The sequence below is a fragment of the Mixophyes fleayi genome, chromosome 4 (assembly GCF_038048845.1).
Source record: "Mixophyes fleayi isolate aMixFle1 chromosome 4, aMixFle1.hap1, whole genome shotgun sequence".
NCBI classification, from domain to species: Eukaryota; Metazoa; Chordata; class Amphibia; order Anura; family Limnodynastidae; genus Mixophyes; species Mixophyes fleayi.
In genome coordinates, this window is record NC_134405.1 from 125407586 (window position 1) to 125551764 (window position 144179).

The 144179-nt window shown below is 41.2% G+C and overlaps 1 protein-coding gene and 1 long non-coding RNA gene across 2 annotated transcripts; one reads left to right on the plus strand and one right to left on the minus strand.

Annotated features, from left to right (window-relative positions):
• Positions 1-5822: 5822 nt before the first annotated feature.
• Positions 5823-10255, minus strand: LOC142151982 (uncharacterized). The gene is made up of 2 exons (XR_012691273.1): positions 9982-10255; positions 5823-6033 (listed from the first exon to the last, which is right to left on the minus strand). It is a non-coding gene; the product is annotated as an uncharacterized LOC142151982 (long non-coding RNA).
• Positions 10256-61782: 51527 nt separating this feature from the next.
• LOC142150741 (uncharacterized) lies at positions 61783-115292 on the plus strand. Its single transcript, XM_075205935.1, has 9 exons — positions 61783-61858; positions 71703-71832; positions 79500-79641; positions 97545-97724; positions 101347-101401; positions 107674-107776; positions 108058-108311; positions 110731-110997; positions 114288-115292. The coding sequence occupies exons 1-9, from the start codon at positions 61783-61785 to the stop codon at positions 114950-114952; spliced, it is 1872 nt and encodes a 623-aa protein (XP_075062036.1). The 3' UTR covers positions 114953-115292.
• Positions 115293-144179: the final 28887 nt, after the last annotated feature.

The following is a 144179-nucleotide window of genomic DNA, read 5'->3' on the forward strand; positions in this document are numbered from 1 at the left end:
TCCAGGAGAATTAGAAGAGAGTAATGGCGTTTAGTTTTTGCAATGATCAGATCATTGACAACCTTAGTCAACGCAGTCTCTGTGGAGTGTTGAGAACGAAAGCCAGACTGAAGAGGAACCAACAGGTTGTTTGCGGAAAGAAAGCATGTGAGGCGAGTGTAGGCAAGTCTCTCTAGAAGTTTGGAGGGGCAAGGGAGCTGAGAGATGGGACGGTAATTTGAGAGAGAGTATGGGTCGGAATTTTGTTTTTTTAGAATAGGAGTAATCACTGCGTGCTTGTATAGTAATGGGAAGATGCCAGTAGAGAGTGAGAGATTACAGATTTGAGTTAGAGGTAAAATGAGCACAGGAGACAGGGATCTATCAATTTGCGAGGGAATAGGATCAAGAGGACAGGAGGTAGAGTAGGAAGATAAGAAGAGAATAGAAATTTCCTCTTCATTTGTGGGGTCAAATGAAGAGAGGGTGTCAGAGGGTAGTGAGAAGGAATTGAGCTGATTGCTTGTCGAGGAAGAGGATACCATATCTAGTCTGATCTTATCATTCTTGTCCTTGAAGTAGGAAGCAAGATCCTGAGCACTGATAGTAGATGGAGGGTTTGGGGTCGGAGGATTGAGAAGATATTTAAATATATTGAAAAGGCGTTTAGGGTTAGAAGCCTGAGCATAGATAAGAGATTGGAAGTATGTTTGTTTTGCAGTGTCCAGAGCATTTCGATAGGAGTGGTAGACAGAAGTATATGTGAAGAAGTCATTAGAGGTGCGAGATTTACGCCAGTGACGTTCTGCTTTACGGGACAGTTTTTGAAGACTTCGTGTTGCTTTTAGTGTGCCACGGTTGACGTAGAAGTTGACGTGTAGTATGTAGTGTCGCTGGAGCCACTTGATCAACGGCCGTTGCTAAGGTTTGGTGAAAATGAGGTACTGCCATCTCAGGGGATGAGAATGTAGAGATAGGGGAGAGAAGGTGTTGGAGAGAGGTGGAAAATTGTTGAATATTAATAGAATTAAGATTTCTGCGGGTATGAGGAGGCTTGGTAGAGTTAGACAGTAGAGAGGTTAGAGTAGTGGGGGTGAGTGAGTAGCTGATAAGGTGATGATCCGAGAGGGGGAAAGGTGTGTTAAGAAAATTAGAAACTGAGCATAGTCTAGAGAAAACAAGATCAAGGCAGTGGCCATCTTTATGAGTAGATGATTCAATCCACTGGGAGAGGTCAAGTGAGGAGGTTAGAGAGAGTAGTTTGGAAGCAACTTTGAAAGGTGGGTTATCAATAGTGATGTTGAAATCACCCATGATGATGATGGGGATGTCTGAAGATAAGAAGTGAGGGAGCCATGCAGATAAATCCTCAATAAATTGTTGGTGTGCTCCAGGGGGATGATAGATCACCGCAACACGTAGAGAGAATGGATTAAAAATGCGAATAGCATGTACTTCAAAAGATGTGAACGTGAGTGATGGGACATTTGGTAGAACTGTAAACTTGCACTGTGGGGAGAGAAGTAGTCCAACCCCACCACCTTGTCTGCCTTCAGGTCTGGAGGTGTGGGTGAGATGGAGGCCACCATGCAAAAGTGCTGCAGGTGAGGCAGTGTCTGATTGCATGAGCCATGTTTCTGTTATTGCCAGAAGGTTGAGGTTTCTTGAGAGGAAGAGATCATGAATGGAGGTAAGTTTGTTACAAACAGAGCATGCATTCCAAAGGGCACATTTAAAGGACTTTGGAAGAGAGGGAAGACAGGTGATGTATTTGAGGTTTGCTAGAGAGCGGTAGTGCTCTGATGTATGTGTGTGTGAGGAGTGTGGGGGACCTGGATTAGATGATATATCACCAGCTAATAGAAGCAGAGAGAGAGAAAGATAGGTAAGCGGATTGTAAGATGTGGCGACAGGTGGAGGCTGTACTTGTTAGAGATAATAAGTAGGACAACAGTTCATGGGTGTTAACTAGAGGTGAGTGGAGTAATGAAGATGCAATGTAAACAAATGTTTGTGTTGGTGGAGGGGTGAAAGATGACACAGTCCTAAAGATAATGCCATGAAAAGAGACCAAGAAAAGCAATTTGTTAAACATTGTGATAAAAGGAGTAAAAGCAAAAAAGTTAAGGGATTTTAAAGAATTACCTATTTGCAGTGTTCCATATAGATAGACACATAATGCAGAAATAGGCTGTGCCAGATGTAGCTTATTGCTGGAAGTAAAATCAAGTCAAATGTAGTCCAATGTTTGTCCAACTGTGTTGTCTAACTGTGCATTTTCTAACACTTAGTGCAGAAAACACACACGTCTCATCCCACATTCGTCACCCCATAGACTGAAGCTAAGATGTAGTCAGGCTAATTTAGGAAAACACTACAGCTGTGCTAATTGGTCAGCTAATCAAAGTAAAAGAAAACATTTGTTAGATAGACTAGAGGAGGCTAGATAACTATCATAAATTAGGCATCAATAAAACATGTGCAAAAATAAGCACGCAATGTCACAAATTATAATTTGCTCTGTGGACCCTCAGTTTTGCAGGATCGTAAAATACCTTTAATTTACTTTTGACTAAATGGATATTTCATAGCAGATTTGGGTGAAAAGGGTAAAATGTTTTCTTACTTAAAGCACAATATATATACAAGTCACAAAACTTTGTTCATAATGTAAAAATATAAGAGACATGAATGCATTGGTATTGTGTTGTATTTCATAGCTTTAATATCTCACTTTAATATGAAAATGACATTTAATCATCATATCATAAATTTCACAATAAATTATCTGTTTTGTTCCCATTATTTGTAAGATATACAGACATGTAAAATGCAGTCTGCAATGCAGATAACACTATATCATACAATGGATACTTACATTTTTACGGTATTGTACAATGCTGGAAATTAAGCCAAAACATAAAAGGAAAATCATGCATGACACAGTTCCAGACATCCAGCTACCCAGCTATATGTATTCTATCCCAATTACTTTGCTTTTATAATGTATGCAGTCTTTTGAGATGAATGATCTTAAAATAACACCGTCCCATAGGGATTAATTCTAGTTAATTATTTCTAAAGGCCCAATTATGGCTAAACTTACACTAGCATTCTATAGAAATACGACATTTACTATCTATCACTCTATCTATCTATCTATCTGTCTGTCTGTCTGTCTGTCTGTCTGTCTATCTATCTAATTCAGCTTCTGTTTTCTTTCACTTCAGTTAGTGACATATTTAAAAGAAGTATTTTGTCCTGGAATAATCTGATCCAGGGGCCTAATTGGAAAATTTGTCTTCAGACTTATGCAGATCCTTTTGTCGATCATGTGTCCACAATAAGAGATTACTGCTTTGTACAATACACATTTGTCCAGGTTGGCCCTGAGCCATATTCACTTGACCTATGAGCAACTTTTGAAGATTGTTTAATGGATCTTCATTGTCTTTTCCAGTTACTATGATATTGTGCAGGTAACATTGAATAACAGGAATTTCTTGCAATCCATTGTTCTTTGTCAAATAACTGGGGTTGAGGCGAAACCAAATATAAGATGGTTATATTGGAATAAGCTCTTTTCTGCATTGATTAACAAATATTTCTTTGACAATTTCAATTTCCCTTTGCAGATCAGCTTGAGCTGATCTACAAAAGTCTAGGTTTGTGAAGTGATCCCTTCCTAATAGTTGTCAAAAATGTCCTCAGTCCAGTCTCGGACTGGCCTGCAGGGCAGCAGGACTATCCACCGTTAGGCCCCTCCACATTATAGCCACGCCCCCTCCATTGTTAGGGAGGAGCTAAGAAAACAGCTGACTCCCGACTTGCATACAATTCATCATTTGGACATACGCGAGAACAGGAAGGGACAGATGCATTCCACAGTGGAACGCAGGCACCTTCCTCTCCAACAGTAACAAGCACGGACCACGAGAAACATCCTCTGATTTCAGCACACTGGGTACCCGGCCACCATCTCTATATATATCGAAACTGCAAGTAAACAAAGTTAAATTTGAAAGCATCGCAGCAATAACCATGTGATATATGTGGACAGTGATCTGAATATTTATATTGCACTAGCAGAGACTTAAAGAAATACCAATTCCCATCTACTGGACTTGTATGCTATGAACATTATTTTATTGAGATATCAGTGACTGTGTTATATCTGGATCAATGCAGCATTTATACCCACTGCCATTTGCCTCCCAGTAGCTAGACTAGTCCAGGTCTATATACCTAGGGTTGTCTGATTTTTTATGTATGTTCAATTGATGCTGTCAGAGATAACCTAAACGGGTCCTTTCTCCTGAACTCCGGCTGCTATACCTTGTGGGTATCGATCGATAGAGAGACAGACAACTTCAGATGTTAGGCTGAAAATGTATCTGGTTCTGACCAGCCCTAAGTCAGAGTAGCTTTATTTATACATAGTTTCACAGAAAAAGAGAGATAAGGAATGCAAGGTTTCTGAAGGCATCTTGTCCATGTCAGCAGTTTGTGGGCATGATGTAAAGCAGATGTCTTTATCTCAGTCACGTAGGCCTCAAGTGGGGGTCGTGGGCTCCTGGTTCCGAAGCTGCTGGATGTGCACATTCTTGAGAAGAGACATGTTGGCGAAAAAGAAATGAATGTGAGGCAAAGTTCATGGACAATATTCTGCAAGCTGCAGACTATTCTTCTTTCTGCAGTAATTATACAAAATGCATTACTTTAAGAAGTTCATAAAATGTATATCTCTCACATAAACCCCTCTTTTTATCATTTTTATAATTACCCTGCCTATCCTTTTGGTGTGCATGAAGCACTCCTGCACCCGACCTACTTCATTCAATTCAATGGAACCTCTAATAGGCCCTTAGAGGATGGTAAAGGTACATTCAATCAGGTCTGTGGTTCATGTACACCTAATTCTTAAAAATAATAAAAAAAGAAAATGGGAAAGACTGAGGGGGAGAGTACAAAAGAGCCTTAAAGCTCGGAGAGGACAAGGTAAACCTCTGATACTGGTTTGGGCTTTACATGTCTTTTAAGAGACTTCTTATTCAGAATGAGATCATTTCTGCACCTTTTCAAACAGCATTGGAAAAAACATAAGCTTAGTTTAAAAATGACATATAGCAACAACAATAAAGCGAATATCTTAGCTATCCATATTAAAATGCCTGAAATCCATGCGAAAATACCTGTGCCCCAATTGCTAGGATTTAACCATGAGAAGGCTGATGTCCACCAGCCATCATTTACTGTATCGGGGTCAAAATTTTCTTTCCTGAAATTCTCCTTCATTTCTTTGGCTTCTGTCATGTACCTGTCTATAACTTCTTCTCTGTTTGGCTGCATTTAGAATTATGTGTGATAAATAAGGTTGGGTGAAATTTACTATAACCTGACAGCGTGACTTAGGGACGGACCCTAAAGGGAAACTCTTATTGTGGTAACTAATGCGTATTTGGCCATATGGGGTCCATATTGACTCATTTATAGCCCTATTGGATTCTATTCCCTTATTGAAACAGTATTTTGGTCTGACTCCATTCGTGTTTAGTTTTACTACTGGGTATCTGGTGGTTTTATACTTGTGGCTGACCATGCGTCCACATGAGAAGTTTCCCTCTCTCATTTTAGTCAGCTCTTCACTACTCAAAGGTATGGGAACCAGAGCTATATTTTTACTGATGGTAGGAGTACGAGAACATACCCAGCAGTTGCTGGTATTGGTTATTTGACTGATGGCGTTGTGCAAGTGTGCTATAACATTCTCTGGCTCTTCTAAATTAGAAAAGGCTGTAGGAAAACATAGAAAAAGAACAATTTTTTTAAAGGACCTTACTCCCCTTCATGGTTTTTCCTGGGTCACCGTAGCCTTTTTGCAGTGACTGGCGTGGATCCAAGGATCCTTTCCTTCAAGTTTCACAGAAGTGGGTGTAGTCAACAGAACTTGATATGGCCCCTCAAATCGTGGTTCCAGAGACCTCCTCACGTGTCTTTTTACGAAGACGTAATCTCCTGGCACCAGGGCATGTGTTCCAGTGCAATCCTCTGGATCTGGGATTGAAGAGAAAACTCAAGAATGTATGTTAGTGAGGGACTTCTGTAGTTCTTTCACATAACTAGTCAGTTCACCTTGGTGTTTCACTAAAGATTGTGGAAAATAACACCCTGTCTTTGGCGGCCCCCCAAACAGTATTTCATAGGGGCTCAGTCTGTGTTTCTTATTAGGTGTTGTCCTGACTGAGTATAGGGCGAGGGGAAGGCATTGCAGCCAGGGCATCCCTGTGCTTTTCATGGCTTTCTGTATTTTGAGCTTGAGAGTGCCATTTAGCCTTTCTACCTTGCCACTACTCTGCGGGTGGTAGGGGGTATGGAATGCTTGAGCACTCCCCAAGTCTGACATGATAGATGTCATCACTTCTCCTGTAAAAGTAGTACCTCTGTCTGATTCAATCACCTCTGGAACCCCGTATCTACATACTACCTCAGATAGCAGCTTCTTGGCTGTATTTTTCGCTGTGGCTTTGGATACCGCCCACGCTTCCGAAGAGACTGGAGAATAGATCAGTAGCTACTAGGACATATTCATATATTCCACATTTGGGTAGCTGAATGTAATCTATCTGTATGCGCTGAAAGGGGTAGAGGGGTTTAGGTGTCACCCTGGGAGGTACTGTTACTGTGTGACCAGGGTTGTGTGTGTTACAGATGGTGCAGGCCTTTACCAGATTACTGGCAGCTGTGCTGAAGCCTGGCGCGATCCAGTGTCTGAATACAGAGTTAATTCTTGCGTCTTTTGAAACATGGGAAGGCCCATGCACTAGAGCAGCCAGTGTAGGAAAAAGGACTCTAGGGAGACAGTGTCTGTCTGTTGTGGCCCATATGCCCTCTATGTGTTCCGCCCCCCTCTTTTTTCACTCCTCTCTTTCAGATACTGCTTCTTGCTTTTGGAGGATTTTTACTTGTACTAGCGGTAAGTCTGCTGCAGCTCTTGCAGCCTGGTCTGCTAGTCTGTTTCTTCTTACTTCCATAGTCTGCTCTCTGGTGTGTGCTTTTACCTTTATGACTGCCACATCCTTGGGTAGTTTTAATGCAGCAAACAACCTCAAAATGATTTCTGCATTTTTAATGGGTTTACCGTTAGAGGCCATAAAGTATCTGTTCTTCCAAATACTTTGATAGTCATGTGCAACCCCAAAGGCATATCTGGAGTCAGTGTAAATGTTAGCTGTTCTCCCTTCTGCATACTGACATGCACTTATAAGTGCTTCTAATTCAGCTTGCTGTGCAGATTGACTTGGTGGGAGGGGTTGCTGGAGTACAATGTCTGTTTCTGTTGTAACTGCATAACCTGTTTTGGGAGAGCCCTCCTCATAATACCTGGACCCATCTACAAACAGGAGTAAATCAGGGTTGCTAAGAGGTGTCTCTTTAACATCCCCGGGAGGTTTAGTTTCCAGATCCATTAAGGCTAGACAGTCATGATCACAGAGAAATTTTTTTAGTTGTGTTCCCTGCTTTGTCACAGCCTCAACACTCTCTGTATTGACTGTGTCTTCAGCAACACTTTCTATACTGTCTGCGTCTGCAGCATCTATAGTGTTACTGTCTGTGTCTGCAGCGTCTATACTGTTACTGTCTGTGTCTTCAGTGTTTGCAGCATTTATACTGTTACTCCCCTCTTTTATATCCATGCAACTTGGGAACAATGTTGCTGGATTTAAAACTGTGCATCTTTTTAGTGTAACGTTTGAGGGTGTCAGTAGTGCTACTTCATATTTAGTTAATCTAGCCACTGAGATGTGTTTTGTTCTGGCTTGATTCAGTATTTCCATGACTGAGTGTGGTACCTGAATGGTGAGAGGGTGATCCAGCACTATCTCGGCAACTTTTTGTAGCAATAAAGCAGCTGCTGCTACTGCTTTTATACATGTTGGGGCTCCCACTATGACGGGGTCTAATTTTTGTGAGTAGTACCCCAATGGTCTTTGTCTGCTCCCATGCTCTTGTGTTAGTACGCCATGAGCGTGCCCTTCTTGTTCATGGCAGAACAAGTTGAACGGTAGTTCATAGTTAGGTAGCCCAAGGGCTGGGGCGCTTGTGATTAAATCTTTGATCAGCTCAAAAGCTGCTTTTTGTTCAGCTGTTGACCAAAACATATTGCAACTTCTATTCATTGGAAGTTGGATCAATGCAATCTGCATTGCCTAAATGGTCTTTTTTGCTGGAGATCTGTGAAGAAAAAAACTTTTGCATAAAGATTAACATTTATTCACTAGGAATTACAGTAACTGTTATTAATTCACGTTGAACAGCTGCTAATACGACACTTGCTTAAAAGTTTCTCTTTGTAGCTTAATTGTGACGCTATGCGTTCCATGCAATGAAAAACTGATTTCCTCAAAGAGGCAGTCCTCAATATCACAAACAGGGAATGTCAAAGTGACGAGACCTGGGCGAGTGTTCAAAGCCACTCCTTTCTCATCATCTCTTTGTAAACCAAATATTCACACATATTTCCAGATTCTGTGATTTCCATGTTTACAGTACAAATATATATTCACAATTCTTGCTCACAGACGACATTTTATCTCGTAACAATTCTTTATGGGCATAACAAACCCTTCTGATTTCTGAGAACATTTATCAGCGCCATTTTACACAGATAAAAACAGCTTGTAATATCTCTCCATGTAAAGCTCACTACCACAATTCTCAACTTCATTAAAGAGAAAGCTATTTTTCTCAAAAAAAATAATACAAATAAATATTACTTTGTTCAAATATAGAAACGGCTTGTTGGACCCCAGCCAACTTTGTTCTGACACCAGTAATAATGATAATGTACATTATTTACAGTCTTGTGACGGACCAAAGACTTTAAAACTTCTTTTGCATCTCTTCAAAAACATTACATTTACAACTGTACAGCTTTTTCAACCTTGAAACATGTCTCTTGTAAAACGGTCAAGACAGACAAACACGGATCTCCCTCACACACAGTAAGAAGGAGATAAAACTCACATACAGAGAAAGAAAAATTAACTGCTATCTTCCAGCCTACTGCTGTGGAACTACATGTCCCAGCATTAGACTAAATACACATTAGCTTCAACATGCTAATATCAATCAGCACTCAGGACATATTTTTCCTATTGAAAAATAGAAACATTGTTGGAAGAACCATTTTATTAATGTTACATACATTGTCAGATAACAAAAAAACACAGAGTGCTTCTTATCTCAACACACTGAAATCTTTTACACAGAATAAGGGAGGGGCACATCTCACTCTTCAGCTGCGCAGCATTTAAACATACATTTTTAGTACACAACCTACTTGATTCATTGTTTTAGTCATTATATCATTTAGCTTGTGATACATTTTCTATTTCATCAGTGTCACTTAAATTTGTTAACTGTAACATATCACAGCAATCATTGTCATTCTCTAATTCTTCTGACATTTTACACCATGCAACACATCTGTCAAAATAACCTTTTTCTTTCAGTGCTTTCTCATTGTCTTTAATTAGTTGTTTCAAAAATGGAACTTTTAATGTACCGTTCTCAGACACCCCTGCAGCTTTGAACAGTTTTCTCATCCCTTTTGTGAAATCCTTGCCTTTATGCTTTCGCATATACTTTATGGGGTCTAGATCCCCGTACTTTTCGGATTTCTCTCCTGTCTTGGACCCTTTATTTCCCACACTGGGATTACCTTATGGTCCAATATATTTTGAATGAGAAAACTTTTATTTGTTCCTGTCTTGCTTTACAACAAGTTTGTAGCGGGTCTGCCTTTCTGAATGTTCCTGACTACTTTTACTAAAATCCAACAAAAAAACACAATCAAGTATACAATCAAGATTATTTGCAGGGTCAACTGTGTGATCTGACTGAGTTCTGTGGTGTTATTCATGTGTATGTATCAGGTGTATGGCATAGAGAAGACAATATATCAATACATGTAACAATACAAGACAGATTACACACAAGTACCTTGATACTCTTAATAGTATCTGTTGCCAGAGTTCAGGGATCTCCGTCAATCAGACTGCAGTACCCTCGAGCTGGGATAATTCCCCCTCCACAGAGACAGCTCTAAGAGCAAAAATAAAGCTTTTTGCTCACCAGTGCTGGATTAACGTCTGTCTGTCTGGAAAGGGAGAACCCCGTTGTCGGGAGGTCTGATGTATTGGAGACCCCGGCGTCGAGCCCCCACTGAAACTGTCAGAGATGACCTAAACGGGTCCTTTCTCCTGAACTCCGGCTGCTATACCTTGTGGGTATCGATCGATAGAGAGACAGACAACTTCAGATGTTAGGCTGAAAATGTATCTGGTTCTGACCAGCCCTAAGTCAGAGTAGCTTTATTTATACATAGTTTCACAGAAAAAGAGAGATAAGGAATGCAAGGTTTCTGAAGGCATCTTGTCCATGTCAGCAGTTTGTGGGCATGATGTAAAGCAGATGTCTTTATCTCAGTCACGTAGGCCTCAAGTGGGGGTCGTGGGCTCCTGGTTCCGAAGCTGCTGGATGTGCACATTCTTGAGAAGAGACATGTTGGCGAAAAAGAAATGAATGTGAGGCAAAGTTCATGGAGAATATTCTGCAAGCTGCAGACTATTCTTCTTTCTGCAGTAATTATACAAAATGCATTACTTTAAGAAGTTCATAAAATGTATATCTCTCACAATGCCATACCATATGTATGTATATAGAAATCAATGCCTCATAATATAAATACTGTGGTTTAATTGGAGTATTTTATTTGTCTATATTAATGTATTTTTATGTATTTTAACCAGGATTCAATAAATTGTGATAAAACTAACATTAAATGTTATCCCACTAATTGAACCGAGCCTCTTGCTCACAGCCTAATACAAGATATAGAAAAATACGAATTGTGTTCAAGATAAAAGAATACAAATTTTATCATTAGCATTACACTTGGAATAATACATAAGTCATTGAGCGCTTAACTTTCAGTATATTATTAGTTCGTAGAGAGGGATAACCTGTGTTAATGCTGCTCTTGCAACAGTAGGGGTAGAGCGCAACTCCCCCCCTCCCCATTTTTGCCAAACACTCCCGTTAAACACACTACCACACAGGTGCAGAGAGTCGGGTCTGGGCTCTCTGAACCTGCGCGGTAGTGTGTTTTTCACTTTGAGCAGGGCAGATGAGAGTAGGAGTTCCGGATATCCAACCGCCCAGAGGAGCATGAGCAGGTTAGTAACTAAGTGCGCAGTCAGCCTGTCATTTTAAAAGAGAAGGATGAGCACACTACATTCTTTATATACTACACTATGGTGCTAGCTGTCCTTCGTGGGCTGACCACTCTCCCTTTAGTGTCTGGTCTCGCCTCTATGATGGCTGGCCACACCCCCGCTGGTGGGCCCCTAGCGTTGCAGTCCCCCAGTGGGCCCTTCAGTCCGACACTGCCTCAGTCTCAGGTAGCAGGTACTATACTGTGTGAAGTTTGGGGTTGATAGCAATTTTAAAATCTCCACAAATGCAAATACTTTCCATTTTTATCTTCCTCAATACAGGATCTATTTCCATGGCTCATTTGCTCCACACTACATATAATAAAATACCTGAGTCTACCAACTTCGGTAGTACTGCTTCCACCCTAGGTCGAATGACATATGGCATTGGTTGATCCTTAATACATTTCAAAGTCGCTGATTTGTTCAGTTCAATATTGGCCTTTATCATTTTTAATGTTCCTATCCCTTTATTTTAAATGGTTGTGCGTCATCCAGCAGATGAGTCAGCCTCTCAGTAGTAGTGTTACAGCTTTGTTGTTTCAACACTTTTAGTGTATTAATGGACTGTCAATACAGGAAAGTTGTTCTCCAATTTCTGCATTTTTGTCTTTACTTCAAGTTCACCTTAAATTTTTCTAAAGGAGACTCTTTTTCTCTGATGTATATCTTTAGCTTCCACCACTTCCAAGTGCCACATATTATTTGGCGGTCTGCTGCCATGATGCTGTGCAGTTCTTGACAGGAGACGTCCCTCTCGGTGCAATCCAACTTGTTTTTAGACACCTTATATAATACCTTTGTAGAACAGATGATATAGTTACAGGTTGAAACCAGATGCGTTTATTATATTTGTAATAAACACATTCGATAAAACCTCTCTAACACAGCCTAAATAACTCATATAAGTCAAAAACACAATGGGCTTTGTCGTTAATAAACTTGACATTTGAAAAAAGGATGGCAAAGCGCAGAGAACCGCTGCTTAGTTAATATACCCCTAAGACTGACTATACATGTGGTAATCAAGTCATTTAGTCAAAATGGCAAAAGACCAAAGCAGTGTCCAATTAGACTAAAAATATTTTATTGTTGCGCAAAAATTCAGCATTAGATAGCTTACCGGAAACAGAAGGAATCACCACAACTGCACAAAACTTTTAAGTGGACAATGCTATGCAAAATAATAATCTTTGACTGTAACTCTATTTCATTCAGTGCAATATTGGTTTGCTACATATGACCAGCGTGTTTCGCCTAGCAATGAAATGAACAACAAAATTTACATAATTATGACCAGCATAGAGAAAAGTGCTATGTGTGGGTTGGGGGAGAGGGGGAGGGGGCTAAGAGCGCAACTGTGAATCAGTATGACTTATGTTGTGAAGGTCCAACCTGATTGGCCATAGTCACTGTACTCCTCACTATGACAGTTTTAATTGTTACTTGTCACACATGTCCTTAAATCTACTAGAGGACTCAACAAAGTCACCAGCAGCTAAATTAAGGAGCTCCTCACCTAATGTAACATTATATTATTATGTCTTCTAGAGTACGTTTAAAATGGCTTTCTACACTTTGTGTGATACATACGTTTTAGATCATTTTTTTTTTAATGAACTTTCTCAGTGGATAAGCAATGCATTTTGACAAAGACATATCCAGGAGAAGGAGGGACGTGGATTAGAGGCAAAAATGACCATATTTCTTTTTACAATAATATGCACTTATAACCCGAAAACTCTTATAAAGTGTGTGCAACTTATGTTTCAAAGCTACAAGGGCATGGCAGAGGAATCAGGCAAGAGGCTGCTCTTATGATTATCATTATTATTATTATTATAATAATAATTATTATTATTATTAGGTGCAGAGTTTTATAGTAACTGTGCAGCACTGTTTGTACAAAATTAAGAAGACTGATCTGATATTTGAATATAGTGGAATTTAAAGTAACCTAGTTTGTCTAATATGTTTGAAAGTGTCAGTGAAGACTACAGCATGTGTGTCAAAGGTGCGATTAGACTGGTAAAATGTTGCTGAAGAATTTGAAACAATTTGGTGTCAACTTTACAGCTATTTACAAGGATTGAGAAAATAACTTCAGAAGTCTCTTTCAATTTTATTGATTGTTATGTTTAACAGACAATAAAATAGAAGATGTTGTCTATATAGCAGATGATTCCCAAATATGAACTATAATTCATATATTGAATAATGTTTGAATATAATTTTAAATGAACAATATGCTTTGCTTAGTATTTTTTGAAACAAGAAGTTGCTTACAGGTAGTAAATGAGGAACCATGTCCAAAAATTTGTTTATTTCTGATGTAATAATTTTACCACAGAGACATGTCTCAAACATATGGTTTGTTAGCACATATGGTAAAGCCCGAAAACTACAAATTATTTCTGTAAGGTGCACGGTACGTATGTATGATCATGACACATGAAAATTAGCCCATATTGTAATTTTGTTTATATTTGTATTTTTGCATAGGAAAGTACATCTGAAGTATATAAAAAACTGCTGATCAGAAACAACTAGAATAATCTTGATGTACATCCAGGGCCGGATTAACCCTAGGGCTCACTGGGCTATAGCCCAGGGGCCTCGGGCATCCAGGGGGTTCTTGAAAGTGCTCAGCAGCATTATTGATCGGTCGGGGGCGGGGGCGCCACCGATGCGATCTATGCTGCTGAGCACTTTCACTACGGTCCTTCCCTGACGCACAGTATACTCCTCACGAGATCTCCTTAGTAAAGAGCGCACAGCGCACCGGGGAAGGAGGTAAGATGCTTGGGGGCGGCTCTGATCAATGGGGGAGCGGCTCGGATCACGGGGCGGCGGCTCGGATCATGGGGGGGCAGGGCCGGATTAACCATAGGGCTAACTGGGCTACAGCCCAGGGGCCTATGGCATCCAGGGGGCCCTTGAAAGTGATCCGGCCCTGGGGGGGCCCTCACAGGGGAATGGAGGCCCCCTTAGCCCAGGGGCCTCCATCCCCTTAATCCGGCCCTGTGTACATCTCCTCAACATCTAAGCTGCAATTCTCACTTCCTGAATAGCTTTTGTTATCTTGGAAAATAAAGCTTTGATAAAAGACTACAAGTTGAAGTACCTCTGATAAACCTTATGATGCTAGTTGGTTCCATGTATCCATGTATCTAACAGTCTATTGATGTATTTAATTTAACTTAAATAACATAAAAATACTATTGATGTTCAGCTTTGCCAGAGATTGTTTAACATCTTTATTTCTCAGGCTGTAGATAATGGGATTCAGCATAGAACAGGGACACCACCCAGTCCTGGTCCACTGAGTAGTTTAAATGATGCCATAAGCTGAGGGCAATTCAAATATTGTGTTAATACTTTTCTCAGCACTTACCATTAGGTTTTATTTACAGCCAACCAATCACAGTGGTGGGGAGTGGTTACTGTTGATGTTATAAATTATACTGACATGGTGGGCTGGCCCTCTTGGTTCCTGAATATTCAGATCGGAAGCATCTCCTGTGTTAATTAAAGGCATAGTATTCAGTTGCTTGTTCTGTCACTGTTTGTATTTCTATACTTACTTTCTAACTTTCTTATAGTCTATTTCTCACTGCCTTTCCTGTCATACTTTTGTTATTTTACTCAATTCTCAACCCCTCTTCCTCCTTTTCATATTTCTCTCCCCCAATACTGTGTAGTTTTCCTCACACCCCCTTCTCCCCCTCAATTCACCTTAACTTTCTGCCCATATTTTCCTGATTTACTACCTTCACCTCCCAATTGCTTAACGATGTCCCGTCCCCGTCGTCAGGTAGTTCCCCCAGCCCGTTTACTGGGCGGCAGTGAGTCTTCAACCATCGCTCAGACTGAAGCTCCGTCCCTTGGCGTGCCTTTGTGCAGGCGCGTCAATGTGAGTCCAGAGGGGGGCAGTCGCGATGACGCCAAGTTTAGTACTGGCCAATGGTAAAGATTTGGGTTTCGTACAGTCTTGGGACAGTGGTAATTGAGATTTACCTTACACTGTATTGGTTTCAAAATTGCTTGTTAGCTGACTGCTTTGCTCTCGCCGCTATCAGAATTTAAAAAATATGTTATATTAAATAAACTGCGACCTTTTTTGCCAAATTCTATATCTTGTGTCCTTGTGGTTATTTTTAGTTAAGTATGGATATTTAGAACACAAAAGGTATTGGTGTAATGATAAAAGGTATTAACACTGAGCATTTTATGCAGAAGTTGGTCGTAGATACATGAAGAGACCTGGGCAGTAGAACAAGGCTACACAAGTAAAGTGATAGACACAGGTGGAAAGAGACTTGCTCCTGCCTCTAGTAGAGCCAATCCTTAATAATGGCAATAAAATGTGGACATATGATATCAGTATACATAAGAAAGAACCCACTTCAATAGAGCCAGCAACAGCAAATAAGAAAATCTCATTAAGAAATGTATCTTTGCATGAAAGCTTTAAGATGGGATAGATATCGCAGTAGAAATGATTAATGACTTGATCCAAAAAATAGTAAGATAAATGCACAATATGTGTGTGTTAATGAGTTAAGAACTCCTGAACTACTAAGCAAATGAGTTGAAAACATCTTGCTTGGTTGACAAGTGACGTATAATACAAAGGTTTACATATGGCTGCATGTTGGGTGTAATAGTTGACAAATACAATATATCTACAAAGGATAAATTCATGAGGAAAAAGTACATTGATGTTTGCAGGCCTGGAGTCATTCTAATTAAAGCAATGATCATAAGATTACCCAGCAATGTTACCAGGTACACTGATAAGCAGAGGAGAAAGAGAGGCAGCTTAAGGTTTGGGTCAGAGGAAAGACCAGCGAGCACAAATTCTGTCACAAGTGTTGTGTCCATTGACTTGCTGGTTTGTGGTGTAATCTGCATGAAATTATATATAAATTCCATAGACAAAAAACCTTACAGTTTAACATGTCCGATTAAGGCTTGTTACACTTACACACCATCTAAAATATAAGAAAAATATTGAAACTCTTTCACTAAAACTCCAAAAAGCAATGAAATTACGACGATTAAGGCAGAAGCCTTAATGGACGTGTTCCTTGCGTAATACAGACATGGTTTGCCATCGCATCCTGTGGTTAGCTGCAGATACAGCACTATCATGGATTGAGATTGCTGTCACTCACAAAATCCTCCGATCCCCTTCTCCTCCTCTCCTCCACTCCCCCTTTCCTCCTCTCCTCCACTCCCCCTCTCCTCCTCTCATCTGCTCCTCCACTCCTCCTCTCATCCGCTCCCCTTCTCCTCCTCTCATCTGCCACCCGTCTCCTCCTCTCATCGGTTTTCTCTCTCCTCCTCTCATCAGCTTCCTGTTTCATCCGCTCCCCTTCTCCTCCGCTCCCCATCTCCTCCCCGTCTCCTCCGCTCCCCCTCTCCTCCGCTCATCCGCTCCTCATCTCCTCCTCTCATCCACTCCCCGTCTCCTTCGCTCCCTGTCTCCTCCTCTCCTACGCTCCCCGTCTCCTCCTCTCCTCCACTCCCCTTCTCCTCCTCTCATCCGCTCACCTTCTCCTCCTCTCATTGCGTTACCTACTGGGCTGCTGCAGATATTTTTACAGCTTTCCAGGATCCTCGGGATCTCTGAAGGGGTCGGGCTCCTGCAGCCACTGCCATCGCTGGTGCTGCTTGTGCCGCGATCTCACCTGCAGGTCAGCCTCTACCAGCAGCTTCTTTGTCTGGGTGGCCAGGGCGGTTGATTGCACTTTGGATTTCTTGTGGATCTGGCTGCGGTCTGGCTCCACAGACCAGCAGGAGGAGTAGCCATACACGTCCTTACTCCATACTATGACCGGGGAGAGATCTTTCCTATGTCTCCATGCATTGCCCATCACAGAGCACTTTTAAACTTCCCGCGCCCAGCTCAGTGCAGTGAATAAAGTAACTTATGTCACTGAGGGGCGAGAAGTTTAAAACAGGCTCTTTAACCACCATCTCTAGCACCGCATGGACTTATTAAACTTTATAAGGAGAGAGGTGTCAGAGCTAAAAATACTACATGGTGCCCCCCCGCCCTCAGTCCCAAAACACCAACCAGCCCTCCTATACCTGGCACATATGGCTAATTTCTTAGTGAGAGGGTCAGCATTATTTGTGCTCACAAGTGAAGCCACTCTGAGTACACCCAGCACATACCTCTATCTGACATGAGCAACGTTATGAAATTCTGTGAAATCCCCTATCTTTAAAATGGGGCATTTTTTTTAAAATTGTAAAAAAACTGTAACTTTGTTAAACTTGTGAACCCTCAACGGCACTCCTCAGCCCTAATAGCTTTCTAGCAAAACATACCCCAAGTCTTAAAATGCCCTGTACACTGAGTTACGCTCTCCCAAATAAACAGAAAAACGGTGACTTTTTGCAAAGCAGGAAGTGGAAAAAAACGGCAAGATTTTCAACTTTAGATTATTCCTAATTTGTCATTTTTTATTCTTTTTTTCTGAAATTTGACATGCGGCACCAATGGACGGTTCTCCATTCGCATTCCAAATTTCAGCTTAATAGCTTTAATACGTTTTAAAATGTAGCCCCTCAAACACCATGCCTCCTCTCTCACAGATTTAACATTGAGGAATGCCGTTTATTAGATGTAACCTTAATATAAGGACACGACTGTGCCCTTATAATATATGTTGCCATTTATTTAATATATATTGTTTGGCCACCAATGTTTAATGAACCGCATAATTTACTTTACATGATTCTTGCAGCAAACAACATGAACAATATGAAACACTTACTCTGGTTAATATTTGCTTCAAAATTTGTACTCTGATGAGCTCCAATATCCACCAACCTTCAGGCTGAAGGTATAAGGAAAGTAAAATGATATTTCATGATTTCATGATTCTGTTGGTCGACAAATAGTGTCTATGTTCCTGCAGTTATAGCAATAGCATTTATAAAGAGCGTCTGCTTGTTAAGGCTTACAATCGAAAAGGAAAATGTCTCTGAAGGAAGGCAAATGTCCTGAATTTTTTATCTTTCAATTCAAATGACTCCTTTTAACTTCAGTCAATGTTTTTAAATTACAACTTAAAAAAAGTCATCAGGGTTAAATGCTGATAAAGTAGATTTATCATCCAATTTTGCATAATTCGTTTGAAATTCAGCACATATAATGAGGATTGGCCATGAAGGCACCCATGGTAGTCAAAATTAATGTATTATGAGGTGGAAATTATATTTAGACCACCATAATGTCTTTTCAATTTTTTGCAACAGAAGTAAATTAAGACAAGTTTTAATCTCTTGAGTTTCCTCTAAAAGTTTGTTTGAAGATATTAGGTAATAAAATAATTCTCCTCATCAGAATGACCTTGTTTCTATTTAGCTCCAATGCTCATGAAAAGTACTCTCAGGAAATAATTGAGGGCTGCCCCTCACATTGGTGAGGACATTGGTGAGTCATTTGTCAGAAAGACCTCCCTAAAGTGTTGTAAATCTCACTCAAAACCAGACTGTACAACATGATGTCATGTTAACACCAATTGACCTGGGGTTTTGACTGGAGAACAGTAGCCTCAACAGTATCAGGATAATATGAAAGACTGGAAAGAAAAAAAATTGCATATGGTGTCCTAACTGTCTAATACCAGAGATCCAGTGGATAAAGGTAGTGCAGTCTACATACAATTGTAGGTAATATAATGTGTGGTAATAATAAATATTCTGCACTGGTAGACTAAGTGTCTGGAATTGAATGGGAAGGATAAGTAGTGTTTTCATAGTGGTAAAGTGTAGTAAAGACAACATTTTGAGGTTGCATCCCTCAACCACAGTAGCTGGACTAATATCAGACAAGATGGAAATTCTATGCTGGCAAAATCAATGTCCTTGTGATCTATAGCAGCCCAATAAATTGCTCTTTTGTTGTTTAATAGTGCTTCTTTAATATAATGTCTCTAGGACACTCACCAGGGGCTAGATTTACTATCAGGCGTGATGCATGGCGGCTTCAAACCGCCATGCATCGCGGCGGTTTTCCGGCGTGTTTGCATGGCAAACAGCCGGATTTACTAATGGGCGCATTTCAGCTTCAATTTGAAGCCGCCGGCGATGTAACGGCGGGATGTAATGCTCAAAGCCGCCGGCGGCTTTGAATAGAACATGGCGCTTTTGCTTTAAATGACGGCGCTTTTGTGTAAAGGCGGTTTTTTTGAAAATTACACCTGTCTCCTGGCCTGTTACTATTGGCTATTTTCAAACTCAGGAGATTTGACATCACAAGCCCTATATAAACCACTGGCCTGACACTTTTTTCTCTGATAGGGTTTAGAGGATTTTTGTGAGAGGAGTTTGGAGGATAGTGGTTTGCTGAGAGTTGGTGTTTGGTGGATTGGTGGAGCGATATCTGATTGAAGTGTGAGTAGTCCTGTGGTTTTTTCCTGTTTTGTACATTTATTTTCTCATTTATTTTCTGTCTTGTATTTTTTGTATTTGACTTGTCCTCTGTCTGTGTTACTTGTGTGTGACTGTGTGGAGAGTGTGTCTGTAGGTAGTGTAGTTTGTTCTTTGTGTTTGTAAGTCCTTCAGTGTTTTGTGTTTTTCTGTCTTCTGGGTAAAAATGTCCAGAGATAGGAGGGGAGCAGAGGCTGAGGAGAGGGAGATGGAGGTTGAGGGGTCAGAGGAGGGAGAGGGAGAGGTTGAGGAGACAGGACAGAGCAGGAAGACCAAGACAGGGAGGAATGTGCGCTTCTCACATGATGAGAATTGTGTGTTGGTGCACAATATCATTCCCTGCTACGAGGTGATCTTGGGGAACCTGGCAGCCCGGACTCCGCTAAGGCGGCGCCACCAATTGTGGGGGAGAGTGTGCGACGCTGTTAACGCGGTGGGCCCACTAAAGAGGACAGTGGCGCACTGCCGCAAGAGATTTTCGGACATTAAGAGGAGGTTGAAGGAAAAAATGGCCCAGGAAAGGAGGTCCACAAGACGCACGGGTGGTGGCCCCCCTCTTCGCGTTGAATATACCAGCTATGAGGAGGAGCTGCGGCAGATAATGCCCCGTGAAATAGTGGAGGGAATTAATGTGCAAGACACAGATTCGCCCTCGTTTGGCCAAGGAGTTGGTGAGTGATTTGTCCTTTTTAAGCTAACAATATTGAAAATGTTTTTTTATTGTAAAAGTGTCTTTTTTACTCAATCAGTATGTAAAGGGCAATAATTTTGTTTATAACTGTTTTTTAATGTGCAAACACATGTCTTCCAAAGATTTATTATTTGTAAAAGGCTTTTTGCTGCAAATACATTGTATGCTTTTTCTAATACATCCAGATTCACCTGGACCACAGTTGAGTCCCATTCCTACAGCTACACCTCCACCTTCAGTCAGAGATTCGCCCACAGAAGAGCAAGCAGGTGTGTGATTTATGTTTTTGTGCTAAATAATGGAGTTAATTGTTTTTCTGTGGAAATGTTGCTGGCAAAATTTTTTTTATTAAAATATGGTGTGCTATGCGACCTTAGGGCTACATTTACTAAACTGAGATGTTGGCTAGAGCAACCAATCTGAATATACCTTTACTTTATTTATTGCATTCTACAAAAAGAGAGCTCAAATCTGATTGGTTGCTATAGGCAACGTCTTCACTTTTTTACACACGCAGTTAAGTCAAAATACCCAGCATGTACTACACAGAGGGAGGACTGAAATAGGATTTGTGTACCCCAAGGCACGGTCTAGCCAGATATTGCGTAATAAATCACAATATTTGTAGGTTACAAATACTATGCTTTTTTAGCCCCCTCAACCATACATAGTTCATATGATACTGGGTATTAAAAGGATAATATGTGCATCCTTAAGCAGGTAGCATAGGACAATAAATCATTAATGCAAAAATTGTGAAACAATCTGTAGTTTGTAAAGATTATTCTTTCCTATCAAGTGTTCAGAATGCAATATACAAACATATTATATCCTATATACTTACCGTCATTTTCATACACAGGGCCCTCTTCATACCAGGCACCTCAGGTGGAGTCCCTCCAAATGTCCCCTGAGCCAGATGAGCAAACCATAATCACCCTGGAAACAGTGGATGCCCCTGTGTCTGGTTTCCAGGATGTTGCACCTGGCCCTGCTGAAGCCCCAGCACACCAGCAGCCGGCACCTCAGAGTATGGACCCAGCCCGTGAAATGGCGCAGTCTATTGGTGCTTTCCAGCAGCAGCAATCAGTCTTCATGGAGAGCCAAACTCACAACATTTCCCAAATTGCGGCCCAGTTGAGGCGGATACACCGCACAAATAGCCAAATTCCTGCTGCAATCAATCGTCTGGCTAATGCCTGGGAGCAATCCAATCTGCAGATGGCCCAAATGACTGGGGCTGTGGAGGCATTAAATTCCTCCGTTCGCGAGGGGAATGCGAACCTGACCCGGCTGGCAGGCCAACTGCAGCAAGAACTCATTGCCCGCTTGCCTGCACCCTTTTCCTCGGCCACCACAAGTACCGCTAGTACGCCAAGCAGATCGGCACAGAGTACTCCTCCAAGGAGAGGTGCTCGCACCAGGGGTGGGGCAGGGAGAGGACAGAGTGGGGCAAAACATAGCGATATGGAAGCAAAAAGGCGTCGCTAGCGCTAACACATGACTATTGCCTCATGCTTTTTTTACTTTGTATAAGCATTATCCTTTATTATTTATTGTGTTGTACTGCAATAAATGCAGTTAAATTTCTATGGTGTCAGTGTTTATTTTCTGCTAATTAAACAAGAGTATAGTGATGTTTTAAAAAACTAGGCACTCAAATCATTTACACATTGCCCTCTGACTGTCACAAACATTGCACTCACATCAAACACATTTTAGAGAAATAAATGTTTTTCCTATTGTGTAGTAGTTTGTAATGAGACGGACTCTAATTTGCCTTCCGCCCTCTGTGCTCTGCACATCACCAGATGTGACACAGACCCCTTCTGCTTCAGTGTGTACTGCACTAATCGGTGGGGTAAATTGATGTAATGCTAGATTATGTATAAAACAGCCAGCCAGGATAATATCAGACCCCTTTTCAGGTGCATACATAACCACCCCACCAGATTATTCTAGTAAGCTGAACCTGGTTTACCAAAGTACAAATGTACGCTATAACACACCTCTACTAGTGGGTTTGTGCCTGAATTTGTGCTGTGCAGATGTGTGAGGATGCAGCAGAGGAGTCATCAGCCAGAAACCCATTCTTTATTGAGTACATTAGAATTGCTTTTACACTCTGTTAAGGGATTTGTTGCAATATTAAACAAATGTTGAACTTAGTAAAAAAATTGCATCGTGGGAAAACAGAAGAGAAAAATAAACCCAAATTACACTGCCATTACAAGACACTGGCCTTTTAACATATACAATCCCAAAGGGACAAACTTTGCACATGAAATGGCCCTTTCCCTTCTGTTCAGATTGACCAAATACCTGAAACAGCACACTGTTTGAACAATCTCGCCGCTCACAAGCAGCGCTTTCATTTTGGTCTTTTGAATGGCGGTTTTCCGGCGCCTTTATAAACCCCCTAATAGTAAATCCGGCTGTTTGTATGTGGAGCATTGTTGAAACCGTCATGGCGCTTTATACAGAGGCGGGTTTGAAAACATCATTTCTGGCCGTTTGGACGGCGGGTTTAGCGTTAGTAAATCCGGCGATGGCTAAACCGCCGGCAAACCCGCCGAAAGTCGGCGGCTTTACAAACACGCCTGATAGTAAATCTAGCCCCAGGACTTGACTTGGATCTCAAAGCTCTATGTGCTCACTCCATAATAAGTAAAAACTCATCTACAGCTTTGTAAGATATTCCTGCAGATCAACAATGATTTTGGGTATATCGTATATACATATATTATTCCATTTCAACCTGTTATCAACGTCTTCCAAGTGTAGCTTTTGCTGCAAACCTTCATGATGTTAAGGGAATTAATAATGTTGTCATGGCTTAATTCCAAACTATCCTTCTGCATACCTAGAATAGCAATCTCAAAGGAGAGTGATTGAATTGGCCGTCCTAAGTCAGCTTAATTATTTGTCTGACTTTGTTGAAGAAAAGTTTATCCAAGACTGAATGTAGGTCAGCCTTTGTTAAGCCACTGCTGCTGGGTTTATGTGGATGACAGCATTGCACATTTGCCCTTGTGGTAATAAAATACTATTAAACTCTTCTTTAAACACATAATATAAAATACATTGCCTACGCAACAAGGCATAACCACTGGATATAATCAAAATTAACTTATACTGTGCTGTATAGCTCAAGTCCTTGAGAAATAGGTAATGTTTCGAGGATTGCTTTAATCATGCACTATTTGTCTGGGTCAGTAATTATCCAACCTATTCCCACAAGCAAAAATCCTCAAACATGACTTACAGGACCTACAGGACTGGAGTTGGGAAATACAGTCTATTCTATCTGCCAAATTCTAGGAATCAATTCTAGGATATTTATCAATATTAAAAACAAGAGACATTATCAAGACAAAAGTTTTAAGAGACAAAACTTCAACTAAAGTGTATGTATTCCAAGTTGCATCTAAATGAAGATAAAATAAATATCTGGCAGTGAATATTCAGGGATAGACCAATAATGTTTTCATTGAAGTAAAATAAATGTGCATATACTGCTGTTCTTATCATCAACAAATATGTTTTTAATGCAATATAACAAAAATGTCAATTACTTCGAGATCCAAAGCAATTACACAATTCAACATTTTTTTCAAATGCCACAGATAAGTAGGTTATTTACTAGAGAAAGAAGAATGCAGAGATTGAATAGAACCTTGTGCACACTGGGGAAAAGAAGTGAAGTCAAGTTTGTTTACTGCACTTTGGACACCACTAGAGTGCCTGCTATTAGAGAAATCCTTGATCTCTTTGTTAAATGCAAACTCCATACCCAATATAGTAGGCATAGGAAGACAGTATGTAATGCAGTACATGTTTAGTGTCTTGTATTTGTCCATATTAAGTGTACTGTTAAGCAAACTTCTGTAATCACTGTAGTCAAACAGTGTGAAATATCCTATGTATGAGAATCTGTAGTCTAAACAATCTTTGCTTTTATACATTTTAAACAGGTATTTGCTGAAAAAACACGTTTAAAGTGTATAATTTGTAATTTGTCCTCACAGAGTATCCGAAATGTGTTTTCTATGTCTCCTTGCAGAATAGTGTACTATGTCCAGAACTCCATTATGTTATGTTGTATTAAGTGTCAACGTTTGTAAGCGCCGCAGGCATTGCTGAAATTAACACATAACGAAGAGAATATTTGTATGTGTGGGTCTGCAAGCCTATTAGTTTACATTCTGTAGAAAATCAGGATTAAAGCACTAATAAATAATTTACTTTGGTTGAATTTGGTGAGTGCTATTTCTTTTTGTGCTGAAAAATGAAATATATAACAAACAATCATAATCACAGTTGAGTTTACAAAGCAATTATCTGTGTTAGCAAAAATTCCAAAATATATAACTATTTAACAACTGCAGATAATAACACCAAATATCACAGAATAGTTACTTACATTTTGATTGCATTGTATGGTTCCTAAATGAAGGCAAGAATAAAAATACAAACGTATATATATATATATATATATATATATATATATATATATATATAAAAAAAGAGAAGCGCCACGCATAGTGTATTAAATGACCAGCAATTAGTCTTCTCAATGTGGCAAACAAGTGAATTGGCCTCGTACCAAAAGACAAATAATAAACAGCTTATCTGTAATTAGATTTCCGACATCCTATATAGACTCCTTGATGTCCAGTCCTTATGGTTCCAGAAGTTCAGATCACTATGGACTCAGAGCAAAACTATTATGGTGTAGTATGCCAAATAAGGCTACCAACAATTCCTCAAAGCTGGGTACCAACAAAAGCTCATAACATTATGATCCATAAAAGTGTTTTATTACAAAGATAAAATCCTTAATATATATAAAATGCGCCCGTACATCATATAAAACAAATATAGGCTTATCTGCAGTCTTTCCTGATGGTAATCACGGATCTCTCAAAACCACCTGGCCGGGGTAGATGTGGTGATCCACGGAAAACAACACACAGAAAACGCCTTATCCCCCTCAACGCGTTTCGTCACTCGACTTTTTCAAGAGGATTCTGGGTATGTAGTACGCATTTTATATATATTAAGGATTTTATCTTTGTAATAAAACACTTTTATGGATCATAATGTTATGAGCTTGTGTTGGTACCCAGCTTTGAGGAATTGTTGGTAGCAATAATAGTTTTGCTCTGAGTCCATAGTGATCTGAACTTCTGGAACCATAAGGACTGGACATCAAGGAGTCTATATAGGATGTCGGGAATCTAATTACAGATAAGCTGTTTATTATTTGTCTTTTGGTACGAGGCCAATTCACTTGTTTGCCACATTGAGAAGACTAATTGCTGGTCATTTAATACACTATGCGTGGCGCTTCTCTTTTTTTGTCTTTTAGAATTATTTGAGCACTTGCAAATGAGTGCTTGTTTTTGAGGAGCTGCCTGCTGCGTAAATTTGTATGTTTTTTATATTTATATGGTGTATGAGGTACACACATATATATGTAAATCATTGTCACACATTTTGGTGTTTTTCTAATACTGCACTAAGCGCCTTTTGCTTATTATCTTTCTATATATATATATATATATATATATATATATATATATATATATATATATAAAACCTCATTTGGCCCACCTCAAATTCTGGGTTTCTGATCCTGACTATCACAACCTACATTGGGAGTTAGTGCAGAAATTTAATAGTAAACTCTCTCCATTGCAGACCTTACTGACAGGTACAATTAGTAACTGTGCACATCCATTGTTGGTACAAGCTTTGAAAGAGTTTCAAAAGTGGTAAAAGAACAGGAGGATATGCTGCTTCTGGCCAAGTTATGGAAGTTGTAGTTATTGGTAGAAGAATTTCCTGCAGAGGCTGGACTTAGTTTGGATGTCGGAGAATGAAGGAAATAGCTCATTACAGGTCAGGTGGCTAAAAAATTTCACAACATGTGAGTGCCAAGGGTGGAACTTTGATGGTTGTAGTCCCAGGGAGAAAGTGTGGAGGTCTAAAGAGGGGAATTACCAGGAAGGGATGGGGAGATAAACTATATTTACGAACTACGGAGACCCAAAGTACTAGTTATTGGGAGACAATGGGATGGGGCATAGATTGTTTGAGATGGCACACCCGTGGGAGCTAGAGGAGGGAAGCTGGAGAGAGTAAACCCAAACTCTTAGCATCGATACAGACCTACACACACACGAGGTTAGAAAATTGCACCATAAGACGCATTGAGCAAGCTGGGCATAGAGGTAATAATTTCTAAAATCAGGAATGCCCAATCCCCCAACCTGAGAAGACTTCTGGAAAACCTGGAGGCGAATTCATGGACGTTTGACCACCCAGATGAAACTGTAGTCACCAGCTAAAAGGGACGTACGTTCTATGAAGGATTTGACCGTTTTGACTGGGTCAATTTTATAGCCAGAAAAGTGGCCATACAAATCAAGTTTCGTCAAAAGAGGGGGGAGGGATGTAGCTGTGTCTGCCATTGTCAATAAGACATCATCATTGAATAGAGCTCTGAGGTACCCACTTTAACACCAGATATCTCCCTGTTAGCCTAGATCCTGGCAGCCATTGGTTCAATGATAAGAGCAAAGATAAGAGGTGAGAGGGAGCACCCCTGATGCATACCATTAGAGATCCCGAATGATGGGGACGTAAAATTGCTGATGGTGAGCAGTATAAGGCCGACATACTTCTTAAAAATTTACCAGTGAAGCCCATCGATCCAAGAACCCCACACATAAACGGCCAGGAGCTTTGATCAAATGTCTTTTCAGTGTCAAATGCCATAATCAGGATAGGGAGTTTACCGTCATGGATGGAGTGTATCAGATAGATAGTCCTTCTGGTGTTGTCAGGCGCCTGTCATCCTGGGATGAAACCCACATAGTCTGGATGGATCAGGGATGGGAGGAGGGGTTTCAGTCTGGTGGCTAGTATTTGGCATACAGCTTTAAATCTACATTGTGAAAGGATATCGGCCTGTAACTAGAGCATTGTGTATGCTCTTTTTCCGGTTTCAGGATCACTGTGATGTTCGCCAGGGTGGTGGAAGATTCAAAGTAGACCCCCTTCAATATCCCATAAAAGAAGAAGTTAAATTAGAGACCAGAACCCTTGCAAACATTTTATAATACTGAGCCATAAAGCCATCTGGTCCAGGGGCAGATGAGCTCTTAAGAGACTTAATGGCTACTAGGATCTCCACTTGTGCAATATCAGAATTTAAGGTAGTTGTTGCAAGGTGAGCTTAGGAAGGGGTATGTTAGCCAGATATGCCTTCATGGTGTTCAAGGTGAGGTCCGCCCTTGACTGGGAACTAAGCTGGTTAAAGAGGCTTAAGCTTAAGCTCTCTTTCTCCATAGTTTTGTAGCCAGCATAGAGTCTGCCTTATCAACTTTATCATAAAAGTATTGCTAAAGCTTCTGCATGAGAAATGCCGCTTTGCGAGAATGGAGGGTATTTAGTTGGCCGTTCAATGATTCCATTTGTGAGAGCAAGACAGAGTTGAGGTTTAGTTTATGTTGGGCAAATAAACCTGACATTTCTTGCTCAAGAGAGGACATTTCAGCAACTGCCCATCTTTTGACCACAGAGGCTGCAGTAATTAATTGTCCAATTATGGTGGCTTTATGCGCTTCCCATACGACACCTGGCGCATGTCAGGTGATGTATTCTACAGAAAGTAGTCAGAGAATGCTGCCTTAACAGCTTACATAATTATTTTCATTGAAGGGTAAATCTATTTGGTCCCACCACGGGGTAACATCTATAGCCCAACTTTATGCAGATGGTATCTTTAAATACTTTGAGCAACTGCGAGGGGAATTTAATGTTCCCTGGGCATTGTTTTTCTCCTTTCTTCAACTCCGCCATGCTCTGATAGCACAATTTGATAAGGGAATGGTAACCTTGGTGGAGGACCCCCCAAAAAAGCTGCTTCACCCTCAGTGATATAGTAGACTCATCACCTATTTTTACTCCTACCTTTTGTGTGAATCGACATCTATTGATCCTGTGCAATTAAGAACATAATGGGAGTCTGATCTCAGTTCTATTCTGTTTTTAGTAGCATTCGTTTTTCTACTGCCTCATTATGGTTTTAGCAGATACAAGTATTTATTTTACATAGAGTAAATTTAACTTCTGTTCACTTAGGGAAATTTGTTTCAGGTCTGTCACACATTGCACCAGCTAACCTGCATTTTGGTCACTGTTCTTACCTGTTCCCTTGGTTCTCACTCCCTGCATTCACTTGCTGGTCTGAACTGAGCATGCGCACACCTGGTCTTTTCAAAATTTCCTGCATTCTTTTTATTGGCTAATTGCCCGTCAGCTCTGTCTATTTAAAGCATCTGCTTCTCTACTAAGTTGACAGATCTTCACATCTGCTTACCTGTTACAACGCTGTTCTCTCTGGCTCCTCTCTGCACATCGCTATCCTGTGTTACCTGTTCCACGATCATCATCGGTCCCGTCCTCAAGCTACTCGCTTTTCATGGATCTCAATGCATCAGTTCTCTGCAGTTCACCACCTCTCAGTTGGTATCCTGGGTTACCTGTTCCCTGATCAAGACCTGCAGTATTCTTGCAATACCTTGTGCCTCATAATCAGTCCTATTCACTTTCTAAAGACCTTAATGCTTTGATTCACTGTTGTTCACCTGAACCTCTGCATTTATCGTCCAGCAGTCCTGCTCCACTCCACGGTCCCATCTCACCCTGCTCTATCCCCCTTAGAGAACTGCGACCTGCTGCTAGAGAGCAGCTAAGTCCATATTCCCTTGCGGGGATCCTTGGTGAATACTCCTTTACCATTAGACTCCGCACCTCTCTGGGGGGTAAGTCTAGCTAGAGCGGGGCTTCGAGGTCTATTCAAAACTGAGGCTCCGTGACACGGTCATACTAATAGTTGCCCAAAATGTGGAAATGAATCTGGGACATTTTGGCATCTACTCTGGGAATGCCCAACGATTCATGCCTTCTGGCTTTTGTTATTCTCTGTATCAGTAAAACTGGTATCTCAATCTCCTTATGGTCACCAGTCACTTGCCTTTTTGGGTTGCATTTCAGGCACGTGACAAACAAAGTGAAACTACTGTACATACTGCATTTATTTATGATGGCTAAGGTCTGCATTACCCAATTATGGGTTGCCCCCATGAGTCCAACGATTCATAATTGGATTGCGCTGGTCAATGACATGATAGAGCATGACAGATTTGTTTACACCAGTAGAAAGGCCCTACCAAAATTTAAAAGCATATGGTATATGTGGTTTGACTCTCCTTATGCTTTGGCCTCAATGAGGAGATTGATTGTGGATGACTGAGCCCCGGAAACACCCATGCTAGCTGACATGTATTATAGTGATGTCAATCTCTCTGTTGCTATGCATGCTTATGTGTTTCTGCATGTGTGTTGATAGTTCTCCTATTCTCTGATTTTTTTCCCCTATAACATCTGTTTGGACTGCGGTGCGATGTTTGTTTTGGTACTCTGATTGTTCTGATTTTTCTTATATTTTCTTTCCACCATCTATTTGTGGCTGCGCTGTTTGTATTAGTCTGAAAATACCAATAAATATGCCTGATTAAAAAAAAACATGATATCATTTTTCCCCCAATATATATGAAACAAGATTATGTTACATTGATTTCTAGGAGAAATAATGTCTAATGTCTATAGACTCCTAATGGGAAAGAGATACATTATTGTAATATGTTAGTTTTATATTTTACAAATTATACAGAGGTCTCCACAAACATATATTATGGGGAGTATTGCTTTAATCAATTATGTTTCCCAAAAGGAATATATACTAAACTTGGATTTACTCAAACTCTTGAAACAAAACAATTTTTCTAACAATTTTTGACCTGTCTATAGAGGTCATAAACTAACCTTACTCTTCTTTTCTATCTGAAAACAGGGGACCAAACAGATCAGCAACATGGCAACAGACAACTAGCAGACATTTTAGACTTAAACACTGGGGTGAGCTACTTAACAACAAGACAAGAAAAGGATATTTTGAGGAACACTGAAATTCTTTTTTCATAATCCGTGTCCATTGATGCATCTGGTTGAGTAGAAAGCACCCATTTTCCACGCTGTTTATCTGGATTCCCAGGTAAAATGTAAAATTTTACAGATTAGTAGTTTCAAAGTGTTTTTGAAAACTATACTTAACTTTGTTATTTCTTTGTCTTCCTTGAGAGCTAAAATCAAATAATCTACATAGGGAAGTAGGTATGCACATCTATTTTTCATCTTTACACTTGGAATACAAGTATGGATCTGCTTCACTTCATGTCAACTCTTCCTTGAACCAAACCTTGTTCATCTTAGAGTCTCTGTACTTGCATTAAGGTCTTCTCTTTTCTGTACAGTTCCTCTATTTCTCAACCATTGAGAAAAGTTGTTTTGATGTTATGATGTCCGCTCATTTTTCATATAACTGCTATGGCCATAAGGGTCCTGAATGTAATTTATTCAGCAACTGAAGAAAAAGTGTCAATGCAATTTTCAAATTTTTGCAAGTATTCCTTTACAACTAATCTTGACTTGAATTTGTGAACTTTGCATTCAGAGTTTGCAATCCTATGGGTATATTTACTATACAGTGTGTTTGAAAAGGTGTAGATGTTGCCTATAGCAACCAATCAGATTATGTAACTTTTTCAAACCTGCAGTTTAGTAAATAAACCTCCCGGTCTTAAAACCCATTTGCGTCCAACTGCATGCTTGCCTGCAACATGATAAGTTCCCAGATCCGGACCTGGTTGATTACAATTTTTCACCAAAAGCTTTAGCCCACATCTGCGTCTCATTGATAGGAAGTCCTTCCACAATATGTAGGTCAGGCATTTGGCTGGAATACTCTTGCTTCATCATGTGAATTTTCTAACTGGGGGTTGAAATGGTACTTGAAATGGTTGAAATTTCCTTTGATAGCTAGATTGACTAATTCAGTTTCAGTGTTAATTTACCTCCTTAACTATGTTTTTGATAAGCTTATTGCATACTTGTGTAATTTCATGAAATTTCCTTTAAAACATGTACCTATGCCTAACTTCTAAATATTCTAATATCATGCAAAACATGCTTCTTTCAGTTCCACTGTTCATAAGAAGTTTTCTCTGAATACTTACTGGGTAAATTATTTTGGAAATAAACAGTGGTTGTTGTTGTTGTTTTCTTACCCCAATATATCATTGGCATAACATACTGTTTGAAGTGGTATGATATTGCCGTCTGGAACACAATTCTGTTTTGATGTCTTATGTATTCAGGCCCATTATCTGTAATTAGTATATTTGGCATACTCACAAATGTATTGCTTAATTGAGAGAGATACTCTTTGAAGTTCTCTTTGAATTTCCTACTGTGAAGTAGGTAGACCAGTGGTTCCCAAACTTTTGCAGTTCGCGGCACCCTTAGAGTCTCCAAATTTTTTCAAGGCACCCCTCCAAAATAATTACTGAGCAGTCCTGTTTTAGAAGTAGTTGGGTCAAAAAATTGTAATAAGTATTTAGGTCACGACAGAAATACTTATTTAGCTGTATGCAAAAATACCCCTCTGCATCCAGACACTCTGCCCCCTCTGCAACTAGGCACACTGCTCCCTCTGCAACCAGGCACACTGCCCCCTCTGCATCCAGGCACACTGCCCCCTCTGCAACCAGGCACACTGCTCCTTCTGCAACCAGGCACACTGCCCCCTCTGCAACCAGGCACACTGCCCCCCCTACATCCAGGCACATTGCCCCCTCTGCAACCAGGCACACTGCCCTCCTCTGCTCTCATTCACGCTGTCCCCCTCCTCTGCCCTCTGTCACGCTGTCCCCATCCTCTGCTCTCTGTCCTCCTCCTCTGCCCTCCTCCTCTGTCCCCCTCCTCTGTCCTCCTCCCCTGTCCCCCTCCTCTGTTCTCTGTCCTCCCCTGCCCTCTGTCCCCCTCCACTGCCCTCTCTGCATCCAGACACACTGCCCTCTCTCACGCTGTCCCCTCCTCTGCCCTCTGTCACGCTGTCCCCTCCTCTGCCCTCTGTCACGCTGTCCCCCTCCTCTGCCCTCTGTCACGCTGTCCCCCTCCTCTGCCCTCTGTCCCCCTCCTCTTCTCTCTGTCACGCTGTCCCCCTCCTCTGCCCTCTGTCCCCCTCCTCTGCCCTCTGTCCTCCTCCTCTACCCTTCTCTTCTGCCCTCTGTCCCCCTCCTCTGCCCTCTGTCATGCTGTCCCCCTCCTCTGCCCTCTGTCCCCCTCCTCTGCCCTCTGTCCCCCTCCTCTGCTCTCTATCACGCTGTCCTCCTCCTCTGCCCTCTGTCACGCTGTCCTCCTCCTCTGTTCTGTGTCCCCCTCCTCTGCCCTCTGTCCCCCTCCTCTTTCCCCATCCTCTGTCCTCCTCCTCTGTCCCCCTACTCTGCTCTCTGTCCTCCTCTGCCCTGTGTCCCCCTCCTCTGCCATCTGTCCCCCTCCTCTGCCCTCTGTCCCCCTCCTCTGCCCTGTGTCCCCCTCCTCTGCCCTCTGTCCCCCTCCTCTGCTCTCTGTCCCCCTCCTCTGCCCTCTGTCCCCCTCCTCTGCTCTCTGTCCCCCTCCTATGCCATCTGTCCTCCTCCTCTGCCCTTTGTCCCCCTCCTCTGCCCTCTGTCCCCCTCCTCTGCCCTCTGTCCTCTTCCTCTGCCCTCTGTCCCCCTCTTCTGCCCTCTGTCCTCCTTCTCTGCCCTCTGTCCCCCTCCTCTGCCCTCTGTCCCCCTCCTCTGCCATCTGTCCCCCTCCTCTGCCATCTGTCCTCCTCCTCTGCTCTCTGTCCTCCTCCTCTGTCCTCCTCCTCTTCCATGATCCCTCTCACTCTGCCCCGCGCCAGGTGCCAGCCATATAAAAAAGAAAGAACACAGAAACTTACCAATCCGTGGGGCCCCGGGACCCAGCAGCCTCCTCTCTCCCGCAGCAGCTGTCACTGATGTCGAGATTCAGTGACAGCTGCGGGAGAGAGGAGGCTGCTGGGTCCCGGCGCCCGACGGATTGGTAAGTTTCTGTGTTCTTTCTTTTTTATATGGCTGGCCCGCGGCACCCCAGTGACAGCGCCGCGGCACCCCTGGGAGCCGCAGCGCACAGTTTGGGAACTGCCGAGGTAGACTATTCTGTATATTAACTGATAATTGATATACATGAAAATAATAATTAATTCCTTGGGTCCCGATGCATACCACTAGTACGTTTAGTATTCTTGTTGCACTGATCAATTTTATTTCTGTTAGTCAACGGCACTTTACTTAGCTTCTTTATTGTTTTGGGGTCCTTTTGACTTAGATGTCGGTGCCACATTTTGGTGCAGATCACATATTGCTTCTGCTTGGTGGTGTTGGCTGCTTCTTTGCGCTTGAGCTGGTAACATTTTCAGTGACTGTTCATTCGGGAGATTAATTTTTGTGCTGATGCAGCTGTCATCCTTGAAATTCACAGCATTGCCTGGCTTTCAAGGCTAGGTAAATATAGTACATTACCGTATTTCCCCATGTATAGGACGCTCCACTGTATAAGACGCACCTATATAAATCATGTAAAAAAAATTGAGGATAAACATTATCCTCAATTTTTTCACAGAGTATTTGTGCAGCTTATACAGTGGAGAGACTATGCTATAGTGAATTCTGACTTACCCTAGTCAGATGCTTCCTCTGTCTGGTAAAGTCTTCTGTCTTCTCTCCGTCTGATCCTGATGCTGGAAAACCGATTAAGGTCCTCTCTGCGATGTCCGGATGTCCTTTCAGGACCTTGACAATCCTTTCAGGATCCTGAAAGAATGCCTTTCAGGACCTTGTCAAGGTCCAGAAAGGACATCCGGACATTGCAGAGAGGACCTTAATCGGGTTTCCAGCATCAGGATCAGACGGAGAGAAGACTCTACCGGACAGAGGAGTCATCTGACAGGGTAAGTGCTACTACCCCTGTATAAGACGCACCCAGTTATTAGACCCAAAATTTTGGGGAAAAAGGTGCGTCTTATACATGGGGAAATACGGTATTTACTGTTTCCTATGGTCCATGTACTGGAAACTGGACAGTGAAGAAAATCTTCACTCCATCTAAGTGCATTTACTATCCATTAGCTACAATAACTCTTATCAGCTTATTTTAGTCAAGGTGAGAGGAGAAGCTTTTATCATTAATTTTATGACTTGCGGCTCCAGAATCAAGAGTAGAGTAGGCCTGGCCCATTTATTTTCACATACCTTCCATTATTACGAACTTGCAGTTTTAGTTTTTTCAGATTGGCATTTGTGAACTTTGTTGAGTTGCTCTTAATGTTCATTTTCTTAAGCTTTTGACCTACACTGTTGTTCTGAGACCATAAACTGCTAGCAGCAGATAATGAAGGACATTGTCCAGGTGTGTTGAAGTTAAGGCTGCACTACCAATGGTGTAAACATTTTTACTATGCTGCCAGAACCCCATTGGTTGCTACATGCTAATTCATTTTAAAACCAACTTTGGATTGCAGCTTGTGATTTGTCAACTGGTCCGGACAACCCTCCACACAAGTTTTGTCCATAGCTAGCAAAAGGATTGAGGGGCCACCGAAAAAATGGCTGCTCATTGTAGCCTTAGGGCTCTGATATGGGGAGAGGGTCAACTTAGTAAAATCTTTTACAAGGTAGTAGTGCAGCTTTACTAAGGAACAAATCATGGTAATATTATATTATTATTATTATTATTATTATTATTATCAATATTACTTTTTCATAATATTTCCCAGAGAGTTGAACAAAAAGTATATTTGCGAACCCTAACCTGCCGTTACTGAAAAAACACTGAATGGCTTCAGTCGTTGAGAATATTGTAATTTCTCAAACTATGAAACTGCTGATTAGAAGTGTTATGTTGTGTTACTGGTCTGAAATATTTGATGAAGTTTGAAAGTTGTAATGGTATAATACTAACAGCCCCTTCGATTGTAGTGTTACATGAATTTTTGTTTTAACTGCAAGTACATAAATGTGTTCCTCAAATAAAATAAACCTCTCAATTTAAGTCTTTATTACTTACATGTGTGTTGTCACTTTGGAAAACTTTCAAATTATCAGGGGAAATGCCCACAGAGGGATTCAGAACATATTTAAATTCTGCAGCACTCCTATAATACACAATGCTATGAGTTCATGCTGCCAAGATGACTGAGGTAATATATGAAAGTACCTTGTGTTGCATCTGCCCAGAATTCTCTCTCTCTCCCTCTCTCCTCTCTCTCTCTCTCTCTCTCTCTCTCTCTCTCTCTCTCTCTCTGTATATATATATATATATATATATATATATATATATATGTAGAATTCCAGGCTGATACAAACATAATTATTGTCTGAGACATTATAAAATTATGGCTGAGACATTATAGAGTGTAACCTTTTTTTGTGTCTCAACATTGAAATGAGGACTGCCAGTGACTTAGAATGTACATGTCATATACGTTGGAAAAATATAACATAATTTTAAGCCTGCATAAAGATATAAGCCTGTTTTCAAAGTGATTTATTAACACACAAACCATTCTAGAAAAAAACAATGGGGAACTTGTGTCCCTACCACTCTTGTATTTGCTTAAATTTGGTATAGGCAAAAACATTCACATCTGACCAGAGCATACAGCGTACATTCTCCACTACACTAACACACTAACATTAAACTACCAGTATGTTTTTGGACTGTGGGAAGAAACCCCACAAACACAGGGAGAACACTACACACAAACAATGAATATATCATAAATGCCTAGAACATACAGATTTGTAAAAGATGAATAAAAAATAAACCATATGGCCGTAAAAAAATATACATGACTCTTTATGTTGCTCGCTCAGAGTGCTATTGCGGCGAATTGCATCATTTTGTCCCCACACCTGCGACAAAATGGCATCATTGTCTTGCGGGGGGCAAAATGGAGCGATTCACCCCCCCTCTGCTCCCATCCGTCCTAAAGTTGGTAAGTATGGTTAATAGGCAAAAGACACTGATGGGTACTTTTAATGCCAAGTACAGTTTGTACCAATATGCACTTAGGTGTGATCCTTTTTGTGCTTTGAATAAATGTACATGCATACACGAATACAAACACATATACAGAATATAGTTCTTGCTGCTCACAGCTCTCATAAACTAGAGCAAGGTCATAAACTAAACATTACCTACTTGTATTCCTTCAACCTAACCAATTAAATAATCACCATTACCTTTGTACAAAAGTGTTGCTGCTTCTTCAACCTTCAATTTTCTTTTACAGCACTGAGAAAAAAAATCTGAATTAGGCTATGTGTTGAAATTTAATTTCAGGCATTTGATTTTAAAATGTCATCTTACATAATCAAATGTAAATAAGCAAAACTACATAGCACAATTGAGCAAACTCAGTTTTAGTGCTGTACTGTATGTACAATGCTTGTTTTAGTTTACCTACATTATTGTAAAGATAATAAGGTTTAACCAATTTTTTGCATATTTCTACTTTAATTTACATATTAAAAAAATATTTTCAGGAAAAAGTCCTTTTACAAATATAGAAACTGGAGTCTAACTGTTTTGGCTCATCATTAAGAAGGTTATTACATTTTGCTGCTTAGAAGCAAAGGCAATCAGCACTATCCTGAAAGAGAATATGCAAAACTAGAAAGGCAACTGTGAGATGCTTTTATACATCGTAAAGTTTTCGACAATTAGACATGCAAACATTAAACAGACAGTAGGTGTCATTTACAAAGCTGCAATATTATGGACCTGCTGTGCATATAACATCTAGTAATGGCATGTGTCTACTTGCTGAAATGCACCAGTTTATATTAGTATATTTATGATGAAGATGGAAAGATTGGTCCATTCCTTGCTATATCTAGGCAAAGCATCCAGGAATTGTATCACATGAATAAATGGGATAACGAGTTGCTGTAAGAAATATTTCATTGAAAAAGTGATGGAAAGTTGCCATCTAGGGATGTTATTGGTTAAGTGAAGGAGTAATGTACAAACGTGACACAAGACAGCCCCAATTTAACGATCAGACAAAAATGAAGATGCACCAGCACCGTTTCAGGAGAAAAATGGAAAAGATTAAATTAATGAACGGGGTGTTACAAAAGTAAATGAAGGCAGGACAGGGAAGTGACATTTTTTCTTTCTCCACCATATTCATGTGCAGAGCAAAACCACAAGAGATTTTGGGTGGCTGAATTTCATAGTGGCTTCCAGAAAGGGTCAGTATTGAATAGTAGCCACTAGTATGCATTGTGTTTTGCTTAGATCACTAAACCGTTGCCCCTGTGTATATTGTTTATTAAGGTATTGTGTTTTGGTTATTAAGATGCTCTCTATAGTCTAGTTCACTAGAATGTTCTCTCTATTGTATATTGCTTATGCAGAAGTTCTCTATATTGTATAGAGGTCTTAAGAATGCTCTCTGTATTATAAAGCAGTCACTAGAGTGATCTATGTATTAATAAAGGCCCATAGAATGCACTATATATTAAAATAGGTCTCTAAAATGTTCTCTGTATTGTATATGGTGCCTAAAATGCTCTCTATATTTTACATTGGTCCTTTGACTGATCTCTGTATTGTATATAGATCACTAGAATGCCCTGTGAAGTTTATAGAGATCACTAGAATATTCTGTGTCTTGTATAAAGATCACCAGAATAATGTATGTATTGTATATTAGTCACATGAATGATGTTGTTATTGTACATAGGTCACTTGAATAGTCTTTCTATTGAATACAGGTCAGATGGGGGTGACATTTTCCATTGAATAACACTGGTAGAAGATTTTGGACCACTCGTTGTGTTTGCCCCCCCAGGCCAAAATATGTCAGCACTCCCCTGGAGGGTTGTTAAGATCTTAGCATGTTAGTTTAGGACAATTTAGATTTCAGAGGGTTACCAAATTCTGTGCAATACAATGTATTGAATGTGATCTGTTAAGCATGAATTCATTGTTACTATTTTGACTATGGGAGTGAATACTGAAGGTCAGTAAGCAGACAATCTTTACTGCAATAATGCTGCTTTCTCCAGAACAGATAAACAATGTATAAAATCCACTGCCACAGAAATTCATATATAAAACATAACCATTTAAAAAACTGTATACTTAAATAGTGTCATGTTGCTTATTATAGATGATTCAGCCATCATCACCCGAAGCAAGAGACATTGGGAATTACTCAAAGATATCAACATTCCTTCTTGTGGGACTCACTCATAATCCAGATCTTCAAGTTGTACTTTTTTATTTATTTCTCATGATGTACTTGATGACATTAATTGGAAATATTGGTATTTACTTAGTAATCCATATGTCACCCAGTCTCCAAATACCCATGTATATTTTCCTGAGCTATTTGTCATTCATTGACCTTTGTTATGCTTCTTCAATAGTTCCGAACACTTTGGTTCATCTCCTCAGACAGAACAGATATATATCGAGCTTCGGCTGCGCTATTCAACTGTTTATGTTTTCATCCTTTGGTTCTACTGAATGTCTTCTTTTTGGAGTAATGGCATATGATCGATATGTAGCCATATGTAACCCTCTGCATTATGGAACCATCATGACAATACAAAGATGCAACATACTTTCTGCTGCTTCATACTTTGTTGCTTTGGTTCAAGCTGCCATCCAAACAGGCTACACTTTCAGCTTGACATTTTGTGATTCGAATATTATTAATCATTTTATCTGTGATGCTCTTCCTCTGATGAGACTCTCATGTTCAGAAACATTGTTAAATGAGATACTGATCTCCATATGTGCAGCTATCATAGGAGGAGGCTCACTTTTTATTATTTTAATATCTTACACTTGTATTGCAGTCACTGTATTCAAAATACCCTCATCTCAAGGAAAGAAAAGAGCCTTTTCCACATGTTCCTCCCACATGTTATGTGTTACTTTATTTTACGGTACAGTGCTATTCAATTACCTTCATCCATACAGTGATTCATTCATGCATCAACAAATAGTGGCCTCTGTCTTTTACACAGTGGTTATGCCAATGCTGAATCCTCTTATCTACAGTTTACGGAACACAGAAGTGAGGAGGATTATGCAGGAGTTCTTCACTCGAAAAATTACTATTCACTTATGGCTCTTCTACATCTAGAATTGGAAAAATCAATGCATGGTCAGTGTGGATTTCATGTGGATTTTGGTTTCCAAAAAAAATGCATTTCAAATAAGTGAACAACTTTAATGACACACAAACTGCATTGTAATATTTGTTGCTCATATTAAATCTGTAAAAAATCTATGTAGTCAGCAGTTAATTAACAGAGCATTAATTCCAAGTTCTTCTTACTCTAAGGAATTTTTTCTTGTATGAGCGACATATGTGGATTATCTGGCCATTTGAATTCTGTTGGCTAATCAGTCTGCCTCAGTCCTTTTGCTTTGGATTCTGGGAGTTCAAAAAAAGAAATATTATATATAGGTGTTTATTAAAAGGTTTAAATTATGATATAGGCAGCATGGTGGCTTAGTGGTTAGCACTTCTGCCTCACAGCACTGGGATCATGACTTCAATTTCCGACCATGGTCTTATCTGTATGGAGTTTGTATGTTTTCCAAATGTTGTTTAATAAGAAACAGATGTAGATTCATTCGGCCATTGAACCTTTATCTATGCCAAATATGCATAACATCCTGCAAGGCCAGACCAAGCCAGTCAAAGGTTGAGCCTCAGGAACTCTACAGCTTACTAGTCTTTTCCAGTACTGGACATGATACTGGATTTTCATATGTTAAACAAAAATCACATACCTTTTTATATGTTTGTGTAACTTTGATCAAAGGACTGAAATGTATAATTATATGTTAATTACTGATAGATAATACATAATTATTGTATTTGAAATTAAATTTAACTAATGTCTTTTGGTCAATTTGAATTAAAAACAATACAAAATGCACCTGTACAATGTATAGTAATTACAATAAACAATGAATATGAAAACACAACGAGAGTTATAATTGTTTGCAATTTTATTGAGATGGTTTTGTAAAAACTTTTAAAAATTGCTGTACACCTTGCTGTCATAAATGACACAATCCTTTGTTTACACTGATCCCAGCCAGGAGAGGTGTGAACTGGGGGAGAGTTCAATGTTTTCATTAAAACATTGGATACACCCTTCTGACAAGAAATACCTTTTGCACTTGTCCATGAACTCAATGAACAGGCTTCAAACACCAATGTCACAGAACTATCTCTGCAATTAAAGAAATCTGGAAATCCGTACCAGTCTCTAAAGGTCATTAAGTCTCAGAGCCACAGTGCAAGTGTCCTTACAAAGTCAAGAATGTCTACTTGCTGACCTATTTCGACACAACTGGGTGTGGATGTGTGTGTTAAAGTTGAATTTTGGATTGTGCAATATACCATAAGACTAGGGAGGATCATGAGTGTTTGGAAATACTGCAGGTTAGGCGCAAGTATGCTCCTTTCTGTGAGTAAAATCAATGTAAACAAATTTAGTTTTGCAGTACAAGATAGATAATGCGTTCACGGAGAAGGAGATGGAGACTAAATATTTAATGTGTTTCTGATTTAATGTTGTACTACAGGTCTTTGACAACCTACAAAAGTACCAGAAACTACCTCAGTGGTGGAAAAAATAGTACTTGCCATGAAATTCTAACAAGTAATGAGCAAATACATGTGCACATAACCCAATGCATTTCTAAAAATGAAAATAAAATTATTGTTACTTGAAATAAAGGCAGTACCAATCACCCACTCCTTGGGGCAAATTTATCAAGCTGCGGGTTTGAAAAAGTGGAGATATTGCCTATATCAGCCAATCAGATTCTAGTTATTTATTTAGTAAACTCTACAAAATGACAGCTAGAATCTGATTGGTTGCTATAGGCAACATCTCCACTTTTTGAAACCCACAGCTTGATGAATTTACCCCCTTGAGTTATAAAAAACATGAATGAGAGTCAAATGAACAGTACATAGGGAGAAAAATGGAAACATTTATAAAAAATTATGGGAGTGGTTTAAATTTATGAGGTAGCTACACTACTAAGCACAAACCCTAACCCAGAATCAGGTTGCCTATGTATAATTTAACACAAGGTTTCCAATGTCTCTTTGTGACACATAAGATGTTTGTTCTTGCACGTAATATTTCTTGAATTAATTACTGTAACTTTCTGCTAAGTGGCTTTCCGTCCACAGACTGTCTTCAGTCCCCTCTCTACCAGTCATTTCAGTGACTCCATCTACCTCTAAGGATAAAATTGAAAGAGTTATTTTGAATGTATAATATGATCCAAATGTTGCCCCACCCTACATATGCAACCTTATATCTAAGTACTTTCCCAACTGCTCACTATTCTGTTCCCATGCACACTACCTGTCTTTATTTCCTCACATGCACGTCTATAGAACTTTTCCAGGTTCCTCTTCTCTGGAACACACTCACCCTCTATAATACCGCTTTCATACTGCCGCCCCGGCAATATCCTGGGTTTTTCAAGCGGGGTTTTTGCCTGGGCTCGGAGCGTCCCAGCTCAGAAACACCGTTCATACTGCACCTCGGACCCGGGAATTTCCTGGGTTGACCCCATTCATACTGCACAAGTCTGTGCCCTGGCAATTTGTGGGAGTCATCACCAGAGCAGTTGTCATTGGCTGAAAACATTTTTTTTTTTGTAATAGTCTGCTTTTCTGCTGTTTTGTCCATAAAGATGTGTGCGTGTATCTTATAAGATATTTTCATTTTTATTGTTCCATTGTATCATTTGTAAACAATCAGACATTTCTTCAGTGTTTCCACCAATTCCGTTCTGTACTGCTCACCGCTCCGTACTTTACTTTAGTCACCTATGTAAAGTATGTGCGACCTTTCTCTTTCGTATGTTTCTTATAGTGTGGATGATAGAAGTAGTTGTTTCAGTCCATACTGTTGTTTTCCTCTCGAGTTTTTTTTTCCTGGTTTTATGTATGCAGTTAATGTAAATATTGTGAGCATTACAGGTCATTGCAGTGTTGACACTTTGACATCATCCTCCAGAGACAGGCAGACAGCCAATCAGCTTGTTTTCTGTGCAACCCGGGTTGAAAAACCCGGGTTGTACCCTTCATAGAGCAGGCAACCCGGGTCCGACCCGGGAATTACCCCTCGATAAATCCCGGGTTGAAGACCCGGGTTTTTAGACCCGGGATTTTTGACTTGTACCATTCATACTGCACCAAGACCTGGGTCGTTTGAGCTCGCCCCGGCAAAAACCCGGGATTTTGGTGCAGTATGAATGGGGTATTAGACTATCCCTCAGCTTCATAACCTTCTGAAAGCTCAACTTTATAGAGAATTTACTCTGACTCCTTTTAGTTAAAATCTCCCTTTATGCTTTGTTTCACTGCACTTACAACATCTTGAAAACAAAAGAAAGAAAAGGAATATGGATCATGAGGCACTCCGAGGTAGCTGTATCAAAATGTAACTTTTATTGAAAGATATATATTAAAATAACACTTAGGAGCTAAATATTTTTAAAAAAGAGTGAAAAAATTATAGTGAAAGTGAGTCAAGGAGTGCTCTCCTTTATATTTTGGATTGTAAGCTCTCATGTGCAGGGCCTTCTTATCCTTTTATTGGTTTATTTTAGTAAGTAATGTGTGTGTCATTTTTACAAGTTGTACAATTCATGTAAACTGTTGACGCTTTATATACACCGTATACAGGGGCGGATTGGAAACTTACCTTTATAATGGCTATTGAATGTAACAAGCAACTAATGGAAACTCAAAGAATAAAATAGCCTACCTTATAGAAAAAACTTATAGTGAGTAATTGTTATAGTGCAGTTGATGGTTAGATATTGTCATATTTAACTATGTTAAAAATGCAAAAACATGCATGCCCCTCCTGCCCAAAATAAGTAACCCGCCAGAGTTAATTACCACTGAAATAGTGGCGTAATAAGCATTGAGTCCCCACCCCCCACAAATGTGGCAACTATCACCAGGCTGGGATGTCACACTATAACATGGAGACTTGCAGCATGTGGAATCCCTTTCCTAATGTGAACCCAGCCCTGTTAACATGGTGCTGAAAACTCTAGAGATTTGCTGCCAGAGCATGCTGGAGTTTATACAAGTACTGTGCCAGCATGCATGTAGTTCCACAACAGTGCTAACTGTGCCGCATCTCCAGAGAGCATGCCCCTACTATAATTAACTTGCACTTTACCCACCCCTAAGGTCACATTTTATTGCACATTTAGCAGTAGAGCAGATTTTTCTGGCCCGCAGTTGGACTTACATCCAACTCCAAATCAGGCTCATTGTGTCCATTCATGTTCACTTACATAATTGAATTTAAAAATTAATAAAAATAATAGTTTTACAACTGAGCAATAATAGAGCAGACATTCCACATATAAGGTTTATGTTTTTTCTTTAAATAGAGTTATGACCGTCTAGTTGCTATCGAATAACGATTGTCCACTTCCAGTGATGTGGTTCCAACACACAATGTGATTTAATAGCCAAAAGTAGCAGAATAACAAGTCAGAATAAAATAAGTACAGCCGTTACTTAGCAAGTGCCCTGGATCCAGTATACAGCATTCAATCCAGAAGTCTGTGGTCAAAGAGACTGCATACTGGTCCCTGGACCCCTGCTTATATACAGTTAGTGGTACAGTAAAAACAATACAGATGAGTTGGCTTGCTTCCATTGGTTCAGGCTTCAGGAGGGTCCAGTGCAATGCAGTCCATTGGCCAGTTCAAAAGATCACATCCAAAGGTGGGGGTCAGCTCTCCTGAAGATGCATTCCTAATCTTCCCGCCAAGAACCTGTTTAAACTGGTCTATTTGCATTACACAGACAATATTATTCTTAACCATTTATTCCCTACAATTCATATCTAGCATACGCAAGGTGCGATCAGTTCGGCGATTGAACCGGACGTGTGCGAATAAATAGGGGATTAGAATGATACCAGACATAATATGTTTCCTGTGACCTGAACCTTAGATCTCACTAACATGTATATAACATTATAATATTTAACCATAAACTCTGCTACTTTCTACCTAAATGACTATGTGTTGCAACTACTTTTACATGTGAGCTAATTACAAGTGTATTTGTGCGTGTAAATGCGTGTATAATTGTTTGCCACGTATATAACTCCACGCTGTAGTGTGCTATTCGCATGACTTCAGACAAAAGACAACCAAGTTGTTAGACATTAATTGAAATGACCATATCCAATTATCTAACTTCGACAATAGCAAGTTAAGTACCTTTTCAGAATGTATTTTTCTTAGCTTTCCTGTCACAAAAGATCTCCGTTTCCAATCTCTCTAGTAGGCAGACAAGTATGCTGACAGTCATACACGCAAGCTCTCAGTATATTATGTGAAAGCACAGGGGGTAGAAAGAGGAGGAGGATTTTACAGTGCAGAGAGCTCAGAGGGGTGTTCTAAAGCCTCTCTGCTCCCTACATCATGTGCCGTGTACTGTGGTTGCCATGACACATGGCACTGACGAAACTCTGCAGAATTATAAATCACTAATAGTAGCCTGTAGAAACAAACCAAGGAAAAATGGTAATTACAAAGTTGCTTTTTAAAGCCTGCCTCAGTCATTTATGTTTTAAAAACATTTTTTGTATTCAGTGTGCAGCACAGTCAACGTTGATACTGTTAATGTTTCTGGGTGCTATATATCTGACGGGCTGGTGGCAATGTTATCAATGCTATGTGAATTGTATGTTACGCCCTGGGCCTTCTGCTCAGTTACTAGATCTCTGTACAAATATATTTATGGCAAGAGAGTATTGATAGCAACTATGAATCCTTATGCATTACTATTATTTGTGTTTTGTTTTGTTTTTTGTTTATTTTTGTATTTTGTTTTTTGGAAAAAAAGTTACTTGATTTAAAAAACAACAACATTTTTTCGTGTGACTGCTGCTTTAACATTGTCATCTGTTCTTAGTTATTAATAATTATTCAAAAAAGGCTTTAAAACATGCAATAATTGTAAGCATTAGAATCGAGTCAACTGCAGAAATGAAGATAAGATAGCACTATATTAGTGAGGCTATACTACAGTACTCTAGTAACCAGCAGATGTCACTATAAAGTAGAGATGGTCACTGACCCCCGTGTTTTGGTTTTGTATTCGGTTTTGGATCTGGATTACCTTCATGTTTTGGTTTTGGTTTTGCAAAACCGCCCTTGCGTGTTTTGGTTTTGGTTTTGGATTTGTTTGGTTTTGTTTTGCTATTTTTGAAAAAAATACCTTTTTTTGGTCTAAAATAACCTAATTTAGTGCTCCACCAGTTTCTTAGATAAGTGAGGTAATTCTAAAGCTAATAAATTATGAAAAAACCAGTTTAATCCCTGGTAGGCCGTCCTTAATTCGAACACTTGTCTGCAAATTATACAGACAAACCTGGTTGTCTACCTCCACCATCTTTGATTATTGGCAATGTAGCCATCATCTTTGGGTGTATATTACACCCTCCACTTGTAGTTGAATATTAAAAAAAGCAGCCTGCACAGACTGTGGAACTAGAAATTCGAATATACAAAGAAATGGACAAAGGCAGTTTGGTATCTGTCTGCATCAGATCCCCTCTCCACTAGGAGTAAAATAGAAAACTATTCAGCCATTATATAATCTAGAATATAAATAGAAATTGAGAAAGGCAATTTGGTATCTGTCTGCATCATAATCATCAACATCCTCATTAGCGCCCTCGTCACCTCCACAAATCTCCCCCTCATCCTCTTCTATTTCCATAGTGGCATCCTCAATTTGTGTATCACCGGCTACACTCGTGCTGTTCAGGTACACATCAGCAGAACTGCTGAAAGGGCCCTTCTTTATGGGTACACTAACAGAATGCTCACGATTAGACATACCACTGTTGGATGGACTCTCCACAGGGATTGGTGTCATTTGTGAATCAGAGCAAACATTATCCTCTAATGCCTTACTGTTATCTTGCAGCTCGGCTTTGACGCGTAACAGTAGTTGTGCACCACTTGTAGGCTCGGTAACATTTTTGGATCTGCCACTAATAGCCAAAGGTGAAGGCCTCATTCTCTCTTTGCCACTACGTGTGTAGAATGGCATGTTGGCAATTTTTTTTTTATCGGCACTTAACTTTTGCTCAGTAACACTTCTTTTTCACTTCAACACAGTAAATTTTTTGGGGGTTTTGGTTTTTTGGACTGATTTCGAAACACTGTGCAGTTTGACATCGCCTTGCCCAGATGACGTACTGGGAACACTAACATCAGGACTGGTGACAGAACCTGGTTGCTCAATCTGATCATATGTGGACTGCTTTGAATTCATTCTGAGCGCAAAGCACTTGTAGTGGTAAAGATTAGTTGGTAGATACTGCTGACAGATATGACTTTTGACAGCCAGAAATATTTATGCACAATTAGGGGGGACACCCCAAAAGCACTGAGGAGTGCTAAAAATTATTTGGTAGATACTGCTGACAGATATGACATTTGTCAGACAGAAATATTTATGCACAATTAGGGGGGACACCCCAAAAGCACTGAGGAGTGCTAAAAATTATTTGGTAGACACTGCTGACAGATATGACTTTTGAAAGCCAGAAATATTTATGCACAATTATGGGGGACACCCCAAAAGCACTGAGGAGGGCTAAAAATTATTTGGTAGATACTGCTGACAGATATGACTTTTGACAGCCAGAAATATTTATGCACAATTATGGGGGACACCCCAAAAGCACTGAGGAGTGCTAAAAATTATTTGGTAAGATACTGCTGATAGATCTGACTTTTGACAGCCAGAAATATTTATGCACAATTAGGAGGGACACCCCAAAAGCACTGAGGAGTGCTAAAAATTATTTGGTAGATACTGCTGACAGATATGACTTTTGACAGCCAGAAATATTTATGCACAATTATGGGGGACACCCCAAAAGCACTGGGGAGTGCCAAATATTAAAACAAAATTATAAACCTCTATCCTCCTCTCTTCTCTAGTGATTTTTGTTAGAGCAAATGCAAGAAGAATATTGTATTCTCTGTCCCTGCTCTAATCAGCCTGTGACTACACCCTGCTCTCTCCCTCTGTCAAATGGCGATGGATTGCTGTGGAGGCGTGTATTTATAATCTTCAAGTATCGCGAGAACCGAGCCCCAAGATCCGACGACGTCACGATGACGTTCGGCCTCGATTTCGATTCGGAGCGGGCAGGAGAGTACCAAGCTCCTCAGCTCGGTACTCGGATAGCCAAAGTTCGGGTGGGTTCGGTTCTCGGTGAACCGGACCCGCCCATCTCTACTATGAAGACATGTGCTATTCTTCATAATACTACTATATGTAGAACAAGCAATAGAAGGAACAAATGATTTTAAATGTGTTCAAGAACTATCCTTTGGGTTAGAATTAGAGATGTCCACTGACCCCCGTGTTCTGGTTTTGGTTTTGGCTTTGAATCTGGATTAACTTCGTGTTTTGGTTTTGATTTTGGTTTTGGCTCTGTATTTTTTAGAAAAATAGCTAAAATATGCTAAAATCAAATAATTTTGCTCGTTTTTGTTCCTACATTATTATTAACCTCAATAGCACTAATTTCAAGTCATTTTCAGTCAATTTTGACCACCTCACAGATAACAATATTATTTTCATACACTTTCAAACAAAGACTGCAACAGTTCTTGCCAATGATAAGAAGAAGGCCATTGTCATGCCTAGGCATAAGACCAAAAAATCCACCTCTTATGTGTGGAATTATTTTTACCCAAATTCTGACAACAGCTGTCTAGTCATTGGTATTATTGTAAAGCCATAGTCAGTAGAGGTAGGGACCTTAACCATCTAGGATCCTCGTCCATGTTATGCCATTTGAAGCAAGTTCATGGAAAGCTCTTGGGAAAATCAGAAACTTATGCTAAAAAAATAACAACAAGCAGTCCAGCATCAGCTACCTTCCTTCTCTAATCTAGACAACTGCAATATACACCCCCAAAACCTTCATCATCAATATCCTCACAAGTTCTTGGAGTTAGTCATGCATCCAAGTTGCTAATGCGAGATGAGTCCTCCCCTATCCAGGACTCCTCAGAAGAATCCTTGAGCGTTAGGCCCACTGCTGCTGCTCCTGCTGCTGAGGGGGGGGGGGGAATCTTCTACCCAGAAGTAGATCAAGAAGAAGACTACTAGTAGTTTACAGCAATTGACTGTTAAACAATACTTAGCAAGTATGAAAGCTGTCACCCAGTTGCAAAACGGGTTACAGATGCCATGGCGACTAAGCTAATATTAAATCTGCATCCAATATCCACTATTAATGCAGCTGGTGTTAGACAATTACTTGAGGTCTTGTGTCCCTGTTACCAAATTCCATCACAACACCATTTTACTAGAAAAGCTATTCCTCACCTCTACCAGAAGGTTCGTAAAAATTTAATTATTGGGCTACAAAATGGCATTCTACCCACTGTACACTTAACCACAAATAGGTGGACAAGTGTAACTGGGCAAACTAAAAGATTATATGACTGTGACAGCTCACTGGGTTGGTGATTCGCCTTTACCAGCAGGGACAGCAGCAGCATGTTCCCAAGTATGTCACATTTTTCAGAGGCAGGCTACTCATCTGCTTCACTAAGAGTCTTATTATTATTATTATTATTATTATTATTATTATTGTAGATTTGCAAGGCACTGTATGGCGCACAGTAGGGAAGACAAGGACATACATAAATCAAGATATACGTAAAACAAGAACAGACAAGGCAGACAAAATTAATGGAGACATGAAAACAAAGGGTGGAAGACGCAGCTCATTAGAGAGCTTACACTCTAAAGGGAAGAGGGCACAGCTAAAACAAGAGGAGTGAGTGTGGCTCAAAGTGGAGATTGGTGTAGTTGTGAGGTTGCATTAGTGTGAATAGTGTTATCAAGGATAAGGTCACCCCTAAAAAAGAGATGGGTTTTCAAAGAGCATCTAAAGATTTGAAGGCTATGGGAAAGTCTGATTGAGCGTAATAGGGAATTCCATAAGTAGGTAACAGCAAGGGAAAAGTCTTGAAGGCGGGAGTGAGAGGTGGCATCAGAAACGAGACAAGGCGCAGGTCAGAGTTATTACCACTGACAACCTGTTTGAAAAACTAAGGGATATGATTGCAACATGGCTTATCCTGCTTGGACTGTGATTTCTGATAATGCCACCAATATTGTTAGAGCGTTACAGCCAGGGGAATTTCATCACATTCCCTGTTTTGCTCACACAATCAACTTGGTAGTACAGAACGTTTTAAAAAAATTACAATGACATGCAGGCGATGCTATCTGTGTCCCAAAATATTTAGGGTCATTTGCGGGATTCTGCAACTTCATGTAGGACAATGCAACAGCTGCAAGAAGAATAGAATTTAGGGGCAATGTACTTTAGTCCAGCGCAGAGTAGAATTCTTTCCGTGTTGTGCAAGATGCTTGTAGGACTAGGAGGACTTGAAATTGGATCATTACATTTTGGTAACTGTGCTTGATCCTTGGTTTAAGAGCTATGTCTTTTCATTCTTTCCAACTGACCGAGATCTCAAGAGATGCAATGAGCTCCTGGGCAACAAGCTGACAGCTCAAGTAGTACATGACACAATGACATCTCCTCCTTCAGTTTCTCTGGAAATTGCTGCTAGGAATAAACTTAGCTTTCCCAAGACACCCAGTGGTGATGCAGATGAGTCTCCACAACATTTTGACATTTGGTCTGGTCTAAAAGAATTGCCCAAAAATTGTGACAGCTCTTCCGTAAAATGAACTGCAAATTCCATGAGGAAGGCCATTACTGGCAAATACATCAAAGTACACAGACTTCTGTGATGGTGGATTCCAGCAGGGCTGAATTAGTATTGTTTAAGGATGATGTACAGTCTGATGAGGGTGAATGTGATGTGTAGATTGCATGTGTTGAGATTTAGCTGAGAGAAGGGAGCTAGCTGATGCTGGTATGTGTCACGGGCACTAGGAGTTGCTTACCCGAGTCTCACCAGATGGAACTCTGCTAGAGAGGCGGGGTTATGGCACGCACCTCAAAGCAGGCAGGTGAATGATTGGAGCGACACAACAGCAGGAGAGTAGAGATAGTCTGAGGAAGTCAGCGACTTGCAGCTATGGTTAGAGGAAAGTCAGCGACTTGGAGCAGTAAACTGGAGGCTGAAGATAATGTAGACACGAGGAGTGGACGTGGATAGGTGATGGTAGGTAGAGGAGGAGTCAGTGGTCTGCGTACAGAAAGTTGTACCACTGCAGTGATGGGAAGAATAGTACTGGTGCAGGTAGGAAGCAGGGTAGTCGGTGGTCTGCGTTCAGCAAGTTGTACCACCGCTATGGTGAGGAGTCTGGTCCAGGTGTAGGTAGGTAATAGGAGAGTCAGTGGTCTGCGTATAGCAAGTTGTACCACCGCTGTGATAGGAGGACTTGTCCAGGTGTGGGTAGGTAGCAGGGAAGTCAGTGGTCTGCGTGCAGCAAGTTGTACCACTGCTGTGAGAAGGAATGAGGACTTGTCCAGGTGCAGGAGAGTGAAGTTGAAAGGCAAACTGTGGCTGTATGGAAACAGCGCGAGTAGAGCAATGTCTTGTGAGGCAGAGATGGAAGGCACAATGAATAGTCTGTATGGAGTAGATGCCTTGCAGGGAGGAGAAGCTGGTCACAGCAGATATGCACAATAACGCTAAGTAGTAGCGTGAGGAGATATCGGAGCTTGAGTGAAAGCTTGTCCTAAATGAAGCAATGCAGTAACACAGTCTATATGGGTACTTGTACCCTGTGCAGCAAACAACAATGGATACAACTGGTATGCGAGCAATAGGCAATAGTCAATAGTCAGTAGAGCATACCCAGTTGTGTAGATCCGGAATCAGCTGAGAAGTGAAGCGTTGTAGCGGTATGGGAACCGCCGCTGAGTTGAGCAGGGAGCAGCGTGGAAGCTGAAGCACGAGTAGAGCTGGAATCAGTTTGGAAACTGCACACACGAGTAGAGCTGGAATCAGTTTGGAAACTGCACACAGGAGTAGAGCTGGAAGCAGTTTGGAAACTGCACACAGGAGTAGAGCTGGAAGCAGTTTGGAAACTGCACACACGAGTAGAGCTGGAAGCAGTTTGGAAACTGCACACAGGAGTAGAGCTAGAAGCAGTTTGGAAACTGCAAACACCTATAGAAGTTCACTGGGAGTGAGACTTCAAGATCAGGCAACTACCTAAGGCTGCAGGTGCCTTAAGTAGGGAGGGAGGGGTGATTGATCCATCAATCACATTAGTGGTCAGGTGTAGTTGTTAAAGGGACCTGCGCATGCCCAGTGCGACAGGATGGCGGACGGCCGCGGTTCCACACCGGTGTGAGCAGGAAAGATGGAGAATTACGTACCAGAGTGGAGGCACTCACATTCCGGTGAGTGACAGTACCCCCCCTTTTAAAGGTGGGCACAGAACACTTGGAACCGGGTTTGGCCGGAAATTTTTGGTAGAATTTTTTAAGCAGGGCTGGAGCGTTGAGGTCCTCAGCGCGAATCCAGGAGCGTTCTTCTGGACCGAAGCCCTTCCAATGAACGAGGAATCGGAGAGTTCCTCGCGAAATTTTAGCATCCAGGATCTGAGAGATCTCGAACTCCTCTTCTTGATGAATCTGTACTGGTTTAGGTACAGAAGGAGGAGCAGAAAAACGATTGATAACAAGAGGTTTGAGCAGAGAGACATGGAAGGCATTGGAGATCCGGAGATTCTTTGGTAATAGTAGCTTGAAGCATAATGGATTTATGACTTGAGTGATCTTGTATGGTCCGATGAAGCGTGGCGCAAACTTCATGGACGGAACCTTCAAGCGGATGTTTTTTATAGAAAGCCATACAAGGTCTCCAAGCTTGAGTGGTGGAATGGCTCGCCTCTTTTTATCTGCGAAGAATTTGTATCTGGCTGATGCTTTCCTCAGGGATGATCTCACCTGAGTCCAGATGGTTTTAAAGTTTTGACAAAGTCTCTCCACCGCAGGGACTTGGGTGGGAGGGAGGGCAGGAAACTCTGGGAGAGATGGATGGTGACCGTAAACCACGAAAAAAGGAGTTTTTGTTGAAGACTCATGGTACATGTTATTGTGGGCAAACTCAGCCCACGGGAGTAAATCTACCCAATTATCTTGATTGGCTGAGGAAAAGATTCTTATGAAGGTCTCCAGATCTTGATTGACCCTTTTGGTCTGGCCGTTTGATTGGGGATGGTAAGACGATGATAGAGACAGTCGGATACCCAAGTTCTTACAAAGGGCTCGCCAGAATCTGGAGACGAACTGCACTCCTCTATCGGACACAATCTCGGACGGACAGCCGTGAATTCGAAAAATCTCTTTAATAAAATGGTCAGCCAAGGTAGAAGAAGATGGTAATCCGGTGAGAGGGACAAAGTGAACCATCTTGGAGAATCTATCCACCACTACCCAGATGGTATTACATCTCTTGCTAAGAGGAAGTTCGGTGACAAAGTCCATACTTATGTGGGTCTAAGGTTTGGTAGGGATAGGTAGTGGTTGGAGCAATCCCGCTGGTGTTCTGCGGGAAGACTTAAATTGAGAGCAGATCTCACAAGCGGCCACAAATTCTCTGACATCCTTTCTGATAGAAGGCCACCAATAACTCCGGGAAAGGATCTCAAAAGTCTTTCGTTCACCAGAATGTCCAGAGAAGCGTGAAGAATGGTACCATGACAATATTCTCTTGCGTAGAGATGGCGGAACAAGAGTTCTCCCAAACGGTAGCACATTGGTGGACGAAGTGGCCAAAGTCACACATTTGGGATCCAGTATAGGATGATCGGAAGAATCCAGGATGTCAGAAGGAGGGACAAATGCCCGGGATAAGGCATCTGCTTTCCTGTTCTTTGCAGCAGGTTTGAACGTTATAATGAGTTTGAAGCGAGAAAAGAAAAGTGACCACCTCGCCTGTTGAGGGTTTAGACATTGGGCTTTTTGTAAATAGAGGAGATTTTTGTGGTTAGTGAAGATGGTTACAGGATAATGAGCCCCCTCCAGTAGATATCTCCACTCCTCCAATGCGACTTTTATTGCCAACAGTTCTTTGTCACCGATGGTGTAGTTCTTTTCCGCGGGTAGAAGACCCCGGGAGTAGAAGGCACAAGGATGGAACTTCTGTTGCTCAGATCTTTGGGAGAGAATAGCTCCTAATCCGACATTGGAGGCGTCCACCTCGAGAAAGAAGGGAAGGTTTACGTCAGGCTGCCGAAGAACAGGGGCGGTAGAAATTGCTTCTTTAAGGCTTTAGAAGGCGTGAAGGGCCTCGGAGGACCAGTGTTTAGTATTGGCGCCCTTCTTGGTCAGGGCCACAATAGGAGAAGCAATAGATTAGAAGTTCAGGATAAAACGTCTGTAATAATTCGCAAACCCCAGGAAGCGTTGTATAGCCCTGAGGGTAGTTGGCTGGGGCCAAAGTAGAATGGCATTAACTTTGTCTGGGTCCATCTCCAGACCTACTCCGGACACGATATATCCCAAGAATGGAATTTGGGATAATTCGAAGGAGCATTTTTCTAATTTGCAGAATAGGAGGTTCTTCCGCAGTCTGGAGAGAACTTCTGCCACATGTTGATGGTGGGAGACAAGATCTTGAGAGAAGATTAAAATGTCGTCCAGATAGACTACAATGCACACGTATAATAGGTCCCGGAAGATCTCGTTCACGAATCCTTGGAAGACAGCTGGGGCATTACACAGTCCAAAAGGCATAACTAGGTATTCGTAATGCCCATCCCTGGTGTTGAATGCTGTCTTCCATTCGTCGCCTGACTTGATCCGGATTAGCTTGTAAGCGCCACGGAGATCAAGTTTGGTAAAAATCCGAGCACCTTTTATACGATCAAAGAGTTCGGTGATAAGAGGAATCGGGTACCGATTTTTTACGGTTATGGCATTGAGCCCCCGATAATCAATGCAGGGTCTTAAGGTCCCATCTTTCTTTTTCACGAAAAAGAAGCCCGCTCCAGCGGGAGAGCTGGAAGTTCGAATGAATCCGCTATGAAGGTTGTCCTTGATATACTCTGACATAGCCTGTGTCTCTGGTAGCGAGAGAGGGTATACACGGCCCCTAGGAGGGTTTTTGCCAAGTAGTAAATCTATGGGACAATCCCATGCCCGATGAGGTGGAAGGTGTTCAGATTGCGCCTTATCAAACACATCAGCGAACGGGGCATACTGTGGAGGAAGACCCGGAGGACCAGTTGTTATAGATGATCTGTTGATTTTGAGTGGTACCACTCGGGTTAGGCATCTATGATGACAATCCGGGCCCCAGGATGTGACTTAGGGAGTACTCCAATCAACTTGTGGTGAATGAAGCTGAAGCCATGGAAGGCCAAGAACGATGGGACTAGTTGTAGCAGGAAGGACCAGCAAAGAGATTTTCTCTCGGTGTAAGGCTCCAATTTGAAGGGTCAAAGGAGTCGTACAGTGGGTGATAAGTCCATTAATGATGCGAGAGCTGTCTATAGCGGTGACCGCTATGGTGGTTTTTAACGGGGCCACTGGTAGGGACCATTGGTTAACAAGAGCACTGGAGATAAAGTTGCCGGCAGCGCCGGAATCCAGAAGTGCTTGAGAGATAAAAGATTTGGTGGCTGAGAAGATGGTAACATCAAATGCACACACTTTGGAATCCATAGAAGATGGAGAGGAGTCCAGGGACCCTAACCTTACCTCTCCAGAACTGGTTAGGGCCTGGCATTTCCCGACTTCTTAGGACATGAGTTCAGGCTGTGAGTAGGGTCAGCACAATAGATTCAGAGTCTATTTTGTATTCGTCGATCCCTCTCTCTAGATGTTAACTTAGAATGTCCTACCTCCATGGGTTCCACTGGAGGGGGAAGATGACGAACTTGAGGTGATGGGCGAGTTAACCCCTTAGAGGTGCTTGTTCTTTCAGACTCCCTCTCACGGAATCTCATGTCTACCCTATGACATAGGGAAATTAGATCGTCCAAGGAGGAGGGTAACTCTTGTGTGGTCAGTGCGTCTTTGATTTTATCCGTCAGACCCTGCCAGAAGGCAGCTATCAGGGCCTCGGTGTTCCACTGTAGTTCAGAGGCGAGTATCCGAAACTGAATGACGTACTGGGCCACAGAGTGTGATCCTTGGCGTAGTCGGAGAATGCTGGAAGCCGCAGAGACAACGCGGTCAGGTTCATCGAAAATTTTGCGGAACGTGGAAATGAAGAGTGCACTATCCTCCAATAGGGGGGTCATTTCTCTCCCACAGAGGGGAGGCCCACGCAAGAGCCTGTCCGGAACACAGAGAAATGAGGTAGGCAATCTTGGCACGGTGAGTGGCAAAATGGTGAGGTTGAAGCTCGAAATGGAGAGAGCACTGATTCAAAAAACCTCTACACGTCTTGGGATCTCCATCATATTTTGAGGGAGTAGGCAGGTGTAGCGTGGAAGCAGTAGACACCTGGGATGGCACTGGGGAAGGAGAAGGCGCTTGAGGTTCAACAGTCGCTGAAACAGTTTGTAGAGAAACTCCCCGGGTGGCCAGAGTCTGGAAACACTGGAACAGATGTTGCTGCCGAACATCCTGTTGTTCTACCCGAGTGATCAGATGCTGCAGCATCTCCTTAGCTGTTGGTTCCAATCCTGGGTCTGTCATGGCCTGATCTTACTGTCACGGGCACTAGGAGTTGCTTACCCGAGTCTCACCAGATGGAACTCTGCTAGAGAGGTGCGGTTATGGCACGCACCTCAAAGCAGGTAGACACGAGGAGTGGACGTGGATAGGTGATGGTAGGTAGAGGAGGAGTCAGTGGTCTGCGTACAACAAGTTGTACCACTGCAGTGATGGGAAGAATAGTACTGGTGCAGGTAGGAAGCAGGGTAGTCGGTGGTCTGCATTCAGCAAGTTGTACCACCGCTATGGTGAGGAGTCTGGTCCAGGTGTAGGTAGGTAATAGGAGAGTCAGTGGTCTGCGTATAGCAAGTTGTACCACCGCTGTGATAGGAGGACTTGTCCAGGTGCGGGTAGGCAGCATGAAAGTCAGTGGTCTGCGTGCAGCAAGTTGTACCACTGCTGTGAGAAGGAATGAGGACTTGTCCAGGTGCAGGAGAGTGAAGTTGAAAGGCAAACTGTGGCTGTATGGAAACAGCGCGAGTAGTGCAATGTCTTGTGAGGCAGAGATGGAAGGCACAATGAATAGTCTGTATGGAGTAGATGCCTTGCAGGGAGGAGAAGCTGGTCACAGCAGATATGCACAATAACGCTAAGTAGTAGCGTGAGGAGATATCGGAGCTTGAGTGAAAGCTTGTCCTAAATGAAGCAATGCAGTAACACAGTCTATATGGGTACTTGTACCCTGTGCAGCAAACAACAATGGATACAATTGGTATGCGAGCAAAAGGCAATAGTCAATAGTCAGTAGAGCATACCCAGTTGTGTAGATCCGGAATCAGCTGAGAAGTGAAGCGTTGTAGCGGTATGGGAACCACCGCTGAGTTGAGCAGGGAGCAGCGTGGAAGCTGAAGCACGAGTAGAGCTGGAAGCAGTTTGGAAACTGCACACACGAGTAGAGCTGGAAGCAGTTTGGAAACTGCACACAGGAGTAGAGCTGGAAGCAGTTTGGAAACTGCACACACCTATAGAAGTTCACTGGGAGTGAGACTTCAAGATCAGGCAACTACCTAAGGCTGCAGGTGCCTTAAGTAGGGAGGGGTGATTGATCCATCAATCAGATTAGTGGTCAGGTGTAGTTGTTAAAGAGACCTGCGCATGCCCAGTGCGACAGGATGGCGGACGGCCGCGGTTCCACACAGGTGTGAGCGGGAAAGATGGAGAACCACGTACCAGAGTGGAGGCACTCACACTCCGGTGAGTGACAGTATGCTTGGTAATATTTTGGGTATTATGGCATGTTGACAATTTTATGTTTTTCTACAGTAAACTTTCACCTTTATTTAAGAGGTGTTTTTTTTATTTACAAAGGTAAAAGCTTTTTATTTACACTTTTGTTTCCCTGACTTAAAACCACTATGCACATGAACATAGACTTTAGTACCTGATGTAGAGGGATTAGTATCATCATGACTGAGACTGGAGAGTAACAAGAACATTGCCACCCCTCCTGTTTCTGTATGAGCTATGGCACAGTAGAATGTCACTTGAGACTTTTAAGAACACTGACAGCCCTATTATTAAAATTTCTGTTTCAGCACTGAACTCCTGTTTCTGAGTCAGCTATGATACAGTAAAATGTAGCTGAAGATTTAGACCAAGACTGCCAGCCCTTTTATTTCTATTTCAGCAATGGCAATTAGCAATGGAGCTCTTCTCTTTGTGTGTAACCTATATAACACCGTACACTTTGACTGCAAATTCAGAAGACCAAACCTGCCAGCCCTGGTATTTGTATTTCAGCAATGACAATTAGCAATGGAGCAATGGAGCTCTCCTCTTTGTGTGTAACCTATATAACACCATACACTTTGACTTCAAATTCAGAAGACCAAGCCTGCCAGCCCTAGTATTTGTATTTCAGCAATGACAATTAGCAATGGAGCAATGGAGCTCTCCTCTTTGTGTGTAACCTATATAACACTGTACAATGTGACTGCAGATTTAGAAGACCAAGCCTGCCAGACCCATAAATTCTATTTCAGCAATGACAATTAGCAATGAAGCAATGGAGCACTCCTGAATGTCACTGGAGACTTTGAAAAACACTGCTACCCCTCCTCTTTCTATTGTACATATGACGCTGCCCAACTGCTCTACAGACTGCCAAGAACTGTGCTACCCCTTTTATGTCCCTCAGGGGATGTTAAACAAAGTCTAAACAGATTGAAATATGAACTTCAATTTACGTAAAAGGGCATTTGACTCCACAATATTCGCCTCAACTCATAGACATAATACAATAGGAAGATTCTAGCAAAGTGTAAAAGTGCACACAGACATTAAATATGTCCAGGTTCTGAAATAAATCCGTCAGGACCAAATTCAATTGCCCATATAAGAACAGTTCTGACTCCTAAGTAAATAACAGCTAAGCATTCTTTACTCCGATGTTAAGAATTACCTAATTGCCCGCTTTTAAATGGTTTCACATACTCAATCAGTTTTATAGCAGTTTCTATATATTTTTGCTCATACCAACGTCACAACTTCTTCTTGATTTGTCTCATCCCATTAGTAATACACATACATAAAAGAGAAGGGATAGGGATCTAGTAGTGAGATTGTAAGCTTGCGAGCAGGGCCTTCTCACCTCTTTGTCTGTATTGTCTTTTACTATGTTTGTCCCCAATTGTAAAGCACTACGGAATTTGCTGGCGCTATAAAAATAAACCTTTTTACAGTAAGGCCAGTTACCCACTGGCATTAAGAAAAACACCAGTTTACTTAATGTCAGGAAAACAGTATCTTGATAGTATTACTTTATTTCTTTAGTAGAATGGGCACAAGCAGTAAAAGGAAAGTAAAGCTTAAACATAAATAATTATCAGGTTTGTTTTTCCACAGGTTCAATTACTGTTATAATAAATCCGTAGAGATGTTCTCTGATATACATCAATTAGCATTATACAAACGCTGTGTGACACATGCACACAGAAGTACTCCAGGTATCCCTCTAAGGACTACACTGCTGTTGTTAGCAGAAATATCCTAATTTGTCACCAGGAGATTTATTAAATTAAATGTCTTGTGACTGAATAGAAAATAATCATAACGGAACAGTAACATCACTGAAAACAACATTACAGATTGTAACAAGGGTATTTTTATCAATCAAGCTAATTTGATGATCATTAACCAGACGCAGAAACAGTAGAATTATAACAGTATAGTATTTTGTTGAGAAAGGAATGATTTGTCACATATATGTGGTCACATGTTATTTTCAGAAACTGTTTTCAGACAGACTGTAAGACAGATAGTAAATAATTGAAATTCTCAGTTATATTGTTCATGCTGCTTGTTGTCCATTAACAGCATTTTATGTGACACTGTATGCATGTCTGCCAACCTAAACCATTTTACAGTGTGATAATAATCATGCTCCTTTACACTTGTTTTCCATTCCAATAGCCCGGGCTGAATTAAAGCTCCACCACCACCTAAAGTGGTGAAGATTTTCGTTAATTACTTTAACATGGCTGCAAAAAGGGGATGCGAGCAGTGTCGTACTGGGGCATGAAGGGCCCACGGGGGACTACGACGCTAGGGTCCCACCAGAGGGGGTGTGGCCAGCCATCATAAAGGCGAGACTAGACACTAGAGAGGGAGTTGTCAGCCCACGAAGGACAACTTGTCCCATAGTGTAGTATATAAAGAATGCAGTGTGTATATAAAGAGTACAAAGTCTTGACCTGCCCCATAGATTGGGCAGAACAGTCACCACAAATCGGGATTTTACCACTAGACTCAGAACATTTACATTTACATACCTGTTCTTGTCACTTTCACCACCTGTGGCTGCTGGTTTCTGTAGTTGCGGCTTTTCTGGATCCTGGAATGTTGGAGGCCCTATATGGAAAAATAAATGGGTACATTTAGAAAATTCCAACCAGCCCCGGCGTTGAATCAATAGGACCCATGTCGTGAACATAGAGAGCTTGCAGTTATTTATAAGGGATAATTCATAGCTGCAGTATAAATAGGTTGTATCAAATGAATCCATTGATAAGTTAGTGTAACAGTTAAAGACGCAGAGCTTGATGTAATTGTGTTTGATGGCTTTGCACACCCCAATGTGAACAGATAGAAGTGTCACCTGGGGGCAGATCAAAGGGCTCCCGGGGTGAAATCTACACTATTTGTGACACTTGAATAGACTTTTAGGTACCGCTCAGCATGTGGTCTGGCTCAATGAGGCCATGTGCTAAGATAGCCTATATGTAATACTGTATAGACAAAAATAATTCAGTTTTAAAATATGCCACTTAAAATCAATAAAAGTAGTGATCAACCACATATTCCTCAATAGCATGATGAAGGGCAGCTCATATGTTAAATTAAGAATTCTGCCCCACAGAGAAATGAAGAAAAGGAGTGTAAGCTCTGCGAATACACTGTACTTAGGCATGTTTGATATGAAAAGATGGACAAAATCATAGGGGATTTATTAATGATAAAATTGGATCGATGTAACGCTGTCCAGGAAAAATATATCACATAGTAGAATTGGTTAGTAAATCAGGTAACATGTAAATTTGGTTTGAAAAAGTGTCCCAAGACACAACCCCCAATTAGAATTAACACTGTCCCTGTGAATGCCGTCCCATTTGAGTTTGCTTAAAAACCTGTGTGTGGAAAGGAGAATTTGTCAGCTTCTTGGGAAATCAATCTAATTGAAGGACTGTCCATCTTTCCTGCCTGCCCCAGGCATACAGATTATTATTTGTAAGTAATGCTCTGTACTTTCATCCCATTTGTTTTATAACTGTTTGCAATTTTTTATTTGTATGTCAAATCTTTATTCATTATTTTTGTTACCTGTATTCCCTGTACCTTTTGTATATTAAATCTAAAATTTAATAAGTTGCATCCTTGATACTCTAAAGAATCCATAGCCTGTTTAGAAGAGATCGCTCGACCAGGTAAACCCTTGGAATGCCAGTGTGTGATTTGTTGATACATTTGATTAACAAGCTGTGTGTGCTTGTATGTACATTTGTGTAACAGTCTGGAGGTGTGAAGAGTTAACCCTGTGTGTGCTGATGTGGGTCTTGCTAGTTTGTGGAACTAGAAGCCTGTGTGCCAGTGTGGGACAGTATATTGGGGTCCTATTGCCCGTACCCTATAGGTGGTGGCTGTACCTGAAGTGTCTGGGGGGTGTGAGAGCGCTGTGTTTGGGGGCGATTCCGTAGGTCTATAACCTGTGTGATAGGTAGAGAGAGACTGCAGGCTGAAAACGTGTGTGACCTCATACAGCAAACACCCCAAAGTCACGGCAGCTGGGAGAGTGTTCGTGACAAATTGGTGGCATAGCGGTGGGATGATTTAATTTCTTAGAGTATTAAGTGCATGGTTTAAGCAATTAACCCTTGCACTTATAAACTGATTGTAACTTTGCGAGGAATACAATAGTTCTACAAGGACAAAACTCAGGGCTATAATTTTTGAAGACATACGTGCAAAGCAGTTCCCTTCCCTTCTCTCTTGTTTTCTTTTCTTTCTTTTATTTTGCAACGTAACTGCAAGGATGGCAGCTGCTTACAAGAAAAAAGCGAAAGAAGTTTTAATTAACCTGTGTGAGCAGCGAGGTCTCGACTGGACAGATAAAACTAAAAAGGAGCTGGTTTGTGCATTATTGGAGGATGATGCAAAGAAGCAATGTGATATGGAACCTGAGCTGGGGACCAAGACAGAACCAGAGGCTCAAGGTGTGGATATTGTCACTGAACCAAAGGATCCAAGTAGGTACATTGTCATAAATCCAAAGAATCCACTTACCATGATGAGTATGGCAGAGCTAATTGAAGAAGGTCAGCTGCGATGTTTCTCCTGCCACAACAAGACACGCAGAGAGATCATCGAACACCTCGACTGGGAACAGGAAAGCCCGATCCATCCTTTCAGCGAGTATCGCATGATGGTTCTTATTCCGGGCTACAAGATGAGTCTTGTGGAACAGCTGGACTGCCTAGAGGAGTGTTTTGAATATGCGCAAGAAGAGGTATATTTCCGAGGTGGGCTTCATACCCCATTCTGGCAAGATCAGTGTCGCCGTGTGACTGATGAAAGGCAGCGCCTGCAGCAGCTTCTTTCACAAGCTGGAGCAGCAATCGCCCAGCCTATAGGGGTGGCCCACGAGGAAAAGGTGCCCCTGCCAGCTACAGACAACATGGAATATGCTACCGAGATTTTGCATCCAGAGGCCCCATTTACTCTGCTGGGGGAAGCTGATGATGCTAGCAGCATACTACCAGATGCTGCACAGAATTTGCTATTGGAGGAGGCTGATTTTAAAGAGGACATAATTGTTGAGAAGACTATTTCTGTGGGAGAAATGGAAGTGCCTGAAGATATTCCCACAAATGTTTTAGTAGTTACTGATCTTGGATGGTTAAATTCTAAGTATGTTCCCGCAAAGGTTGTTCCTACTATCTCTAATTCTGTTACACCGTGTGACTCAGCTCAGGTAGTATGGGATAATGCTGAACCTGTCAATGATGTGACTTGGTGTAAAGAACCTGAAATGTTCTGTGATCATTTTGCATCTGGTGCTGTGCTAGTGAAATGTGATGATAAGAAGCTGATAGGTGCCAGTGTTAACTCTGGCAATTATAATGATTTATGGTAGGAACCTGAGGTAATAGGGGGTAATTTGAAAACCCCTAATAGTGTAATGTGTAAGGAAGTTAATGCCCCACATGTCACTGTGTTAGAATCAGCTGAGAATACCAATGTTTTTTCTGTCCAGGTGCCAGGGTGTGACAAGGCAGGAGAATGTCTTATTGTACCTAATGCCTATAATGAGGATAATGTCAATAACAGTATTGCGTTAGAATCCAAACCTGTTTTTACACTGACATCTTGTCATGGAATAGGGACAGCGGACATTGTTATTGCAGATATTGGCATTAATACTGGTGTAGATATTATGCTTACTAGCAATGGAACAGATGACCAGGTGGTTAATTCTGTTGTGCTAGAGAAAGACAATGTGTCTACCCAGATAACATGCTCAGAAGATGCTGTACAAGGTAACTGGGAGGGCGGTCAGAGTGAAGATGTATATTCTGTGCCTGAACCAGCTGCACACAGAGCCGTTAAGCATGTGGGGGAGACACATAGTCCTGACCAATGGGAAGTAGCGAGTGACAGCAATCCTTACCTTGCTGCTGGGACAGGTAGTTTGAATGTTCACCACTCAGATCTACATCTGAGTTCTGACCATTCATCTGAGTTGTCTATAGAGACAGGGGGGTCAGTGGCTAGCCCACACTCACTTAGCCAGCCGTCTAACGGCTTAGAGGAGATAGATGAGGGGCCCAAACTCCCTGTTACTCTACACCCCCGGATAGATGAGTCCAAGAGGGAGGGGAGCATCCTATTCCGTAGCCCCCAAGATAAGAATTGCATAGGGTGTTCCCACCTAGAAGTGCAGTGTCAGGAATCCCAGGCCATTGTTCCCTCAGGCTTTAACTTAGAGGACATGAGGATTAGAGACAAAGTGCACACTGTAACAGGGTTGGTACATGAGAACATGACGCAGGCCCAGACAAGCCAGAAGCAGTGGTATGATACCCCTGCCAGGATGATAGAGAGAAATTTTCATGATAATCTGTTGAAGGCTCATAATGACAGTGATGCGTGTGCCCTGACATTCTGTTGATTGCCAGATGAGGGGAAGAAGGACTTGCCAGTGGATCTAGTAGCTGCAGCGCAAGGGATAGGACCCCTTAAGAATACAGAGGTCAGCCCACAGCTATGTAAGTATCAGGAGGCCCAGCCACCTGAGGAAATTAAACCATTCTTAACCCATCCCCCCAGAGAACCTATTGAGACCCAGCTATCAGCTATTCCATTTGAACCAGGTGGGATCTGTGGGAGATGGCTTGGGCAATGACCTGTCAGTCAATCCCCATGCCATCTCTTAAAAAGGAAGGTGTCGTGAACATAGAGAGCTTGCAGTTATTTATAAGGGATAATTCATAACTGCAGTGTAAATAGGTTGTATCAAATGAATCCATTGATAAGTTAGTGTAACAGTTAAAGACACAGAGTCTGATGTAATTGTGTTTGATGGCTTTGCACACCCCAGTGTGAACAGATAGAAGTGTCACCTGGGGGTAGTTCAAAGGACTCCCGGGGTGAGATCTAGACTATTTGTGACACTTGAATAGACTTTTAGGTACCGCTCAGCATGTGGTCTGGCTCAATGAGGCCATGTGCTAACATAGCCTATATGTAATACTGTATAGACAAAAGTAATTCAGTTTTAAAATATGCCACTTAAAATCAATAAAAGTAGTGATCAACCACATATTCATCAATAGCATGATGAAGGGCAGCTCATATGTTAAATTAAGAATTCTGCCCCACAGAGAAATGAAGAGAAGGAGTGTAAGCTCTGCGAATACACTGTACTTAGGCATGTTTGATATGAAAAGATGGACAAAGTCATAGGGGATTTATTAATGATAAAATTGGATCGATGTAACGCTGTAAAGGAAAAATATATCACATAGTAGAATTGGTTAGTAAATCAGGCAACATGTAAATTTGGTTTGAAAAAGTGTCCCAGGACACAACCCCTGATTAGCATTAACACTGCCCCTGTGAATGCCGTCCCATTTGAGTTTGCTTAAAAACCTGTGTGTGGAAAGGAGAATTTGTCAGCTTCTTGGGGAATCAATCTAATTGAAGGACTGTCCATCTTTCCTGCCTGCCCCAGGCATACAGATTATTATTTGTAAGTAATGCTCTGTACTTTCATCCCATTTGTTTTATAACTGTTTGCAATTTTTTATTTGTATGTCAAATCTTTATTCATTATTTTTGTTATCTGTATTCCCTGTACCTTTTGTATATTAAATCTAAAATTTAATAAGTTGCGTCCTTGATACTCTAAATAATCTATAGCCTTTTTAGAAGAGATCGCTCGACCAGGTTAACCATTGGAATGCCAGTGTGTGATTTGTTGATACATTTGATTAACAAGCTGTGTGGGCTTGTATGTACATTTGTGTAACAGTCTGGAGGTGTGAAGAGTTAACCCTGTGTGTGCTGGTGTGAGTCTTGCTAGTTTGTGGAACTAGAAGCCTGTGGGGCAGTATATTGGGGTCCTATTGCCCGTACCCAATAGGTGGTGGCTGTACCTTGAAGTGTCTGGGGGTGTGAGAGCGCTGTGTGGGGGCGATTCCGTAGGTCTATAACCTGTGTGATAGGTGAGAGAGACTGCGGGCTGAAAACGTGTGTGACCTCATACAGCAAACACCCCAAAGTCCTGGCAGCTGGGAGCGTGTTTGTGACAAATATAATTAATACTGAGGCCTTCCTCCAGCCCTAACATTAAAGTAATAGTATTCCCATTTAATAAATAAACCTATTTCCCTCCCTCCAGACAGCCCCAGAAATACTTTAATAGCATTTACGTATAATAAATATACTTATTTCCCGCAACCGCCACTGCCATTAAATAATCCATATTCACATTTAATAAATAGACCTCATGCTCCTCAAAATCAGCCCCACATTCAATTAATAGTCCCCAAACAACCACTCTAAAATAGTCCCCACTATAAAATTAAATTGCCATCACCCCACAAAACAAAATAGCACCCATTAGTTAGCCACCACCTACCAGAAACACATTACATTGCCACAAGCCCACTGTGCCATCATACACACATTACTGTGCCACTTCATCACCATGCTGTGCCTCTTTATGATCACACTGTGCCCTGCATGCTGCTTTGGCTTCCTTTCACACTCTGCCATGCTGCTTTGGCCCCCATCACAATCTGCCATGCTGCTTTAGACTCCCTTCATGCTCTGCCATAATGCTTTGGCCCCCTTTCACACTCTACCATGTTGCTTTGGCCCCCCTTCACACTCTGCCATGCTGTTTTGGCCCCCCTTCACACTCTGCCATTGTAACAAACTTACCTTACCTCGCAACACCGCCGCTCCGTCGGTCCCGGAAGCCGCACATCTGGGTTCGGAGGTCACATGACCGCAAAACGGGGTGGGAATTTGAAATAGGCCTCCTACAAAAAACTCACTCTGACACTCGGTGAGTGTCAGAGCAACTTACCTGGTTCCTGGCTCTTGTCCCTTTGTATTATCCTTGTGCCTGCTCCCTGTGAAGTCTCCCCTGTATACCAGTCTCTGCTAGCCTTACTGGATCTCCTGCTCTTGTGTACCGACCCGGCACATTCACCATTCTGTTTGCCTGTGACCCTGACCCGGATTGTTGATGTTCCTCTCTCTACTCCGTTTCTCTGCTATTCCTGTGTACCGACCCGGCTTGCTGACCATTCTGATTGCCTGTGACCCTGACCCGGATTGTCTGATGCTTCTTTGCCTCCATTTGTACTGCTGCCACCAGTCTGTGTACCGAATCCAGATTCCTTCACGCTGCATCTACCTGCTACTCCATCCGCTATCCTACTTCTTGAGGCAAGCCTGAGGACCGTGCCCTGCGTCTCCCGGCAACTAAGTCCATCCTGCCTTGTGGCGGTTCTTGGTGAACACTGGGGAGTTCATTAGACTCCGCGCCTCAGGTAAGCCAGCGCTAATCAAGATTAGTACTGAATCCAGCTAATCGGTTACAGCCATGCTGCCTTTTCACTCTCTGCCATGCTGTCTTTGCTCCCGCTTCACTCTCTGCCATGCTTTCTGTGCTCCCCTTCACTCTCTGTCATGCTGTCTGTGCTCCCCCTTCACTCTCTGCCATGCTGTCTGTCGGGTGTGATGACATCACACCCGACATTCAGTGCAAAGAGAGCAGAGAGGAAGGACAGCTGCGCCGCGGTCACTTGAGTATTTATTTGTTTTTTTTCATTTTTTTTTCTTAAAGTTACATAGTTGATGAGGTTGAAAAAAGACACCAATTCCATCAAGTTCAACCTATTTTGGATCTCCTGCGATCCTGCACTTATATTTGAAATTAATCCAGAGTAAGCAACCGCCAATCTGTTTCAATTGTGAAAATCCCCCCAGACTCAATATTGCAGTCCTATTTTTACCCTATATCCACTACTATCCTTCATTTTAATTAACGGTCGTATCCCTGGATACACCTTTCCGCTAAAAATTTGTCTAACCCTTTCTTAAACATATCTATTGAATCTGCCATCACAACCTTCCCTGGCAATGAATTCCATATCTTGACTGCCCTTACTGTAAAGAACCCCTTCCTTTGCTGGTTGTGAAATTTCCTCTCCTCTAACCTTGGGGGATGACCACGTGTCCTGTGTATGGTCCTTGGGGTAAAAAGTTCCCATGAAAGCTCTCTGTATTGACCCCTAATGTATTTGTACATAATAATCATATCTCCCCTTAGACGCCTCTTTTCTAAAGTAAACATGCCTAAACTGGCTAACCTTTCCTCATAACTTAATGACTCCATACCCTTTATCAATTTTGTCGCCCTTCTCTGAACCCTTTCTAGTTCCAAATTATCTTTTTTATAGAGTGGTGCTGTACTGTACTGAACTGAACTTCAAGATGAGGTCTTACCAACGATTTATAAAGTGGCAAAATTACACTGTCTTCCCTTGCATCTATGCCCCTTTTTATGCATGCCAATACTTTGTTTGCCCTTGCAGCTGCTGCTTGACATTGAGCACTATTGCTAAGTCTACTGTCTACGAGCACTCCCAAATCCTTTTCCATTATAGATTCTACTAAATTAATTCCATTTAATTTATAGATTGCGTTCTTGTTTTTGATCCCTGAATGCATAACCTTACATTTATCTATGTTAAACCTCATATTCCATTTGGCCACCCAATCCTCCAGTTTATTTAAGTCCCTCTGTGGAGAAGCTAAATCTTGCTCTGATTTTATTACCTTACAGAGTTTAGTGTCATCTGCAGAAATATAAACTTTACTCTAAACCATCACCAAGGTCATTAATAAATATATTAAAAAGGAGTTCCTCCCCCTACCAACGAAGAGGGGAGCGATTAGGGTCAGGTACATTCCCGGGGAATACCCCGGCCCCCCGGTGGCCCAGTCCGAAGCTGGATGTGAGTGGAGAGGATCAATTAGAAGCTGCAATGTCAATTATTGCATCTTCTCTTTGGCATTTCTGCTCAAACCCACTTCCTTCTTCAAGTCAAGTCAAGGTTATTGCATTTTGTACTTACTCATACAAGTCCCTACCAAGTCTAAATAAATACCTTAAACATATAGTGACTCACTGCAGTTTTGATTACAGTTCATCCCTGTAAGTTTTAACATTGGCTAACTCACACAAACAACCCAGGCATAGTTAAGAACAGTGATGACCAGAGAACAGTGATGATCAATCTCGTTCTTCGAGGGCCGCATTTGCTATACAGAGAAAGGAGGGAGAGCACACTGTACTTCCTCCTCCTCCATCTTGCGCAGTCTGCCTTATTCCCTGCTTTGTTAAGGTTGAGGGTCGCCGGCTGGTGGCCCACAGGTGAAGGCTCAGCGGGTGTCCTGCTTACTCCCGCTGGTTTAGAAGCTTAACATTAATTTTATCATGTTTCTGCACTTATTGGTAACCAATTGCTCATACGTTTCTTCCTTTGAGTTCTAGGGCTCACAGAGCCTGAAATCATTGTAATTATCATTTTTATACTAATAAAGAGGTGATGATCATTAAGATACTAATAAAGAGGATAATGTAATCCCTACCTTAAATTCTTGCACATCCACAGCACATCACTGGGAGATTAATTTCCCAATGAACCTACCAGTATGTGATCAATGTGATCAAATATGATCAATCTATGTGTGATTGCTTCACATCCTTCTTCATTTTCTATGATTAATTTGTGTTCCCTTCAATTTCTTCTCTTTCTCTTCCACCTTTACATTCTGTCTTTTTTCCTATTAATATTTTCATTTTATCTTGCTAATTCTCTCTCGTTTTCTATTTGTTTTCCACCTTCCTTCATTACGGCTTATAAACAAGGAGGGGGGTATTTACATGCTCTGTCTCAACTAGTCAATGCAGCTTAATTGGTAAATTAATCAGTGCACAAAAATGTAGAAACTATAATACAGAGATACCACAGTTGCATGTAAACTTACCGTGCGTACAAGCCCTTCGTTGCCAATATTCTAGGCACATTACCCTCGTTCCATCTTTCTCTTCCATTTTCTTGTTCCGTTTGTTTATTTGTTTGTTTTTGCCCAATCTGCCTGCCAATATGAGACACTTTCACTTAAAGCAGCAATCCCATGAAAGAAATGATGCTTTTTTTTTTTACATAAATCATTGCAGCAGGCTATAAAAAGCTTTGTTGTTACCATGACATATGACATGACACATGTCATAGGGGACAGAGAGGCTTTGGAATGCCCCCCTGACCTCTGTCTGCACTATAAATTGCTCCCCCTCTGCCATAACATGTTATGTCATGTGCTAAAAGCTGTGAGCCTGTGGGTGACTGGTATGGTCGCCATACTTGTCTACCATCCAAAGAAATTTTAAAAAGGAGATAATTATTTGTATGACATATCCGCCGTGCCTTTTGTCTTTTTTAAGTCATTTTGCATTCTCTGGGTTGCCAGTGTTGACTCTTGTCAGTGCAAGTGCACCTACTCCTTGCAGATGTCTTGTCAGCTAGGTAAGATAAATGACAGATGCATGCTTAAAAGAAACTTAACTTGCTATTTAAAGAAAAAAAAGCTATGTGGGATTGCTGCTTTAACTCTTTGTACCATGTTTCTTCATTCCTTCATAACATTTGATAGAACACTTTTTTTCCAATGAGACTCTAACTATTATCATTTTACATTGCTCTTCAATACAACAGACTTTTTTTGTTGTTGTTAGGCTAGGGAACAGTTTTGAGTTTTAAGGTTGCTCAAGTACCTCCAGAAAGTGTTTCTCTCATACTATGGGTGGTTGGGTGTTCCAATGTGTAGGACCAGTATGAGAAAATGCCAGAGATACTATGGATTTTTGGTGCACTATTAGGCAGACATCTATTATTGATTCTGAAAAAAAATCCAGACCTCTGTAAAGGAGGAGAATGTTTACATTATAAAGAGTTGCATCCTCAATATTCCAGAAATGGCATTGGGTTTGATTCACATATTCAATCCCTGTTTAACAGCAAAGACATGCATGCATGGAGATCAATGATCCCAATGTCTGCAGGACAGCCAGAGAAGTTTTCCCTAGTGGCATTTCATTTGGAGCTCCATGTGAGCAAATGTAGAATACCAACACACCAGTTGTCTAAACCAGCCTTTACACTTTAATTAAGTAACCCTTTCATATAAGTGACTTAAAAATACATGTGACTTCATATCATGTGTACCACTTCCAGAAGAGCAGTGGAAAAAAAATATTGAAAACACAATTAAGGGTTTCATCTTCATTCCTGATACCTCTCTCTCTGATAGTCTCTCTGCCAATATGATCCATTTAGCATATACAGCTACCAGGAAGTGAGTCAAGAGGTTATGGGTAATTTTTCCACATTTGATGGCATTGCAACAAAGTTAAAAATTGTTAAATGTAGTAATATAAAAGTATGCTTGCGTTACTCATGAGAATGTTTAACTAGGAATTTTAAAAAAAGCTGAGAATAAACTTGTTAAATGTATTGTTGCTTGTACACTCTTACATATTACATATATGGCCCCATTTGGAGTCGGACACAAAGTCCGTCTAAGACGTGGAGGAGTGGGAGTGTGCCGCAGTTTGGTAGGATATTATGAGTGGCAAGCAACCCCAGTTGCATCCCACTCGTAATACCCTACCGAGCTGCCAGCAGTTCGTGCAGCTAGCTAACTACTTGCGCCACCTAATTCCTGACGCACATCTTTAGCCCTTTTTTGACGTGTGTTGCATCTGCACCTTACTGCGTCTAGGATTTACTTACGGGTCAAACCTTCACAATTCCGCGTTCCACCCTTTCCCTCGTAGTAAGCCGCAAGCTGTCGCAAGTGTAAATTGCTTCCAAGATGCAGGCAGATATGGGTGATAGTGTTTTTCTTGGTCGATGCGCCTAAAACCGACTTTGCGTCCGACTCTAAATGAGGCCCATAATTGCTTAAATGATCATCCAAACCTAGAGGTCATTGGCTTAATTAACAGATTACATGATTGGGAGCTCAGCGTCCAGTATCACCTAGCTAAAGATGAAATAAATATTTTAGCATGGGTAGCATATAAAAATAAGATTTTACCATCAATCAAATGCAGGATATTGAGGAAAGAAAGAAATAAAAACCTAAGCACTCAAGGCACAGTAATATATTTTCATTGCTATAAATTGGCAATCAAAATAACTTCCTTGTTACAACCCAGGCTATGTCATCAGAACAGCCTCGATTACTGCCAGGAGCCGATAATACTGTGATTTGCAATGAGCCAGTTCAACTTCATGTTTTTCAAAAACATTCTTAAAATGCACCAATTATGTTTATCAAGAACATGTAGAATTAAGTAGTGCACTTGTATCCCACAACTGATCTACTGAACACATTAACTTTTCAATGTTGTTTTATGAGACTCACTATTTATATAACACAGCACCTCTTGACTCACTTCCTGGTAGCTGTACCATATTCTATCTTCTTGCTGTTATCCCGCCCTAGGTGCAGGTGAAATGTCAAATGCATTTCCTTCTTCTAAAACATTATTCAATTTCAAGTTGTCATATTCCCTCTGCAATTCTCCAGTTCAGATATTGAGTGTAAGCTTCGGTATATCAGAGAAACAGCTGAGGTAAAACTTACTTTATTTTATGTGCAATTTTATATTCTTAATGTTATACATCTTTGTCATATGCATTAATCATAAAAATTTTAAACACCTTGTCCTAGGGACAGATAATTACCTCACTTTCCAACTGTGTGTAGAAATCCAGTCAACTTATAATACTGTAGCTTGTATGTATAAGTTTCATTTCATTAAAAAACATATATATATATTTTAAACCTATTGTGCAGAAAATATGATTAGGGTAGGATTTAGGGCAAGGCGTTTATCTGACAACAAAGCTTCCTGAAGGGCCCAAATGGTTCTGATTTGCCCTAGTTTCAGTATAAAATATCTATTATCAATATCTATTATTCTTAAATGGAAAATATTGTGCCCAAATTTCCAGCATAAATGGTGCACCCACCGTACGTCTAATTTCTAACTACATCAATATTTACATCTTCAGTTATGTGCTGTGTGCATTGCTATTTAGGAGGCTATGCAGATACTGCAAGTGCACTGTTGAGGTAGAAATCTGTTAAGTTCAATTATGTGCTTGATGTCACATAAATTAAAATATAGTCACACATTATTCTGTCCTACATCAAACAAAGGCAAGGCTAAATTTAGGACAAGGTGTTTACCTGGAAACAAAGTCAAAGCCGCCCTAGTTCATCTATTATTACATTTGACTGAAATAGGATTCTATGAACACATTCAGCATAAAATTATACAATTAGCCACTATTTAATACTGACAAAATAAATAATTACCAAAATGCTCAACAAAATAATACACATAGAAAATATATGCATAAAACAAACAAACACAATTGGATCTCTCTACAGTAGAAAAGTACAACTAATAGTTTCCATTTAAAAACTGTAGAAAGTTAGAGCTTTTATAAATGCACAAAACCAACTGAAATAGTCTAATTAATACCTTTTCACACAGTATTAGAATAGCGGATCATTACGAAAAGTATTCACTGTCAAATAACTTTATTTAAAATCCTACATACAGATTATGTCAATTTGAGAAAATCATAACAAAAAATAAAGAATGCATCACACTTACACCAAACATTATGCACTAGAAATTAAGTGCATCAAGCCTTCCACACTAATCAATCGATTAATGAATTTTCTACAAGCACAGTAATGCATATGCACATGCAAAGTCTGTATACTGAGAAACACGCAACTTAAGATATGTGCAACCTTAATTCTAGCATATAGATGGGTCAAATATAGGCCAATGATTATCATTAACCTGCACCAGTCTTATGTACGCACCAAATTTGGAATCGATAAATGATTGCATATCAAAGGGGTGTGCTTAACTTGCATCTGCACATCCTAATTGTACTGCACTTGCTTGTGAGCACCCCTGCCTCTCCAAGCTCAAAGTGTTGCAAGTATTATAATGTAAAACTCAGAACTCTTTTGAAAGATGTGGGCATACACTGAGTGAAAAATGTAAATTCAGACACAAAATTATGATGCATAAATTCACTTGCTTTCAACTGTAAATCTCCCTCTGTGTGCACTTTGCATGAACAAGCTCAATCACTTATGCTCGGATAGGAAAACAAACTCTCTCCCAAATAACAAAAGGAACATGCCTTTTGGTTTATAATTAGCAAAAACCTCCATAATCTTAACACATTAGAAATAAAAACTATTTTAAATATAACATAATAAATAATACAGAAATAATATAGAAAATACATTATCAAACATGCTTATCTAAATGGGTTGTACCATTCTTAGCAGATAGCACTATTGAATGGTATCATCCAGAAGACACTGAAGCCACAGCATTCCTGGTAGAAGGGGGTTCATGTAACTAGGTGCGATGTGATCATGAGAAACTCGCATACAATCATATTCTGCCTTTTTTGTCCAGGATCACCAGCTGCTTTAATGACTCTGAGGCGAGCAGAGAACAGCGGTTTAATTCTGGGGAATTCCAACCCGTTTAATGTATAATCCATAAATGTAATAAACACCATTTTAATTATTTTATTACTACAATATCTCTTACTTTTTACTTTTTTAAAATGTATTTCTTTTATTGAATATTGTATATTAACCAGGGTAGATATATCTACAGGCAAGAATATGAACCATAGCTAATCATAAAGCAGACATTATTAACAAAAGCACAACATAAAATTTAGTGATATGTTTGTCAAATTCGATTTTTTATTGTACTGCACAACTCCATGTTACAGTATGAGCCCAATACTTATACAATACGAGAGCTATGAGGCAAGTGAACAACACCGGGTTGTGATCAGGGGTATGAATAGAACCCCCTTTAAAGTTAAAAAGATTCTGCTCATGTATTCATAATTAAGTCATAAGCTAAACTCTAGTGGTCAGAATATACATGTACATGTGTTCTTCTTTAAGTAAATATGTGAACAATAGAAAAAAAGGCCAAAGAAACTCCTCGTGGCCATGACAAACATTTATGCATTGAGTAAATCAGCCTACACGTAACTATGCTCAGCGTGAAATCAGGATTATCTAGATAATTTTTCCATTGTCATATATAGGTCGCTACACCTTCAATAATTATAGTGTTCTAAAGTATGCCTTGCATATTAAATTATATAAACATGTTACTCAAGTTCCTTAAAAAAAGCAGTAAAATCTTTCATTTAGAGAATTTCTGAATGTCTTAAAACAGCAGGCGGAACACCGGGTTGTGATCAGGGGTATGAATAGAACCCCCATTACAATTTTGAATAAACTCCCAAATTCTTTATGGAAATACACATTCATCATCATCATTCATAATTCATACCCCCATCTATCACCAAATGTCATAGTCTTCTTTAAACAATCACCCATATTTCATGCCCTCCATTAATCACCATATCATTATATCCCCTATAAATTCTCCATATCACCATCCCCCCGTCATATCTGACATCAATCGCTTCCATCACTGCCCTTACCTTACCAGGCAGACCGCCGACATTTCCTCTAGGGGAAGTTAAATAGAACTTCAGAAGTCTCATCCCCTCTGAGTGGAATTTATTTTTGAGCCCTGGAATCCCATCTCAAAGTACCCGTTGACAGTAGAATCTACGCCATTCTCAGTGGTGGATTAAGATGGCCTGGGGACCTGGGATGTACATACACCATGGACCCCTACTTCACTTGCAAGTCTCAACATGTACTTGCATTGTCTGGTCCTACAGTATGCACATCTATCCTGGCTCTGAAATACACATTAAGGCCCCAACCATCCCTTTCCTTGTCAGATATGTCCCGCAAATTCTCTTTGTTACATATTCCACTCATTCTTCCCATCACTTATCCAAACACTCTCCCATTGTCACATATGACCCCCACCTTACCTCCCACTATTACATATGACTACCACAATCTCATAGTACATAGAGCATACTTCTGAATAATCCATAAGATACATTAAATCTTTTTTTTCCCACAGTCTCTGTGGCACAAACCATGTCATTACCTATTAAAGAAATAGTTTTAGTTCTAACAATTGTCTCAGACTAAAATCCTAAAAGCAAACGTTAGATGTCTAAATTCTAGACTTTTCATTCGAGATTTTTAGCAGTTGGCACTGATAACTTTTGCAAACCTCTGGATATTCTAATTAGAGATGTGCGCTGATCTCCGTGTCTTGGTTCTGGATGTGGTTTTGGTTCTAAAATGTCTTTGTGTTTTGGTTTTGTTACTGGTTTTGCTCCAAAAACATGAAAGGCTTTGGTTTTGGTTTTGGAACTGGATTTAATTAAAAATTTTGAAAAAAGGGTAAAATTATGCGATTTTGAGCTGTTTTTGTTTCTATGTTACTATTTATAGCATTAACATTCATTTACAGTCATTTTCTAATGATTTCTTCACAACTGTTCAATTTTAATTAATTTTGCCCAAAGTCTGCAGCGAGCTGGCTGGCTAAAATTAGAGACAGATTAGCCACAAAAATACATGACAGTTTAGTAAAAGATACAATCACCATTTCTGCTTTAATTTTCTTTTAATTCAATTCCATATTTCACATTACAAGTGGACGTTTCGGTCCTACATTTGGACCTTTGTCAAGATAACCACATAGAACAACAGAAAAGACAGATATTTAAAAAACACATGTTTCACAAATGTTCTGATATGGTTATTGTTTAGCTATATACTTTAAGGTCATACTTGACAACTTTGCCTCTGGAAGATGCAGGTTGCAGGTGGGCATGTGGGGTCGGGGCTTAGCAAATTGCATTGTTTGGCACCACCCCTTAAACAAACATCTTCAGTTCTAGCCTATTATGACAAGGGGGCTGGCCACAATGACTAGTTATTAGCATCATAAGCCTCGCCCCCGCCATTTAATTAAGTGTGTTCAGGACCTGGGAGGTTGCCCTGCTCTCCCGGGAGTCGGGGAGGACTCCGAGAAATTCGGGAGTCTACCGGACATTTCGGGAGAGTAGGCAAGTATGTTTAAGGTATCATGTCAGATTATATTTTTTTTCATGCTTTCTCTGTAGCTTTGAACCTTGTATCCATTTTGTTGATTTTGGCATTTTTTCTCTCTAAATAAAGAATTTATTAAAAAAAACACATGTAGTTACCTGACTTCTTATGCAATCCAAGATTGTCTTCAGCTCCAGCTCATGATTCATCAAAAGGTGATAGTCTGCATATCATTGAAAAATATATGAGGCAATGGCTCATTTGTATTCTCTATGAGGCACGCCAAACTTTATGCATTCCACCCTGGAGCACTTAAACCAGGAGTGCCAAAACCAGAAGTACACAAACAAGTTTTCGCTAGAACAACCAAACTCAGCGATTCCTAAGTAAGTCACTGGGACCCCTGCCTAGCAGGTGTGTATTCCCCTTGAGTACCTAAGACATGTACCAAGGAGGTGCAATAATGCACCTCCCCTATCAAATACACAGTACAGCAGTATGTGTTCAGCTGAGAACATATTAACCAGAAATGCAAGGATGCACTTACTGTATAACAAACATTTTGGTTCCATATTTTTCTGAAAATTACGTTTGGCCTGTTTCCACATCGGATTTTGGCACACAGAAGTGAGTCGTGTTTTGTATCTACTCGGAACCCCAAATCTCGTATCTGTTGGATTTATCAGAATCCGAACCGCTCATCTCTAATTCTAATGCATTAACTGGCCACAGCTTGGTGTAGCTCTGAGAGTGATGCAATGCTCTGCTTGGCCACTGATTGGCTTGGACATTCACATATTTTAATGAGGGAGCGGTTATTATTTTTACTAATAATGTGAAATATATATAGCTTAATGTGCAGAATACTTTATGTCTACATGCATTACACAACGATAGATATTTTTCTCTTTTTAAAATCATTTTAAATTTGGAGTAGGTTTTGCTGTACTTAAAGTTGTTTCTTAAAGTAAAATAGTTACATCAATTTCCCCAATTAGGTGTATCCCATATTATTGTGAAAGTGTGTATTATAGTGCACTAAACAATTTTAATAAACATGTTTAGATAAAATATTTTATATCTGCTGTATATTGTTTTGTTTTTTTCAAATTCACTGTCTATGATTATCGTACTCCCTGGGTACATGTGTAGTAGGTGCCTGGTGAAGGTTTAGGGTGGTATCACACAAAAGCTTTTTCTGCTGGTTTTTTTTCTTCCAGCTCTTAATTGTTGTTGTTTTTGTTGCTGTTGTTGTTTTTTAAGATGCTGCCCTGTCGTCTAGAGAGTGCCACACAAGCAGTGTTTAGGGCTAACAGCAAAACAGTTCATGCAAAAACCAGTCTAAAAAGTCGGTTATTTCTCCTGCAACTATACATAGGGGATAAAACGGCGAATGAAAACTGAAGAATTGGATATTATTGGATAGATATATGTGGATTATGTGCTATATGTACTATGCTCAGCAGGAAAATACTATATTTCATAATGTCTAACCCATTGTTTACACTTTATATATAATCCTAAACTTTTTCCGCTATATTTTGTTTAAATTTTCTAAAATTGTTTTTAAATAAAATAATGGTCATTCAGCAATAAGTATTTATCCTGTTGTACTGACCAGGAAAAAAGTCTACATTTATTTCAATTTAGCTTAAATATAGCCATGTTTTAACCAAATTTTTAAACAAAAACTATATTTTGGGCAATAAATTCATTTAAAACATGAAGCAAAAGCCACATACATAGCTATTGATAACTCTTGACATTTCTCTTAACAGTATTTAGACTATAGAAAAAGCTATCCTTTGTTCGTAGGCTATTGAAACCTATGATGCAAAAGTTCTCTCAGCCCATAGTTACATTTGTTTTCTGAGCATTCTTTGAATGGAATTTCCATATAACTAACCGGAACAACCTGCTGCTAAAGTTTTTAGAGTTCAATAAACAGGTTGTACAAGACTTTTATAACATACAAGAGTTCTTCACAGCCACATTATATTACCAGTTAAAGAAAGAGGAGCCTGGCTGTAGATCTGCATGGTACGTTATTTGCTTCTGATAATGATTTTACATTTTATCTGCAGTATGATTTATCATATAGCATACAAAACAAATACGTTAATATGCTGGTATACATTGCTTTTAATGAAGAACGGTGTGAAAAAGAGAAACTTGTGATAGTAAAACAGGGAACTGACATTTTCTTCAATTTCTTAAAGGTACAGTACTATTTTATGGAGGTTCTCTCTCAATCAAGGGGTTTTACTTTCTGTAAACATGTTGAGTTGTAAATAGCTATGAAACCTAATACATACCCACGCTGTATCCCACCTACACTACTAGGACCCACTCTCAGTCTGAATTCTAGTTAATATGGTAGTGGAATCTATGCTAAGTTTTACTTGCACCTCTACCTTCTAGCTCTCTCTGTTATTAGAATTTGACAGGTTTAGACAGTGTAGAAACATGTTTTATACATAATTGCTCCTGCAGTATTTTATAGATGTATTGCACAATCATTGCAGGTTTTATTTTAACCGAGACAGCAAAAGTGAAAGCTATGGTAATATACAGTTGCACTGCAATGTACACCTAGATGGACAAAGATAGTAGTTGACATAAGTGGATAATGAAATTGTCATGGTGGTGTTACTATTTGGGCTGTTTATGTGCCTAAAAATCTTTCCCTACCTCGCAAAGTCATGAATGACTTCAAATATGCAAATTCCCTGTTCTCTGAGGTTTATTATCTCAAATAAACAGTCTGGAGGAAAAGATAATACACATTATTTTTATGATCTAGTTCTAGGACTTTAACCCTTAAAATGTGATATGCTTGTTGTAGATTTTCCATATTGTGGTATATGCCATGAAATTGGCTAGCTACTATACCAATACAGTGAGTCCAGGCTAGAGCTGTGAGTGATGTGCTGATTTCTACATTCTTAAGTATTCAATCTCCACCACTATCCTCCTTTTGAAATATCTCCTGTGTACTGTTGCTAAAATAATGGCAGGGCATATTACACTTGGTGCAATTACTATATATTTACTACAAAGCATGGTTGCATCACTAGCTTTTGCTGCAATGCGTATTGTATAACACTGTTCCCTATCATGTGTTGCATACTATACAAACCTTATCAGTGACTGTAAGAAGCCTGGTGATTTTTATTTAATGAATATAATAAAACTGCACAATATTTATCTGACTTTACTCTTCTTGTTTCCTGCAATCAGAGCATCTGCTTCTAATATGGGAGTACTGGGGACAGACTACTCTCTGAGACCTGGTCATTTCCTATTTTTTATGATGACCGCCTGTGCAGTAATACTTGGGTTCAACTACTTGAATGAGATGAATCAAAGGATCCAATTTCAGGTAAGATATTCTGTAAATTTCTCTGGACCTAAGGGGATGCAAGTCTATGATACTGACAAATCTAGATACAGATGCATTTTGGTAAACATGCGTAGTGGGCAGCACGGTGGCGTAGTGGTTAGCACTTCTGCCTTACAGCACAGGGGTCATGAGTTCAATTCCAGACCATGGACTTATCTGTGAGGAGTTTGTATGTTCTCCCCGTGTTTGCGTGGGTTTCCTCCGGGTGCTCCGGTTTCCTCCCACACTCCAGAAACATACTGGTAGGTTAATTGGCTGCTAACAAAATTGACCCTAGTCTGTCTGTGTGTGTGTGTGTTAGGGAATGTAGACTGTAAGCTCCAATGGGGCAGGGACTTATGTGAGAGAGTTCTCTGTAGAGCGCTGCGGAATTAGTGGCGCTATATAAATAAATGGTGGTGATGATGATGATGATATATTCACACCACTCTATATGAGGCACATAGTAACCATAGACCTCATGTAGAGTTGGACACATTTGCTTCCAAAATGAACATTTACAAAAGAGTGCCAAAAAAATGGTGCAGTTACATGTTTATTCTGAGTTGCACATATCTTTAAATATGTGCATCTCAGTATAGTGCATTAAATGCATCTGCATGAAGACACTCTTAAAGCTGATGAGGATAAGCAAAGTTGGATGGACCTGCGTAAATTCAGAAAAGACTCCACAGTGCTTTTTAGGTGTGCAAAATTACCAGAACTCTACATAGTGTTTAGCGTTCCACTACTTCCAAAGGGACACCATTTGCTCAGTCTAAACGCGTTGTACAAAACCTGCACATTTTTATGTGCAAATAAATAAATGTATTTTGGATATAAAAATATGATACTTGATATAAAGACAGTCCTGATGTCACATCAGTTTTGTAAGTAATATAATAGCAAAAGGAATCCTGAATTTCAGATAAGGAAAAAAGAGTCAAATTAATTTAAAGGGATAAATGTAACTCAAAACAAAAAAAGTGTCAGCTTAATTGGAAGAGGAGACTGCAGAATCGGGATATGCACCTATATATGTGGAGTGCAACAAAGTAAGCACAATTATGTCTAAAAAATGTGCCATGCACCCATGCTTTCTCTGTTTCATAAATGACCAAAAATATGTTTGGTGTTGTCTACAAACAAAAAGCTAGACTGTGCTATCATAATGGGGTTGGTGAGGCTATTTCAAGAACACATTCCCACTATTTCTTAAAGCCAATAGACTGGGGAATTGCAATGTTCTAGGTTTCACATAAGATGCAAGAAATATGACAGTTAATTTCATTGATATCTGTTAAATAAGAGCTAAGTAAGACATAATTCTTTAAATATTAGTTGGCCCAGGAACATGTTTTTATAACAAATATATGGTCTTCGTGTAAATACTTGGACATCTCTAAAGCTTGATAAAAGTTACTATTTATAAATTTAAATGCTTGTACTGTAGCGTTTGCATGTACAGTTTGGTTTAAGGCTCCTTATGTGTTTGTTTGATATCCTTTTCTGCTCTACGGCAATATACTTTTCTTGTACTTTTTTCCTTTTCTTTTTCTTTTACTTTCGCGCGGCCGCGTGATGTGGCGTCATGACGTCACACGTCATGCGCCACCGCCTAGGATCCTTCGTTCTGTTGAGGGCGCAGAGTGTTGAGGTAAGTTGGTGTGCTCTTTTTCTTTACATTCTGTTCGGTGGATATGGAAAATGGCGCAAGGGGGGATAGTGACAGGTACTGCAGGGGGGTGGATAGTGACAGGTACTGCAGGGGGGAAGGAGAATAATTAAAAATAATTTGGGGAATGGGGGAGTGAGTGAAAATGTGTGCAGGGGAGGGGGAGTGAGTGAAAATATCTGCAGGGGAAAAGGGGGAGTAAGAGTGATTGAAAATGTCTGCAGGGGGAATGGGAGGGTGTAAGAGTGAGTGAAAATGTCTTCAGGGGGGGAAATGAAAATGACTGTGGGGGAGTGAAAATGACTGCAGAGGGAAGGGGGGCTTGTACGAGTGAGTAAAAATGTCTGCAGGGGGGGTTGTACGAGTGAGTAATAATGTCTGCGGAAGGGCAATGACTGTAGGAGGGGGGAAATAAAAATGCCCAATGTGTGTGGGGGACAGTATATGACTATAATGTGTGTGGGGTACAGTATTTGACTATAATGTGTGCTATTAAGTGAACGTGAGGCTGTTTGGGAAAAATTAGGTCTATTTATTAAATGTGATTATGAGTTATTTAATGCCTGGGATGGTTGTGGGAAATGGTTATTTTTATTAAACGTAAATGCTATTTAATTTCTTGCTGGGGTTGTTGGGACGGAGGGAAATATGTTTATTTATTAAATGGGAATACAATTAATTTAATGTTGGGGCTGGTTGTAGGGAAATAGGTCTATTTATGAAATCTATATACTATTTAATGGCAGGGCTAGTTGGAGGACAATAGATGTATTTATCAAATGTGAATACTATTATTTTAATGTTGGGGCTGGAATGAGGCCTAATTTTAAAACGTGGGTGCTATATTGATTTAACACTGGTGCAGGTTGGGGTTTTCTAAATTTCATGTACCCGTTTTTTCCCCCAAATAGGGCCCCCAACATTCCAGGATCCAGACAAGCAGCAACTGATCTAAAGACATCAGCAGCTACAAGTGGTGAAAATGACAAGACAGGTAGGAGAGATCAGGACAGGCTGCCAACTGTCCTAAATTTGGTGGGTGACTGTCCCGCTTAGCCAGGATTTTGTCTGACTGCAAGGACAGTTGGGATGTATGTCCTGCTTCACATTGTACTGCTTGTGAAGGTAGAACTGTGTGCACCTAGCAATAGTACTCACAGTATTACCTGTGTATTTGTTGAAAATGTGTCTAATAACCATATTACATCGAAGGTGTCACACGCCGGACTCCCGCTGTCTCCCCGGGAGCCGGCGTGTGTGTCCGCTGACCCCGGAGGCCTTCCCCACCAGGATCCCTCCTTTTAAGTTAAAATCCACTTACCTGGGTCCACGCTGCTGCAGCCATCCAGCGCTGTCTCTCCCCTTCTTCCGTTCGGCGCTCAGTGGTTCTGCGCATGCGCAGAGCTGTCTGACTGTTTTCTGTGCTCTCACTGCCCTCTATTGGCTGCCTAATAGGAACTGCACTATATCTACCCCCTCTGACCAGAACTCAATGCTGGTTCTTTCAGTCAGTCCTTGACTTTAGGATTGGAAACAGCTCCTGTGTTTTTGCTATTCTCCAAGCTCCCAAGCTGCATCTCTCCAGGGAATTCACCTCTAGGTGACTACGCTACTGAGATTCCAGTAAAAGCACTTCCAAGTGGCAACACTACTCGTTTCTGCAAACCAGCTCCCAAGTGACTTCGTCGCTGAACATTCCTGCTAAATTCCCTCTCCCAAGTGGCAACGCTGCCAAACTTCCCGGCTAATCGCCACTATCAAGTGACAGGACTACTCCTATCTGATTCTACGCTCCTTCTGTTGTGGTTCACTGAGAACTTCCCTAGGGGACCACGACCTGCAAGTGGAAGCCGCAAAAGCCTATATTCCCTTGCGGGAATCCCTGGTGAACACCTTTCACTTGTTACACTCCGCGCCCCTAGCTGAAGTAACGTCAATCTCGGCTGAACAATCAGGATCCAGTTGAAGTCTCTCGGGTAATGTGACAATAGGAGCCCCCCTGTCTTAAGTGCCTATGGTCCCCAGAGCCTTAATCCAGCTCTGATGGATGTCAGCAGCATCAGAAGCATAGATAAGTACAGTGGACTGGGGATGTTGAAATGTGTTTCTGGGGTGGGGGTGGCATGATGGGGAGGGTCTGATAAATGTAATGTTTTATTATAATGTATGCATCAATGCCCCATGTTGACCATGCCCCAACATAATGTGGCCACGCCCTTGGCGCCGCCGCTGTGCAGTAGCATACAGTTTTTTCCTGCTCATCAACAGAGGTGGACCTGTATGCTTCAAATGCCAGGGCTGATTTTTAGTCCCAGTCTAGCCCTGTATTCGGCTATGAAATCAGCAGAACATTGGCAACTTTTATGCACCATGCATCTTAGCAGTCGTCAGGGGTGGATTGGTCATTGAACCTACCGGGAATTTGGCCACAGGAGGCCGCTGAATGTTTTTTATAGGTGGTAAAAAAAAAAAAAAAATTATGCTTAGCCCAATTAAGGACCTAATGCCAGCTGGGGGCAGTGTGGTGGCCGCGGATCCCTCTCTCCAGTGTGGCTGCTGGATGTCACATGGGACGTGCATCAAGTGACAGGTGCAGTCCCATGTGTGTGCGTGGTGCGATGCAGGGGAGAGGAGTCTCCAGTGTTACAAGGTAAGTGTGAGGGAAGGGGGGGGGCACGCGCTGCCTGCCTGCTGTCATTGAGGGAGGTGGGGCTGCCTGCTATCATTGAAGGAGATGGGGCTGTCTGCTGTCATTGAGGGAGAAGATGGGGGTTGCTGTCTGCTGTCATTTGGGAGGGAGAAGATAAGGGGCAGCTATAGTGTGTGTGAGGAGAAAGGAGGGCGCTGCTATAGTGTGTGTGAGAAGAAAGGAGGGGGACTGCTATAGTGTGTATGAGGAGAAAGGAGGGGGGCTGTTATAGTGTCTGATACTCCCTTAATAGTACTTGGGTGGGAGGTTGGCTATTAATTTAATGGTGGAATTTAGGTGGGACTAATTATTTAATAGGTGTTATTTTATTTGTGTGGTGATGATGGGGCAATTTATTTTTTTGATGGGCTATTTAATTTAATAGTGAAGCCTATTAAATTAAGATGAGGTAATGGGACCTATAATTTAACGCTCGAGTGGTTTGGGGATATTAATTGAATGTAGGGCTGAATTTGGGAAGGAGGGCTATTATTAAATCTGAATCTGAATTATTTAATGCTGGGGATGGCTGTGGGAAATGGTAATATTAAGCGTAAATGCTATTAATTTGTTGCTGTGGTTGGTTGGAGGGAAATAGAACTGTTTATTAAATGTGTATACTATACTATTAATTTAAAGTCAGAACTGGAAATAGATCTATTTATCATATATGAGTGCTATTATTTTAATCTTGGGGCTGGAAGGAGGCCTAATTATTAAAAGTGGGCGCTATTGATTTAATGCCGTGGCTAGTTAGCGATTTCTAAATTTCATGTACCCATTATTGTTTTCCAAATATGACCTCCAGCATTCCAGAATCCAGACAAGCAGCAACAGGTCTAAAGACACCAGCAGCCACATGAAAGTGACAAGAGCAGGTAGGAGAAAGCAGGACAATCTGCCAACTGTCCTAAATCTGTTGGAGCAGTCTCGAATTTGGGTGACTGTCTTGCTTAGTCAGGATTTGGTCTGACTACAAGGACAGTTGGGAGGTATGTCCCACTTCACACCGTACTACTTGTGAAGGCAGAGCTGTGTGCACCTAACAATAGTGCATACAGTATTGCCTGTGTCTGAGTATTTGTCTAAAACGTGTTTAAATGATAACCCCTCTGTTTTAAGTGCCCCAGCCCCCCGGAACCTTATTCCAGCTCTAGTGATACTTTAGTGGTTCTTGCATTGATTTCATTGCCTGCCTTCTATCTTGCACTGGTCCCATTCTCAGATCACTTTGTTGAACAAATTTCCAGCCCCCATTGCACTGATAATATCAATAATCCTGGCTCCTTTGAAGTCAGGATTGGTATATCACCAGCAAACCCTTGGAATAGATATCCCTTCACTTATGCCATTGTCTGCCAACCCTCACTGCACTGTTATTAATCCAAACCACCACCAATCACTGGGCACATTTAGGGCTCATACACAGTTGTTAAATAAAGAAGTGTTTTCTTGCGGATGCTTGAAGCATTTCAGTGATTGCACTGGATAGCCATTTATTATAAGGATTATTTTTAATGCATTTTTTTGAAACACACATAGTACACATATTTATATATTATATATATATATATATATATATATATATATATATATATATATATATATATATATATAAAGAGAGAGAGAGAGAGAGAGAGAGAGATTTGACTGGTAGTTTTCATTTCATGACGTAAGGGAAAGATACAACAGTGCATGAGTTGCTCTTATGCTGCTCTGGCAGACTGTTCAAATACAATTGTGCCAACATGTTTCGCAATAGTTAAATTTATTAAACAAAGTCAGATAGGTTTCTATGAAGGTAGTATTGGAAGGATATGTTTGTATGCAAAAGTTTTTTCACTGCATTGCTTTAGAGATGACCCACTGTTTCTTAAGTTATCACATCTAGGGATTCCTAAATGTTACTACAACCAAAATCCAGTAATTCTAAATCCTCCCTGTTAGCCCCACCTACAGTTTTGGTCCCGCCCACATGAGGCCACTTCAGTCATTTTTTCCAGGGCCACATTAAGTTCCCAATCCGCCCCTGGCAGTCGTTAAACCCGTTCTGTGATTTTACGTGGTCTTCCACTATGTGGCTGAGTTGTTGTTACTCCTAAACGCTTCTACTTTCTAATAATATCACTTACAGTTGATTGTGAAATATCCAACAGGAATGAAATTTCATGAAACATTCTATTACAAAGGTGGCATCCTATCACAGTACCACGCTTGAACTCACTGAGCTATTCAGAACGACCCATTTTGTATAACAAATGTTTGCAAATGGAGACTGCATGGCTTTGTTGTTGATTTTATACACCTCTGGGAACGGGTGTGGTTGAAACACCTCAATTCAATAATTAATAGGGATGAGCGCACTCGGATTTCTGAAATCCGAGCCCACCCGAACGTTGCGGATCCGAGTCGGATCCGAGACAGATCCGGGTATTGGCGCCAAATTCAAAAGTGAAACTGAGGCTCTGACTCATAATCCCGTTGTCGGATCTCGCGATACTCGGATCCTATAAATTCCCCGCTAGTCGCCGCCATCTTCACTCGGGCATTGATCAGGGTAGAGGGAGGGTGTGTTAGGTGGTCCTCTGTGCTGTTTAGTTCTGTGCTGTTTAGTTCTGTGCTGTTTAGTTCTGTGCTGTTTAGTTCTGTGCTGTTTAGTTCTGTGCTGTGCTGTGCTGTGCTGTGCTGTGCTGTGCTGTGCTGTGCTGTGCTGTGTTCTGCAGTATCAGTCCAGTGGTGCTGTGTGCTGTGCTCTGTCCTTCTGAGGTCAGTGGTGCTGCTGGGTCCTGTGCTGTGTCCTGTTCAGTCCAGTGGTGCTGTGTCCTGTGCTGTGTGCTTCTAAGGGCATAGTTATTTCCCCAATATTCCCCTGTGTTTAAAAAAATAAAAAAAAGTTTTTTTAAAAAATACCAAAAACTACTTTAATATTTTTTAATTACCACAAAATTTTCACAACCAATCCTGCAGTATAAGCCCATTGGTACTGCAATATTACCAAGTTCACACATTCAGCAGTAAAAGTCCAGTGGTACTGCAATATTACAAAGTTTACACATTCTGCAGTATCAGTCCAGTGGTGCTGTGTCCTGTGCTCTGTGCTTCTAAGGGCATAGTTATTTCCCCACTATTCCCAAGTTTTTTAAAAATAAAAAAAAAGTAAAAAAAAATAAAAAATTAAAAAATAAAAATAAATATAATAATTATAACCAAATTTGCAAAACCAATCCAGCATTATAAGTCCATTGGTACTGCAATATTACCAAGTTCACACATTCTGCAGTATCAGTCCAGTGGTGCTGTGTCCTGTGCTCTGTCCTGCTGAGTTCCGTAGTGCTGCTGGGTCCTGTGCCGTGTCCTGTTCAGTCCAGTGGTGCTGTGTCCTGTGCTCTGTGCTTCTAAGGGCATAGTTATTTCCCCACTATTCCCAAGTTTTTTAAAAATAAAAAAAAAGTAAAAAAAAATAAAAAATTAAAAAAAAAAAAAATATATAATAATTATAACCAAATTTGCAAAACCAATTCAGCAGTATAAGTCCATTGGTACTGCAATATTACCAAGTTCACACATTCTGCAGTATCTTGTGCTACATATAATGGAGACCAAAAATTTGGAGGATAAAGTAGGGAAAGATCAAGACCCACTTCCTCCTAATGCTGAAGCTGCTGCCACTAGTCATGACATAGACGATGAAATGCCATCAACGTCGTCTTCCAAGCCCGATGCCCAATCTCGTAGTACCGGGCATGTAAAATCCAAAAAGCCCAAGTTAAGAAAAAGTAGCAAAAAGAGAAACTTAAAATCATCTGAGGAGAAACGTAAAGTTGCCAATATGCCATTTACGACACGGAGTGGCAAGGAACGGCTTAGGCCCTGGCCCGTGTTCATGACTAGTGGTTCAGCTTCACCCACGGATCTTAGCCCTCCTCCTCCTCCCCCCCCCTACAAAAAATTGAAGAGAGTTATGCTGTGTCACGGGCACTAGGAGTCTTTACCCAGGGATCACCAGATGGTAGGCTTACCAGAGCAATGTAGATGGTAATCGAGTACTCTGGTAGCTGGGTGATCACGGAACATGAAATGATGGCCGATGAGATGCTCAGAAAAGTCTATGACTAGCAACACTTGTAATAATGAGGTAATAATACACAAGGAACTGTATGGACAAGGACACGTGAAGGTAGTCAGTGGTCTGCGATAGCAAGTTGTACCACTGCTATAGAGAGGAGGAATGTCCAACAGAAACAAGGAGGTGATGAGAGTCAGCGGTCTGCGGGTAGCAAGTTGTACCGCTGTCTGAGTGAAGGAATGGAATCCAAGTGGAGGTATCCGGGTAGTCAGTGGTCTGCGGTAGCAAGTTGTACCACTGCTATGTGAGAGGATGATGGAACAGGTGATACCGGAAACAGGGATCAGTGGTCTGACATCAGCAAGTTGTACCACTGAATATATATGTGAGGAGGTGCACAGGGGAAGACTGCAACACAGGATATACACAGGCACCTTATACACGATCCACAGTAATATGCACAATATAGATATATATATGGATATAAATGACTGAGCAGGTCTGCAATCTAGAAAGTCTCTTGAAGTAGTCCAGCACAATTATAACACAGTCAATGATGGCAATAGACTCAGCGGATAGCAGACTCCAGAGAGAACCAAACACAGTCCAGCAAGATATGCAATACACAGCACAGTCAATGAGAAGTATGCATACCGTGGTTCAGCAGTAGCAGTCAGATGGGATTGCAGCGGTACCTGAGCGGCGGGAGGCCGACTGGATAGGAAGTCCCTGGATAGGTGAGGCAGCGGTCTAGCAGGTGCAGCGCACAGGTGAGTAGACCAACAGGGACACGAATTCACAGGAGTCAGCAACACGTGGAACTGGACTCATAGGAGACCCAGGAGAATGGAGATGATCCAGCAGAGGGTAGTAGATGAGATACAAATCCAATGCTGACAGGAGGGTAGAGACCAGTGGAACACGTGAAGGCGTGGAGAGTGGATCAGCAGGAGATGGACGATAGCGCTGACCACAGCAGCAGGACTCAGCGGCACACGGAGGTAACCAGTAGCAACCACAGGAACCAACAGCGATGGGAAACAGGAGTGCAGCGCAGGGCAGGAGCTGTTGATCACGAAGTGTAGCAGATGGTAATGAAAGCGGCAGGCTCGAGAAGTCACAGCAAAGATGAAATGAGACTGTAGTGCACGGAGGCAGCGGATAGTAATCAGCTGGCAGTCACGATGTTGAACACAGGCGAGTTGAAAGCAGGAGACTGTAGTGCACGGAGGCAGCGGATAGTATTCAGCTGGCAGTCACGATGATGAACACAGGCGAGTTGCAAGCAGGAGACTGTAGTGCACGGAGGCAGCGGATAGTAATCAGCTGGCAGTCACGATGATGAACACAGGCGAGTTGCAAGCAGGAGACTGTAGTGCACGGAGGCAGCGGATAGTAATCAGCTGGCAGTCACGATGTTGAACACAGGCGAGTTGCCAGCAGGAGACTGTAGTGCACGGAGGCAGCGGATAGGAATCAGCAAACAGACTTGATGAGAAGCAGGTGAGTGAAGTAAAAGCTGGAGTGCACGGAGGCAGCGGATAGCAATGAGCAAACAGTCACATTGATATAAAATAACGTTGAAGTGGTTTAGAAGACTGTAGTGCACGGAGGCAGCGGATAGGAATCAGCAAACAGTCATGATGATACAGTTGATGGTAGAAGTGGTATGGGAACCACAGTAGAAGAAGTGGTTTGGAAACCACAGGAATAGAAGTGTTTAATACACGAGTAATACAGGAACACCTTCAGAGACTCATGAGGAATGAGACTCCAAGATCAGGCAACGTGGTGTTGACCACAGGTGCTTAATATAGGGAGTGTTGCCTGATCTGCCAATTGAGTTAAAGGGGTATACACTGAAGTATAGAAAAGGGCTGCGCATGCGCAGACCCTCAGGATGGTGGACGGCCACGGTTCCTAAATGTCCGGGAAGAGGCACTCACGGTCCGGTGAGTGACATGCTGTCAGCAACAAAACAGCAAACAACTCTGCCTTCTAAAGAGAAATTATCACAAATCCACAAGGCGAGTCCAAGGGTGTTGGTGGTTGTCAAGCCTGACCTTCCCATCACTGTACGGGAAGAGGTGGCTCGGGAGGAGGCTATTGATGATGTAGCTGGCGCTGTGGAGGAACTTGATGATGAGGATGGTGATGTGGTTATTGTAAATGAGGCACCAGGGGGGGAAACAGCTGATGTCCATGGGATGAAAAAGCCCATCGTCATGCCTGGTCAGAAGACCAAAAAATGCACCTCTTCGGTCTGGAGTTATTTTTATCCAAATCCAGACAACCAATGTATGGCAATATGTAGCTTATGTAAAGCTCAAATAAGCAGGGGTAAGGATCTTGCCCACCTAGGAACATCCTCCCTTATACGTCACCTGAATAACCTTCATAGTTCAGTGGTTAGTTCAGGAATTGGGGCTAGGACCCTCATCGGTACAGGGACACCTAAATCCCGTGGTCCAGTTGGATACACACCAGCAACACCCTCCTCGTCAACTTCCTCCACAATCTCCATCAGATTCAGTCCTGCAGCCCAAGTCAGCAGCCAGACTGAGTCCTCCTCAATACGGGATTCATCCGAGGAATCCTGCAGCGGTACGCCTACTACTGCCACTGCTGCTGTTGCTGCTGTTAGTCGGTCATCTTCCCAGAGGGGAAGTCGTAAGACCGCTAAGTCTTTCACCAAACAATTGACCGTCCAACAGTCGTTTGCCATGACCACCAAATACGATAGTAGTCACCCTATTGCAAAGCGTATAACTGCGGCTGTAACTGCAATGTTGGTGTTAGACGTGCGCCCGGTGTCCGCCATCAGTGGAGTGGGATTTAGAGGGTTGATGGAGGTATTGTGTCCCCGGTACCAAATCCCCTCGAGATTCCACTTCACTAGGCAGGCGATACCAAAAATGTACAGAGAAGTACAATCAAGTGTCCTCAGTGCTCTTAAAAATGCGGTTGTACCCACTGTCCACTTAACCACGGACATGTGGACAAGTGGTTCTGGGCAAACGAAGGACTATATGACTGTGACAGCCCACTGGGTAGATGCATCCCCTTCCGCAGCAACAGCAACAGCTGCATCAGTAGCAGCATCTACAAAATGGCTGCTCATGCAAAGGCAGGCAACATTGTGCATTACAGGCTTTAATAAGAGGCACAACGCTGACAACATATTAGAGAAAATGAGGGAAATTATCTCCCAGTGGCTTACCCCACTTAGACTCTCATGGGGATTTGTGGTGTCAGACAATGCCAGTAACATTGTGCGGGCATTAAATATGGGCAATTTCCAGCACGTCCCATGTTTTGCCCACACCATTAATTTGGTGGTGCAGCATTACCTCAAGAGTGACAGGGGTGTGCAGGAGATGCTTGCGGTGGCCCGCAAAATTGCTGGACACTTTCGGCATTCAGCCAGTGCCTACCGCAGACTAGAGGCACATCAAAAAAGCTTGAACCTGCCCTGCCATCACCTCAAACAAGAGGTTGTGACGCGCTGGAACTCCACCCTCTATATGCTGCAGAGGATGGAGGAGCAGCAAAAGGCCATTCAGGCCTACACAGCCACCTACGACATAGGCAAAGGAGTGGGGATGCGCCTGAGTCAAGCGCAGTGGAGACTGATTTCCGTGTTGTGCAAGGTTCTGCAGCCATTTGAACTTGCCACACGAGAAGTCAGTTCCGACACTGCCAGCTTGAGTCAGGTCATTCCCCTGATCAGGCTGTTGCAGAAGCAGCTGGAGAAAGTGAGGGAGGAGCTGGTAAGCCATTGCGATTACAGCAAGCATGTAGCTCTTGTGGATGTAGCCCTTCGTACGCTTTGCCAGGATCCGAGGGTGGTCACTCTTTTAAAGTCAGAGGAATACATTCTGGCCACCGTGCTCGATCCTCGGTTTAAAGCGTATGTTGTGTCTCTGTTTCCGGCGGACACAAATCTACAGCGGTGCAAAGACCTGCTGGTCAGGAGATTGTCCTCTGAAGAGGACCGTGACATGCCAACAGCTCCACCCTCATTTTCTTCCACATCTATGGCTGTGAGGAAAAAGCTCAGTTTTCCCAAAAGAGGCACTGGCGGGGATGCTGATAACATCTGGTCCGGACTGAAGGACCTGCCAACCATTGCAGACATGTCTACTCTCGCTGCATTGGATGCTGTGACAATAGAAAAAATTGTGGATGATTACTTTGCTGACACCATCCAAGTAGACATGTCAGACAGTCCATATTGTTACTGGCAGGAAAAAAAGGCAGTTTGGAAGCCCCTGTACAAACTGGCTCTATTTTACCTGAGTTGTCCCCCCTCCAGTGTGTACTCGGAAAGAGTTTTTAGTGCAGCGGGGAACCTGGTCAGTGAGCGGCGAAGGAGGTTGCTTCCTCACAACGTTGAAAAAATGATGTTTATAAAAATGAATAATCAATTCCTCAATGAAGTACAGCACTGCCCTCCAGATACTACAGAGGGACCTGTGGTTGTGGAGTCCAGCGGGGACGAATTGATAATGTGTGATGAGGAGGAAGTACACACTGTAGGGGGAGAGGAATCAGAGGTTGAGGATGAGGACGACATCTTGCCTCAGTAGAGCCTGTTTAGTCTGTACAGGGAGAGATGAATAGCTTTTTTGGTGTGGGGGCCCAAACAAACCAATCATTTCAGTCAAAGTTGTTTGGTAGGCCCTGTCGCTGAAATGATTGGTTTGTTAAAGTGTGCATGTCCTATTTCAACAACAGATCTCTCAACTGCAGCTCATCCCTCCTCTGCGGGGATAATGTCTCCTGTGCTCTGACACGTCACTCTGTGTACTCTCAGCCTCAGGATCTGACACTACAGCTACCATGCCTCTTGTAGCAGCCCTCACTCCAGGGCCTCTTCCATGTGCAGTGTCCCCCTCTCTCTTGGGTTCACTATAGTGGCATGGAGTTCTCCCCCTCATCCAGGGCACACATTCCTTGCCCTGGCTCAGTCACCACGCTCAGACTTCCAGGCAATGCTGGGGGAGCCTGGGAGCTTCCACCCCAGGTCCCCAGCTACAACTCTCCTCTCCTGTGTCTTCTCTCTCTTTCTGACACTTTAAAGATCGTGCCTTTAAATGAAAAAGTCAGTCTTCATTGCACGACTATGTGCAAGTGCAACAGGGACATTTTTTTGGGTTTACAAAGTCAAACAATAACACTACGACCCTGTCTGTCTGGGGTCTGTCAATGACGAATTGTCTGGAGCATGTTTGGAGGAGGTATTGTGGCCCCGGTATCAAATTGGGTACCGGGGCCACCCCACTATGCAGTCCAGATACTTGTTTGGTGGAATTCCGACACGTGGAGGGTTTTTAAATTATATTGTGGCCTCGGTACCAAATTGTGTACCGGGGCCACCACACTACGCAGTCAAGATACTTGTTTGGTGGAATTCAGACCAGTTGAGGGTTTTATTATTATATTGTGTGGACCACTCTATCTATACCACACTACAACTCTATACCACTCTATTTCCTACTTTAATTCTATTTAATTCTATTTCCTACTTTAATTCTATTACTAATTAATTACCATAAAGAGGAACAAAAAAAAACAATTTTACCAAAAGTATAATATGACTTAGACTTACAAACACTACACTTTAAAGATCGTGCCTTTAAATGAAAAAGTCAGTCTTCATTGCACGACTATGTGCAACAGGGACATTTTTTTGGGTTTACAAAGTCAAACAATAACACTACGACCCTGTCTGTCTGGGGTCTGTCAATGACGAATTGTCTGGAGCATGTTTGGAGGAGGTATTGTGGCCCCGGTATCAAATTGGGTACCGGGGCCACCCCACTATGCAGTCCAGATACTTGTTTGGTGGAATTCCGACACGTGGAGGGTTTTTAAATTATATTGTGGCCTCGGTACCAAATTGTGTACCGGGGCCACCACACTACGCAGTCAAGATAGATAGATGCGTATTGCGTATCATAGATAAAGTACATTCAGTGGTGTGGGGCAAATTGAAAAATATTCCAAATGCACTGACATTATCAAAAACAAGAGGTTGTCACACGCTAAAACTCCAACATGTATATGATGGAGAGGATGGAGGAGCAGCCGTATGTGTAGTGTAATGCAGATCTGTTGAAGGTTTTTTATATATTTTATTGTGGTGCCCAGTGCCCACTCCTCTACGCAGTCCAGATACATTTATTGGTGCGAATCATAAAAGTTCAGGGTTTTTAATATATATTGTGGTGACCCACTCCTCTACGCAGTCCAGGTACATTTATTGGTGCGAATCATAAAAGTTCAGGGTTTTTAATATATATTGTGGTGACCCACTCCTCTACGCAGTCCAGGTACATTTATTGGTGCGAATCATAAAAGTTCAGGGTTTTTAATAGATATTGTGGTGACCCACTCCTCTACGCAGTCCAGATACATTTATTGGTGCGAATCATAAAAGTTCAGGGTTTTTAATATATATTGTGGTGACCCACTCCTCTACGCAGTCCAGGTACATTTATTGGTGCGAATCATAAAAGTTCAGGGTTTTTAATATATATTGTGGTGACCCACTCCTCTACGCAGTCCAGGTACATTTATTGGTGCGAATCATAAAAGTTCAGGGTTTTTAATAGATATTGTGGTGACCCACTCCTCTACGCAGTCCAGGTACATTTATTGGTGCGAATCATAAAAGTTCAGGGTTTTTAATATATATTGTGGTGACCCACTCCTCTACGCAGTCCAGGTACATTTATTGGTGCGATTCATAAAAGTTCAGGGTTTTTAATATATATTGTGGTGACCCACTCCTCTACGCAGTCCAGGTACATTTATTGGTGCGAATCATAAAAGTTCAGGGTTTTTAATATATATTGTGGTGACCCACTCCTCTACGCAGTCCAGGTACATTTATTGGTGCGAATCATAAAAGTTCAGGGTTTTTAATATATATTGTGGTGACCCACTCCTCTACGCAGTCCAGGTACATTTATTGGTGCGAATCATAAAAGTTCAGGGTTTTTAATATATATTGTGGTGACCCACTCCTCTACGCAGTCCAGGTACATTTATTGGTGCGATTCATAAAAGTTCAGGGTTTTTAATATATATTGTGGTGACCCACTCCTCTACGCAGTCCAGGTACATTTATTGGTGCGAATCATAAAAGTTCAGGGTTTTTAATAGATATTGTGGTGACCCACTCCTCTACGCAGTCCAGGTACAATTATTGGTGCGAATCATAAAAGTTCAGGGTTTTTAAGATATTGTGGTGACCCACTCCTCTACGCAGTCCAGGTACAATTATTGGTGCGAATCATAAAAGTTCAGGGTTTTTAAGATATTGTGGTGACCCACTCCTCTACGCAGTCCAGGTACAATTATTGGTGCGAATCATAAAAGTTCAGGGTTTTTAAGATATTGTGGTGACCCACTCCTCTACGCAGTCCAGGTACAATTATTGGTGCGAATCATAAAAGTTCAGGGTTTTTAAGATATTGTGGTGACCCACTCCTCTACGCAGTCCAGGTACAATTATTGGTGCGAATCATAAAAGTTCAGGGTTTTTAATATATATTGTGGTGACCCACTCCTCTACGCAGTCCAGAAAGATACCTTGTTGCAACGTTTTGGACTAATAACTATATTGTGAGGTGTTCACAATACACTGTAAATTAGTGGAAATGCTTGTTATTGAATGTTATTGAGGTTAATAATAGCCTAGGAGTGAAAATAAGCCCAAAAACTTGATTTTTAAACTTTTTATGTTTTTTTCAAAAAAAATCCGAATCCAATACCTTAAATCCGAACCGAGACCTTTCGTCAAGTGTTTTGCGAGACAAATCCGAACCTCAAAAATAACGAAAATCCGGATCCAAAACACAAAACACGAGACCTCAAAAGTCGCCGGTGCACATCCCTAATAATTAACGGGTGTGGTCAAATACTTTTGTCCATATAGTGTATATGGTCAGCACTGAGGTGCACATACACTCCCAAATACCAAGAGTTGTCTCTGCAAATTAGAAGGTGTTGAATCATAAAGAGGCACACAAGTGCAAAGATTTAAAAGTGTAAATGTTACATCAAAGTCAAACGCAATTTGCAAATGTTGCCATTTTTCTCCATAAGCCTGTGTGCTTTGATGGAATGTGAGGCGCACAGTACTGCTAAAAAGCATTTTCCATTGCGCCTCAGTCGTTTATAAATTAGGCCTACTGTTTGGGTGTCAACGTACAGTTAAAGTACCTTAACCAGGTTTAGGCAACATGTATCTCCTGAGCTGGTGTAAAGAAAAATGTCATCAGATTGCCAGGTTATGTCGGAGCCTGTTTAAAGGCCAGAGACTATGCAAAAGATACTATACAAAAGATAAAATAATAAAACAGTTTCTTCAGGATTGCAAACATTTTTTTATAACTGCATGTTCACACGCAATGAAAAATAATGTAATAAAATGGAAATTTCAGAGATGTCAACAAAAAATGAAAGTTTTGCAGTGACCTTGGGCGTGGTTAAAACAACATGTAGGCATAGCTTCACATAGCCAATTTTATCTGTAATCAAATGAAATGTAGCCCCATGTGGCCAGGATTCAGCGAACACATATTCTAATAAACAATACAAAACCTCCCAACATTTGGGAATCTGGCATTGGGACAGGGGGCGTGGCCATATCACAATTGAAGAGTGGCCACACCCCTTAGTGCATGTCTAATGCTTTTAAAGCGCTATATGTCTCCTATTCTCCCCCCCTCCCCTGCAAACATCTCCATTGTCGTAAGCACCAGTCCGCATGTCACCCGTTCACCGCTACTCTACCATGCAAAGCAGCAGTGAATATACAATACTTCCCAAATTTCCCACCTGTGGGACATAGCTGTCCTGATCAGGATGGTGGAACAGAGCCCTCAAATTAGAACGGTCCTGCCTAAATTGGGGCGGTTGGCAGGTATGAATACACATTAGAGATAATTCTAGTGACATATATACAATATAGAGAATGTTCTAATTACCTTTATATAATAAAGAAAGCATCATATTGACCAGTCTCTTCACTATGAGAAATGCTTGAAAGCCAAAATAACAACAACACTGGTCCTGGCTCTTTGTATGGTAAATAGCACTGGCCATCCACTGATCAGAAAGCCAGATCCCTGATTGGTGAATGACCAGTGGCCAATTCCTGACAGAGCCGCTGCTTTTGCAAAGTCATCAGAGTGTGTGTATGAAGAGGGGCAGACTGGGTGGGGGGCGGGGGGGGGGGGGGATTTGTCCCCCGCCTCATAAAATCTAGGAGATTCTTGAGAAAGGTGTGAGACAAGGAGACAGGAGCTCAGATGCAGGAGACTCCCAAAAAATCTGGTAGAATCCACAGGTTTAAATTTAACAGTGAGGCTTATTATTGATTGTAAAGCTATGTGAAAGCAAGGTTTCGTACTTCAAATCAAATATGCTTGAAAACTATAATTTTTTTCTTATTGTTTCAGGAAGACATGGTGTTTATGGAAAGACAAGGCCAGCATATTGTAGCGGAGAGATCAAATATACAACGTAAAGCAAGTGACTTACAGAGACAATTAGAAATTACGAATAAAGAGATGAAGAGATTTAAAGACATGCAGAAATTTCAAATACAGCAGCAGAGTGAAGACTTTGAAAGAGAAAAGGTAAATAAGTCAAAAATGTATTTTTTAATTAAATTAATTTCTGGCAAATTATGAATTACAATTAGAACTTTTTTCAGAAAAAACAGATGTCAATAGTATTACTTGTGACTTTCTGTAATGGATCCATTTACCAATCTAAGTGGCTATATTACAGCTTTCACTGTATTGGCTTTGTTAACTCATCGAACAGGTATAGGTTTTTTTATTTGCATTTCATTGAGGTGAGCATGCCTTTCACAATACTTTTTAGCCTAAATATTATGAGGCTCATTGAATTGGATATAGGTGTTTTTTTTTTAAGATATACACTCCTGTACCGCACATGCACACTAAAAACACGTACCCATAAGCCTGTACATATATTTTTGTGTTCCGTTAACTTGCATCTCCTTATGCCAGGAGGAGGTTGAATGGGTGCAGGCAAGCATAGGGTGAGTGCAGCAAGGGGGTGTTCATGTAATTGCAACACAATACATGTACATACATCTGTAGATACACCTTTTGGGAGGTGTATCTCTTGCGGGTGCTAGAAGTCAGGTGCAGCGGTACACAATGATAATGATGACTATCAGCAGCAGTGATTGGCTGATTGCATACTGACCCCGCCAGCCGACAGTATTTTTGATGCACACAAGCAGATCTGTTTCTTACACCAGTGGTTCCCAAAATGTGCGCCACGGCTCCCTGGGCTGCCCTGGTGCTGTCACAGGGGTGCTGCGGTCAGGGCACAAAAAAAACCAAAAAACAACTTACCAATCCGGCGGCACCCGAGACCCAGCATCCTCCTCCCTCCATATATTCAGTGAGAAGCAGCAGGACAGAAGAGGATGCTGGGTCCCGGGGTGCCGCCGCATTGGTAAGAAGATAGAAGAGAAGACAGAAGAAATAGAAGAAGGCCAAGTATGGTAAGTAAAGAAACGGAGGGGAAGGTGAAAGGAAACAGCAATAGAGGGGCAAAAGAATGAATGAGGGGGCAGAGTGAAAATGAAGAGGGGCAGACAGTGAGAATGAAGAGGGGCAGACAGTGTGTGGATGAAGAGGGGCCGACAGTGTGTGGATGAAGAGGGGCAGACAGTGTTTGGATGAAGATGAGCAGACAGTGTGTGAATGAAGAGGGGCAGACAGTGAGGATGAAGAGGGGCAGACAGTGTGTGGATAAAGAGGGGCAGAGTGTGTGGATAAAGAGGGACAGACAATGTGTGGATGAAGGGGGCACAGAGTGTGTGTGGATGAAGAGGGGCACAATGTGTGGATGAAGAGGGGCAGACAGTGTGTGGATGAAGAGGGGCAGACAGTGTTGGATGAAGAGGTGCAGAGTGTGTGGATGAAGAGGGGTAGACAGTGTGTGGATGAAGAGGGGCAGACAGTGTGTGGATGAAGAGGGACAGACAGTGTTTGGATGAAGGGGGCACAGAGTGTGTGTGGATGAAGATGGGCACAGAGTGTGTGGATGAAGGGGCACAGAGTGTGTGGATGAAGGGGCACAAAGTGTGTGGATGAAGGGGCACAGTGTGTGGATGAAGATGGGCAGACAGTGTGTGGATGAAGAGGGGCAGACAGTGTGTGGATGAAGAGGGGCAGACAGTGTGTGGATGAAGAGGGGCAGAGTGTGTGGATGAAGAGGGGCAGACAGTGTGTGGATGAAGAGGGGCAGACAGTGTGTGGATGAAGAGGGACAGACAGTGTTTGGATGAAGGGGGCACAGAGTGTGTGTGGATGAAGGGGCACAGAGTGTGTGGATAAAGGGGCACAAAGTGTGTGGATGAAGGGGCACAGTGTGTGGATGAAGATGGGCAGACAGTGTGTGGATGAAGAGGGGCAGACAGTGTGTGGATGAAGAGGGGCAGAGTGTGTGTATGAAAAGGGGCAGACAGTGTGTGGATGAAGAGGAGCAGACAGTGTGTGAATGAAGAGGGGCAGACAGTGAGGATGAAGAGGGGCAGACAGTGTGTGGATAAAGAGGGGCAGAGTGTGTGGATAAAGAGGGACAGACAATGTGTGGATGAAGGGGGCACAGAGTGTGTGTGGATGAAGAGGGGCACAGAGTGTGTGGATGAAGGGGCACAGAGTGTGTGGATGAAGGGGCACAAAGTGTGTGGATGAAGGGGCACAGTGAGTGGATGAAGATGGGCAGACAGTGTGTGGATGAAGAGGGGCAGACAGTGTGTGGATGAAGAGGGGCAGACAGTGTGTGGATGAAGAGGGGCAGAGTGTGTGGATGAAGAGGGGCAGACAGTGTGTGGATGAAGAGGGGCAGACAGTGTGTTGATGAAGAGGGACAGACAGTGTTTGGATGAAGGGGGCACAGAGTGTGTGTGGATGAAGAGGGGCACAGAGTGTGTGGATGAAGGGGCACAGAGTGTGTGGATGAAGGGGCACAAAGTGTGTGAATGAAGGGGCACAGTGTGTGGATGAAGATGGGCAGACAGTGTGTGGATGAAGAGGGGCAGACAGTGTGTGGATGAAGAGGGGCAGAGTGTGTGTATGAAGAGAGTGTGAGGATGAAGCGGGGCAGACAGTGTGTGGATGAAGAGGGACAGTGTGTGGATGAAGGGGGCACAGAGTGTGTGTGGTTGAAGAGGGGCACAGAGTGTGTGGATGAAGGGGCACAGAGTGTGTGGATGAAGGGACACAGTGTAAAGGTGAAGGGGCACAGTGTGATGATTTTTTGTACATGTTGTTGTTTTATTTTATTTGATCTTATTCCTCTTAATATTAGCTGTAAATTATTCTTTGACAGAAATATAATTGAAAACAATATATGAAAATATTATTTTCCCTTGGATTTATGTATATTATTTTTGCAAACAACTTACTAAGTATTTATGTCCTGACCTAAATACTTATTACGTTATATTGACTCAAATACTTTAAATACGGGACTGCTCGGTAATTATTTTGGATGGGTGCCTTGAAAGAATTATGGAGACTCTAAGGGTGCCGCAAACTGAAAAGATTTGGGAACCACTGTCTTACACAAAAAAAGTCCAACACTAAATGAACCCTCAAAGTGTATCATGAGCACCATGGTTGATTAGGTTCCAATTTCAATACAGTGTGGGCTCAAACATAAGGTGTATTTTGATTGTTTCTATCTGCAATTGTTTTTGTTTTGCCAAAATCATCAATCAATCCAGGCTGGATAGCACAAGGGATGTTATAAGTAGAACTTTAAAGAGGGGAAAACTCCATGCAGGATTGTTTTAATTAAAAGAAACCTATATACACAGGACCAGCAATGTTGTACTTTCCACTTATTCCATAGGCTCCCACAGATCAGTAATTACAGGTGAAACAGACAGTAATAGAAGTCTATAATACTATTACAATGACAAAAATTTTCTTTGCGGTTATTAATCAGATATTTTTACAATTGCAGGCAGTTGTAATTCTTAAGAAGCATTTGCACAGCTCGATACATTATCCTTAGATTCATATACATTAACTGAAAGTGACATCTGCTGGCTTTAAGAAAGCAATACACTGTGTAATAATACATTAACATGTGTAACAACACTATTTGAATACTGCAGATAAATATACCTTTATCATTTCAATAAGAGAGACTGGCAACATTCATTATTATCTTCATTTATAACTGTTTGAATATATTTTCTTACAGAAAGAGCTACTTGAGACTATTTCATTAAAGGATGATGCAATCATAGAAGCTAAAAGTAAGAATTTTGTGAGTTTTAAACATTTTACTTTTAAAGGACTCTACAGAATTTTTTTTAAAAACAATATCTTTCCAATGCACACATACAAATGTTCACTAAGGGCCTAATATATGTCACATTGTGTCTACACTTGTTGTATAAACTATTGCTACCAATATATAGTATTTTATACATTAAGAAGAAATAATCACAGAAAATGATGAGAGAGGAGCGTGGACATATGAAGTGAGAGGAGTTTGGAGTACAGAAACAAACTTGGAGTGTTGGGGGAGAAATTAACTGAGTGAAAGAGTGGTGGAGGAAAATGTATTGAGGGTGCTCAGAGAAAAACATTTGAGGTGCAGGGTGCTGCATGAGACTCAAATTGATGGTGCTTGGGTAGAAATTAATTGTGTACCAGGGTTATGGGGGTGAAATCTTTTGAGGGTTTACAGAGAAATAAACTGAAGCGGAGGTTGCTGGCCAGAAATTAATTCAAGGGCAGTATACTCAGGGATAAGAGAATTGAAGGGAGAGAATTTAATTAAAGGTGTTTGAGAATGAATTGAAGTTGCTGGAGGAGGAATGAATTGAAGGCAGTGTGGTGGGGGAGAAACTGATGTGGAGGGTGCTGCGGAGGGGGGGGTAATCAAATTTAAAGGGTGACGAGACATGATGTGACCTGGGAAGCATGAATAGACCTGAGTGCATTAATTGCTCAGAGGAGGTGGGCATGAATTGACCTTAGGACACTGATTGGCAGGAGGGCATAAATTGATCTGGGCAGGGTAGTGAGAGCATTCAATGATTTAGAGGGGGGGCATGAATTGACTTGAGAGCATTATTTGATCTGGGGGAGACAATAAACTGATCTGGTTTCAGGGCCATGAATTGACCTTGGGGAGTGTGAACTGATCTGGGCAGCATAAATTAACCCTGTACAGAGGGTTTTTGACTAGCTGAGGCAGTGACTTACTCTGTGATCACAGGGGTGTGCCACTGTCTGTGCAAGTCAGAAGGACCTCTTGAAAGTAATAGGTATCCTTTGATGATCATTTAGAATTTGGTGAGTTGCGGTGCTGCTAGGTTGTGTCACCTAACACCACATACTGTATATTCAGGATAGCTGTCCGCCCCCTGTTACCTAAATGGCTGAGTAAAGAAAAAGGAAACATATCCGCACTAGGTAAATCCAAAACCATATATCCTATAATGAGTTCATCGATATATAACTCATTGCCCAGGGTATCTAAAATATAGATGAATCCCTGAGTCGTGCACCCTTGCACCAGAAATGCATCAATACTAAAAGAGAAAAAGAAGGTGACTAAATGAGGCACTCAGCGGTATATGGCTTGATAGATATAAGCTAAATAAAACTTAAATTTTATTGAATATCATTAAAAATAAAAAATCATCTTAGTAACCAAAAAGCTAGCAAAATATTAAAAACAAGACAAACACAGTGAAATAAAATTGCAGATCAACTGCAAAAATGCTCTGTGGTCAGGTTCTTAGTAAATAATTTATGTCTGAATATAGCATTCACACTAATATAGGATTAGTGATATAAAGAGACTTATATCATTGTCTCTAAATAGGAAAAATGAAGGAGAATATATAGAGTTAATATCCCAAAATGAATAAAGTCTTACAGCAATGGCATGTATCTCGCTGTAGTTATAATTTATTCCTTATCCACTGTTCCTGTGATGGATAGTAAGCTGTCTAAAATCTCACAATAGTGATATAGCAATTAAAGTCTAATATAGAGACAATATATGGACAATTGGGGTGGCATGCAAGAAAAAAAAACAATGCAGAGGTGTGGGCCGATGATTATCAGCAGCAGTACCACAGGTCTTTGCAGCAGCCCTCAGTCACCAGAATATGATAAGCCTACTGACGGATGTATCTGCAGATCTGCATGAGACGTATTTGCGTTAACATGCCCTTACTGTACTCAGACTCTGTTTCCCTACTCCTTCCCTCCCCCATTTTGCCTCTTCAGGTGTAAGGAGGATTTATACTACCAAGCTGGCTTGCTGCTATTAATCTATGTGATTAGCGGCTAACGAGTATAATAGAGTACACTCAATTGGTATGAATCTATGACTAGGAGTTCCTATAGTGGGTCTCTGCTGCTAAATATCAGCAGGGATCCGTAATTAAGGCTGATAAATAAGGCACTGTTGAATGGGATAGATCTATGGTTCAGATAAACTATTTGGTACGAATAAACCCTTTAATCCCTTAATTGGTGTCTATAAACCAAAATTCCTAGTTATCACTTCGATAGGTATAACTTAATAATGAATAGAAGCTAAAGACTTATAATGCCTTTCTATTATTTGGTTGTAATAGGCTGGTTTCTAAATGCTCCTGGTAGAATCAACCTAAGATCTAGCTACTAACAGGCCTCTCTAGATGTGGAATCATTGTACACTAATATCCCTCACCATCTAGGCATCAAGGCTGTACGTTACTTTCTCAATATGGAGAAACAGAACAACATCAATGAGTTTCTTGTACAACTATTACAATTTGTTTTAACCAAAAATTACTTTATATTCGAAGATAAATTCTTCTTGCAGATACAGGGGACAGCCATGGGTACAGCCTGTGCTCCCACCTATGCCAATTTATTTCTGGGCTGGTGGGAAAGGGAATATGTATTTTGTGCTCAGAATGAAGAATATACAAATCATGTAATACTATGGCTATGCTACATTGATGACGTTTTAATACTATGGGACGGTCAGGATTCTCTTTTTCAAGATTTTGTTAAGATTCTGAATATTAACGAGTATAACTATTATACTCGTTAGCCGCTAATCACATAGATTAATAGCAGCAAGCCAGCTTAGTAGTATTCTACCTTTTTAACTGAATTATTACAGGTTTCAATATCACATTCATCATTTTTAATATTTCGCTGTGACAATTTTTAATATAATCAACAATAAAGTTTATTTGTTTTTATAATACCAATATATCACAACCATTTGTATAAAAGAGTGCCCACAAAATACTATTCCTTTCTTTCTTTCTCTCTTTTTCTAATATTAATAGCTGATACATAGTATTGGAGCACCTCCCCTATATGATTAAACATTATTTACGTAATTGACCTTCAAGGGGTTTAAAGCTTGGTGCGGTGTAAAATCGATTGTGTTCTGTAAGGAGGATTTACACAGTTTTATGACTGTATGTACATGTTCAATGAATAGACCTTGACAGAACTCAGAAGTATACTCTTTTGCAGCTGTGATCAGCAAGTGGCAAAAGTATAACACTATTTGCCACGGCACCTCCTTATCAGAGCAGCTGTCCCAGGATGACTTAATTTGATAAATAGATCAACTATTACTCTCTTATCGCTGCGAGTGGCATTGTGTGCCAAACAAGAAAACACATAAACAATTAAAGTATACTGGTCCCTGACTTTCAAAACCCCCCACAGTATTCACTTGACCCTGTTAGCTGTGTAGAATCACTCTATCAATTGATGTGGCAATGCATAATCACTCTGCATAATAGCCAGCTTCATGTAGAATGCACCATGCCATCAGATAACAATGTTAAGTTTATTGTGATAACAAAATGTATCGCAACTAATATCAATTTAGTGGAACACTTTCAAAGGTCTTCACGTCCATGCCTCCACTAGGTCACCAACTGGCTGAAACATTGGCACACTCTGCTTGACACTTTTGTAGGTTAAACTTCACTTTTGATTGAAGACCTGTGAGTGTATATAAATACATATTTTAGATTACACAAACAAATTACCTTCCTTCTCTCCCCAACAGCTTACTCGTCTTGTCCTTTTCTATTCCCCTCCACTTTCTAGCTCTTCCCTCCTCTTTCACTGACTTTACTGTGGTATTATTATAATACCAGTATATCGTCCACCCCTATAACACAGGTGACAAGCAGCAACCAAATCACCACAGCGCCTTGGGCTATGGCCCTGCTCACCCTGCCCCCTAGCCCACCCTTGTTCTTGTGTTTGACTGTAATAATAAGCCGTGCTGGGCCATGCCCCTCTAATGAAATAAAACACATAAGTAGGCAATTGCACATCTATTTTATCTAATCTTGAAAATGTAGCCTGCCAATCCAGTCATTTTCAACTTACCAGCAATGTCACATTTCTGGTACCAATATATGTATAAGACTTATAAATAGGGCTCCCATTATTTTTAAATGCAAAATTAGGGACATCCATTTGACCTAATATTTGCTCAGGCTATAATGCAAGCCGTACTTCTTTTTATACGACAGATAACTGTAAAATAACAGTTATAGGAGCCTATTGCTACATGTCCTGATAACTGTATGAATCAGGACTCTGATTTATGGAGAAAGCATTTCTGGTTGAAAAGCAGGACTGTCCTGGGAAAAACCAGGGCACATGAGAGCCCTACTTATCGAAGAAATACAAACATGGAAAATTACATTTTGCATACTGTAAATGGCAATGTATTGCAAGAGCAGCATGATTGTAGATCCAATTAAATTGTCTAATCCGAGCAGACAGTTTTTCATGATAGATAACATTTGATTCTATTTTGGTTACTATAAATGTGCTTGGGAGCAAATTATGTCTCTCTCAGACTAAAAGCCTGTCCCTGACCTGATTGTATATTTACACAGCTGCTACATTTCTGCTTGTTAGCCCATAAATGGATCTGATCTACTGTATGTCATAGTACGTTAACACTTTGCTGGCTCTGTTTGTCTGCATCATTTGTTGATCTAATGGTGCCAATCTATTTCCATGCATTTATTGTTCACAGTCAAAGGGGAAATCTGATCCTAATATTTCAATAACTATGAAAATCCGTATATAAAAAAAGACATTAAAGGACATTGACAGACAATGATGCGACTGAATTTACAATACAGACAAGGACATTTAGTACTGTATGAGAGAAACTATTCCAAACAACATTGAGATCAAACATTTTCTCACAGTTATCTGCACCAACAGTGCATTTTATATTTATATGAATGATCAGTACAATTTAAGAGATAAGTATATAGAACCTTATTTTCTGCATAATTGTATTTGACAACAGTGAACATTGCAATAATACTATTCAAATGAAAGAATTTCAGCTAAACGTATTTAAAGAATGTCATGTATAAAAAAACTCCAAAATAAACAGATCTTTGAACAGATAACAAATAACTAAAGTTATGTTTACATTTACTGTGCATTACAGCTGTATAGTTTCTTCTATATTCACACTTTTACACGCCAGCATTTAGTTAGCCGTTTTCTGGACACCTATGAATATTCATGAAAATGAGTGTGAGTGGACAGCCAATGTTCTGACAGTAGCAGAACATGCTGTGACATCATCAGGAGCCAGCTTAATTACATTGACTCTGATCACATGAAAACAGTGTCACAGGAACTTCTGCCTACACCTACTTCTGCAGCTAATTTAAATAATGCATATGGGCATTTGTGACTCATAGAGGGAGGAGCACAAATGTATAGATGATATTTCTTCTTCAATAAGTAATAACTGTTGTAATAATTGTGTTAGCTTTTTTAAAACTGCATGAAAATAACACAAGTCGCAAAGTTGGGGGTTGATTGCAGTGTTGATAACATTGACTGAATGGCAACCGTCAAATTATCTGCTACTCATATCTTCAGCACTAATATATTCAATGCAAATGTGGGACCACCCAATCCTGCTTTATGCTGCTTTTGAAGGTGGATTGATGACATAGCAAGAACCCCAAAGTATCTGTTGGTGGTGTTTACAAAAATATACACATTTGTTTTTAGTTCATTTTCTTGCAATTTCAATTTAAAAAATACTCACTTTTCTGCCATTTTTGGGTAGTTTTCTAGGAAAACTACACAAAAAATCAGTCTTCTGGAAGAAAAAAAAAGGTATAATTTATTTGGTTACTGCATAAACAAAATATTGATGCTGGAATGGGACCAGCCCACAAAGTAACAAAACAGGCTGAGCACAGGAGGGAGAAAGGCCTCAGTGCCGAATGGGGTTAATGAATATGGCTATGACAGATTATGAGTAATTTTCCATGTGCGAGTATAAGTGAGATTTGGCAGTAGTAAAGTTCTTTGGAGAAACGAAAAATCTCTCTTGTTTGGATTTTGAAAACTATATTATAATAAAATATTTTTCTTAATAGGAACTTTGTGTACAATGTGTATTACATCTAAGATAATTCAATATATTACAAAAGTAGATAAACATGTCTTTTTAATAAAAATAATGTTATGATTTATATATCTACAGATCAGTATGAAAGTTTGCAGCAACGTTTTCAGCATCTTGTCTCACTTATGGAGCAGTTTCAAAAAAATCAGTCAAAGCTTCTGGAAAAATTTTCTACCCAATCGTAAGTTGAAAATGAAGAAATAAAAAATTGTTATAGTGCTTGGTTTTTATGGACTTTGCACAGCTTTCTGTGTTCTGATTTTATTAATGAGCACTGAGTGCACCTTGATGTGTATATATATATATATATATATATATATATATATATATATATATATATGTTCATATGATCATATTTAATTTTTTTCTGCATTCCCTGCTTCACCATTACATTAAAGTATTTAGTGTCGTTTTACTTTTTAGCTTATCTAAAGTCTATACTTTTTTTTTTTTTCTTTAAAGGACTCAGTGCATGAATGTTATCAATATGATGAGTGAACTATGTAACAAAAGGATCAAGTTTCAAACAAAACCAGAGTTCACCAAGAAAAATGATTTAATTAATGGAGTTACAGTGCAGTCGGTTACTAAAATAACTGAAACTAAAGATTCTTCTCTAGTTCCACATCCTGAAGATACTTCTAATACAAATAAGAAATCTGAGATGGAAAGATTCCTTACTCTGCCGACTACAGATAGCCCTAGATTTCAGACAGGTAAGAGATACATTTTTGCAAATATATTTGAATCAAATATAATTATGAAGCAGAGAAAAAATATCTATCAATTACTGTCAACTTCAATCAGATGCACAGTGGTTGCCCAGAACAGCCATGATGGCTTCATAAGTTCACTGGTGTTTTGCAGACCCGCAATGTAATAGGGCACTAAACTTAAGCTGATATGATATAAAAGCATGTTTTTCAACATTCACAAATATACATGTTGCTAAGTTAGGGAAACTTAGTGACAGTGACCAAATGAAAGTATTCACATTTCATCTGAGGGCAAGCTAGAATCATGGTATTTTGCTTTGGGGCCTGGCGATTGAGTCTTAACAACCGCTAGTTCTCTACAATGGTTTTCATTTGGTTTAATAAACAGGAAGTCTTGAGTACAAAGGGTCACATACAAAGGAAAAATATAACTGTAATTTATTAACATTGTTCAAATCTGCACCAAACCCACATCAATAAATCAGATATTTGCTTTAATTGTCTACCTTGGACAATGCAGATAATACTAAAGTCTTATTGGCTGTTATACTATTAATGAAGATTTGCACCTTTTAGCAATTTTAGTAAATAATAAAGTGTTTTACAGTGTCCATATTTGCCAAAGGTACTCACAGGCAAGGGGACACAGGCACACACGGGCAAGGGGACAAAAGCACACACACAGGCAAGGGGACAAGGGGGCTGAGGCACACACGGGCAAGGGGACAGAGGCACACACGGGCAGGGGTACAGAGGTACACATGGGCAAGGAGACAGAGACATACACGGGCAAGGGAACAGAGGCACACATGGGTAAGGGGACAGGGGCATACATGGGCAAGGACACACATGCCCACACATGTGGCAGGGTGACAGAGGCACACATGGGCAGGGTGGCAGGAAAACAGAGGCACACATGGGCAGGGTGGAAGGGGGACACATGTGCAAGGGGACAGGTGGACAGAGGCACTGATGGGCAAGATACACATGGCAAGGGTACAGGGGGGCAAAAGCACACATGGGCAAAGGGACATTGGCACACATGGGCAGGGTGGCAGGAGGACAGAGGCACACATGGGCAAGTGGACAGAGGCACACTTGGGCAAGGTGGCAGGGGCACACATGGGCAGGTTGGCAGGGAGACAGTGGCACACATGGGCAAGGGGACAGAGGAACACATGGGCAGGGTGACAGGGGGACAGAGGCACACATGGGCAAGGGGACAGAGGCACACATGGGCAAGGAGACAGAGGCACACATGGGCAAGGTGGCAGGGGGACACATGGGCAGGGTGGCAGGGGGACAGAGGTACCCGTGATAGTGCTGTCATGTTGCATTGCTTTTGATGTAACACATACACAACTCTACTTACCTTACACTCCAAGTGTCTTCAATTTCTAAGTCCAGTAAGCTGAACAGAGCTGACCCTTTTGTCACTTTAATTGCTACCACAGCACCTCCCCTGCTGGACTTTCAGCTCTCTGGGTTTCCTTCAGGCTGCAGCTGAGTGTAGCAAGGACAAATATTAATTGGGTGCACTGGCTGCACACACAATTGAGCTTCTGCTGAAGTCCCGCTTCTGAAGCTGTCTCCAACATTGCAGAATCTCCCATCCTTTCCCTGGTTCACAGATCCCTCGATGAGCCAGTAGCGGTACTCCCGCAACTGCTGACACCTGGAGCGCCTGCATTTACTCAGCGCCTATGTCGCCCTGATTGGACACCATTGCTCCTTCATAAGTTCCTCTGTGGGAGGAGAATAGCTAGGCAGCAGTGAGGAGAGGGTTCATTGCTGCGCTGCTGTGGAATGACTCAATTACAGATTCTGGGTCTTGAGATGTGCGGCGGCTAGTAGCATTGGAGGTCACTTAATTATGCCTGAGGCTGCCGCTAACATTACGTGGACTGATAATGTCTCATTCAGAGACATTATTAACATTTATATCTGGCCCCAGTGGCGCCCCCAGAGCAAGGCACCCTAGACAGCTGCCTAACGCTGCCTAATGGAAGCGTCGGCCCTGAGTGGTTGACTGCAGGACTCATCTAGCCTGAAGCCAGCTGAAATTTCAGTCAGTGCCTTTAATCCCCCTCTTTTTTGCCTCTCCAGCAGTACTTACACCAGAACTTCATCAGGAATCATTAGTACAAATGAGAACTGAAAAGAGCTACAATGTCAAAATGGTAGGGGTTCCAGGGAGGGGAGCTGCACTGATGGGTTACAGAGAGTGTTGTGTGATTTCCCCTGGAAAAAAAACCCCCTATAACTGTGCTCACATTAGATTAAGCAATTTAACTATACACATAGAATAGCTTTTGCACTCTTAGCATAGATGAATATTACTAACTATATCTGAAATCAGGTACACTAACAATGATTTTTGCAGTCAGCAAAAACTAGTAATGATTGTATATAATTTTAGATGACAAACAAAGCAGCCTGAATGTCAAACAGGAATTGCAAGCATCAGAATATGAAGACAAAAGCACAACGGGCACTGGGGATGACCAAGAGGATGTTAGAGCACAGGAGGAAATATACAGAACAGGAGAGGAAAAAGTAATGAAATCACAAAAGAAAAAGTCTCAAGAAGGTGGAAATGATGATGAAATTACTGGTATAAATGAAACTGAAGATATTTTTCTAGCTCCACATCCTGGAGATGTTTTTGTTACACTTTTACAGTCAGGTAAGAATTGAATTCTTAAAAAATTTTGTAACACATAATAATGATACAAAGAAAATATATTCTATGAATTACTGTTATAGCAATTTAGATGCACAATCAGGGGTTACTGGTGATATCCATACCAGAGATGTAATAGGATGCTAAACCTAAATTGATCATATATGAAAATATGACTTGCAACGTTCACAATTGTATATGTCATATTTGCTCAACACTGACCCAAAAAAATAAATAAAATAAATATATATATTCCTGGAATACAAAGTAAAACATAAGGTCACATTCATAAAATATTAGAGAGAGTTATTTATTAACATTGTTCAAAGGTGCAAATCTGCACTAAACCCACAGAAACCAATAAGATTTTTTATTTCATTATTTAACTTGCACAATACAGATAATACTGATGTCTGATTGGCTGCTATGATATTAATGATAATTTGCACATATGGTTATTTACTAAAATTGTTCAAAAGTGTCTTACAGTATTACATTTATCCTTCATTCCAAGAAGTCAATGAAAGATGTGCAAATATATTTGTGAATACTACTGATAACCTACAGACAACATGCAGTTTAGGCTTGTGTTACATCAAAATGGCTAATGCTACTAAATACAAGGGCTACATTTAAGGTGATTGATTTGTGAAAACCGATAAGCTAAAAATTCAATAATATATAAAGAAGGTTTTCTGAAATTAAAAAAGAGTGGGGGGAGCTGACACAGTGGCTGAAATGACAGCCAGCTCCTGACCGTATGACTGCCGAATACCAGTATCGGACCTGCTATAATTGCAATCATACTTGCTTACTCTCCTGGAATGTTGCAGATGCAACATTTCATTGCAGAAACAGGGCCAAAATTATGTGATTTGTGGCACCACTCCCTATTGCATTTGCCACTTGAACTCCCCTTCAGGACAGTGCTGTGTAGACTTCCCTCCAAAACTGTAAAACCCATTTAAATGTGCTCATTTTGGAATAATCATTTTGACTATACACAGAGAATAGATTTTGCACTAGTAAGATATGTACATATTACCAGGGGCGGGCTGGGCTGGGGGGCAGGGCACATGCCACCTGGACCGGATAGAAAAAGTCTATTTTGGGCCGGTGGAGCGACCGGCCCAAGTCTGTTGCTTGGTGGCTGGCCCCTCCTCCGGGACCAGCCACCTTCTTTATTGGCCACAAATCCTCCTGATCCAGCCCCCCTGAGAGCTCAGCTGTCACATGGGATGTGCAACACGGGACAGGTGCAAACAGCGCGCTCGGTGGGAATAAGCTAAGTGTGTGTGTGTGATGTTAGTATAAGTGTTATGTTAATATTGTGTGCGCGCCGCTATTTTAATAGTGTGTGTGTGTGTGTTTGGGCTAATATGTTAATACAGTGTGTGTGTGTGTGTGTGTGGGAGCCACTATGTTAATACAGTGTGCGTGTGTGTGTCTGTGTGAGTGGGACCACTATATTAATACATTGTGTGTTTGTGAGTGGGGGCCACTATGTTAATAAATTGTGTGAGAGTGGGGGCCACTATGTTAATATTGTGTGTGTGGGTGGGGGCCACTATGTTAATACAGTGTGTGTGTGTGTGTGTGTGTGTGTCTGTGTGTCTGTGTGTGTGTCTGTGTGAGTGGGGCCACTATATTAATACATTGTGTGTGTGTGTGTGTGTGGGAGCCACTATGTTAATACAGTGTGTGTGAGTGTGTGTGTGAGGGCCACTATGTTAATACAGTGTGTGTGTGTGTGTGTGTATGTGGGGGGGGGCACTATGTTAATACAGTGCATGTGTGTGGGGGGCACTATGTTAATAATACATTGTGTGTGTGTATGCGTGGGGGCCACTATGGTAATATAGTGTATGAGGTGTAGGAGGTAGGCTATTTAATGGTGGAGTGCATATGGGGAGGTAATTATTTAATGAATTGTATTTTATTTGTCAGGCAATTTAATTTATTTGTGGGGATATTTCATTTAATAGTGGGACCAATTAATTTAAGGTTAGGTGACAGGACCTTTAATTTAATGCAGGGGTGGTTTGGGGATATTAATTGAATATGGGACTGATTATGGGAAGGAGGGCTATTTATTAAATATGAATATGAATTATTTAATCCCGGGGATGGTTGTGGGAAATGGTTATATTTCTTAAACGTAAGTGCTATTTAATTTATTGCTGGGGCTGTTTGGAGGGAGAGAAATTGGTTTATTTATTAAATGGGCATACTATTAATTTAATGTTGGGGCTGATTGGATGGAAATAGCTATATTTATTATATTTGTTTGATATTTAATGTCACAGTTGGTTTGAGGGAAATAGATCTATTTAGCAAATGTGAATATTATCATTTTAATGTTGGGGCTGGAGGGAGGCCTAATTATAAAAAGTGGGTGCTATTGATTTAACTAAGGAGCTGGTTGGAGTTTTTTTAATTTTTATGTACCCATTTTTTTTCCAAATAGGGCATCCAACAATCCAGAATTCAGACAAGCAGCAAATGAGCTAAAGAAACCAGCAGCCACAAGTGGTGAAAGTGACAAGAACAGGTAGGAGAGAGCAGGACAGACTTTCAACTGTCCTGAATATGGTGGGCCAGTACCGAATTTGGGTGACTGTTTCGCTTAGGACAGTTGGGAGGTATGTCCCACTTCACAGTGTACTGTTCGTGAAGGCAGAACTGTGGGCACCTAACAGAAATGCACACAGTATTGCCTGTGTATTTGTTTAAAATGATACCAAAGTTACATCATAGGGATTACTCTGTCTAAAGTGCCCTGTGCCCCCCAGAGCCTTAATCCAGTTCTGGGCCAGGGTGTCAGATTGACACCTAGTTCTCCACTGCTCCTCCCAGTACCACCCCTAATATTATTTGGTTTAGGTTAACTCTGAAACAATTAATAACCCTGTTGGTATATAGGGCAAAGGAAAAACAAGCCCTTTGCTGGCATTTGATAAATTCCATTATAATCAGCCAGCTATGTAAAAAATTAAAAGGTGCTGTAGGAAGAAGAAACATATAAAATAAAATACAATATAAAGTGAGGTTTGCTTTTTGTTGCATTATTTATTTTTATTATTTAAGATTTTTCATTTATAAATATATATTGTACCAAAAAACACCCTTTAAGAATGGGCCGCTACTTATGGGCTAGTGCACTGTGCTTGCCCCCCAGGCTAAAGTCTGCCAGTCCCAGCATATTATTAACTATATATGAAAAAAGTAACACTAACACTCATTTTTGAAGCAAGCACCAAATAGTAATGATTCCTTAATGTATTTAATTTTAGATGACAGACAAAGCAGCCAAAAGGGGAAACAGGCATTCCAAGCATTGGGGTCTGAAGCCAAGAATATTGCAAGCACTGGGAATGATCAAGAGGTTGTTACAACACAGGAGAAAATATACAGCCCAGACGAGAAGAAGGTGCTTAGATCACAAAAGAAAGAGCCTCAAGAAGGTGAAAATGATAATGATATGGCCAGTGAAAAATCAGTATTAAAAGAAATATTACACATTACAAATAATACTGCGGAAGGTCAAAAACAGACCCTACAGCAACTAAGGAAAAATAATGAAAAGATTCCAGATTCAGTTCAGACCTTGGAATCAAGCAAAAGTAACCAAACTCAGGTTGGAAAAGCCAACTACTCTGTAGACAACAGTGAAGGTGAAGTAACTGCTTTCAAAAATCAAAGTCTACAGCAAACTAATAAAATCAACAAAGCAACTAACAGAAATATCTTTGTAAATAAGGATGTTGCTGATGAAACAAAAGTAAACACTACATTGCCAGAAGATCAGTACCCAAATGAAGAGATCAGAGGAAAAACTTTGAAAGTTAATGTAAAATCCCAGAAATCGACCCCAGGGAAAATAGAGACATCAGTTGAAGATTTTAAAATAGAAGAAACTGAAACTGTTTGGGAAGAAAATGACAAACAAGATGTATAACATATTTTGGAACTGCCTTAAAAGGATGAAGCCCAGAATGGTAAAAGAAATTCGGACTAGTCGGCAAGACATATAAAAAAAAAATCAGCCCAAATATAAGCCAATAAGATTGACTGTTAAATTGTGTTTGTTTTTATTCTCAAGATAAGTGGTCAAAGTGGGATGGTCTGCAGTGATATGCCATACTGCCACTTCTCCTACTGCCTTCATTGTAAAAATATCAAATTCCACTCACTTACATTTTTCACTTCCACCACTGCTTAAGATGTCTGTAATGGTCAGTTCAAAACATTTTATATGTCCAAAAATAATGCAATAAATATTTATGTATAAATCCCAATGACATGCAGGTGTTTAAAGTTAGCGACCAGGTAGTCAGCATCTAAATGTTACATCTTGTTACTGAAGAAGCTGCACCGTGTGTCCAGACCTCTCATTGGAGGGTATTTGGCATACTAAGCCAAGCCTGTAATTATACATCTAAATGTAAGGAGAATGCTGTTTAGGTGAAGTTTATCCCTTCATAAGTCAGTAGGCCTGTTCTGTTTGTCCTTGTCCCTAGGCCTCAATCTTTTAGGTTGGTAGATGTTGTGTCTACTCTGGTGAAAAAGAAAGCAGAAAAAATTGAGAGAATAGTATAAACTGTTAATTACCTCCAGGCTCCCAGTGTTATTCTGGTTTTCAGAGAGTAATGTGAAACATTTTCTTACCCTCATCACACACATTGATTGTACAGTAAAGCACTAGAAAAATGTATAAAATGGGGCACCCATTCATGTTATAACACCATAGAAGGATCCTGTAACGATTTTACCTTTCCTCATTCCAGTGCTCTCTCCTCCGTGCTGCGATCAGCACATGACTCGGCTATCGGAACGGGTTTTTTGAAATCTGCTTCTATAAAATCTCGGCACTGACACTTGCTCAGTGTCAGTGCAACTTGGTTGCTGTGGGTCTGACTCTCTTATGCTGCTTCTTGTGTGGTGCTTTCTGCTGGATCTTCTGTGTACCATTTCTGTCTGTCTGAGTACGTGCTGCTCTATCTTCCTGTGTACCGAACTTGGTCTGTCTGACTACGTGCTGCTGGATCTTCCTGTGTACCGAACTTGGCTTGTCTGAGTATTCTGCCTGATATCCTGTGTACCAGACCCTATTTTGTCTGACTATTCTGCCTTATAAACCGTGTACCAGATCCTAGCCTGTCTGACTATTCGTTGCCTGATATTCTGTGTACCAGGTCCTAGTCTGTCTAACTACTCTCTGCCAGACCACCCTTTGTACCAGTTCCTATTTTGCCTGACCTTCTGTGCTGAATACTTTGTGTTCCTGATTTCACTCCTTAGGTTAGGCACACATAGCATTTTCGCCCAATAATCGGGCAAATCAGCCGACATACAACCGTTTGGTCAGAAGTCGGGTTAGTGTGTATAGTGACACGATGTTCAAAAGTCGTTCCAAAGTGTTGATTGTCGGCTCATTTGGTTGGTCATACTGTTTAATATTTTCCGACCAATCACTGACCGATCATGTAGTATGTATGTATTCATGCTCACAATCTCCATAGAGTTTACAGAGTCGTGCTCTTTTCAGCCGATGCTAGCAATGAATGTCCTGTGAATAAATGTTGAGACTGCTGTAGAAGGAATAATTCATTTGTTTTTTCTGAGACAGAATGTTTCATTTCAGAGTCACAGAAGCTAATGAAATTCATAGGAGATGTTGCTAGCTTTAACAAGGTGGTTTTAATCAATGTGAAAAGAATGAATGAATGAATGAATATTGTGCTGTCATTCTCTGAAGACTAGAGGAACAGATGAAGCACCAGATAAAAAGCTCAGATCTGAAGGTAAATCGTGTCAGTGTGTATACATGAATCGCCAAACTGATCGGACCTTCAATCGTAGGTATAATCATTTGAGATAAAACGTTAGTCAAAAAATTCTTAAGTGTGTACCTAGCATTATAGTATTCTCACCTTCCAGGAATTCTCCATCTTTCTCTTTGGGCCTTGAGCTACATCCTGTATCAGTCTAGAGGACTGCGATCTGCGGGTTCCTGGCAGCAAAGTCAATCCTGCCTTGCAGCAGTTCTTGGTGAATACTGGGGAATCCATCAGACTCCGCGCCTTTGGTCTGCTAGTGCTAAATGGGATTGACACAGGTACCTTGCAGAGTTGTAACTGTTTGCACTGACCATGGACCGAGCAGGAGATCTTTCTCCAAAGGATTTATTACAGCATCTGGTGGGGAGAGTAGAGAAGCAAGAGACCAATCAGGAACACATCATGCAGTTCCTGCAGGGATTATTGGTTCGGCTGGATTGTTTACAGAATACCCTAGTACCTCCACGTTCCTCAGCTACGTCTACTCTATGTCTGTTTCTGTTCCAGCCACTACCTCTACCTCACAGTTGCGCATTCATAATCCTCCATTGTATGATGAAAACCCCAAATTATATAGAGGTTTTTTAAAAAAATGTGCAATTGAATTTGAACTACTGCCTGGAAATTTCCCTACCAAGAAGGCTAAAGTCGCCTATATTGTTTCTCTTCTTTCAGGACAGGCACTTGCCTGGACTTCACCTTTAAGGGAGAGGAATGATCCGGTATTACAAGACTATGCTGAATTCTTGAAAGCTTTCAAAAGAATTTTTGATGAACCTGGTCGTGTTTCCAATGCTACCACAGGGATTCTTTGCCTATGACAAGGCTCGCAATCAGTTGGCCAATATGCCAGTCAGTTTAGGACCTTAGAATCTGAGTGCACTGGAACAATAAGGCGCTTGTGGCTACCTTTTGGCAGAGCTTGTCTGACAAGATAAAAGATGAGGTGGCTTCCGCAATCTTCTGTCTTTTCTAGATGACCTTATATCCTTATGTGTCAAAGTGGCTTTAAGGCTCAAAGAGAGATCTCAGGAAAGGGAACAGACCAGGCGCACTAAATTCCGCCTTGCTCCCTAGTTCTATGCTGTTAGGTAGGGCCTGTCTTTCTCCGGAGGAGAGGGAAAGAAGATTTAAAAACAAATTATGCCTCTATTGTGGTGGTAGTGGTACCTGTCCTATTCGCCCGGGAAACGACAAGGCCTAGCAGGACAAGGAGAGCTCATTAGGTATGCCAGGTCACTCTCTCCTAAACTCTTTCCAAAAAGAGAACTTCCTCTTCCCTGTACTCCTTTTTTCTGGGAAGCATACAATTTCTCTATCTAAACTTTTGGACTCTGGAGCAGCAGGGAACTTCATTTCTGCTTATGTAATTTCGGATTATGGTATCCCCTCTTTCCCCCTGGACCGTTCAGTATGTCTCACAGCCATTGACAGCAGCAAGATCTCTGGGGGACTGATTCAGTTTCAGATGTTTCCACTTACACTTCAGATAGGAGCCTTGCACAAGGAGAAGATTTCCTTACTAGTGATTCCTAGGGCAATAAATTCCCTAGTCTTGTGCCTTCCATGGCTTCGCCTCCACTCTCCTACATTGGATTGGCAATCTGCTCAAATCAGGGACCACAATGCCACTCCTGTTGTTTAAACAAAGTGGTACCTTTCTGCTTCTCCTCTGCTTCGTCTCTACCAACCCAGTACCAGGAGTTCTCGGACGTCTTTTGCGAACAGAAAGCTACCAAACTTCCTCCTCATCGCGTCTGAGATTGTGGTTATCAAGTTTCTACCTGGAAAACCTATTCCACGAGGCCGTGACTACCCGCTCTTTATTCTGGAGACCCAGACCATGTCTGACTACATCCAGGAAAACCAGAAGAGAGGTTTTATTAGAAAGTCTACTTCACCAGCCGATGCTGGATTCTTTTTTGTAAAGAAAAAGGACAATGGTCGTTCCTGCATATATTTTCATGGCTTAAACGCCATTACTGTAAAAAATAGATATCCTTTACCTTTGATAGCCGATCTCTTCAATCGTATCAAAAGGGCTGTTGTTTCCTCCAAATTAGATCTATGAGGTGCATACAACCTCACCCGCATCAAAGAAGGGGACAAATGGAAGACAGCATTCAATGATGGCCACTTTGAATATTTGGTTATGCCTTTTGGGCTATGTAATGCCGCAGCTATGTTCCAAAATTTCATCAATTAAATCTTTCAAGATCTAGTCTATCAGTTTGTTATCATCTACTTGGATGATATTCTTATTTTTTTCTCGAGATCTCCTATCTCATAAGAAACATGTAAGTGCTCAGAGAGAGAACACCATCTTTTCTGCAAACTGGAAAATGCCTCTATGAGCAAAAGCAATTGCCTTTTTTGGGTTATATCCTCTCGGGAACTGGACTCCAAATGGACTGGATAAATTGAAAGCTATCTTGGATTGGCCTGTAATTATTTTAGGCAATTCATCAAGTGGTATTCTACCATCATTGCTCCTATTTCAGCTCTAAGAAGACGGCTAATCCTAAGGTCTTGCCTCCTGAGGCTCTCAAGGCCTTCGACCTACTGAAGACTGCCTTTTTCTTCAGCCTTTTTTTTTCGTCAACCAGATTCTCAACCACTTCCTTTTTCTCTTGAGGTTGATGCCTCTTCCTATGGCATGGGTGCTCTCTTATCCCAACAAGGTCCCTCTGGAAAATTACATCCTTGTGGTTTCTTTCTCCCGTAAATTTCTTCTGGCTGAAAGAAACTATGGAATCGGTGACCAAGAATTATTAGCTATCAAGTTAGCTCTTTCAGAATGGCGACATCATCTAGAAGGTGCTCTATTTCCAGTAACAATTTATACAGATCACAAGAGCATTCTCTATCTTCGTTCTGCTAAGTGCTTGAATCCTCGTCAGGCCTGATGGTCATTGTTTTTTTCAAGATTTGATATTAATTAGAATTTTTGGCCTGGATCTAAAAATAAGAAAGCTGATGCCCTTTCCAGGTCTTTCAACTCGGATGACCAGGATTCTCCCGAAGAGATCAAGCCCATCCTGAATCCCAATTTTATTCTAGCTTCTACTCCTCTTGAAAGCCTTAGTGCCTGCCTGACAAAACCTTTATCCTACCACATCTTGGTCTCAAATTATTACGATGTGCTCATGTCTCTCGTTTTTCGGGTCATGCTGGAATAAAGAAGACTGGAGAACTTTTCACCTGATATTATTGGTGGCCGAGTTTTGTCTCTGCATGTTCTGTATGTGCCCAACATAAGGTGCCTCGGGATAAACCTTTTGGTCCGCTTATTCCCTTGCCCATTCCTGAAGTTTCTTGGTTTCAGTTTTCCATTGATTTTATTACCGACTTGCCTTTGTCCAGGTCCAGGTCTTATACCGCCATGGATCATTTTGGATGGTTTTTCAAGAGCAGCCAATTTTGTAGTGCTCAAATTACTTCCTTCCTCTTCACTTTTAGCAGATCTCTTTATAAAAGAAGTATTTTGTGTGCATGGTTGTCCCCTGCACATTGTATCCAACCGGAGTCACAGTTTATTTAAAGGTTCTGGGTGGCCTTGTGCGTTAAATTGGGAAATAAACTTGATTTTTCTTCAGCGTATCACCCCCAGTCCAATGGGTTCACTGAAGGAACTAACCAAGAACTGGAAAAGTTCCTTCAAATGTATGTATCTACTCACCAGTCGGATTGGGATGAACTCCATCCCTGGGCAGAATTTGCCTATAATAATCACTTTCACGAGGCAGTCGCTAATTCTCCATTTTTTGCCATGTATGTTTGTCATCCAAGATCACCAACCTTCACCAAGCCCCTATTTTTTCTGTTCCGGCAGTGGATTCCCCTACACTCATTCGAGCACAGACGAAGACAACCTAAAAAACGCCTCTGCCCGTCCCAAGGAGATTTACGATTGGTGCTTTTCCACATTTGGTGGACCTATCCTCATATAGCGCCCTTTTGGAACATGGTCCTTTCTGTTCTTAACTCTGTTTCAGAATGGACATTGTTTAAGGACTTCTGGACCTTCCTCCTCTCCTGCCCCCTGTCTAATGAGAAAGCTTCTTATAACAAGTTCATCTCCCATATCCTCGCTACGGACAAATCCTTAATAGCTAACCATTGGAAGAATCCTGACCCTCCTACTCTGTTGGCTCTTAGGAAATATGTCTGGCACATCGCAAACATAGAATGTATCACTTACTATCAGCATGACAAGCCATACAAATTTGCCCTTGTCTAGGTTCCCTGGTATCTTAGGGAAAGCCGTAGTTGTTTGCCTGTCTCTGTCCCGTCCCACGCTTTGTGAGTTCTCGTTCCCTTCCTGGTTCAGGTTCCAAGCTTCCGCAGGGTCCCCCGGACTGTGCACCATGTTCTCCAGGACTGTGTTGTGAGTTTGGTTGTTATGGTTTCTATTATGGGCTGCTGCACATTTGTCTACCTATGTCTAACATTTGATTTCACGTGAGCTATGTACCTGTTTCTTTCCCCCTCCCCCAACTCCCTCACTACCCTGTCCCTCTTTCCTCCGGTTCATCTTTTTCCGCTACATAATACAATAACTGGAGGAAACAATTTTTATGATGGTGTTATGCAGTGTCGGACTGGGGCATGAAGGGCCCACAGGGGAAACACAATGGTAGAGGACTACCAGAGGGGGTGTGGCCAGCCACTACAGAGGCGTAACCAAACCACTAGAGAGGGTGTGGCAAGCCCACGAAGGACAGCTAGCACCATTGTGTAGTATATATAGAATGCAGTGTGTATATAAAGCCCCTTAGATCGGGCAGAACAGTCACCAAAAATTGGGATTGTCCCACTAGAATCAGAACATTTGACAGATTATCCTGCTCTCTCCTACCTGTTCTTGTCACTTTCACCACCTGTGGCTGTTGGTTTCTTTAGTAGCGGCTTGTCTGGATCCTGGAATGTTGGGAGCCCTATTTAGGAAAAAAAATGGGTACATTTAGAAAATTCCAATCAGCCCTGGTGTTAAATCAATAGGACCCACGATTAACACTTAAGCCTTCCTCCAGCCCCAACATTAAAATAATAGCATTCCCATTGAATAAATAGATCTATATCCCTTCAACCAACCCCAACATTAAAGTAATAGTATTCCCATTTAATAAATAGACCAATTTCCCTCCCTCCAAACAGCCCCAGCAATAAATTAATAGAATTTACGTATAATAAATATACCTATTTCCTGCAACCGTCACTGCCATTAAATAATTCATATTCACATTTAATAAATAGATCTCATTCTCCCCAACCTCAGCCCCACATTCAATTAATAGGCCCCAAACCACCCTTCATTAAATTAATAGTTCCCACTATAAAATTAAATTGCCCCACCATCACCCCACAAACAAAATAGCACCCATTAATTAGCCCTACCTACCTCTCTCTCACACACACATACACACACACACACACACACATACACACACTACATTGCCACAAGCCCCCTGTGCCATCACACATACACACTACATTGCCACAAGCCCCCTGTGCCATCACACAAATTAATAGAATTTACGTATAATAAATATACCGATTTCCTGCAACCGTCACTGCCATTAAATAATTCATATTTAATAAATAGACCTCATTCTCCCCAACCTCAGCCCCACATTCAATTAATAGGCCCCAAACCACCCTATCTTAAATTAATAGTTCTCACTATAAAATTAAATTGCCCCACCATCACCCCACAAACAAAATAGCACCCATTAATTAGCCCTGCCTACCTCTCTCTCACACACACACACACACACACTACATTGCCACAAGCCCCCTGTGCCATCACACATACACACTACATTGCCACAAGCCCCCTGTGCCATCACACATACACACTACGTTGCCACAAGCGCCCTGTGCCATCACACACACACTACATTGCCACAAGCCCCCTGTGCCATCACACACATACACACTACATTTCCACAATCCCCCTGTGCTACCACACACACATACTACATTGCCACAAGTCCTCTGTGCCAGCACACACACATACTACATTTCCACAAGCCCCCTGAGCCATCACACACACATTACTGTGCCCCCTTATGATCACACTGCGCCCTCCCTGCTGCTTTTGCTCCCCCTTCATCACACAGTGCCATGCTGCTTTTGCTCCCCTTCTCCTGGCCCCCCTTCATCACCCTGTGCCATGCTGCTTTTGCTCCCCCTTCTCCTGGCCCCCGCTTCATCACCCTGTGTCATGCTGCTTTTGTTCACCCCTTCATCACTCTGTGCCATCTTGGTCCCCCCCATTCATCACTCTGTGCCATCCTGCTTCCCCCCTTCATCACTCTGTGCCATCCTACTTTCCCTCCCCCGCCTCATCACTCTGTGCCATCCTGCTTCCTCCCGCCTCCCTTCATCACTCTGTGCCATCCTGCGCCCCCTCCCTTTCATCACTCTATGCCATCCTGCACCCCCTTCATCACACTGTGCCATCCTGCTCCCCCCTTCATCACACTTTTGCCTTACAGCCCTGGGGTCATGAGTTTGTTTACCAAACGTGGCCTTAGCTGCGTGGACTTTGTGGGCCATTAAGATAAGTAAAGTCCAAATTAGTGGAACTTTGAACCTTGTGAAAGTGTTGACTAAAAGTTTTTGTTTTTGCACCAAAGTAAAATAATGACTCTTTTTTCAGGTACCACACATATACATAGAAAGTTGATGTAGAACATGCCTTACCCAAATTATTATTATATACCAACTTTTTCAATATACCTGCCATCAAACATGCTTTGACCAAGTTACTCCTTTTATTCACAAACTTTTCTTAACAAACCTTGCCCTGTATGTTCTCCCCGTGTTTTGTTTTTTCCTCCCTGAACCCCATTTGACTTCATCAATCAAAAGTAATTTCTGTTGGGACAGGGACTGTGTTCTCTGTACTGTGCCTCAGATTAGCTGGTGCCATCATAAATAAATAAATGATGAAAGAAATTATGATGTACTCTAAAGGGACCAATATAAAATAAATATTAAGGTATGTTCTAAATGTCCATCCATTATTGGCTAAAATAACCTTGACACATTTCATGAAATTAAATTACAAAAGACACACACCACAATTTTTTAGTTTTTTTTATAACAATTTTTAAAACATTAATATTACCACAAAAAAAGTAAATAATATGAAAAACTAATAATATTGTTGCAACATATTGATTTTTATCATCAATTTTGAATATTTTTCATTTTTCACCTGTATTTTAAAATATCATGAGTGATTGCATGTATTGTTGGTGAGACTTCACCCCCAGCCTAAGTGTCTTCTTGAGCTACTGAAAAATATAAAAAAAACATGCTTATTGTTCAAACATATATTACTTCAAAAGGGTGTACTTTGTTTAGCAAAGGCATGAAGTTTTACATAACTTTACATTGTCGGAAAAGGTTAATGTTATGCTAAACACAGTACTAGGCAGAGGATTAATACTTTGGGGTGGCAGATGTATTTATATATACACATTTGTGTGGTGTCCAGGGGATAAGGTTTACTTGAATCACCATAAATTATTCTTATTGCCATCATGGTTGAAAACTGTGGAATGGATAACTAGCTATTGGTAAAATTGCATGTGGTTGATCATGATTTTTGCTCATCTACAATGTGCCTCAAAAGGAATACAATTATGAAAAAGTTTTTTTTTACAATACTTACATTCACCCATAGCCACCTCCTCCTCCAGGGCCACCTCCTCCACAACCCTGTCCGGCTCCTTCTTCATCTCCTCCTAAACGGCCTCAACCCTGGCTGGCTTCTCCTTCTCCTCCTCTACCACCTCAACCCTGGCTGGCTCCTCCACCTCCTCCTCCTCATCCCTGGCCAGCTCCTGCTCCTCCTCCTCCTCAACCCTGGCCTCTTGTTCGACACGTCTCTGACGGCCTGTTGGAATAAGTATAACACATTAGTTTCTTTATAAATTTTCTCCCTGTTTCACAGTTAACTACATGTAGTCATATAATAATGTGATCTGACATTGTGAAACATGCATTTAGCAACAGAAATAATTAAGTGTCTTTAAACAAAAACCTCAACAATTAGAGACACAACACTTTCAGATGGCCTGTAACAAATCTTGAATTTGGCTTAGGTGACATTTTAAAATGTAAAAACAAGTACTACATTAATATTGTATTTTTTTCTGTGAAATAATTATAGAATCTAAATAGTGACAGATTATGGAGACATTTTACAGGAGGTATTTGGGTAAGGACTTGTAATATGCTTTAATCAGCTTAGGACAACTGTGAGCCTTGTCCCCAAAAATCATCTGCAAAAATATTTGCAATATACCTTATCTGCCACAGTTAGATTACAAATGTCTGGTAGTGAATATCACCATGTTGCCTTAGTGGTTAGCACTTCTACCTCACAGCACTTGTGTCATGAGTTTGAATCCCAAACATGCTTTATTGGTCTGGAGATTGGGCCTCCATCAATAATGAAAGTAAATTAAATGTTAACCCAAAATAAATTTTTTAAAAAAGGCCCAAAATCATGTTGCATTGGAGGGGGAGTTACATTTTTAATCTGGAGACAGATTTATATTTGGGGTAGGGCATGTCCACAATCAACTTTGAAAGTTATTCCAAGGGAAAGCAATCTACATTTGGGTGTCCACGTCACAGAGGTGGTATTGGAGGCCAAATTACCAAATTAGTAGCCTAAGACAAGAGATGTACAACATTAAAAAAAAAAAAAGGAGCCTTGTTAGACCTCAATAGAGATTGAGAGTGGAAGGGAGAATGTGCCAGAGGTGGATACTCTACAGGAGCGGTTAGAGAGGTAGGAAGTGATCTAGGAGAGAACTGTGTCTAGATGGACAATTGAGTCAAGGATGTGTAGGAGGAGATGGTGTTTAACAATGTCCAAAGCAGCAGAGAATTACAGGAGAATGAGTACTGCAACAAAAAAATATATATTTATAAACAAAATTTCAGTAATTAAATGAAACAAAATAAAATCAAACTGAAAATATAAACTGCTTTGTAAACAAAAAAAATAAAATAAAACACATGCATGTTGGTTTTATCCCATTGGTTAGAGGTGTTGCAAGGCAGGTCATGCTGGAACCCATAATGGCTGTCTTCTTTACCTGTTTAAAATATTATAGAAAAAGAGATCAACCTTAGGCCATTTTGAATCAATTAAAGTATTGTGTGTACTTTGTACACACCTGTACTTTCATGCTGTAAAATCTACAATTTGTTGCCTTAATGGTAACGCCGATCCCACAATAACCTAAAAGGAATAACATTGTTAACTATAGATACTTACATGCTGCAAAAGGCAACTCCTTCATGTCTTTTTCTTACTCCATTAAATGATCCTTGTCACACCTTCTTTGTGCTCCAGCTGAAAGGTGGGTCATAAGGTCTGTTGGAATAAATTACAAACATTTAGCTATTTACTAAAATGGTGGCTGTTTCTCACTTATCTTCAAAATGAAAGATAATGTAAGTATCTCCATTAGAAAACATTGAAAAATCAGGGTCTTAAAATCAATACACACAAAACACTTAGTTTATGCACTTTACCTGGACAGAAAAGAAAATTCACATAGTGAGTCAGATATATTATTAACAAACTATGCCTAATTACAGAATATTTTTCAGGTGAGGCAGATATGTCCCAGCTAAGGCCTGTTAGTACATCAATGAAAGCCTTTAGTTTGGTCTATTTTAAACAAAACGCTAATAATCGAGCTTCAACATTATTTTTCTAAGTGCAATGGCTATAAAAGTCACATCTGATAATCCCAGCAGGGGCAGAGGCAGCCCTTTCAACACGATTTCAAAGGTAAACATTTGTTTAAGTCCAAACTATCTGATGCATTTGTATATATTTAGAAACTTGAAACAGTACTTTGCTTTCATCACCAAAACAATTGTATTTTTAGGATGTCAGAGAATTTTAAAAGTGTGATACAAACCATATTAGAAAAAGATTTTACCTTGCAAATCAGTGCTGAACCTGAAGCGGCCTGCTTCCACAGTTTCAGGAGGGCTGGGGATCTGTTGATAAACATACAACATGGGAAAGTACAAAAACATATAAGAATTATCTTAATAGATATTAAATTAAAAACTTCACAACCCCCCCCCCCCCCACAAAAAGAAAAGTTGGGTTAAAATTTATAAGACAAACAACACACACATTAAAATGCACATTACATATGAAAATAGAGATGCACTGTTATTGTGTAACATACAATATCTTACAAACACAAATATTTAAAGTGTCTATAAAAGAGTAAACTAAAATATAACTCTCAATACAAATAAAAGACAATATACAGGCCACACCAGAAAAACACACTATAGCGTCCTAACCAACTTCAAGTGTGCATGAAGCAGTCTTTTATAGTGGATTGTAATGAGATAAGTATATGAAGGTGTATGGCCTACTGTGGTATCAGATGACGAGATGCAGATGACCGATGCTGGGTCTATGCAACGCTAGTTATGAAAATCTGTTGTTTAATTTTATACTAATTAAAAAATGTTTGCGTTTATTTCTGATTGCGAATTATTCTGATATGCATTAGCATAGACTTTCTTATTTTAATTTGTATAAAACAAAACATGATCCTTTAAGTCTGTTACTAAGAAGGTGTGTGCAATTGTTCATTTAATTATGCTCATTAACACTTTAGGTTGCCACTAGTGCCTGTGCTGTGTTGTATGTGTGTTTCAATCTGAAGTATGCCTTACTGGTTAGACAAATGAACTGCCAACAGTAGGGTCATGAGTTTGAATCCAGAATCATGCCTCTATCTGTGTGGACTTTGTATATCCCCATGTTTCTGTGGATTTACTCTAATGTGGCACTTATAGAAGAGAACGCTAGAATATGTTTTGGTGTTTGCTCTGTCTATAGAGTATCGTGCATATTTATAATTGTGAATTATTAGCCGTTACATCCGCATCCAGGATTATTTACAATTCAAAATTACAGATGACACATTTTTCATGTTGGCAAACAAGAGAATGTGTGTGTATAATTCTGTATTGTTTATCCTTAAACCTTCATGTTGGCAGTAATGCATGTGTTGTGTTGTATGTTTTTAAGGAGCACTCTAAGCTTGGTTTGTGGTTTATGTACTCACATTATTTATTTTTACCAAATAGAACTTTCAAACATAGTGTTGTCATTCAAGTCTATATAATGTATGTAATGCTCAAACAGCACGTTGCCTTAGTGGTTAGACAATCCACTTTTCATCAGTGGGGTCATGAGTTCGATTCCTGACCCATTTTGTGGAATATGCCTATATTGCATGCTTGTCACGGAAATCTAGGATTCACGGATCCTGATCTTGCCAAATAACTGTTATTCACCAAAGGCGCGGAGTCTAACGCAGCGGCTGGTCTGCTCCAGGGACCCCCGCAAGAGGGTATGGTTTTAGCGGCTTCCGCTATGCAAGCCCTCTGGAGACTATGGCAGGATCAGCAGAATTCAGCAACACCGGAATGGTGGAGTGATGATCTGCAGACAGCACGCTACTACCACTGGAATGGTGGAGAGATGATCTGCGGACAGCAGGATACAACACTAGGAGGATGAAGTGATGGTCTGCGGACTGCAGGCCATTACCACTGGAATGGTGGAGTGGTGATCTGCGGATAGCAGAACAGATAAATAAATAAAATGAAGTGAATCCAAACAAAATAGCAAAAAAACACAGATTAAATTAAATAAACCTAAGTGCCCAAAAAAACCAGAAGGCAAAAAATGACAAACAATTTTAAGTCCAATTATTATTATTATTATTATTATATAATACAAAAATTAATTTTCATAGCAAACTATTTAAACTTTGCATCTACCAAAGATTTATGGGTATAATATATTATTGTATAATTATTGACATATATAAAAATTATAAAAGTAAAAATGTTTGTTATGCGAGAAGTTTTTCCCACAGCTTTTCATTCTAGTCAATATCATGCACAATTTGTTGCCACCTGCACGTTGACTTAGTGGTTAGACAATCCACCTTTCAACAGTGGAGACCTGAGTTCGAAACCTCACCCATGCCCTTATCTCTCTGGAGTTTGTATATCCTCCCCATGTTTGTGTAGATTTTCTATGTGTCCCTTATGCAAGAGTACGCTTGGTTTAAGCACACACTATTTATCCGATGCTTTTTGAACAGTTTAGTGTTGTTTTTCAGCGCTGCTGCTCTAGCTGCTTTGTACTTAAACATGACCCGAGCTTCCTTAAGTTTAAGCATGAAGTTAAGATAAATATCTGACCATTTCTTCATAACTATCCGACGAATCTGTAGGTAAACGCCTACTCTTCTTAAGTCAGTACAAATAACGCCTACTCTTCTTAAGTCAGTACAATCTCCGCCATCCCCTCCCATTCCCAACCATTTTTCTTAAGTGTTTGGAGAACTTCTTAAGTGCAGTTAAGAAGGATTTTCTTCTTAAGTTAAGAAATTCTTAGCTTACGCAACAGATTTTCCTTCTTATCTCCCTTTTCTGGGCATGCGCAGAGAAGGTTTTCATAAGATCTGCAAAAAAACGGCATATAAGATCAGTAAAGAATCAGGCCCATCATCTTCAGCCTCATCCTCAACCTCATCAGTGTGTACATCAACCTAACACAATATTAATTCAACCCCGCAGGGAACCACCATTACATAAGTCTCTTAACGCAAATGTCAAAAACAAAAATGTAAAAAAAAAAAGATTTACATTTTTAAAGATAAAAACACATCTTTAATAAAGGTGAAACTTTACTGTAGAAAAACATAAAATTGCCAACATGTAATTTTACCCAAATATTAACAAGCATACCAGCATCAGCTAGCTTCCTTCTCTCAGCTAGATCCCAGCACCTGCAATCTACATTGTCATCATCCTCACCCTCATCAGTGTGTACATCATCATCACTCAATACTAATTAATCCCTGCTGGACTCCACCATTACAGAAGTCTCTTTACTTTGATCTAAATGCCAGTATAGGCCTGCCTCGTGGAATTTGTAGTTCATTTTACAACAGAGCTGTAACGATTTTTGGGCAATTCTTTTAGACCAGACCAAATGTCAAAATGTTCTGCTGAATCATCTGCATCATTTTTGGGTCTCTTAGAAAAGCTTAGTTTTTTCCTAGCAGCAGTAGCCTGAGAAACTGAAAGAGGGGACTCCGTCGTGTCAGGTACCACTTCAGTTGTCAACTTGCTCACCAGGAGCTCATTGCATCTCTTGTGATCTGGGACAGTGGAAAAAAGAGAAGACATAGCTCTTAAACCTAGAATCAAGCATAGTCGCCAAAATGTAGTGATACGATTTCCAGAAGTTGATAACTCTTCGATCCTGGCGAAGCGATTAAAGTACTTCATCTACAAGTTCGACATACTTAGCGTAATATCTTTGTTTTATCTCCTCCTTCAATTTTTCAAGGTGCTTTTCCAAAAGTTTAATTAAGAGAATCACTTTGCTCAAGCTATCAGTGTCTGAACTCAGTTCATAGGTGACTACTTCGAATCGTTTCAGCACCTTGCACAACACGGAAAGTATTCTCTACTGCGCGGGACTAAAATACATTCCCTCTCCTTTCCCAATGTCATGGCTTGTGGAGTAAGCGTGAATGTCTTTTCGCTGTTCCTCCATCCTCACAAGCATATAAAGTGTGGAATTCCACCTTGTTACCACCTCTTGCTTCAGTTGGTGGCAGGGCAAATAAATTGTTCTTGCAGCTGCTGCAATTTCCAACATGCTGTGGCAGAATGCCAAAAATGTCCCGAAATTTTTCGGGCCACAGACAGCATCTCCTGCACGTCCCTGTCATTTTTCAAAAAGCACTGTACCACCAAGTAGACTGTGTTAACAAAACAGGGAATGTGATGGATTTCACCCAGCTATAATGCTCTCACAATATTGGTGCTGTTATCATAAATGACATATCCTCAGTAGAGTCCAAACGGGATAAGCCATGTTGCAATAACATCCCTTAGTTTTTCAGGTTGTCATCGCTATACGTCTGTTACGTCTCACAGGAGATGTCTATTAGTCAGTGTTGACTCAGGCATTCCCAGGGCGCGGAGTCTAACAGACCCCCCCGTTATTCACCAAGAACCGCCGCAAGGCGGGATGGGTTTTGCTGCTGGAGGCCCGCAGGTCGCGACCCCTAGGTTAGCCCCCTGACGTAATAGATGGCAAACCAGTAGATGGGAGATCCAGCGGACAAACTCTGTGGTGGTAAAGCTGGGCAGGATAATTACTTGAGAAATAACAGCACAGAATGAGGAGGTCTGACGTGTCTCAGTGAGGTTCTGGATCGGATACGCTGAAGCTAACCATAGATAGGAGAGTTGCAGGGTTGGATACCCAGAAGCACAGTCGGGTTAGATACAAGGGAACACGGGCTGCTGAGATGAGTATAGGAATATCCGGGTCGGATACACAGTAATTCAGCCGGGTCGGATACACCAGGGAGTGAGCAGCAGAAAGTCAAAATGGATATCCGGGTCGGATACACAGTAATTCAGCTGGGTCGGATACACCAGGGAGCGGGCCGTAGAATGATCAAAAGGATAGCCGGGTCGAATACACAAATGTCAGCTGGGTCGGATACTCAGTGGACACAGGAGCAGAATGGTCAAATAAGCAGAGGTCATACACAGGGAAATCAGCAGGATCAGCACAGGTACACAGAGGGGAGCCAGATGCCAAGTAGTAACTGGTTGCTCTGACACAGGCAGTGTGTCAGAGCGAGCCAGAAATAAGAGAGGAGATTTCAAATTCCCCGCCTCTCGAGTCACATGTGCACCACTCTGAAGCACGGGGCATCGGCTGCGATCGCGAGCAGGAACGAGGAGAGGTAAGTTCCTAACACACTCTTAGTGAAGCCGCTGATACACAGAGTAGCCTGCCTCGGAATAATCTAGCGTTGTTGGGTACATGCTGTTGCTGTTCCTGCTGCTGAAGGCATTTCACCAACCCAGCGGGCTGTCCCAGTCATATAATCTTTAGTTTGCCCAGATTTGCTTGTCCATATATCTGTGGGCAGAATGGCATTTGTAGAGCAATAATTACATTTTATGGAACCTTCCAGTAGAGCTGAGGAATTGCTTTTCTAGTAAAATGGTGTTGTGATGGAATTTGGTAACAGGGACACGGGATCTCAATTAACTGTCTAAAACCAGCTGCATTAATTATGGATATTGGACGCAAATCTAATACTAGCATAGTTGCCATAGCGTCTGTGATCTGCTTTGCAACTGGGTGACAGCTTTCATACTTGCTTTCTCTTGCAAAGGTTTGCTTAACAGTCAATTGTTCTAAACTACTAGTAGTCTTCATCTTGGTCTACTTCTGGGTTGAAGATCCACCCCCAGCAGCAGCAGCAGCAGCAGGACTAACGCTCAAAAATTCTTCAGAGCAATCCTGGATAGGGTAGAAGTCATATAGCCTTAGCAACTTGGATGCAGGACTAACTCCAATCACTAGTTAGGATATTGATGAGGAAGGTGTTGTCGGTGTGGCTTTACAAATGCTACAAATGGCTAGACAACTGTTGTCAGGATTGGGTAAAAATAATTGCACACATAAGAGGTGGATTGTTTGGTCTTATGCCCAGGCATGACAATGGCCTTCTTCTTATTACTGGCAAGAACTGCTTCCACTGGTGCAGGACTTACACAAACAACATCATCTTCATCATCATCCTCATCAACATCCTCATTAGCGCCTTCATCAGCTACACAAATATCCCCCTCATCCTATTGCAAATACAAAGTGGTATCCTACATTTGTTTATCACTGGCTGCACTAAGAGGCATACCGCTGACAATCTGTTTGAAAAACTAAGGGAGGTCATTGCAACATGGCTTATCCCACTTGGACTCTCCTGAGGATATGTCATTTGTAATAACGCCACCAATATTGTGAGAGGATTACAACAAGGAGAATTCCATCCCATTCCCTGCTTTGCTCACACAATCAACTTGGTGGTACCGAGCTTTTTAAAAAATGACAGTGACTTGTAGGAGATGCTGTCTGTGTCCAGAAATAATTTGGGTCATTTTTGGCATGCTGCAACAGCATGTAGGAGATTGCAGCTGCTGCAAGAAGAATCAAATTTGAGGGGAAATGTACTTTAGTCCAGCGCAGTGAGAATACTTTCCGTGTTGTGCAAGGTGCTGAAACCACTCTAAGTATTCACCTGTGAAGTGAGTTCAGACACTGTTAGCTTGAGTCAAGTGACTCCCCTAATTAGACTTTTGGAAAAGCAGCTAGAGAATTGAAGGAGGAGATGAAACTAAGCAATTCCACTAACTATGTAGGACTTGTAGATCAAGTATTTTATTCACTTTGCCAGGATCCGAGAGTTATCTACATCTTGAAATCAGATAACTACATTTTGGCAATTGTGATTCTAGGTTTAAGAGCTATGTCTTCTCTTTCTTTCCAGCTGACCCAGATCTCAAGAGATGCAATGAGCTCCTGGTCAGCAAGCTGACAGCTCAAGTGGTACATGACACAACGACTCATCCTCCCTCAGTTTCTTTGGCAACTGCTGCTAGGAAAAAACTTAGCTTTCCCAAGACACCCAGTGGTGATACAGATGAGTCAGCACATCATTTTGACATTTGATCTGGTGTAAAAGAATTGCCCAAAAATCGCGACAGCTCAGTCATAAAATGAACTACAAATTCCATGGGGAAGGCCATTACCGACAATTACATCAAAGTAATAGCTTCTGTAATGGTGGATTCCAGCGGGGATGAATTAGTATTGTTTGAGGATAATGTACACACTGATGAGGGTGAGGATGATGACAGTGTAGATTGCAGGTGCTGGGATCTAGCTGAGAGAAGGGTGCTAGCTGATGCTGGTATGCTTGACAATATTTTGGGTAGAATGGCATGTTTGCAATTTTATGTTTTTCTACAGTAAACTTTCACCTTTATTAGAGAGGTGTTTTTTTCTTTAAAAAGGTAAAAGCTTTTTTTAACATTTTTGTTTCCCTGACTTAAAACCACTATGCACTTGAACATAGGCTTTAGCACATGACGTAGAGGGATTAGTATCATCATAACTGAGACTAGAGAGTGACAAGAACAATGTGACTGAAGACTGGAGAGTGACAAGAACACTGCTACCCCTATTTCTGTGCGACCAATAACACCGAGACTGGAGAGTGACAAGAACAATGTGACCGGAGACTGGATATTGACAAGGACACTGCCACCCCTCCTGTTTCTATATGAGCTATGGCAGAGTAGAATGTCAATGGAGATTTTTAAAAACACTGCCAGCCCTAAAATTTGAATTTCTGTTTCAGCACTAAACACTGCCACCTCTTCTATTTATGGATGAGCTATGGCACAGTACAATGTGACTGGAGACTTTAAAAAACACTGTTAGCCATATTATTTGAATTTCTGTTTCAGCACTAAACACTGACACCACTCCTATTTCTGGGTGAGCTATGGTACAGTACAATGTGACTGGAGATTTTCAAGAACACTGAAAGCCCTATTATTTCTATTTCAGCAATGACAATTAGCAATGGAGCAATGCCACGTAGACTGTAGACTGGCAACAACACTGGGACCTCTCCTGTTTCTGTTAAAGCTATAATAACACAGTACAATGTGACTGCAGATTTTGAAGAACACTGACAGCCCTATTATTTCTATTTCAGCAATGACAATTAGCAATGGAGCAATGGACCTCTCTAATTTCTGTGTGAGCTATAACAGTAGAATGTCACTGGAGACTTTTAAGAAAACTGGCACCCTTCTGTGTTTCTCTGTGAAATGGCGCTTGACCGTCATGGAGGGCAGTACTTATAGAATCCAAAAACTCGCAAGATCCGATGACGCAACGATGATGTTTTGCCTCGTTTTCACTTCCGATGGCGCGTGAAAGTACCGAGCTGGATCGGCGAAGTTCGGGTGGGCTCGGTTCTCGGTACTGCTAGTTTACAAACCTCAACATTTACGGGTGTGCAGCCCCTTTAAGTTTGTGCAAATGTATGAAATGAATTATGTCCACATTCTGGTCTTTGGAACTGCTTCTGTAATAACGCTTTTGCAACTCCGGAGGAAAAGACACTTTAAAGTCCAGTCTACTTCCATGTTTAGGAGCACCCTTTCATTAACTTCAACTTCACTTTTTCTCCTAAATTCTGCTTAATTTAGCATCACTTTTTTAAACTAAGTATGAGTGAGAGGACATCAGGACGGTCTGTACTACAGTTCATTTTAGTGTTTGAATATATTTGTTACATTCACTGAAATGATTGCTATCCAAATAGTCTAAAAAGTTCAACAGGCACCCCACTGAAATTATGGGTCAAGACCTGGTTTCCACCACCTCCAAGGGTGTGTCTCTTTTTAATATTTTTCGGGGGAATAAAATGCTCTGCAGCTAACCAGGGAACACCTCCTTTCCTCCCATGGACATATCAATTATGTTGTTTTTGCTTGTGGGTGCATAACTGGGGTACAATCATGCACCTAGCCTGCAATTAGCAATGAACTCCATAGTCCATCCATCTCTTACCATAAAAAGATGCAAAATTTTGTGAGATGCAGCTATCTTGGCCTACAAATCCATACACTTCCTGTGTGTGAGGACAATAGGTGCATCACATAAGAAAACAACATTTGCATTGTGGACCCACAGTTTGCACTTACATAAATGAACATTTTTGTATATATCTCACTCCATATTTATGTGTATGTTTCAGGAGCTTATCAGAACTAGTAATATTCCAGCTTTGATCAACTTCATATTGAATAATACTAGGGATGTGCACCGGCGACTTTTGAGGTCTCGTGTTTTGTGTTTTGGATCCGGATTTTCGTTATTTTTGAGGTTCGGATTTGTCTCGCAAAACACTTGACGAAAGGTCTCGGTTCGGATTTAAGGTATTGGATTCGGATTTTTTTTGAAAAAAACATAAAAAGTTTAAAAATCAAGTTTTTGGGCTTATTTTCACTCCTAGGCTACTATTAACCTCAATAACATTCAATAACAAGCATTTCCACTAATTTACAGTGTATTCTGAACACCTCACAATATAGTTATTAGTCCAAAACGTTGCAAAAAGGTATCTTTCTGGACTGCGTAGAGGAGTGGGTCACCACAATATCTTAAAAACCCTGAACTTTTATGATTCGCACCAATAATTGTACCTGGACTGCGTAGAGGAGTGGGTCACCACAATATATTAAAAACCCTGAACTTTTATGAATCGCACCAATAAATGTACCTGGACTGCGTAGAGGAGTGGGTCACCACAATATATATAATAAGAAAACCATCAACTAGTTTGATTCGCACCAATAAATGTACCTGGACTGCGTAGAGGAGTGGGTCACCACAATATATTAAAAACCCTGAACTTTTATGAATCGCACCAATAAATGTACCTGGACTGCGTAGAGGAGTGGGTCACCACAATATATATAATAAGAAAACCACCAACTTGTTTGATTCGCACCAATAAATGTACCTGGACTGCGTAGAGGAGTGGGTCACCACAATATATTAAAAACCCTGAACTTTTATGAATCGCACCAATAAATGTACCTGGACTGCGTAGAGGAGTGGGTCACCACAATATATATAATAAGAAAACCATCAACTTGTTTGATTCGCACCAATAAATGTACCTGGACTGCGTAGAGGAGTGGGTCACCACAATATATTAAAAACCCTGAACTTTTATGATTCGCACCAATAATTGTACCTGGACTGCGTAGAGGAGTGGGTCACCACAATATCTTAAAAACCCTGAACTTTTATGAATCGCACCAATAAATGTACCTGGACTGCGTAGAGGAGTGGGTCACCACAATATATATAATAAGAAAACCATCAACTTGTTTGATTCGCACCAATAAATGTACCTGGACTGCGTAGAGGAGTGGGTCACCACAATATATTAAAAACCCTGAACTTTTATGAATCGCACCAATAAATGTACCTGGACTGCGTAGAGGAGTGGGTCACCACAATATATTAAAAACCCTGAACTTTTATGAATCGCACCAATAAATGTACCTGGACTGCGTAGAGGAGTGGGTCACCACAATATATTAAAAACCCTGAACTTTTATGAATCGCACCAATAAATGTACCTGGACTGCGTAGAGGAGTGGGTCACCACAAGATATATTAAAAACCCTGAACTTTTATGAATCGCACCAATAAATGTACCTGGACTGCCTAGAGGAGTGGGCACTGGGCACCACAATAAAATATATAAAAAACCTTCAACAGGTCTGCATTACACTACACATACGGCTGCTCCTCCATCCTCTCCATCATATACATGTTGGAGTTTTAGCGTGTGACAACCTCTTGTTTTTGATAATGTCAGTGCATTTTCAATATTTTTCAATTTGCCCCACACCACTGAATGTACTTTATCTATGATACGCATCTATCTATCTTGACTGCGTAGTGTGGTGGCCCCGGTACACAATTTGGTACCGAGGCCACAATATAATTAAAAAACCCTCCACGTGTCAGAATTCCACCAAACAAGTATCTGGACTGCGTAGTGGGGTGGCCCCGGTACCCAACTTGATACCGGGGCCACAATAAAATAAATACACCCTCCACGTGTCAGAATTCCACCAAACAAGTATCTGGACTGCGTAGTGGGGTGGCCCCGGTACCCAATTTGATACCGGGGCCACAATAAAATAAATACACCCTCCACGTGTCAGAATTCCACCAAACAAGTATCTGGACTGCGTAGTGGGGTGGCCCCGGTACCCAACTTGATACCGGGGCCACAATACCTCCTCCAAACATGCTACAGACAATTCGTCATTGAGATCCCATCAAGTATGTTAAAGACAGACAGGGTCCAAGTGTTATTAGTTGACTTTGTAAAGAAAAAAACTGTCCCTGTTGCACATAGTCGTGCAATGAAGACTTACTTTTTCATTTAAAGGCACGATCTTTCAAGTGTAGTGTTTGTAAGTCTAAGTCATATTATACTTTTGGTAAAATTGGTTTTTTTTGTTCCTCTTTATGTTAATTAATTAGTAATAGAATTAAAGTAGGAAATAGAATTAAATAGAATTAAAGTAGGAAATAGAGTGGTATAGAGTTGTAGTGTGGTATAGATAGAGTGGTCCACACAATATAATAATAAAACCCTCAACTGGTCTGAATTCCACCAAACAAGTATCTTGACTGCGTAGTGTGGTGGCCCCGGTACACAATTTGGTACCGAGGCCACAATATAATTAAAAAACCCTCCACGTGTCGGAATTCCACCAAACAAGTATCTGGACTGCATAGTGGGGTGGCCCCAGTACCCAATTTGATACCGGGGCCACAATACCTCCTCAAAACATGCTCCAGACAATTCGTCATTGACAGACCCCAGACAGACAGGGTCGTAGTGTTATTGTTTGACTTTGTAAACCCAAAAAAATGTCCCTGTTGCACTTGCACATAGTCGTGCAATGAAGACTGACTTTTTCATTTAAAGGCACGATCTTTAAAGTGTCAGAAAGAGAGAGAAGACACAGGAGAGGAGAGTTGTAGCTGGGGACCTGGGGTGGAAGCTCCCAGGCTCCCCCAGCATTGCCTGGAAGTCTGAGCGTGGTGACTGAGCCAGGGCAAGGAATGTGTGCCCTGGATGAGGGGGAGAACTCCATGCCACTATAGTGAACCCAAGAGAGAGGGGGACACTGCACATGGAAGAGGCCCTGGAGTGAGGGCTGCTACAAGAGGCATGGTAGCTGTAGTGTCAGATCCTGAGGCTGAGAGTACACAGAGTGACGTGTCAGAGCACAGGAGACATTATCCCCGCAGAGGAGGGATGAGCTGCAGTTGAGAGGTCTGTTGTTGAAATAGGACATGCACACTTTAACAAACCAATCATTTCAGCGACAGGGCCTACCAAACAACTTTGACTGAAATGATTGGTTTGTTTGGGCCCCCACACCAAAAAAGCTATTCATCTCTCCCTGTACAGACTAAACAGGCTCTACTGAGGCAAGATGTCGTCCTCATCCTCAACCTCTGATTCCTCTCCCCCTACAGTGTGTACTTCCTCCTCATCACACATTATCAATTCGTCCCCGCTGGACTCCACAACCACAGGTCCCTCTGTAGTATCTGGAGGGCAGTGCTGTACTTCATTGAGGAATTGATTATTCATTTTTATAAACATCATTTTTTCAACGTTGTGAGGAAGCAACCTCCTTCGCCGCTCACTGACCAGGTTCCCCGCTGCACTAAAAACTCTTTCCGAGTACACACTGGAGGGGGGACAACTCAGGTAAAATAGAGCCAGTTTGTACAGGGGCTTCCAAACTGCCTTTTTTTCCTGCCAGTAACAATATGGACTGTCTGACATGTCTACTTGGATGGTGTCAGCAAAGTAATCATCCACAATTTTTTCTATTGTGACAGCATCCAATGCAGCGAGAGTAGACATGTCTGCAATGGTTGGCAGGTCCTTCAGTCCGGACCAGATGTTATCAGCATCCCCGCCAGTGCCTCTTTTGGGAAAACTGAGCTTTTTCCTCGCAGCCATAGATGTGGAAGAAAATGAGGGTGGAGCTGTTGGCATGTCACGGTCCTCTTCAGAGGACAATCTCCTGACCAGCAGGTCTTTGCACCGCTGTAGATTTGTGTCCGCCGGAAACAGAGACACAACATACGCTTTAAACCGAGGATCGAGCACGGTGGCCAGAATGTATTCCTCTGACTTTAAAAGAGTGACCACCCTCGGATCCTGGCAAAGCGTACGAAGGGCTACATCCACAAGAGCTACATGCTTGCTGTAATCGCAATGGCTTACCAGCTCCTCCCTCACTTTCTCCAGCTGCTTCTGCAACAGCCTGATCAGGGGAATGACCTGACTCAAGCTGGCAGTGTCGGAACTGACTTCTCGTGTGGCAAGTTCAAATGGCTGCAGAACCTTGCACAACACGGAAATCAGTCTCCACTGCGCTTGACTCAGGCGCATCCCCACTCCTTTGCCTATGTCGTAGGTGGCTGTGTAGGCCTGAATGGCCTTTTGCTGCTCCTCCATCCTCTGCAGCATATAGAGGGTGGAGTTCCAGCGCGTCACAACCTCTTGTTTGAGGTGATGGCAGGGCAGGTTCAAGCTTTTTTGATGTGCCTCTAGTCTGCGGTAGGCACTGGCTGAATGCCGAAAGTGTCCAGCAATTTTGCGGGCCACCGCAAGCATCTCCTGCACACCCCTGTCACTCTTGAGGTAATGCTGCACCACCAAATTAATGGTGTGGGCAAAACATGGGACGTGCTGGAAATTGCCCATATTTAATGCCCGCACAATGTTACTGGCATTGTCTGACACCACAAATCCCCATGAGAGTCTAAGTGGGGTAAGCCACTGGGAGATAATTTCCCTCATTTTCTCTAATATGTTGTCAGCGTTGTGCCTCTTATTAAAGCCTGTAATGCACAATGTTGCCTGCCTTTGCATGAGCAGCCATTTTGTAGATGCTGCTACTGATGCAGCTGTTGCTGTTGCTGCGGAAGGGGATGCATCTACCCAGTGGGCTGTCACAGTCATATAGTCCTTCGTTTGCCCAGAACCACTTGTCCACATGTCCGTGGTTAAGTGGACAGTGGGTACAACCGCATTTTTAAGAGCACTGCGGACACTTGATCGTACTTCTCTGTACATTTTTGGTATCGCCTGCCTAGTGAAGTGGAATCTCGAGGGGATTTGGTACCGGGGACACAATACCTCCATCAACCCTCTAAATCCCACTCCACTGATGGCGGACACCGGGCGCACGTCTAACACCAACATTGCAGTTACAGCCGCAGTTATACGCTTTGCAATAGGGTGACTACTATCGTACTTGGTGGTCATGGCAAACGACTGTTGGACGGTCAATTGTTTGGTGAAAGACTTAGCGGTCTTACGACTTCCCCTCTGGGAAGATGACCGACTAACAGCAGCAACAGCAGCAGTGGCAGTAGTAGGCGTACCGCTGCAGGATTCCTCGGATGAATCCCGTATTGAGGAGGACTCAGTCTGGCTGGTGACTTGGGCTGCAGGACTGAATCTGATGGAGATTGTGGAGGAAGTTGACGAGGAGGGTGTTGCTGGTGTGTATCCAACTGGACCACGGGATTTAGGTGTCCCTGTACCGATGAGGGTCCTAGCCCCAGTTCCTGAACTAACCACTGAACTATGAAGGTTATTCAGGTGACGTATAAGGGAGGATGTTCCTAGGTGGGCAAGATCCTTACCCCTGCTTATTTGAGCTTTACATAAGCTACATATTGCCATACATTGGTTGTCTGGATTTGGATAAAAATAACTCCAGACCGAAGAGGTGCATTTTTTGGTCTTCTGACCAGGCATGACGATGGGCTTTTTCATCCCATGGACATCAGCTGTTTCCCCCCCTGGTGCCTCATTTACAATAACCACATCACCATCCTCATCATCAAGTTCCTCCACAGCGCCAGCTACATCATCAATAGCCTCCTCCCGAGCCACCTCTTCCCGTACAGTGATGGGAAGGTCAGGCTTGACAACCACCAACACCCTTGGACTCGCCTTGGGGATTTGTGATAATTTCTCTTTAGAAGGCAGAGTTGTTTGCTGTTTTGTTGCTGACAGCATAACTCTCTTCAATTTTTTGTAGGGGGGGGAGGAGGAGGAGGGCTAAGATCCGTGGGTGAAGCTGAACCACTAGTCATGAACACGGGCCAGGGCCTAAGCCGTTCCTTGCCACTCCGTGTCGTAAATGGCATATTGGCAACTTTACGTTTCTCCTCAGATGATTTTAAGTTTCTCTTTTTGCTACTTTTTCTTAACTTGGGCTTTTTGGATTTTACATGCCCGGTACTACGAGATTGGGCATCGGGCTTGGAAGACGACGTTGATGGCATTTCATCGTCTATGTCATGACTAGTGGCAGCAGCTTCAGCATTAGGAGGAAGTGGGTCTTGATCTTTCCCTACTTTATTCTCCAAATTTTTGGTCTCCATTATATGTAGCACAAGATACTGCAGAATGTGTGAACTTGGTAATATTGCAGTACCAATGGACTTATACTGCTGGATTGGTTTTGCAAATTTGGTTATAATTATTATATATTTTTTTTATTTTTTATTTTTTTTTACTTTTTTTTTATTTTTAAAAAACTTGGGAATAGTGGGGAAATAACTATGCCCTTAGAAGCACAGAGCACAGGACACAGCACCACTGGACTGAACAGGACACGGCACAGGACCCAGCAGCACTACGGAACTCAGCAGGACAGAGCACAGGACACAGCACCACTGGACTGATACTGCAGAATGTGTGAACTTGGTAATATTGCAGTACCAATGGACTTATACTGCTGGATTGGTTTTGCAAATTTGGTTATAATTATTATATATATTTTTTTTTTTAAATTTTTTATTATTTTTTACTTTTTTTTTATTTTTTAAAAACTTGGGAATAATGGGGAAATAACTATGCCCTTAGAAGCACAGAGCACAGGACACAGCACCACTGGACTGAACAGGACACGGCACAGGACCCAGCAGCACTACGGAACTCAGCAGGACAGAGCACAGGACACAGCACCACTGGACTGATACTGCAGAATGTGTGAACTTGGTAATATTGCAGTACCAATGGACTTATACTGCTGGATTGGTTTTGCAAATTTGGTTATAATTATTATATATTTTTTTTTTTTTACATTTTTTATTATTTTTTACTTTTTTTTTATTTTTTAAAAACTTGGGAATAATGGGGAAATAACTATGCCCTTAGAAGCACAGAGCACAGGACACAGCACCACTGGACTGAACAGGACACGGCACAGGACCCAGCAGCACTACGGAACTCAGCAGGACAGAGCACAGGACACAGCACCACTGGACTGATACTGCAGAATGTGTGAACTTGGTAATATTGCAGTACCAATGGACTTATAATGCTGGATTGGTTTTGCAAATTTGGTTATAATTATTATATATATTTTTTTTTTTTTAATTTTTTATTTTTTTTTACTTTTTTTTTATTTTTTACAAACTTGGGAATAATGGGGAAATAACTATGCCCTTAGAAGCACAGAGCACAGGACACAGCACCACTGGACTGAACAGGACACGGCACAGGACCCAGCAGCACTACGGAACTCAGCAGGACAGAGCACAGGACACAGCACCACTGGACTGATACTGCAGAATGTGTAAACTTTGTAATATTGCAGTACCACTGGACTTTTACTGCTGAATGTGTGAACTTGGTAATATTGCAGTACCAATGGGCTTATACTGCAGGATTGGTTGTGAAAATTTTGTGGTAATTAAAAAATATTAAAGTAGTTTTTGGTATTTTTTAAAAAAAACTTTTTTTTATTTTTTTAAACACAGGGGAATATTGGGGAAATAACTATGCCCTTAGAAGCACAGAGCACAGGACACAGCACCACTGGACTGAACAGGACACAGCACAGGACCCAGCAGCACCACTGACCTCAGAAGGACAGAGCACAGCACACAGCACCACTGGACTGATACTGCAGAACACAGCACAGCACAGCACAGCACAGCACAGCACAGCACAGCACAGCACAGCACTAAACAGCACAGCACAGCACAGCACAGCACAGCACAGCACAGCACAGCACTAAACAGCACAGCACAGCACAGCACTAAACAGCACAGAACTAAACAGCACAGAACTAAACAGCACAGAACTAAACAGCACAGAGGACCACCTAACACACCCTCCCTCTACCCTGATCAATGCCCGAGTGAAGATGGCGGCGACTAGCGGGGAATTTATAGGATCCGAGTATCGCGAGATCCGACAACGGGATTATGAGTCAGAGCCTCAGTTTCACTTTTGAATTTGGCGCCAATACCCGGATCTGTCTCGGATCCAACTCGGATCCGCAACGTTCGGGTGGGCTTGGATTTCAGAAATCCGAGCGCGCTCATCCCTAAATAATACTGAAGGATGTCCCTCTGCATTTGAAATAGATGATAACAGAGGACAATATAGATGGAGTAACAATTAATTTAAACCAAGAGTGTGACCCAAAGCATGCTGCACATTATACTCACATACACACTGTATTTCAGTAGTCACAGCCTAAGTGGCACCATCTGGCACATATTCTCCATATTCTTAGGAGTATCTTTGGTTTCAAGTGCTTCATCTGTTGCTTGCAGCAAGGTAGATAAAAGCATCAAACATTCTAATTCCTATTATGGCAAGGGAACTTTTACAGAATACATTTGTGGATTTCAAGATGCCTTTCCATACTAAATCAACTTATTCTAGGTTTAATGGATCTTTAACCTGCATACACTACAACCTAATTAAA

Bases quoted from the DNA above. Each gene is read 5' to 3' on its own strand.
- LOC142150741 (XM_075205935.1), top strand. From the start codon at position 61,783: ATGGAACCTGAGCTGGGGACCAAGACAGAACCAGAGGCTCAAGGTGTG. The intron at 71,833-79,499 runs GTAAAACTTACT...TCCTGCAATCAG, and splicing joins ATATCAGAGAAACAGCTGAG to AGCATCTGCTTCTAATATGG. The intron at 79,642-97,544 runs GTAAGATATTCT...TTATTGTTTCAG, and splicing joins ATCAAAGGATCCAATTTCAG to GAAGACATGGTGTTTATGGA.